The sequence below is a fragment of the Trifolium pratense genome, linkage group LG7 (assembly GCF_020283565.1).
Source record: "Trifolium pratense cultivar HEN17-A07 linkage group LG7, ARS_RC_1.1, whole genome shotgun sequence".
Lineage (NCBI taxonomy): Eukaryota > Viridiplantae > Streptophyta > Magnoliopsida > Fabales > Fabaceae > Trifolium > Trifolium pratense.
In genome coordinates this window covers 57,517,807-57,650,223 of record NC_060065.1, presented here as the reverse complement: position 1 = coordinate 57,650,223, position 132,417 = coordinate 57,517,807, and the positions used below count along the sequence as shown (strand labels likewise).

Genomic DNA, 132,417 nt, shown 5'->3' with positions numbered 1-132,417 from the left:
ATGCTTGTTTCATATAGGCCTATAGTATGAATTAGGGTCGTAGACTTTACTTGTATGTTTTTATCTTTATTTATTTTGTATTTTACTTATTAAATAATTGATGAATTATACTCCCTCCATCCCGTAATATAAGGAAAAATGGGTCAATTAAAGTTGATGTATTTAGTTAAAAATTTGGACTAAATACATCAATTTTTGTTAACCCATTTTTCCTTATATTTCGGGACAAAGAGAGTACTAAACTACATTCATGCAAAAGTGCAAAATAAGAGGCGGACACATGAGCAGGGTCATGCGTTGAGTTGAGGGTATATAGCCACTCGAAGTAGCCACTAATATATTTGGAGATGTGTGTAGAACTCTTAGGCTCTGTTTGACAAAAATAGCTTTTGGCTGAGAAGCTACTGGCTTCTGGCTTCTGATTTCTGGCTCAGAAGCTACTTGAAATAACTTCTGAAAAAGAAGCTAAAAGTCAGTAAAAGAAGCTAAAAGCTCTTTCTGAAAAGACTGTTACCAAACAGGTCTTTTAGCTTATAAGACAAAAGCTAGAAGCTAAAAGCTAGCTTCTTTGCCTTGCCAAACAGACCCTTAATTATATAGTCTTAATTATAATTAAATATTTATTTTTAGATTTGTTAAATAACTAATGTATATGATCTATGAATATATGCTTATAATTAAGTTTGGAAGGAGCAAGTGTTTTTATTTATGCGTTAACTATTATGTTTTTAAGAGAAATTTTTTATAATTCGAAATTCGACTCAGATGTAAATAAAATTCGATAAATAATTGTCCTTTTTTGGAATCAAACTTTACTTCTCCAAATAATCTTTTTCGAATATCCTCTACGCACAATTGCAGAGACTAATCTATCGAGTCTTGTGAGACACAAATGAATGTTAAACTCTCCCTAAGAGATTTAACAATGTAGCATGCCCAAGTCAGGGATCGAATGCAGAACTTTGGTTAAGCTCGATCATTTGATAATTCATAAATTTTATTAATATATAATAATTATTAATTAATAATTGTAGTTGAAAATTTTTGCACCCCTAACCCAGGATCCTGGATCCGCCACTGAACGTACGTCACAATAGTACTAATCTATCTACGGTTCTCATCTTATAAAAATGAAACAATATACATATTCTCATGAATCACGATGGATTTGAGCTGTATTTGCGTGCTCTTTCTACCATATCTTAAATTAATGTGTATATACACATATACACACACTCAAATACTCACACATAGAAAAGTTAAGGTGGTGATTTTGGCATTACTCATTTGTAGCACACTGTTTTATATTAAGCACACCAAATTTGATGGATAAGACAAAACAAGGTCGATTCCTTCCCTCAAAATATATGTTATATTAGCATTAATTAAATCACGATAGGGTTGTCGTTTTTTTTTTTACCACTAAACCAATTTTTTTAATTTTTTTATCATCATATTGAAATTTCTACATTATTTAACGGTGACTAATATCCGCCATTTTTTAGAAAACACGTAAGATGTGTTCTTCTCTTTTAACTAAATTTTCTTCGTATGCAAAAATATGGGTTCAAATTTCTTAAGAGTGTGTTTGGATGGGAGATTCTAGAAATTCAAGGGATTTTAAATACTAGGCAATTCAATTGATTCAATTGAATTCCCTTGATTTTCAAATTCCAGTGTTTGGATAAAGTGTTGAAATTCCATCAATTGTAAAATTCTTTGTTTGGGTAATGTAATTGAATTTCCTTCATTTAATTTTATTTATTTTAATAAAATCGACCCTAAACCCAAAAATTGGCAAAAAAACAAAAAATCGACTATCAACCATTAAATCGGTCAAAAAACCGAAAATCGGCCAAAAACCATAAAATCAGCCGAAAAACCGAAACAATCGGCCGAAAAACCGAAAATCGGCCAAAAACCATAAAATCGGCCAAAACCCGAAAATCGGCCAAAAATCCATCAATCGACTATAAACCCTAAAATTGACCGAAAAACGAAAAATCGACTATAAACCCTAATATCGGTCGAAAATGGATTTATCGTCGATTTTTGGATTTTCGGTCAATTTTTTGTTTTTCGGCCGATTTTAGGGTTTATAGTCGATTTTTGGGTTTTTTGCCGATTTTAGGTTTTTCGGCCGAGTTTTTTGGGTTCAGGGACGATTTTAGATTTTTAGGCCGATTTTTTGGATGTTGGCCGATTTTAGGTTTTCGGCCAATTTTTTGGGTTTTCGATCGATTTTGGGTTTTTCGGCCGATTTTTTGGGTTTTCGGCCGATTTTAGGGTTTATAGTCGATTTTTGGAATTTTGACCGATTTTAGGTTTTTCTGCCGATTTTTTGGGTTTTCGTCCTATTTTAGGGTTTATAGTCGATTTTAGGTTTTTTCTGCCGATTTTTTGGATTTTCGGCCGATTTAGCGTTTATCGTCGATTTTAGGTTTTTCGGGTAATTTTCAAAAGTTTATAGAGAAGAAGGAATTTCAAATTCTTTGGTTTTAGGTGTCATTTTGAAATTCTCTAAATTTAACTTAAACAAAATACTTCATAAATTTCCATCATTTTGAAAATTCTTCAAATTTTCATCCAAACAATGGAATTTACCTCAAATCATTTGAATTCCCTCAAAATATTACTTTACCTCAAAAAATTTCCTCATCCAAACACACTCTAAGAGTTGAATATTTTTGGTTATTTTATTGTCATATTTTTTCTAGCTAAAGTAGTATTAATACAACTGCATCTATACCATCTTATCTTGAGGGTGATGGTGACAAATCTAAATTTATGTTGAGTGTGGTGATTTCTCAATCTAAAATAGCAAATATCTTAAGGATTAAAGAACACATGTAAAATAATTTATATCTATCTCCTCGAAAACATTTATATTGGAGCGCGAAATTGGAATCTCTTGGTAAATATTTGGTCATGTGTTTGTTGGGTCGATCACGAGAGGACAGTTAGGGGAATCATCCATATTAAGTTCAAAAACAATGATATAAGTAAGTTTGGCATCATACTTTCACTTAAAACATTAAGATACTGATAGGGTTTTGGTTATTTTAAATTTATAATGTCATTTTTTCTAGCTACTAGTAGTATTAATACAATTGCATGCATCTATACATACATTTTCAATTCCAAACATATCATAAGTCATAACCTAAATTCCATGAATCGGCCAATTGCATGCATCTTATGTTGTTTTCTACCACCGACAGTACTAGCTATATATCCGTCAATCATACTTCAAAATTTTCACAATGCATCCTTATTCCTTAAGCATTTTTTTTAATCATTAATAGACAATTCTAGATTTACTGATTATTTTGTTCCCAATTATAGTTTAGCCATTCCAGAAATGTAATTGATTGGTCTATTCTATGTCTTGATGGAATGGACTTCCTCATTTCCATTTTAATTTTAGATGATCATGACTATAAGACAAGTTATTACTACAAAACTTCATCCACGCTGTCAATGACAACAAGGAAAACAAATGGAGATAATTCTATTTGATAAAAAATAGTCGATAGTTTTTTTAAAATTTGGTATATCCAGTCTTAGGACCGACTAATGCAAGGGGACCAATTCCATCGTCAACTTGCGAGGGCCCATTTAAAGTCATAGTGTTTTGCTTTGTATGGACTTAGCCCACCGAAATTGACACCAGAGAGAATCAAACCCGAAAAATAGTTGATAGTTGATAAGTTAACTTATAACGAATAAATTTATACCAAATAATTTATAATCCAACTTCTAGTTTTTGCGAATAAGTTAACTAATTGAATTTATAGTATTTTGATAAATTAGCAGCTAGACTAACTTATAAGTATGAAATTACATAAAAATGATATATTTAATTAATATTTAATTTTTTTCAAGTAAGCTGATAGAAGTAAAATGAAAAAAAAGATAAGTTATAAGTTCATAATCAGTGGCGGATCCAGGACCCTGGGTTAGGGGGTGCAAAAATTTTCAACTACAATTATTAATTAATAATTATTATATATTAATAAAATTTATGAATTATCAAATGATCGAGCTTAACCAAAGTTCTGCATTCGATCCCTGACTTGGGCATGCTACATTGTTAAATCTCTTAGGGAGAGTTTAACATTCATTTGTGTCTCACAAGACTCGATAGATTAGTCTCTGCAATTGTGCGCAGAGGATATTCGAAAAAGATTATTTGGAGAAGTAAAGTTTGATTCCAAAAAAGGACAATTATTTATCGAATTTTATTTACATCTGAGTCGAATTTCGAATTATAAAAAATTTCTCTTAAAAACATAATAGTTAACGCATAAATAAAAACACTTGCTCCTTCCAAACTTAATTATAAGCATATATTCATAGATCATATACATTAGTTATTTAACAAATCTAAAAATAAATATTTAATTATAATTAAGACTATATAATTAAGGGTCTGTTTGGCAAGGCAAAGAAGCTAGCTTTTAGCTTCTAGCTTTTGTCTTATAAGCTAAAAGACCTGTTTGGTAACAGTCTTTTCAGAAAGAGCTTTTAGCTTCTTTTACTGACTTTTAGCTTCTTTTTCAGAAGTTATTTCAAGTAGCTTCTGAGCCAGAAATCAGAAGCCAGAAGCCAGTAGCTTCTCAGCCAAAAGCTATTTTTGTCAAACAGAGCCTAAGAGTTCTACACACATCTCCAAATATATTAGTGGCTACTTCGAGTGGCTATATACCCTCAACTCAACGCATGACCCTGCTCATGTGTCCGCCTCTTATTTTGCACTTTTGCATGAATGTAGTTTAGTACTCTCTTTGTCCCGAAATATAAGGAAAAATGGGTTAACAAAAATTGATGTATTTAGTCCAAATTTTTAACTAAATACATCAACTTTAATTGACCCATTTTTCCTTATATTACGGGATGGAGGGAGTATAATTCATCAATTATTTAATAAGTAAAATACAAAATAAATAAAGATAAAAACATACAAGTAAAGTCTACGACCCTAATTCATACTATAGGCCTATATGAAACAAGCATGTGTGCGGCTGTATACATTCAGTCGAAATGAAAAAGATAGCTAAGAAAATATGAAATGAGAGATTGGTGGTGCAAATTTAATATTTGAGGGTGTGCAAAATAGTCCAAAAAGCAGGATTTTAGGAGTAACCTATACAAATCCAGAGGGTGCAAGTGCACACCCTCATGTAGCTATAGATCCGCCCCTGTTCATAATCTACTTCTTTATCAAAAAAAAGTTCATAATCTACTTGAAATAACATTTGAAAAATAACTATAAACTTTTTGTTGAAAAATATTTACCAAACAAGTCTTTTTTTCAAAATAGGTTAAATAAACTCATTTTATTTTAGACTAATTTATTTTTGTTCTTCAAAATAGTTGGGCCCTATTATCATTATTATTGTTTTAGTATGCAAATAGAAGTTGGTATGATATGGTGGATGAGAAGGATTCGATCGATCCTATTCAGCATGTAGCACGTGTGAATGACGTGTAAGGGCAATCCATCTATTGCTTACTATGTATATTGACAAGTGGCATATATGTACATGTAATAATACATGATATTAATGTGTCACCACAACACCTTAAGTTAACAATAACATAAATAATTACTCCCTCCGTCCCAAAATATAAGGGAAAATTGGTCAACTAAAGTTGATGTATCTAGTCCAAATTTTTAACCAAATACATCAACTTTCTTTGACCAATTTTCCCTTATATTTTGGGACAGAGTAGTATGATTTTGTTTCATCTTTTAACATAAAAATAATAAATAAAATACTAATATGGGTCCTTATACATATGTTAAAAGAATTTAATAGAGAAATATTTATCTTTAAAGTTTGAAAAATATTTTTTAATATAAGTGTATATTTTAACCCACTTATGTTGGTGCATTGGTATTGGCTTGAGACCTGAGAGTGTGCTCCTCTTGAGGTTTGAGGTTTGATTCTCTCTAATACCAATTTGAATGGGCTAATTTAATTTCTTCGTTGCTAAAACTACTAAAAAATGGCTTGTAACGAAAAAAGACGCAGCTAAAAATCAAATTTCTTGTAGTGATTATTTAATATGCGTTAATAGGACACACCACACGTTAGCATAACCAATAAATAAATAAGTTGTTTTTAAATATATCAAAAAAATTCTTGTAAGATGAATAATTGAGAGTACTAGAGTTCGAATCTTGGTTCCTGCAATAACATGCAATGTTTCTGCCAACTGAACTATATTCATGGAGACCGGTGTTTGTGAGTTTATTCGTAGATTTATTATTTTTAATTTATATTCGTATATGATAGTATATTCAATTTGCATTTGAATGAACATTGTCATAGCTTCATAGGAAAAAAGAAATATATACGACACCTTCCTCTATATATAGATGATTGCACCTATTTCTCTCCTCATTATTCTTAACAAAATCTACACCTCAAATCTTTATTCTCTTTCTCTTCCTCTTCAATCTTTTTGTTGACTTAATTTTCAACTTTCTTGTTTTTGGTCTTAGGATATATATTATTCTATTAATTCTCCTAAGAATTAGAAAAAATGAAAGACATTGTAGGAAACCCTTTGCGCCTAAAATCAGTGAATCATATCTCTCTTATCTGCAAATCAGTAAATGAATCTGTTGACTTCTACCAAAATGTTCTTGGATTCATTCCAATTAGGAGGCCTGGATCATTTGATTTTGATGGCAAATGGTAATTAATCAATTAATTAATTAATGAAGCAACATGAAGCATGATGGAAACCATACAGCTATAGCGTCATTTAAATTATTATTTTTTCTTCATGTTGTAATTTTTTTTTATTAATTAATTTTTCTATGTGATTAATGTTGCAGGCTATTTGGCTATGGAATTGGAATTCACTTGCTACAAGCAGAGGACCCTGAAAACATTCCAAGGAAGAAGGAAATTAATCCAAAGGATAATCATATATCTTTCCAGGTAAGTTTAATTAATTGATTTTAATACAATTAATTACGATGTTTGTTCATTTCATTCAACTACATATGATTGATTTTGAAACATATGTGATTGAGTTCTGGTGCTTAAGTTTAACGATGAATAGTTTTAAAGAATTTGAGTTTGGTTCTTGTATAAAACAATATTCGGGAAAAATTTAGTACAATTCCTATTCGAAAAGATTTTTAACTAAATTTTACTTACTTCTTCGTTCTACAAAACACCGGAGGCTCCTTCCCCTAAGATTGGAGGATTAACGCAACAAAAAAATTTTCAAGGAAGAACCAAATTAAATAAGCAAATTCATGATCATTATTTTTAACCAAAACAAAACTAAAGGTTTAATGACACAACTTGTTGTTCGTCTACAATTCATTTATGTGTAATTATTTTTAATATATACGAAGGAAAGGTGGAAAAAAAATAGATTACTCAATAGTGTAGAAAATTTATTTTATGTCTTATTTCTATGGTTCCTAAATGAAAGAGCTTATGTGAAATTCATGATTAATCCACTAATATTTCAAATTTCAATTCTTCCAAATAATTTATCATCGAAGCTCAATCGATCGAGTCACACCATTTAATTATGCACATACATTATGTTGAATTATGGGGGAGTTTATAGATCATCATTTTGAGTCAAGAACAACCACACAAATGGAGGATTGAACATCGTATTTTAATCCAAAAGATGAAGTGTTGGAACTATAAATCGTATTAGTGTGCAAATTGAAAAAAAGAAGTTATTAGTCCCACATAGGAAAGAGTTTATACAATACCTTTTTTTAAGCGAGAATTAACACGATACTACTGTATATAAAATGGCGGTATGGTACATTGAGGTGTGCTCTAAGGAGTACCTAATTTTGTGAATGGGAGATGATGCACTCAACTTGATCACCACACATTTGCGCCTCCATCCGTCCAGTTGGGCTTGAACCTTGTGGTGTATTAATCTTTTAAGAGACGGTATGTAACCTAAAATTTTATTTTAATTTTTTTGAAAAAATTTCAGATTCAGTCCACGTCAGATCTTCACATGTTTTGCTTATGTCAACGTGCATTTGGCACACACTAACGTGCGCCCTCCACATTTCAGCATTTGCCCTTCTCAAGCTCGATAAGGCAATCCATTGTTTAAGTTTGTGCGATCTGAGCCATCCATTTTATGACTGTTACATTTCAAATCACTCCAAGCTTGACAATATTCCGAGCTTTCTCTTCTCCCTCTTCTATTCGGCATGTTTCCGAGTCACTTCTCTTCTTCCGGTGACATAAACTTTTCTAAATTAGCTAAACTCGAAAATAACATTTAGACATATCATCTCACTTATATATTGCTCATACTTAGCCAAAGCCTCTTTTAGCAACACAACAAGGAACTTTATAAAACCAACTACATGACACACATATAGATATAAAAACAACCACTTTAGCTTATAGTTCAAACTTCCTTGTCCTCTAATAAGGCCAAGTATATGTGCAAAAAATTCAAAAAGTAGACGAAACCATGCATGATGTCTTTTATTTTTTGATGCAATATTTATATTGTTTGTACATATTTTATTAAAAAAAGCTACACTATTTCTCTGTCCCTTTCCTAGCTATAGGGAAAGGACAAAAAAAAATCTCATAAAACAAACTTTTTCTATACTCTAACTTATATTATAAGTTTCTATTTTGATGATGACATGACAAAGTGGTTGAATATTCATGATATACATTAATTAAGAAGCTTATAGATGAAATAATTAATATAACACATGTTTTGTCCTTGTGAATGAATAGTGTGAGAGCATGGATGCAGTAGGGAAATATCTTGAAGACATGAAAATTGATTATGTACGTGCAATGGTGGAAGAAAATGGAGTTAAAGTTGATCAAATGTTTTTCCATGATCCAGATGGATTCATGATTGAGATATGCAATTGTGATAGTCTTCCAGTTATTCCATTAGCTGGTGAAATGGCTAGATCATGTTCAAGACTTAATCTTGAGATTATGCCTCAACAGATACACCAAGTTGTTAAGCAAATTTGATCATGAGGATTAGCTTTTTATTTTATCTTAATTTTGAATTATTGGGGAATAAGAAAGAGAAGTTAATTATTAAGTATCAATATTATGAGGAAACTCTTTCTTTTTTTAATTTATGTATATGTTTTGTACTTTGTCAATTTGTTTCTTCTATTATATTATGGATGTACTAGATTCACTACAAGAAAAAAGGTATTTTGCAGCGACATATGTCGTTGAGAAAAATACAAAGTTGTTGTAAAATGTGTTTTTCCCAGCGAAAATATTGTCGTTGCATGTCGTTGGTATAAGTGCTGTTGCAAAAAGTTTTGTAAGGACAATTAATGTCGCTACCATAACTAGTGTTTTTACAACAACAATGATTGTTGCCTTATATAACATAAATAATGACTATTGTCGCTACGAAAAGGTATTTTTGTCAACAACTAAAGTCGTTACAATAAATTATTTTTTGCCAACGAAATAAATCGTTGTTATATCTTTCATATCTCAACAACAAAAATAGTTGGAATAAATTTCCAACAATAAATGTCATTTAATATAACTGAAATTATATATTTTTGTTAATTATATAAAGTACTAGCATCAATCACATTTCTAATTTAAACCGTCTTAACTATACCAAAAAAAAAATATTACATTGTAATTTTTTCTAGCAAGAAACATAAACACAAATTAATATAATATTAAAATATAAAATATTGTAAATTATCCTTGTCTACATCAAAAATGAAAAAATATAAATTATCTTGTTCTAATGAAAAGAAAAACTGAAACTGAATAGCCAAACAAGCCACACGCAGGTAGCGAAACACAAATACCATTGCTGACGGACAAAACCAAAGGCCCCAAAAACTAAAGCCAATGGAACACTAGACAAAATCTAAAAACTGCTAGCAAAACCAAAAAACAAAACGCAGACACGAACAAGAAGCAAACAACACCACTACAAATAAGAATTCCATGTCTTCCTCAAAGAAAGCAAACCATTGTAAGGCTAAGGGAACTGAACAACACAAGGGCCACAATAGCAACAATCTCAATTCTTCTTTATATATTTGCTTCGAACTTTTCTTTGTGAAGTAGTTGAAACACCATTACTTGAACTGCAATTTCAACACAATCAAAAGTTATTAATTTAATATGTCATTTTCTACTTTTTTTTTTGCAAAGACAAAAAGGGCTAAAATATTAAAAACAAGAGAATGTCTAGTGAAATGTGATACATTCAGAAGCAATTCCAACTACAATCATTTTAGTACTAAATTTAGCTAAAATTATTCAATCCACCACACTCATTTCATATTAAAACAAGAAAATTTAACGTATATAATATGACAGTTTTAATAACATAAGCAAACATCTCCATTCCAAATAAAATATTAAGGACACAAATGTATGTCAAAAGTTAGGAAATTTTACTTACGGTTTGTCTGTAGTCATGTTATTAGCTCTGTGATTAGATTCAGACTCTATATTCAGTACACCGGAAGATTGTCCACCCTATATAAATATTCCAAATAGCACCCATAACATATTCAATATAATAAACTAATAGAATTCTATAATATGAACTACTAATTTATTATATTTTGTACCAAAAAGGACTATTTTTATACTTACTTGAAAATTCAGCATTTGGCGAAACATATTAGCCATTTTTGCTTCAACTTGTTTCTCCATTTCTTCTCCGATTTGTCTTTGACTCTCTTCAAACTTGGCTGTCATTTCTTCCCTCATTTTTCGTTCTTCTTGGAGTTGAGTCTCTACATCTTTTAGTTTCATTTCCATATCATGCCTCTTTTCACACTCCTTTTTCAATTCTTCATGTAAACCTGTAACAGCTTTTCCCTTTTGTGGTTTAATTCCAGCTCCTAACCCACGACTATAACCCGATCTCTCTCCTACAACTGATTTAAAAGCAATATTTGCAAGCATGTCTTTATCACCGTCAACATGTTCGGCTGTTGCAAGTTCTGAACAAGCTTCTTCAACCTTTGTCTATTAAAAATATTAATTATAATTAGAAATAACAAATTAATCACAATTATATATGTTCTACAAATCACTTAGCACTTAAACATGACATACATGAATTTCCTTAGAAGCATCATCTTTCCATTCTCCATTGCTATTTGTGTGAGTCATTCGCCACAAGTCTTGAAAGTTGGGCTCTTTTTGAGTTTCAGGATCTCTCTATAAACAAATTTACATTATCACCCATTATAATTATCTATTAGTCGGCAATTCGGTGAACAATATACACACACAAAAAAAAAGTTCATAACTTTATAGATTACCGCATCATAGCTCACAGCTTGAAATGACTTCCTTCCACATCTATGTTTAATAACTTGTTTTGCTTTATTTACTTTGTTCCTTTCACTGATTGCCTAAAAATAATACATAGAGAAATATAGTAATTGTTTACATTTAAAAGTAAATTGTCTAAATTTATAGTAGATTTAGTACAAACATACCTTATAGTCAGGACTTGAGAAATAATCTACCAAGAACTTCCAATCTTCTTCACTTATATCTTCTGGTTTGTGTTTCAAAGCTATCTCATTTGTGTTATATTGGCTAAAATGTTGATGAAATCTACATCTATGATTACGATAGAATCTTTTAGCGGTCTCAAGAATAACATCATTATTATGTGTTGTATTATCAATGTCAAAAGTATCCTGCACTCAACAAATTAAAATAACACTATTGTAAGTTCTCCAAAGAAGAAATCAAATAAAATAAAAATGTACAAGATTATAATTTACCAAAACTTTTGAAACTATCTTGTCAAGTTTAGCTTGTGGTATTTTTCCCCACTTTTTGACATTAAAAGGAGCATTCTTTAGGACAACGATTGAGACCTCAGTCACAAAATTTGCAGCTCCTGTCCAACAGCTACCATTTTATCTGCTGGAATATCAACATGCAATTTTCCAGTAGCACTCTTCTTTTTCTTTTTTGAGACACCTAAGCCAATGGTTCTTCCTCTTCCATTTTTTCTTGTATTTGTACAATCTATTGCATTTTTACCCAAAAGAGAAATTTATGAGAAGTATAATGTGATATTTTAAGATACTAAAATATAAGAACAAATAGTATATGAATAAGAAAAATTAAAGTTAAGCAAATTAAATAAGTAAGTACCTTGTTGACTTATAATAGCATTTGAAGAATTTGGAAGCTGATAATCTGGATCATGATTTGAGGGTGCCATAACTAAATAAAGTAAATGACAAAACATATCAAAAATCTTTTAGAAAAAAGAAACCCATAAAATATATGGCTGTGATGCAGAGAAAAGAAATAAGAAAAAAATAATAATAAACACGCAGAAAAAAAAAGGACACAAGAAAACTGCACAGACATAATGAAATCCAAACTCAACTAGCCAATTCTTACTTAAACCCTTTCTTCAACCCTAGATTCGTTACTTAAATACCCAATTCTTCAACCCCTTTTATTGACAATCAAACAAAAAGAAACCCTATATTTTGATAGAGAGAAATCCAGCAGAAAAATTCCTAACAAACCCTATAAAGAAAATATGCATTCAATCAAACATTTTACCAAGATTGATCAAGAGAAAAACGCAGCAAATCAAAGCTTGTACCTGTCGAAGAACAAAATAATTTCTATTTCCACTGATTTAGAAAGAAATTGAAAGGGGTTAATGATCTGATTATGAAAGAAGAGGGCTTTGTTAAGTTTTTGATTTACATAGATACTACTGGAGCTAGGAGTTCCCATTATGAAGATAATGGAACAGTTATTGCAGAGAAACTGCCCACAAAAATATTTCAGCGCTAAGAAATACCGCCAATGTTTTGGTCTAATTTTTCAATGCCGCCATCTATTTAGTTTTTGGATTTTTATCTATGATTTTTTTTTGTGGTGTTACCTAATTTTTTATTTTTTTTTTGTGTTTTGACTTTTAACTATAATGTAGATATTTTTGGGCATATGTTTCAAATTTATTTAATTTATTTCTTTTAGAATGATTTTTTTTTAGAGATAATCTACTACTAATATATTAAAATTAATTTAATGTACTAGTAAAAAGATGATATGCTTCAAAATAGGAATAAAACAACAAAATAGAACAATATATATGCATAAAAATAGCAACAAAAGAGTTGATTATGATCAACTCAACAATCACACTAGCTTGTTCAAAAAAAAAACTCAACAATCACACTAAAAAAAAGATAAATACAATAAAAAAATTATATATATTTTTTAAGAGAAAAGAATTATTATATGCTTAATATATATATATATATATATATAAAGAAAGAATATAAGATAAAAAAGAATATAAGATAAAAAAAAAGATGATATGTTTTAAAATAGGAATAAAACAACAAAATAGAACAATATATATGCATAAAAATAGCAACAAAAGAGTTGATTATGATCAACTCAACAATCACACTAAAAAAAAAAAGAAGATAAATACAATAAAAAAAAAAATTTTTTTTTAAGAGAAAAGAATTATTATATGCTTAAAATATATATATATATATGTATAGAACAATATATATGCATAAAAATAGCAACAAAAGAGTTGATTATGATCAACTCAACAATCACATTAAAAAAAAAAAAAGAACATAAATACAATAAAAAATTATATTTTTTTTAAGAGAAAAGAATTATTATATGCTTAAAAATAAGAATAAAATACGTCATAGGTAGGAATATAGAAATGAGAATAAAATAGTCAATTCTATCCCAAAAAAAAAGAACAAAATAGTCAATAAAAAATGATAGAAAAAATAAGACGAATATATCTAATAAAAGTCAATGACCCGTGCGAATGCACGAGGGTTTAAACAAATTATATATGAATCTATTCTCATATTTGAAGAGAATTTTGTTCTTAGACTCTTTTCTGTGGATAGATTGTAATAGTAGTCACATCAGAAATCTAGTTTTGATGAAAATGTCGTGAAGTTTGAATAAAACTATCGATTTTGACTGAAAATTTTGAATTTAATCAATCTGACCGTTCAATATCATATAAATGATGTGAAAAATGAATGAGGAAAAATAATTTTGATGATCGGACTCCGAATGGATAGACAAATTATAGCAGTCTCATCGAAAACCTAGTTTTAATGAAAGGAGCTGGATGAAGTTTACCTAAAACTATCGATTTTGAGTGGAGATTTTGAATTTAATCAATCTGACCGTTCAATATCACCTAATTGGAAAGACAAACGAATGATAAAAAGAATTTTGATGATCGGACTCTGAATGGATACACAGATTGTTATATCAGTCTCATCGAAAACCTAGTTTTAATGAAGGTTCATGAAGTTTACCTAAAACTATCGATTTTTATTGGAGATTTTGAATTTAATCAATCCGACCGTTCAATATCACATAAATGGTGTGAAAAATGAACTAGAAAAGGAATTTGATGATCGGACTCTGAATGGATAGACAAATTGTTATAGCAGTCTCATCGAAAACCTAGTTTTAATGAAGGTTCATGAAGTTTACCTAAAACTATCGATTTTGAGTAGAGATTTTGAATTTAATCAATCCGACCATTCAATATCACATAATTGGTGTGAAAAATGAACGAGAAAAAGAATTTTGATGATCGTACTTCGAATGGATAGACAGATTGTTATAACAGTCTTATCGGAAACCTAGTTTTAATGAAATGGTCATGAAGTTTACCTAAAACTATCGATTTTGAATGGAGATTTTGAATTTAATCAATCCGACCGTTCAATATCACCTAATTGGAAAGACAAAGGAACAAGAAAAAGAATTTTGATGATCGGACTCTGAATGGATAGACAGATTATTTGAAATCTCATCGAAAACCTAGTTTTAAACTTTTAATGAAAGGGTCATCAACTTTACCTAAAACTACCGATTTTAATTTGAGATTTTGAATTTTATTAACCAGTTTTAACCATTTGATCTTTTTGTCTTAATGTAATTAATTACCACCAATGTCACTAACATAAATTTAAACTCTCAATATATAATTTTACTTTTGTCAAAAATAAATAAATAATAATTTTACTTAATTAAAGATAGGGTGCAGCTACTCTCTAATCAAATAAAATTTAATTAAGAATATTCAATTGCATAAACTAAACAATTACCAATTAATTTTAATGCACATAATTAAATGATTAAAAATTTAAATATAATGCATTAGTTGGTTACAGAAATTTACCATATAATAATAGTAATTAAATGCAGGAAACGAAATGAATAAGTTCATAGTCCAGTGGTTTGTGTTCATTTATGTTTGATGATGCTTGATAGAGGTCCCCAATTCGAACCTTTCCTTTGCCAAACTCTATTTTTTTTCAAATATCTTATTTTTAGTCAATTTTCTTCTATAAAATTAAGTTACGTATTAATTGTAGAACTTATTTAAAAGAGTGTTTAACTCTACTTCCTTTTAAGTGATGAGAAGTTTTAAGAAACTCAAGCCAAACAATAATAGCGGCAACAATGATAGTTGTTACAATAAGTAACTTTTTTCAGCGATGAGATTGTTGAAAAATAATAAAATTATTATAACAACTTAAATTAGTCACAACTTAAATTAGTCATTTACATATGTATATCAAAAAGTTGTATTATTTTTAGCAACAATAGTTATTGTTGGGATAAGTGATTTTTAACAACGATAATGAGATTGTTGAGAAAAAACAACTTATTACAAGGACTTAAATTAATTGTTGCTATATGCACACTTAAAAATTACATTATTTCCAACAACAATAATTGTTATTGGGATAAGTCACTTTTCTCAACAATAATGAAATTGTTGAGAAAAAAAAAAACTTATTACAACAACTTAAATTAGTTGCTGCTATATGCATGTTTTTCTCAACAATTTAATTATCGCTGCAAAAAAGTCGCTGCTAAATATCTTATTTCTAGTAGTGATTCCTTTGCAAAAGTAATGGATTATATATAGCAAATTAAGTTGTTCTTTTTTCTTTCTTTTTTTGTACATAAATTAAGTTGTTCTTCTAATCTAAAGAAATGTGTATATATTATTTCTACATTTTTTTGTGTTCAAAATGAAATTAACGTGTACAAATATATGGTGTCAAAATAAAATAACGCGTGCGCCCATACACACATATATGAGTGTAAAATCGTTGATTTTAAGAGTAACTCTTGAGATGAATTATTATGTTTCATAGCTCATTATAATCAATTAATTCTATTAATAACTATTTGATAAGAACTTGTGGGCGTTGCATTATATATGCAGTGGATCGGGGTTCGAATCCCGATCATTCCATATATCACTTTAATGGTGAAATTTCTACCACTGGACTATTTGTAAAAAAAAAAAAGAAATGTCTATGATGAATTATGATCATGTAAGAATAATTTTATGAAAATATATAGCTGCTAAGAAATAAAAGTTAATTTGTTACATTTTAGATTAAGCAACCGTTAGAATTGAAGAATGATTAGGGGATGATCATATCAATATCAATCAGTGTATATAACTAGAGAAGCTACCTAGTACGTACAAACAAGTCATAACAAATAACAACTTGACTGAATTTTGACACTAAGCAAGCTCCTTTGTCTGAAGTTATATTAATCCCACTATGTATAGTATGTAATCTAATCTATAGTTGGTGTAGTCCGTACTGTTTAGTAGCAATATTCTTTTTCCTTTTGGAAATATAGTTTTTTTTTTTATAGAAATTTTGGAAATATAGTTGTTGTTAGTCATAATCATAGTGAAAGCGAGGCTAGTTCTATTGTGTAAAAATAAAATAAATCTTGCATTATACAATTTTTTTAAGTTAATATGATATTTGTATTAAATTTCTGTTGATCCGACTCCTTATATCGAAAGTCTTTTTGATAAGGTGTTTGGGCGACATGTCCCATTGAGTGATACAACGGCGATGCAAGTGGATGAAATAACTTCGTTTGAGGGGGAGTATACCCATAAAGAATGGATGAAGTCACACTTAAGGAAAAAATTATGATGACAAATGTTATGTGAACTAAGTCTCACATTGCTTAACAAAATGAAAATTTAGGACTTTACATGTGAAATATTTATAAACCTAATACCTTAAAATTTTGGGTAAAATTGTGATGTTTAACTCACCTGTACGTGTATTATCAATCTTAAATATGAAAGTTCACTAAGGTGTGACTAGAATGACAAATTGACAACTCAGAATAAATAATAGAGATATGCTGACTCATTGTAGCAAACAAACAGAAAAGCTGATCAGATATATATGGAAAATTTGTCCTAAATTATTTATTGCAAAAATTATGGAAAGATCTTTCGATCAATTTACATTATGAATGATTTACTTACTCTATCTAGGGAAGGTGATGAATTATACATTGAAATTAGCTGGTCCAGCTCATAAAAAGGCTTTAGCCAAAAATGCATAAAAAATAGCCAAAATGCATGAAATATGTTGGTTTTGACGTTAAATTTAGTAGGAAAAATAATGGTTTAATTCCCGCAACTGTGATCGGAGGAGACTGGAACCACTTGATGCTAAAACTGACTCCTGAATCAGATTAAATTAATGGTGAAAGCAACAACAACAAAAAAAGAAATCATAAAAAATAGTCAATCATTAGTTGGTTCAATAGTGAATGACACTAAACTTGGTAGTGAAGACCACAGTTCGATCATCGCAACTGCAATCAGGAAAGAGCCGGAATCACTTAATGTCAAAACTGGAAGAAAAAAAAAAAAGCATAAATATAACACACGTACGGTTGTCGTTTGATCACAAGTCACAATCTAAATTAACAAATTTCTGCACATTTATTTGCTTCTTAAAAGTAATGTCAAATTTTTACTTTGACAAAATCACCCAACAATCTTGTAATACACATAATCAATCGTTAGCCACTAACACAATATCTTGATATATATATTTTTTTAATGGCACAATGTCTTGATATTATTATGGAAAAAATAATCAATTTGAATAAAAGGAAAAGAACGTGTTCCAAAAACACCATGTCCACATTCCCCTTGAAAAAGAGAAAACGACACTGGCTAAGCCAAATTAATTTCCAGTTTATAGCTAATTTTCACCAATTTAAAATTGATTCAAATTCCCACATTTTTTTTTTGTTACACACACTTATTATTCTGCTAAAATAATGACTGTATCTATATATATTAAAAAGAGAAAATAAATAAATTTGATTAACATACGTCCACATGATTATGGTGATAAAGAGACTAATGATGTCCTTATTACTTTCCAATCATCTTAGCTTAGAGGTTTTTTTATCACCCTATCTATTTTTTTTCGCATCGTAAGAGTTTATTAAAATACCTCAATCAGCTATTTAGATAGCAGACCTAGCCAAAAAATATGCTAACTTTATAATGTCTGATACTTAACTGGCGGACGATGTTTACAAAAATTTCTCATTTTTATAATGTAGGATGACAAAAAAAAATCTTATTATTTTACGGATATGTCTGGGATACGGGCTCATAAGGCACAATCCAATTAAGTGACAAAAACGGGCCTTCAACAGTGCTGGACATGCCCAAAATGCTACCACAATACTAAACCGTTAGATTTTGTTGTTGTATTAGCAATTTTCTCAACGTTGAATTACATTTTTCTTAGAGAAACTTGAATATTATACTCATAATACCTCTCTTTTTTTTCCCTCGAGCTAAGTAGGTAGCGAGAGCTATCGCAGAAGGTAAAGTGAACAGTGATTGAATTTTATACCTTGGTGCAAAAACTTGTCTTTATATAAGAAGATACAATTATAATCGTATGTGTCAGCTGGCAACAACTGTCATTAGAGGCGATAATGGCCGTAGACGTTGAGGTGCGTGTTCGCTGCATAAAGTGTACAATTGTTATCATATGTGTTACCATAAGCTTGCATGAGAAGCCTCCATGATTACAACTCAAATATAATTAGATACATATTACATCTATTTCATAATTACAACTCAAATGTTAAAAAGATTATATGAACATTTATATGTTAAGTCAAACATTCAAACCTGCAATTTTCCACTTCTTTGCACTTAGTGTGTTTTGCCGATGGGTTGTATATTTTACTATACAAGGGGAAATGGTTACAAGTTATTATAAGAACAGGATCTGGAGGGAAGCAATGCTAAATTGAAGCCTTGGATGAACAACATATTTATCCTTTAACAAAAATATATATTTCATATGACAAATTAAACACAAAAAACATGGTAGTATATACTAATATACACGATAAATAGTTGAGAAATGTTATTTCAACACAATATTCTAACAAAAATACAACAAAGTTTCACTTTATGTTTTTTTTAATATTTTTTGTATATCTCGATAATTGTGATGTGAGTGGATAGAGGTTGATGTCGTATTTTTGTCCGATCTTTTTGTGTTCATATAACAGCTCTCTAAATAGTTTTCATTAATTAATTAGTTACATCAATCACTGTAATTAACAAGCCAGATGAAGAATGCTTATGCATGTGATCCAATTACTCTTTTGGACACCATTTTGATGCACCATAGGGACTGTATGTATAAATGATATTGTGCACCTTATTTCTCTTATACATCTAATCTAAACCATATAATATATGCTTTGCTTTCTACACTGATTTATCTAAATAGAGGAGAAGTTGAGAAACAACAAATCAAGCTATAGAATTAATGCACACACCAAATTTAATTATTAATTATATAGGAAGTTATACTTATATATGATAATCTCATCATAATTGATTATAAAGATGTGAATTCTTCGGTACATACCTTATTTGAATATGTACCGGTATATCTGATGAGGTAGATAATTCTAATAGGTTCGTGAATAGTGTTTATTAACTTTTCTATATTAAACAACTTATTATAATTATCCACCTCAGCAGTGTACTAGTACATATCCAAATAAGACGTGTACCGGAGTGTATAGTGTTTGCTTGCTAGAGGCCCCTTGCAAGCATTTTCTCATAATTCTCAATGGATTGAAGCCTTTGAATCATCAACTGCTGCCTGAAATTCTTGATGAAGGCATCAGCACTTGCGTTGATGTCTTCTGTAGTCTTCCTTTCTAGCTTCTTATTATTTGTTTCAACAGAGTTCTCTGCTTTCTTTGCCTCATTATGATGATCATATGGTGATGATGAAGTTGAGGGGTTACTCATCTTTTCCTTCATGTTGGTGGTGCTTTTTTCTTCTCTTTGCTTGAGATCTGATGATGGTTGAACTGGGATATAGCTCCTTCTCATTTTTGTTATGTACTCAAAGCCTAGCTATAGAAGATGGATGCTTCATGGATAGGCTCATGTGCTTCCTTATATATATAATAGAGATTGGGATAAAGATTAATTAATTCCTTAAAGCAAGGGTATAATGTTTATATGGTTTCTAAATATATAAGAAAAAGTTAGGTCAACATAAGTTAATTTATCGGAAACAAAAATTAAACTAAATAAATCAACTAAAAGTGAGTAGAGAGAGCAATTTTTTCTTTTTTTTTTTTTTTGGTACATAGACGAAATGGCAAAGCCATTGGAAACTCACACACACAAAGTGGAGGGACCGGGGTTCGAACCCCGATCATGGCGTCCGACCTAGCAATTTCGACATTTCTGCCAATTGAGCTAGGATTTGTGGACAGAGAGCAATTTTTTCTTATATTTAGTACTAGAGAGAGATATTTTAAAAGATAAATTTCACTAAAAGTAGTCAACCAAATTGTTCACTAGCGCATTAGTCATCGCCAAAGTCGATGATAGATATTTCGATCAATAACATGATTAAAAAAATAATAATAATTTAGATATAGACTTTTTGTATAAGTTTCTTTTTAGTTTCTCATGAATCTTGGTGATGACTTTTCACCTTGTCCCAATCTATGGTAACTAACACCTTGAAACCAAAGTTAAAAGATGGTGGCAAGCAAAAAGGTGCGTGCGGAGAATATCTAGTGGATTGATAATTGATATGCTTAGCGTAAAAAATGCGTATGGTGTCAATCCCATAGGAAAATATTTACACTAAGATCAATTTGTCTATTTGTTGAAGAAAACTTAATGGCTTAATCATTCGGTAAGTGTGATCAAAATGGTGAATATTTTATTTCGCAGACGAATTTTAAATTATCGGGCTCTCTATTAATAGAAAATTTTGAATATCTTACCTCTTCAACTATAGGGTACATGTGTCAAATTTAAAATAATTGAGTTATTTTATTTGTGATACATTTCATAAGAAACTCTTTTTTTCATTCACGTAGAGAAAATTTTAATGTTGTAATAAAATTGCATATTTTTGTATAGTTCAATTAGTATGAATATTGCATTTTATATGTAGGTTTGAAGTTCGAATTCCGAATCTCATACTTCACTTTAAGAGATGAATTTTTAGTCATTAAATTACTTTAAAAAAAATTAAATTTCCTTTTCTGAAGTTTTAAGTTTGACTATTGGATGGATTTGTGAAAAATAAAATAAAAAGAAGTTTGACTTATGGAATGCTTCAATAGTCAAATAGATCTTAATTAGAAATCATTGAGTCGATCAAAGAAAACAAATGTGCCATGTGAAGCATACTAGTAATTCAATTTAATCTTGCGGCTTAAGCTACGGTCATGTGGATTAATGCCTCTGGTTAGCAATGCTAGTAACACCTATGCTAATTTAATTGAATTCTTAAAACTAATGGGGAACATTAAGTAATCTCATTAAGCATCTATATATATATATATATATATATATATATATATATATATATATATATATATATATATATATATATATATATGAACCTTCATAAACCATAAAGAAATGTATAAATTATATTGGTACATTGCATGCACTAAGGTTCTTCAATGCAATGACAATAAAATAATGAAGATAAGCATGTGATGCCCGTTTGTGCCTTTGATTGAGAGACATGGGAAGCTGCCGTCCCACATTGGGTTCTTAATTATGTTCACATCTCTGCCATTTATTTTATACATATCTTAGAAATGCCAAAAAGGTATGTAGGGAGAGTTGTCTCCCTTACTTATATGTAACTTTCGTCCTAAAATATAAGTTTTTTTTTTTTTATCATGTTATACAAATTAAAAAATATTATTTCGAATAGTATTCGAAATTGGGGAATGACTCACAGTGATAGTGGATCGGTGGAAGAAATACTCTATAAATAGAGGTAGAGGCTAAAATATAAGGTGGAGACGACGGAGATGGAGGAAAGTATACCTACAAAAATACTTTGAGTCAAAGTCAATATAAGTTTGAAGTGGAGGTTAGATTAAATTGAGGTGCACATTTTAAAGGACTGTTTATATTTCATTAATGTATGAGAAAAATTTAGTCAAAAAAATTGTATGAGAAAAATAAATTTAAAAAGAGTAACGCGATAAATAATTAAAAGTGTAATAGAAAAAATAACATTTAATATTCTAGTATAAAGTGGTTTATAATTTAGGACGAAGAGAGTAATATTTTCAAAAGTGCAACTATTTTTTTTTTTGTTTAAAGCAACCAATATTAATAATTAGTATTATTAATTTTGCTGTAGATGAAAATCAAACATCTAATCTTCTTATTTCACTCGTAGCGACTAAATCATCCTTATATACTCTCTTGATGTAGCCATTATAATTAGGTTAAGTGCTAGCTACATTATAATATCATTTTGAAACTACTCATTTATTTTTTACTCTATAGAAACATGATGGGTTTTCTCCGATGGTAAGATTTGTTAAGGCCACTTTTTCAACTTAGGATTCCCTAAGGACTTGATATTGTGGTGGTAATTAATTGATTAGCTTTATATTAGATTTGATTTGAAAAGCACTAAAGTAGAATTAGTTAATGTTATTATAGTCTTATAAACATATATATAAAATATGTGATGAATGTGATTCATAATACAAATGCTTGTATAAAAAAGATTTTAGAATCTACGATATACTTTATTTTATATATTATTTTCTCATATCTTGATCAATTGTTACTTTGTTCACCTAATTTTACAAAAAAGAAATTGGTACCTTGATAGTGACTTGGATTGTATCAGTGCAAGAGATATCATATTGGCAAGGAGCCAAGGACAAAACTACCTTGATAGTACGGTGTATAATATAAATATGTGTGATTAAAATAACAATCAACAAGTTTGCCTCAATGCATGAGATTAAAAATGTGGGTGGTAATAGAAAATAAAGGGTTGGGATAAGGGTACTTGACCCAACCAAAAGGCTAAGGATAATCTAACTTTAAACTCCAAAAAAAATAATGAAAAACTACTAAGTATACAACTCATAGGATAAGTAGTCCATTCATAATAACTACTGGATCCTCCCTTTCTTATTCCGACTAGCCACTTCCAAGAAATCATTTGAATTCCTTCAAATATCTCATCAATGACCGACACTTTGGAGGAAAAACATATTCATTTCTAGCCTTCAATATTAGCTACATTGCCGCTAGTCGTGTGACCTTTCTCCCTATCCGTCGAAAAACAAAGTATACCCATCACCTCAAGGGGGTCGATGGAGCTACCGAAGCCATATCAAACAAGTGAAACATTTTCTTCCACATCGCTGCCAAGCAAGAACTAAATAAATGACTAGCTGACTTTAACACTAATGGACACCACAAACAATTTCAGAGTTAAATGGCATAAAAAAATGCATATCTCGTTTTTCAGAGTTGAATACTATCAAAGACTATTGATCTCGAATTATTATTGACCTTTTGTCATCTATCAAAGGATTTAGTCGACATATTAAGATATAAATTTTGATTTGTTAAAATTTTATAGGTATCTTATTGAATATTTAACTATCTTCATCTATTTATTGTTGTTAATTTAACATATAAGCAAATTAAGTTTATTTGATTGTAAAAAATAAAAATAAAAAGACTAAATTAATAATTTAGGGAGTATTTAATATTAATAAAATTCTAACTATCATATTTAAAGAGCATCTTATTTAAAATACATTTGAAAAAGTTAGTGTAGTAATTTAACGAAAACAAAAACACAATAAACAAACATGGCAGCGGCGCGGCGGCTGCTATCACGTATGCGTGTGATTCCGTTACCGGCGGCGGTTGGCGCGGCGGATAGTGTCACGTTGGCCGGTGGCGCATATGCGTGTAATTGTAGGTGTAACAGCAAAATTCCAGCTTTGAATACAAAATATTCGAGGTTGAGTTCTTCGTCTATATCATCATCACTATGGCGGAGGAACAAAATAGATCAGAAATTGCCCTTGATTGTAAAAGCTGGAGACCCAGTTCTTCATGAACCTGCACTTGACATTGATCCAAATGAGATTAAATCAGAGAAGATTCAGAAGATAATCGATGAAATGATTCTTGTTATGAGAAAATCCCCTGGAGTTGGTCTTGCTGCTCCACAAATTGGAATCCCCTTAAGGGTATGAAATATCAATGAATGTACCTTTTAAAAATGTGTTTTTTATCATTTATTGTTGTTGTAAATGAAGCACAGACACAAACACATTTCAAATGCGACACACCTTTTATGTGAAGTGTCAGTGCTACATAGATTGTTGTTGTTGATTGGACTAAAAATATGTTTTTCCTTGTGATTTTTGTTAAGAGTCCACATCGGTTGAGAGATGACCTGACTAAGTGTTTATATACTAGAGGCAATCATCACCTTACAAGCCGGTTTTGTAAGGTCGAGTTAGGCCCAATACTCCATCTAAGAATTTTTTATGTATGCAGATAATTGTTTTGGAGGATAAAGAAGAATATATTAGTTACAACACAGAGGAGGAGACCAAAGCACAAGACAGAAGACCTTTTGATCTTTTGGTATGTAAATGTAATGTATTGCTCATATGATCTTTTGGTATGTAAATGTAACATATGTATCTGTGGTATACCGGCTGAAAGAAGAAGCTTTCCACAGCTTGCAGTCATTTGGAAGATATAAGAATTAATAAACCAACAAGCAGTACCATAAGTTAATAATAACCCGTGTATCCGAAAAAAGCTATTGTTCCTTCATTTATTTAAATGAAATTCATAGTTTTGTTTTGTACATGAGATATGTTACTTGAGCTATACGCCTATACACATTCATTCAGTAGTTCTCTTGACTGAGGCAGGTGATTCTGAACCCCAAGCTAAAGAACAAGAGCAACAGGACTGCCTTCTTTTTTGAAGGGTGCTTGAGGTGTGGCAATAATTTACTAGCAACCTTTTTCATTTTCTGTTGCCATACTTGCAATTCCAAAACTGATATACCATTTGTTAATCCTCATATTTAGGGATTGTGCATATATTAGTTTAATATTTAAAATCATCTGCAATAACATTTTGCAGCGTTGATCGATTTCAAGCTGTGGTAGAGCGGTACCTTGATGTCGAGGTGTCAGGTTTTGATCGATATGGTGAGCCAATCAAAATAAATGCTTCTGGTTGGCAGGCTCGGATTTTACAGCATGAGTGTGATCACCTAGATGGAACACTATTTGTTGATAAGATGGTACCTAAAACTTTCAGATATTGGAGAAACATGGATCTGCCACTTGCTCATGGTTGCCCCAAACTTGGCCCCCGAGCTTAAAACTGGAGCTGCCTCTGATTCAAAACAAGTTTCATATGCAAAACATTAGTGAAAAGTTGACTTTTGAAGACCTTATAATGTAGTCCAGTGTCTGGTCCTTTAAGTTAGAAATATTGAATCAGTTTGTGAATTAGTAATTTTCCTCAAAAATTTTGTACTATCCTATTGCAATCTGTTATTACTGTTTCTGATCAATTCATTAAACATAAGTTTCAATAACAAGGATATTGATTTTGCTTTTCTTTTCTCAAATTGCTTAGCTTTTCTTATTAAGCTATTCAGGTGGCTGTTTATACCTCTTTTGCGCATCTCCTGACTTAGTGATTTTATGAACACGCAGGAGAACTTGCACTTACAATGCAAAAATTTGGTAGAAAAGTTCATTAAAAGTTTAAACCATTCAGACATGTTTTTTTAGTTATTACTCCTATGCTTTTGCCTTATGATTGAGACTAGTTTCAAATTTTTCAAAGGAGGTATTCATTCAATCATGATGTACAGAAGACCACACTAGACACATGACAAATAATTGAAATTTCAACAAAAAATAATGCAGTATCAGAAAAACAATTCAAATTCATTGAATCAAGTGCATTCATTCACATGGGTTATGGATGCATTTACCAATCTTTTTTAGGTATTGATGAAGAAATTCAAGAATGATTATTGTGTGTTGTGATGCATGATGAATTGTAGAAATGAAAGGGGTTTTAAAAAAAACTATGCTCTGTAATAATAATTTTGTCGTTGTACTTTTAAGGTTTTTGTTTTTTTTTTTTAACCAAATTTGTAGTGGTAAATGCGGAGGTTGATTTTTCTGTCAATTTTGATTTGGCCTTACGATTTAGCATACTTTTTTGAGGCATTCATTCGATCACGACGTTCAGAGATTACGCGAAATTACACTACCAGGAAAACAAATCAAATTCAATGAGGCAAGTGCATGCATTCATATGGATTTATGGATACATTCATTAATCACCTTAGAAGATTTTATACCTTGCAGAACTGATATGAAGGGTTCATCTACTCGTTTTATTATGTACAAAATACCTTCTGTTCAGACAGAGTTGATAGCAGGATTTGACTCTAACAAGACATTCTGTCTAATAAAATCGCTACTGTTTGAAAAACAGGCAGGAGGATACACATAACCTTTAGCAGAACCATGAGCTTGCCAGCAGTAAGATCTTGTATCTCCTCCAAAGTATGATGGAAGAAAAATGTTTTCTAGATATAGTCCTTCACATGGAGAGGTATCACTGCAAGCAAATTTAATTGTTTCTTCGGTGGCTGAAGTTCCTTCAATATTAATAAAGGATATGTTCCCCACTTGAACAGCCAAAGTCTGCATCACAATGCAGAACATTAATTGTGCATCACTCCATACACATGAAGATTTACATGATAACCTTGCAAAAATGTCTAAAGATTTCCTACCTGATTCTTGCATGGATCTCGTGAGTCACAGTAGTATTGATCAATGATTATTGGATTGGACACATTTTCCATCAAGATATTCTTGAATGTGATATTGGAGGCAAAACCACTCCCACCCTAAAGAAAATTTGACTCAACTTAGTCAACTTGAACATCACTAGGTGATATATAATGAGATTACAGTAATCAAGAAACTTACCTGCCATGTTTTGATTCTCACCCCATTATCAGTGTTGTAAAGATAAGCTCCATCAACTTTTACATTGTGAATCTTCTCCCATGCATTTGATTTCCCCAAGCTACCAATGCTGAAAAATAGGTTACGGTATCGATTAAGAATTATACTACTTGGGCTCCTAATGACCTATAAGTGAATATTACTTTCACCTTATGCCATGGCCTGGACCACAGGAAATATTTCTGATCCAGATCCGTGAAGAATTTCTTACTATGGAGATGCAGTCATCACCTGAAATGGGACATAAAGTTTGTTTTGGAACTTCTAAAGTGCATAAGATGTTAAACTTTCACCGAGACCATTATATTATATCTTTCAAGATGAGTGAAGCTAATATTGCATTGGATTGAGGTTAACACACCTGTTCTAATTACACTACGACTAATCACGACACCTGTTGTTGCACTAATGTGGATTCCATCAGTATTAGGGCTGGAGGCAGGTGCTAATACTCTGAGATGGGATGCAACAACTCGCCTACAGCTAGTGAATGCCATGTGCATTTTTTGGCTATTTATCAGCATAAGGTTTCTGACTTTCAGATTCTTGCATCTATGAAAAGTCACGGCCTGCAGTGTAAATGTAGTTTCATATTTCAGCTAATACATCCATAACTAGTGTATCGTCAGATCAGAGAAATGAACTGTTTTGCTCCATATTTTGAAGCGTCACTAACCGTTGGAGCAGGCTTACATGGCTGCAAAAGAAGATTTTTGAAGTCATCATGACTAAGTTAAACTGATGAATAAACTTTAAATACTACATATGAAATTAGGCTTGTCAGATAGCTATACATTTGTGTAGTTATGCTTGCAAGATCTGGACCACCAATCTTGTCCCATTCCATCTATTTTCCCTCCACCGTCTACAGAAAGGTGATTCACCCCGTGGAAGTAAAGCCATTTGCGCTTATTTAAGTCATGCCATACCTCAGGATCTCGCGGTGCAACAATTGTTCCGGAGATCTATAATAATAAATTAAAAATAGTAAAAACATAAATAAGTGTTTTCTATAAGACAATTCATTCAGGAATTAAAAGATGCATGACAGAATCTTGGCGCTTACCCTCAAAGTGACCTTGGATCGACACGGTCCAGCAATGTCAATTGGATGGACAAGAAAAGTTTTCCCATATGGAAAAATAACTTTTGTAAATCCTGAGAAAGAACACGCGACTTTCCAAGCCTCCAAGAAGGCCTGAAAAAATGAATTAAAGCCGTTATTACTTCAAAAGGACTATTGCATTTCACTTTCAATCAAATGAACGATAGAATCAGGCATGGAAGTAAAAAACTGAGCACAAGCTTGATTAGAAGCCAGCCTAGCAAGAGTATGAGCTACACTGTTTGTTTGTCTCTTTACAAAACAAACATTAAGATTCTGAAAAATGAGACGTAATGTAATGCCTACAATGAGAAATAATAGCTCCCGTTCAGATTCATCAACTTGTGAAGAATCAAAATTATCCACTACAGCTTTTGAATCCAACACAAAGACATTTTTATCCCGAAGTCGCTCATGAGCCACCCCTTCAAGTTTTAGCCAACAGGAAAGCACCATTGTCATCTCATGCTACTATACCAATACCATGCTTTCACAGTTCAAGTTTAAACCTGCATCAACATTCAATTTTATCATTCCTGAAGGGGGTTAATCCATGCTGCATGGCTGTCATGGTAACCACGCCTTGCTGCGCCAGAGACATCTTGATCTTGCATTTGGTTCCAAGAGAACCAGTCCAACCATGCCCGCTTTCCAATCTGCTTCAGCTCCTCTACAATAGCTTGCCACATTAGTAATTTGATGAGTATTCAGCTCTTCCCCCAAGCCAAAAAAAACAGTTTTTAAAACTTTCATGGTACATGATATGCTTCTCCACAATGTGACACAACATACACTCCTGCCAGCATTCAACGCTACAGCTACATGTGAGGGAAAGGTGCCAAGGATTGTCAATATTTGTTCCACTGCGAGCACAGGTGAAAGGACATATAACACCTTTGGTACTTAATCTGTCTCTCGTGAGATCGAGAAGACTCCACCATTTCTCAACCAAAGTTCCATCCAAAGAGGGATTTTGAGATCCATCTTCAATTAAGTATTGTGCTACTGCTAGGATCCTTTCTTTGAACAAGGAAAAAATTCCTACAATAGTGGTGTAAAAATAGATTCAAAGGAATAAAGATTGCAACAAATGAAAGATTTCTTATTGGTGTAGAGAGATTGAAAGAGAAGATACATAAGGTTTATGGTGAAGATGATAACCTTGCACTCAAGGCGACCCCCAAAGGAGCACTTTCCTATGACACTAGAATTCTCTAGTCACAAAATTTAATTATTCAAAGATATACTTTCTTCTACCAATTGAGGACAATTTGAAGAGTTTCTAAGAATTAACAACTTATAAAAACCACAGAACAAACTTATCAACTTACTATTAACTTCTACTAACTCTCATTACTTAACTACTCTAATTAACCTATATTCTATATCCTAACATATTTGCTTGTTCTAAGAGACAAACTATCAAACATTAGGTGGCTATCCCTAAGGGTAACAAAGTTATCAAATGATCACTTGCCCTAAACATTCCATAAACTATGAATCTCAATACAAATGCTGAAATTTTAAAAAGAAGCACCACACATGTTCATTTTTTTGTGTTAACCCTCCGGTCCAATTCCCAGAGGAATGGGGACCCTGATAATCTGGAGTTCGGCTGAGAGGTAAGTAAAGTTCAGCCAAACATTGTTCCACCCAGGAATCAAATTCGGATTGTCCCAAATAATTTGTTCTTTGGTGGAGCTCATTAACCACTTGAGCTCAAACACTTGGTTCATGATCATTGACATTATACAGCACTATGATGCATTTGTCACTAAACAACAACAGTTACATTTTGCATATCATTTTATAAAAAAAACCACAAAAGTTGAAGCCTAAAAATTTAAACAACAAACAAAAAAACAAGGAAATAACCTGTGTGTCATTATGGAAACCATCACCCTTAGCACCAAAATCAGTAATGGAAAGAACCTGCTTGGTTTTGGGTCTGGTTCGGGTCGACCCAGAATATGGGAGTCTGATAATAGAATCAAACCCTTGTACATGGTAAGTGAGAAAAGGAGTAATAAGTATATTTACATGAATGAAGATAATTATAATGACATTTATAGAAATATAAGATCTCATTCTTATCCTAGGCTGATTCTTCAATAACCCATTGTTCTTGTTCTTGTTTTTTTCTGCTGGTTTTGAATGATACAATACAAGAACAAACAGAACCTGCTGAGCTGAGTTGTGTTGTGTTGTGTTATGTCAGAATCTTACAAGAGTTTGTTTAAGCTGATTTTTTTTTCCTATTTGTTAGGAACTAGGATAGGAACAATTCGTTACATTATTACATGTACTATAAAATTAACTAACCACCATATGAGGCCAAGAAAACACCACCACATAGTAGAGTTGTCTTAACTAAATTTTGTTGGTTATCTTGTCTTTGTAAGATTGTAGTAACATTCTAATATATTTAGAATTTAGAAGACAACAATTTATATGTTATTATTTGTTGGTTGCCATTTTAAGGTAACATAACACCTTTACATTACCCATGTTATTTTTTTATAATCTTACATGTGTAATAATCATATGTTTCACGGGTAAAATAGTGTTGCATTTTTTTTAAAGGAAAATTGTGTTGTATTAACCACAATTATTTTTAATCATCGAATTTATAATTCACATCATATTATTTTTTTTATTTTTTATTTTTGATATTTTCACATCATATTTCAATTGTGAAAACAAATGAGTGAATAGTACTACCCTTATTTTATAAAACTATTCTTTCTTTCTTTTTTTTGTCGGGCATCATAAAACTATTCTAAAATGTGATTATGTTACAAAAGTATAACATTTCATGGAAGAATTTGCTTTGAGTTGTGTAAGAAACAAAGTTTCTTTAAATAGATTCTCTGTCGTAATCGTGTTTCATCATTTAGATTGGATTATTAGATACAAACTACAAAATTAATACTCTAGTCTTTCTTGTCAACGTGTCAGTTCTATTTTTTTAGCATGCGTTTGGTTTAGCGTTTGAAGCTCCAAACGTATAATCAAATTTGTTTATGATGTAGTTTTAGAGAAGCTACTAAATTTTTATGTAAACGTACTATTTCAACACCATTTTGAAAGAATCTAGCGCATATTTAAATTTTAGCACTTCCAGAATGGTATCTCATTTGATGACTCGAGGCCCGGAAGGAAACCTTCTTTGCCTTCCACTTAAGCTGTGATGTATATACTAATTCTTTTCTTTCCTTTTGTCTAGTTGGTAGGGCAAAGACGGTTGAAATGTGGATATTATTGTGTTGTAAGTGTTGATATCAAATAAAGAAGATAAAAAGGTATTTAAGTTTGGTATTTTGTACAAAATATATCCAATGGAAAAATTATTTTTGACTATATAATGTGTATTTTCATCTCGTATTTTGAATTTTTGATGATGTGACAAATACAGTGTTTATCTCTTGTGGTCGCTGCTTGTATACATTGATTTCAAACCAAAGTGAGGTCCATATGTAAATTTTAGACCAACAAATCATCCGTGAACCGACGATAAATGTGTATATGTGAGTTTATCACAGTAGCTTGGTAAATGAAGATCAACTAAATCTTATCTTATTAAACTAACTTGTAAGATGATAATTATTTTCACTTATAAAATTTTGTCGAATAATATCACATTGAATTAAGACTTTTTAACAACTCATTCATGGCCAAAATTGGACATATGGAGTGTGTGACCCGAGTGATCAACCTAGTAGCATGAGGTTTAATCGAATCTTGAATATAATTTGATATCCATATTTAAATTTAGGCTTAATTAGTCTATTGGTCCCTTATAGACATTTTAGATTTCACAATGGTCCTTTAAAAAAAAAAGGTTCGGATTGGTCTCTTAAAGAAAAAAAGACCCGGATTGGTTCCTTAAAGATCATATATATTTGTCATATTGGTCATTTCAGTTAAATTTTAACTCCAAATATAACAAAAAATTCCAATGGTTAAAATTTTAAAAATGAATAAGGTTTTTTGTGGACCACTTACACTTCCACAATTCAGTCAACTAAAATTAACGTTTTTTTTGGAAAAAATTGACGGAAATGACCGATTGAGAAACGAATGTGTCTTTAATGGACCAATCTGAACATTTTTTTTCTTTAAAGAACCATTGTAAAACCTAAAATGTCTTTAAGAAATCAATAGACTAATTAAGTCTAAAATTTAAGATGTGTAACTTGTAAAGTAAAAATTAAAGTAAACATCTCAATTGAATTGTTACATAAAAATTACATCTTTTTGTCACGTCAAAAAATTCAATCTCAACTCATCAAAATTCAATCCTCTATTCATCCGCAGGAAAAATCATATATACCAAAATTGTTGACTTACAAATGTGAGGACCATGAAAATATTATATTTAAGCATAAAGTCAAATTTGTCATGAAAATGCATCAAATCAAATAAAGTTATGGACCAAAATCGTAAATGTGTAAAAATTGGAGAGCTAGAAGAAGATAACAATGGCTACTACCGCTAAATTTATTAACCCAACCAAAATAAAATGCATCTTTATCTCCATCTAAGACAAATATAAATTTTTAATTGTAGAACTAGAAAGTGTAAACAAAGCCACTTGAATATTGAATACTATAATGATAACAAAGCAAAAGGAAAAAAAATAAAAAAAACACATATTCATCATCATTATGTTCTTAATAATACTAATAATAATTCATGATGAACTCAACAACTAATTACTACCCCACAAACCTAAAGTAATTAATACTACTAGTATTACATAAAGGCAAATGTTATCATGTGCACCTAAGGCACATGTTAAAAATACAAATATAGAAATATTTTCTCGAAACATGTGTATTATATCTTTTAAGCATTAAATTCGTTTATAATATTAAATGCAAATTTCTAATGATAGAAACCTTAACATGTGCCCTATATGCACATGTTAACAGCACCCTTACATAAAACACCATAACCTTTCACCCTCGCCGGAATATTCCATCTCCGGCAACTAAAACAACCGCTTCAAACCACCGACAAAGACACAAAAAAAAAACAAACACTACCTGGATCGATGCTTAGGAGGTGGTTTTCTCTTTTCCCCTACTTTCCCAAAAGCACCACAAAATCCACAAGCCGATATCCTCGGCGACGGCGGCTCGATCGCCGGAGAAACTTTTCCAGTACGGTAACCACGTCCTCCACCATTAGAACGACTCCTCTGAATAGTATTGATTGATCCAAGCTGTGGTGGTTCATCACGATTCATTTCTTTGATTTCATCTTTGTCTTGTTCTTGATTGTTGTTCTGATTCTGATTCATTTTGTTTATTTCTTCTTGTAAGAACTTATCATCCCAAACAAATCCTGATGAACCTTGTCTTCTGAAAGATACTGCAGATCTTTGTAAACCTTCCATGGTTTCTTCTTCTTTTTCTTCTTCTTCACTCTTTCTGGATCTTTCTTTGGAAATTCTTTGATGCAATATATAATAGTATATGAATATGTATGGCTATATATGAGTTTCACTTTTAGTATTAATAATGATGTTTTTTCTGTGCGTTGATTTTCTTCATCATTAAAAATTCACACACATAAAGTGGAGTGATCGAGGTTCGAACTTCGATCCTAACTTTTGACACTCACAATTATGACATTTTTTTTGTTGATAGACGAAATGAAGACCATTAAAAATCCATACACATAAAGTGGAGTGACCAGAGTTCGAACTTCGATCATAATGTCTGACACTAATAATTTTAACATTTCTACCGATTGAGCTAGGATTTATGGACTATAAGTCAATTTTTTCTCCTAAGTCATAAATAAAAAAGATGGGGTAGGACAGTTGGTGAAGAAATTAGTGACCAAGTGGTTAATTATGATTATAATAGAATTATAGAAAAGGTCATCATCATGATGATGATGATAATAACAGGACAAACTAAGTCCATATCTCTTTGATTTCAGATTTTATAAGTGTTTTTCTAATTGGTTGCTACAGTTACTAAGTCTATCTTATTCTCAAGTGTCATGCCATAGTAGTATTTTGCCTAAAAAAAAAATGCCATAGTAGTATTATTAAATTTTTCGCATAAATTATTAATGAAAATATGTGTTGGTATAATGTGAAGTGTGAGGAGAGTCTCACGTCCTGTCTCACGTAGATCCAAAAGTAATGTTGAACCAATATAAATGAGAGATGATTTATGTCATCAAATTTAGTAAAAAAAAAATATCGTCATCAATTGATTGTTTAAAGTGTAGTGTAATAACTCACCAAAAAAAATAAAAAATAAAGTGTAGTGTAATAAGGAAGACATTTGATGAAGACACTACACTTTTTATTTGATGGATGGTTAATAAAAAGTGTAATTTTTTATCAAATTTTACTTACTTTGCAGTTAAATTTTAAATTATCAGAGTCTTTTCCCTAAAAAACTAAATGATTAATAAAAAAAAATGTAATGCAATAGTTATCGTCATATTGTTGATAATCATCATATTATATCTTACATCTGTCTTCAATTTTGTTAAGAAATAAAGTATAATGAATTTGTCTTAAAATTTATAGAAATAAGAAATGAATTTTACATGCTTATATATGGGACACAATTATTTTATTTTTTGGCCAAGTAGCTAATAGATATAAGGATAACTTCTAAATAATATATAGGTGTATGAGTTCGATTTTTTGGCCAATGTAGTGTGCTATCTCAAGGTCTTAAGTTCGATTTCCTCTGATGTCAATTTCGGTGGCCTATTCCATACATAGTAAAAAATACGCGGGCTTTAAACGGAGCCCCCACAAGTGGAAATGAGATTGGGCCCCTCAAATTAGTCGTCCTTGGACGGGATACCGAGTTTTTCAAAACAAAAAAAAACCAATCAAGGCCTTAGACCGTCTTTTTGCCATTTGAACCGGGTCGAGACAAACCGTAAATATAGAAAACCGGTTCATCCCCATCCTCCTCCGGAAACTCTCGCTTTTCAAATTTTAGGGCTTAAGAAAGAAAACAGAAGAACTTCCAAAACCCTTCTTCTTCTCATTACGTCGTTGAGCTCGCTCGTTCGCTGAAGATTCATGGCGAACGAAGATTTGGCCAGTTGGACCGATCTACTACACTCTTCCTCCAAGCTTCTCGAACAAGCTGCTCCTTCTGCTCAGTTTCCTCCTCTTCAGGTTCTCTCAATCGCACTTCACTCTTCTCTTTTCATCCAAATCATTACGATTCAATCCATTTATAGGTTAAGAAGTATAAATGTATTTTGATTTTGATTTTAAATTTGACCTATGCGTAACTTCAATTTGAGTTAAATAATTGAATAAGCACTACTTCGTGTTGGCTAGGATTGTTACTGATTGAGAAAATTGAAATAATTGTTGATTTACTATGATTTTGAGATCTGTGATTTTGAATTCATTTTTGTACATTGTTTAGAGGAACTTGGATCAACTCGAAGCACTATCGAAGAAGCTTAAATCGAAGACTGTAAGAGCCGAGGCGCCTTCACAATCCATTGCTGCAACTAGGTACTTTTTCGGTTGTTGATAATACGAAATTCCTATTTATATTTTTCCTAAATTGTTCAATCATTTTAGAATTCAGAAATTGAGAAAAATCTTACTAAATTATGTTTTGGTGGTTCCTAGTTGGATTGCTTTGAGCGGTTTGAGAGTTTATTTTCTTTGATAATGATATCTAGTTGCTCCTTCAAATCCTTTTGCTTATCTTAATAGTGGTATTGCTTATGTTGAGATCACCGTCTTACATGCCTCAAGTGGATTGCGTTCCATCGTTTTCTTAGAGTAGAAGATGCTTGAATACCTGATAGCATATAGGCAATTAGTGTGATGATTTCTTTGTTATTTCTTTTGGATGTACATGTCCAGGCTTCTTGCTCGCGAGGGTATAAATGCAGAGCAGCTTGCGAGGGATCTGAAGTCATTTGAGTTGAAGGTACCACTTAAGTTGCATAGACTTCCCTGTTTTCCTAATATACCTATTTGGAAGCAAAGTAATTTGGTCGGAAGTTCATGCCAGATTACTTTCTCAGTTGCTTTTCCTGTGCTTGTTTAATTTCTCAACTCATATATTTTGCTAATGTTGTGCCCTTCATCTGTTTTTGTTGTATAAAGACAACTTTTGAGGATGTTTTTCCTGTTGAGGCAACAAGCGTCGAGGAGTATCTGCAGCAGGTAATTTCCACTTTCAGTTTGCTTGTTATCCATCTTGGACTTACTATCACTTTTAAATAATTATTTGAACTTAAATTGATTTAATTTGGATAGTTTTTATCAGTGTTAGACATCATACACTCTAATCTAAGTCTACCTTTTTGAGTTTGCTTGCATTTTTTTTTACACAAAAGTGTTCACAAAAATCAACTAGAAATATTTGTATCTTTGGATTCAAATATAACGTTGGAATTCTGAATCTGATGTAGTGTTATCATAGCAGATGGGGACCATGGCGGAAAGCCAAAAATCCTCCATGGCACCGCCATCCTTCACATATTGGCCATGGCGTTTGTCAAATAATACGCCACCGCAATCCACCATGGCCGATATTTGACAACACTGATATTTGATTTTTCACTTGTCAAAGTTAAAGAGCTGTCCTTCCTTTATTGATGACGATTATTGTTGGTTTTCATATTTTTTTTTTACTTTACATTAGAATTGTGACAATATCGAGTACTCTTTTTCGTTCTCAGGTTCATGAAATGGCAATGGTCTCTGCTGTCCAGGAAGCTCAGAAGGATAATCTCAGGAGTTTCAATGATTATATGATGAAAGTTTTGGAGGTTAGTGTAATCTTGCCTTTCATTTCACGGCACACCCAAGACTATTCTTTGCGTAATTAAGGGTTATCACTGGAGACATCTTTTGTAATTTGTTTTGCTAAGGTATATTCATAAAACTATTTCGGAGTAAGTTTTGGTAAACCATTTTTTTGCACACTCAATGTGTTCTATCTTTTTCTTGCATTGCTGAAAATAAGAAATCTTTATGGCTGTGCCTTTTATGTAGTTATATTTTCTTTTCTTTATTTATTTGACTGTAGTCAAATGCCTTAAATTTTCAAAAGGAAATACCAATCCTTATATTTTTTGTGGATTTTGGAACAAGATTATGACAATGGAAATGGATTGAAGGGATTTAAATTTTAAAATAGGTTTATTTGTACTTGATATTATGGGGTTCAACCTTCTTACTGCTCAATAGCATTTAATGTTTGACAGGAGGATTGGCAAAAAGAAAAGCGTGATTTCCTTCAGAGTTTGAGCCGGATTTCTACATTACCAAGGACAAACATGATTGCTAACAGCAATGTGGGTACCCATTCTGGTCAGATTGTATCTATTTCTTCTAGTCCACAAGGCTCTTCTGGTATCATGGAGATTGTTCCCATGAATAGTAGACCCACCATGGAGAAAAAGGCATCTGTCTATGCTGAAGTAGTGAAAAATCTGAATAGAGCAAGGCAATCTGGGTTGCCATTTAAAGTATGTCTCCTACTTTCCCAATGTCTTAAATTTAAAATTAGAGTTATATATTAGATTAAAAACCTAGTAAATGGTGTAGCCTGTTCATGACTTCAGCGATCAACATAGTGCTTAGCATGAAATGAATGTATATCTTTTGCTGTCTTATTTTCCCAAAAGCTCTTACTAGTATTCACCTTATGTATTTATATGGTTGTTAGCTTGCCACAGCTTTCAAGGGTGCATATGAAAATTTGGGCATTGATGCTAGTGGCGGAAAATCAGTAACGATGCGAAAGATATGGCACCTTGTTCAGGTTGTAATTATTGTTGTATTCTGTTAACAGACAAAACAGAAAAAGAAGCTTTGTCTTGCAACTTATTTGTTCTACTTGTGATGAAATAAACTTTTCTAAACTTTGCTAATTGAAACAGATGCTGATGGATGAGGACTCAAACTTGCGACATGTTTCAAAAAAGATGTCATTGATTATTGGGGCAAGGCGCCACCTTGAGTGGGGACATGAGAAATACATCATGGACACTATACAAAATCATCCTGCACAAGTAATCTGTTATTTGGGATTTCAAGTGCTTTATTAATAAATGATAGGGAGCATGCATTGATTTTTATTTGTTATATCAAGTATCAACACTTAATTTTTGATTGCTTTTTGATCTAATGGTAGGCTTCTCTTGGTGGTGGTGTCGGAAATTTGCAAAGAATCCGCGCCTTCCTTCGGGTTCGTCTCAACTTAAAGAATATGCATCTTGTAAACATCTTACCACATATTTAATTATTTTTTTAAAAAAGCCCTGATTTTAGTTATTGCTGTGCAGATTCGGTTGAGGGATTATGGGGTACTTGATTTTGATGCCGGTGATGCTCGGCGTCAGCCTCCTGTTGATACCACATGGCAGCAGGTTTTGAAACTTTATCTTACTATAAAATTATTAGGGATGAGACTTGGATTTAGATCCATTAGAGATGCCTACAAATTACTCGCACTGAGTACGATTTTTAGTCATCAAATGGGTAAAAATTGTGGGCATGTGTACCATATATGCTTATTATATTTTATCCAACCTTCCTCCTACCTGTACAATATGCTATCGCTTCTTATATTTTATAAGTAGAGGTAATTGTGATAGCCCCATAGAACTGGTATCTATTTAGAGATATAATTACTGAATAAGATTGGTTAATTGCTGAAAATTCCCTGATAGATTATGATTTATACAAAAATTCTACACTTTGTGTTTTGATCACGAGTATTATTTTTTGTAAATTGTGATCTTTATAATTATATATTATTGAATGTATAATTCTTTCAAGTATTTTACATGCAAATAATAATTTTTTTTATTAACTTATCCATATCGTGTCCTGAATTTAAAAAATCCCGTGTATCCGCATATTCGTATCGCACCCGTATTAAGTATGAATGACATAAAACTCCGTTTAATTCTCTTAATTATACTAATTTATCTTATAGAAGAAATCAGACTAAAATAATTGTGACATCTCCATGAAAATATGCTTGTGAAAGAAGTTTTTTTTTGGGTATTCAATTGTGAAAGAAGCTTAAATGCAATATTTTTAACAAATGAATTTGCCCTTATCTAACTAATAAATTTCTATTGTCACAAAAGTTTGTAATTGTAATATAAAGGATACTTGAAGTTGTTGTGGTAAGTTGAAAGTGTAATATGGGATCCATTTAGGCGGGAAGCCATGGTACCGTTGGGTTCATATCTGAGTATACATGTATCTATTAGGTGCGGTTATGGCATTAAAGTTGCTACCAACACGTGGTTGGGTTTGTGGCATTTTCTTAAATGTGGATGTGTGTGGATATTCTAGTATTCTACATAGACTCCACTCCTAGCAATCTCTAAAATTTGGTTACACTTCATTGTTTCTCATCTTTCATGTTTTTTCTATGGTTTAACAGAGTCCAGTCCTATATCTAATTTCTTTGTTTCTTAAAATCAATATTAACGATGAGCTAAGCTTGCGCTTTTTCTGTGACAGATATATTTTTGTCTGAGGTCTGGTTATTATGATGAAGCAAGAAATGTTGCTCTATCTTCGCGTGCTTCACATCAATTTGCTCCTTTGGTAAATAGCTTGGCCACTTCTTGTTTTCTATTAAATTATAGTATATTTTAAATAATTTACTGTTTCTGACAGCTTACAGAGTGGATTAATACTGGAGGAATGGTGCCAGAAGAGGTTGCAACAGCTGCATCAGAAGAATGTGAAAGAATGTTGAGAACTGGTGATCGAGTAGGTCGAACTGCATATGACAAGAAAAAATTGCTGCTGTATGCCATCATATCAGGTTCTCGAAGGCATATTGATCGCCTGCTTCGAGATCAACCAACTCTTTTTAGTACGATAGAGGACTTCTTGTGGTTCAAATTGTCAGCTGTGCGGGACTGCCCCAGCGGATCTTCTTCCATTGTTCTAAGTGATGGTCTGATTCCGTACAGTTTGGATGATTTACAAAGTTACCTGAATAAATTTGAACCATCATACTATACAAAAAATGGAAAAGATCCTCTGGTATATCCCTATATCTTGCTTTTAAGCATTCAATTGCTTCCAGCTGTATTATACTTGTCTAAGGAAACAGGAGATGAAGGATATAACATTGATGCTGCCCACCTATCAATTGTGCTAGCTGATCATGGCGTCCTATCTGAAGGTGCTGGTACTGGGCAAAAGTTGGGAGTGATGGATGCTTATGCAGAAGTGTCCACCATTATCAGGCAATATGGATCTATGTATTTGCGTCTTGGTGATCTCCAGATGGCACTAGAATATTATGCACAAGCTGCTGCTGCAGTCGGCGGTGGGCAGTTGTCGTGGACTGGTAGAGGTAATGTTGATCAGCAAAGGCAGAGAAACTTGATGCTGAAGCAGCTTCTAACTGAATTGTTGTTAAGGGATGGAGGCATATATCTTTTACTTGGTGCAAGAGGTGCTGGAGAAGAAGGAGAATTGGGACGTTTTGTGGCGGATCCAAATGCAAGGCAACAATTTTTGATTGAAGCAGCATGCCAGTGTCAGGAGGCTGGGATGTATGACAAAGTAATTTCTTTCTTATGCCACTCTTTAATTTTAGATGAACAGTAGGGAAAGAAAAAAAAAACCTTCAACTGCTTTTACCGAATTACAACATTACCTGGCTCACAAACATTGTCCTTCGTTTATTAAAAAAAAGAAGTACTGTCCTTCATACCCTTCTTTTGGCATTTAAATATGAGAATTACTTCACTCATTTTTTAGACCTTTGTTTTGGCCTCTTAGACATCCTTTTCTCGTGAAGCTAAATATTTTTTTAACACCATCAAGGAGTTTTGTTAACACTTGCTTATTTTCAGCTTCTAATATACCTTTTTATTTTGATTATATTTCATTATTTCTCACATTTGTGTTTCTCATATTGTGTCTATCTCTAGATTTTTCCTACGTATAAAGTTATTTAAACTAATTTTATCCTATTTTTTGATACCCCCCTGTTTCCCCCTTATCATCTGTCACTATTTGTGAGGTGAATCACAGTTTTTTCATCCAACCTTAATGTTGCTTTTCTGATGTGGAATTTTTTGGTTCAGTCTATAGAAATTCAGAAGAGAGTGGGTTCCTTCTCAATGGCGCTGGATACCATCAATAAGTGCCTCTCTGAAGCTATTTGTTCTCTTTTCCGTGGAAGGTTAGACGGGGAGAGCCGAACTGCTGGCCTCATCCATTCTGGCAATGAGATTTTGGAGACATATACTTACTCCCCAGATGTCAGGTGAAAATATTACATTTTATTTCCTTGCTCGTACATTTCTATGCTTGGACTTTGCCTTCGGGATAGTGATATTCTTCAACTTTGCTTAATATTTCATAAATGACCCTTTTTGCTAGTTTAGAACTTATTCTGTGGTGATTTGACCCAGAATATGCTTTGATTCTTATTTTCATCTTTCCCTTATCTTTTTTAATGGAATGATCTTGGAGATCAAACCCTGCTTGTGTGTAACTTTGAAGTCCATTTTCGCCATATTCTCTCTTCATAGGTGTTTGGTTTTGTTTTGTTTTGCTGCTATACCAAAAAAAGATAACATCCTAATCAATTTGTAACTGTTTATAAAATTTGTCTGTTTTAGCTCTTCGAACTAAATAGTTATGAAAGTTGCTTTCAAGTTTTAACTGTAAAAACTTGTTTATCAATCTACTAATCATAATCCCTAAGGAAAAAAAATTGACCAATTGAATTCTTTTTGCAGTCTTCAAGAGAGAGAGCATGTTTTTGAGCAGCAAACCGTATTAAGGCAACTAGAGTCGATATTATCAATTCACAAATTGTCAAGACTGGGGAATCATGTGGATGCGTTGAGGGAGGTTGCTAAACTTCCATTTCTACCTCTGGATCCCCGAGGACCTGATAGTGCTGTTGATGTGTTTGAAAATTTATCTCCTCATGTCCAAGCCTGTATACCAGACCTCTTGAAGGTTGCTCTGACTTGTCTGGACAATGTGACAGACTCTGATGGATCACTTCGTGCCTTGAGGGCTAAGGTAATATATCCTGCGGATCCCATTGTTTGGTTGGCTTTATATTCATGCTTTAGTTGCTTTTGTTGAAGTGCGATAATTTACATAATTGCTCTGAACAAGTGTTTGGAGCACTCCCAAAAGTAATAAGCTTATTATGTCTATTTGTTACAAAAAGCTTTTTGGTCATTCTGAGAATATAACCTCTATCTTGAAGATGTCCTAGGAGTTTGTCATACAATACATTGTTCATTATTTTATGGGATAACTACATTTAATACCCACCTTATGTCCTAAATCCAATATATTGTAGTTAACAGCCAATTTTTTTGTTCATTTTTTGCATGCCTTAAATCCACCATAAATATTAAATCAAATCTATACTAGTACAAGTGAGTAAGACAGAAAAAAATTGGTTGATTTTTTATATAAGTTATTGCCTTTTCTTGGATAAAGATAGATAGTAAAATGTCCTAAACAACAATGCTCTCAGATGATATATCAGCAGGTAATGAACTGCAATCAAGCCACCAGTGGGTAAATTTTGATTTGCTTTACTATCAAACTATTCATTTATCCATGGCTAAATTTGTCTCTTATTTTGTTGTTGCAGATTTCCAATTTTATTGCAAATAATGTAAAGAGGAATTGGCCTCATGATCTGTATGAAAGAGTTGCACAAAGGTTGTGAAAGTAAATGTATGACGAGAATAGTTTGTTGCCTTCAAATTCTTCAAGGTAACAGATGAACATCATTTGTTTGAATGAAGTGGTTCCAGTAGTGTAAAACTTGTAAAGCAGTGTCAATGTCAATGTCAATGATATCTGTGCTGGACCTATGCCCTGGAAATGTAATCGGAGGAACTAGAAATATGAACTAAAACTGGTTATGAATTTTCTCCGTCCTTTCATCCGATTTAGTTAAATGGTAATATGGTGTTCACAGGATTGGTTAACAAGAACATAACTTTTTTTTTTGCTCAGAAACAAGAACATAACTTTAAACCGCCCTTCCATTTAATACGTACTGGAAGATATGAAAAATTATACGCAAATAGCACACTATTCTTTTTCACTTTTGCCCATTATTTTAGTTGGAAGTAACATTTTTCCATGTCTTTAGCCTCCAGATATACTAGTTAATACTTTTGGTCATTGTTATTTTGTTTTAGTTCCTTAAATGTTCTCATATTGACGATTTTGTTTTGGGTGAAATGCTTCTTGATGATTTAATCTTTGGCAAAATGCAATAAGTATACTTTTTTGTTGAAGAAAACAAAACACCTTATAACAATAAAGGTATTTAAGGAATGCAACACTAATTTTTATCATCGCAATAGTTGAAGCCAGAGCTAACACCCTGAGGAATGAAAATGTTGTAATTGAATGTTACAGGAGGGTAGTCATTGTACAAAGCTGTTACAGTCTCTGGCATCCAACCATCTGTTCCATTCCTAAATAGGTACAGTTGACATATTTTGCCAACACAAGGTCCTAGTATCTCAAATGAAATTGTGCTGCATTGCTTGAACGTCTCAGAATCATCAGGACCATCCAGTCTTTGAACATAAAGCTGCAATTATATATGCATAGATATCAAACGAATACATTTCATAATTCCATTCAAAGAAAAAATAAAACTACATACGCCATTTGTTTCATATTCAAGTTCAGTTTGGATAATCACACTTATATTAAGACATGTTTTCCTATTAGCTACAAGCTGTTTTCATAAAATGATACTTTTCTAGATAAAAGTGAAATACACAGTTTATTTCTTAACAAAACAAGTGCCCAGGAGCATTGTTTAGCATAACCCTATATTTTTTTTTTGGTGCAATATGACCCTATAAATTATATTTCATGAAAATAAAAACAACAGTTAATATGACTTTTATTAGAAAAATTTCTCTAAGGCAACAGTTAATCACAAATTTTAAAATAGAGCTAATATTATTTGTGCAACAAAATTTAAGAGAAAAAGAAACATATATATAGTTATATGATATATGGTAAATATTTGGAAGTAGCTTATATGATGTATAGTACAAAAAAGAACCTCAGAGCCATTAGCATCTCCAAATAAAAGACTGATTTGATCTGTTGTATGTGGTGGAGAACTGCAACTTGTCTTTATAGTGATCAGGTAATTGCAATTACTGATCAGTCTAGTTTCATCAATCTAAAACATATAACCTTTTATTTAATATACAATAAAACATGAAATTATTTAAGATACATATTCATTCATATGGCTAAATCTTGGGGGCACTAATGAAAAGCTTTTTTTGTTAAAAAATAAATTAAAATCTGCGGAATAATTTTGAATTGAAGGGGTATTCCCTTATTTGATTTAATATTTCAAAATAAAAAGAGGGAATAAAAAAATTTTACTTGTTGTTGGGTATGGTTTACCATGGAAGATAGATTCATTTGAGGTTGAGGGTAAGTGATCAATGTTGGTGTTGCATGTGAGACGGCAACAGTGATGGAGAATGTGAGGAGGATTAATGTAAGAGCTTTCATAGCTTAGTTGGATATTAATTACTTGTAACTCTATTTGTACTTCAAAAGAAGAAAATAGAAGTAATGGAGAAACACTTAATTGGTGTTGGATATTGTTTGGTTCTATTATAGCATTGGAAAGGCCAAGTGAAATATTTAAATACACCATGAAATGCTAACATTGAACTATAATTTTTTATTAATATTTTATTATAATATAGTATTGTTTGTTTTTGCAACAATATATCATTTGATGTTGTCTATTTCCTTGTATCCAATGTGATTGGCTTGTATATTGATCAAATTTGAATTTAAATTAAATATATTTATAATGGCTTTATAAACCACCCACTCGGTATATATAAAAATAGAATATATGTTCCTGTCAAAAAAAAAAAAAAAGAAGAAAGAATATACGTAATGAATTTTTAAAACAATACGATATGATATATGTAATTTATAGATCGAAAATTTACCATTTTATTGATTTTCTACAAGAGACTCGTCAATATATAGTTTTAATCATAACTACTTTTAAAATAACACAATGATTTTACTCTATTGGCAACTTTAAATCGTCAATATGATTTTAATTCGTCATCAACATGCAAATCTCAAAAAGATAAATAATACACTAAAATTATAACTTGATAATTCATCTTTGTATAAAGACATATATTTATTACTTAATTACATATCAAAAGAGTTATTAGCTAGTAAAGAAAAATACTTATTAGTAGCAATCAATTGAGCCTACTTAGCACATATACGTACTACGCTAGCTGCTTCTATATGCTTTATTGACGATTTGGTCTTTGAGAAAATGCAATAAGCATATTGTTATTCAAGAAAAGAAAAACACCTAATAATAATAATAATATTTTTTTTACTAAATAATAATAGTATTAATTTAAGGAACATAACACTAAGCATTATTATGGCAATAGTCGACGCCAGAGCGATGATCATTAGGAATGAAATAGTTGAAGTTGAATGTGATTGGTGGATAGTCACTATGCGATGCAATGATAGTCTCTGGCATCCAACCATCTGATCCAACCCTAGTTAAGTATATTTTGCAGATTTTGCCTATACAATGTCCCAATACATTATTTGTAATTTCCATGCACGAGTCCAACAGCCCAAAACCTTCCAATTGTGTAACAATCTACAATTATATATCAAACCAATATGTTTCATAACTCCATTCAAATAAAAAAGATTCCTCAATTTACATGTTTGTGTACTCCCTCCCAAAATATAGTGTAAACAACAATTACATTTAAATCCAATCATATCTCATTAAATAGATAATTGTGTACATAAAATGCATATGCGATATATTAAAGCCATAAAATGTGACCATCTAAATATTTCTAATTCTGGGAGGTAGTATAGAAACAAACCTCATTGCCATTAGCATCTCCAATCAAAATACTGATTACATCCGTTGTATATGTTAGAGAATTGCAACTTGTTTTTACGCTGATCTCGTAAGTGCAGCTACTACTGATCAATCTAGTCTCATTAATCTGAAACATATATAGCTTTTTATTTAAGTTACAATAAAATATGACATTATATAAAATACACATTCATTCACGTGTAAACTAGTGACTAAACTAATGAATTTTTTTTTTTGGTTAAAAAAATGAAAAGCTACGGAATTTGTTATTCTAAATGATATTCAATATCTTGAATTAAAGGGTAATCCCTGTTTGGATTAATATTCAAATTAAAAATGAGAATAAAAAATTATTTACATGTTGTTGGGTATGGTTAAGCATGGAAGATAGATTCATTTGAGGTTGAGGGCTAGCAACCAATGTTGGTGTTGCATGTGATGAGAAGACAACAATGATGGAGAATGTGAGGATTAAGGTAAGAAGAGCTTCCATGGTTTAGTAGAATATTAATTACTTGTAACCCCTTTTTTGTGCTTCAAGAGAAGAGAGAAACGCCTAATTGGTGTTAGATATTGTTTTGTTCTATTATAACAATAGATTAGATTAGATAACCCAAGGAGAATATTTAAGTAAACCATGAAATGTTAACAAATATTAATAGTTAGTAGAGTATTGTTAGTTTTTATTTTAACAACAATATATTATTTGATGTTGCCTATTTTCTTGTATCTAATGTCATTGTTTCATATTTTGTAAAAAAATAAAATGTCACTGTTTCATATATTGATGAAATTTGAATTTGATGAAATTTGAATTTGATGAAAAGACAAATATTTGCGATCAAAATGTTTGTTTTAGTTGTTGTTTGATTTTTTTTTTCCTTCTTCTTTTAGAAAACATTATCATAATAAAATTAATTTAAAAAGATAATAGCGTATAACTTTCAATATTGTCAATCAATCACAAATCAACATATTTTTTTTGTGTAAACCGGGCATCCTCTGCGCACAATTGCAGAGACTAATCCCTCGAACCTTGTGGAACACAAATGGGTATCAAACTCTCTCTAAAAGTTTCAACATTGCTGCATGCTCAGGGTGACAAACTCTTCCTAAAAGTTTTAACACCGCTGCATGTCCAAGTCAAGAATCGAACCCGGACCTTGGTTAAACTAGAAGAAACCCGACAAATCAACATATTTTATTAACTGAAAGTGTAAAAAATACTTACGCTAACTGTGCATATGAATTAAATCTATTTATAGTAGCTTCTAAAATCGGCTTTAATGGCTTGTTCCTATAAAATTAAAAATACCTTATTGGCTTCATGAAAGAACTGTAATTCATTAATTCTGTTGCTTTACCGAAAGATCATAAATTATTTTTAGACACAAAACACACCTGAGATCTATTATTATTTTTTTTGTCAAGGATTTTCTTTTGAGATTCTACGAGATTCTCGCATATCTTATGTCTTATTTTTACTCATTCATTACTTAAGTAACAAATGAGTAAAAATGAGAAATTTAATTTTAGGAAAAAATGCTAAGTAGCGAATGATGCTTGAGAAAATGGTAGAGCGGCAAAAAAAGGTCCCAACACACTTTACCTTATAGGCCCAAACTGAATAAACTAAAAAATGTATTTTTTCTTTTCTTCTTTTGATAGAAAATTAGAGCATGTATTCGTGCAATGGTTGATTGATTTTTTTTTTTTTTATTTTTTTTTTTTATTTTTTTTACAATTAGTTGATTGAATTTTGTTGAGGGTCAATTGAAATATAAAATAATTTTCTCAGTTAAAAATATATAAAATAATAATAAACAAAAAATATTGACATTTCAATATATTTTTCAAAAAATAATTGGGAAAGATTATGCCAGAAGCATATTATTATTATTCAAGAAAATAAAGACACCTAATAATAATAAATAATAAAAAGTGGTGCAACACAAGGATTTTTCATGAGATCACCCATCCTAGTACTACTCTTGTTTAAGCATGCATAACTGCGGAGTTCTGATGAGATCTGATGCATTAGTGTTGGTATGATCGCACCTGATAATAATAATTTTTGACAAAAAAAAAAAAAAAATAATATAATGAATGTAACATTAATTAATTATGACTTTGTAATGCAATGGTCGAAGCCAGAGCGACGACCCTCAGGAATGAAATAGTTGAAGTTGAATGTGGCAGGTGGATAGGCATTGTGGTATGCAATGATAGACTTTGGCTTCCAACCATCTGATCCAATCCTAGCTAAGTATGCTTTGCATATTTTGCCTAAACAACTTCCCAATACAGTAAATCGAGAAATCATGCATCGATCAAACTCCAAGTTCCCTGCTACCAATTCTGCAAGAACCTACAAGTCATGAATTTTATAATAAAAAAAATGAGAACAAAATTTATTAGTTTTAAGCTCTTTTTATAAGTTAACTTATGCAAATTATGCAAATAAGTTGAAAATATTATAAGATGTTCCTGTAACTCTGACAAATATTTACATAGGCAAATAATCTCAAATAAGTAGTAATTCCGAGTAAACCCTTACTGATTCTCTTACATAAATTTAGAAGATATTATCTTATATATCATCTTACAAAACTTATATCGGCAAATAATCTAAAAAATTCAAAATAGTTATTGCCCTTGTTAATAATCTTTTGTCTAATCTTTGTGCATTGAGGTGTTGGTTGATTTCTGGAGCTATTTAATTTAATGATAATTTTGGTACACAAATTAAAGTGTTTCCACTAATTTGTTTCTTTTAATATATATGCTATTTTTATTTTTTATTTTTCAAGTAGTTCAAAGTTGTGAGAATGTCTGGTCAATAAATATGCTGAGCTAGGATTTAGTATAGTGTGAATGTAGAACGTAACGTCTGAGGGTTGTTGGCCTATCTATATATAGGCGCCCCTTCCCTGATGTGGTGGCGGTCGTGCCTCCTTATAATAGGGGGAAGTTGAGCTAGCCTCCCGAACATTTAGCCCATGTGACCCAATACTTTGAGATTGTGGGTAGCTAAGATATAGTCCGTTACTTAAGTACAAAAAATATGATATATACTTTTTTAGATAAAATTGAAAAAGAGAGTGTAACCATCTAAGTATTTGTAATTATCGAAGTTGGTAGAGAAAAGAACCTCATTGCCATTAGCGTCTCCAATTAAAATACCGATTGCATCAGTTGTATGTTTTCGAGAACTACAACTTGTCTTTATGCTGATCTCGTAAGTGCAACTACCGATAATCGTAGTATCATTAATCTGAAACATATAACATTTTATTTAAGATACAATAAATTATAAAATTATTTAAGATACACATCCATTCACGTGTAAACTTGTGATTAAACGATTTGGGTGGAATGATTTTATTTTTTTTCGGTTAAAATAAAAGAGAAGAAAAACTATTTCAAAGGAACTCCCCTGTATGGATTAATATTTCAAAATAAAAATTAAATGAGAATATACATGTACAATTTATTTACATGTTGTTGGGTATAGTTAAGCATGGTAGATAAATCCATTTGAGGTTGAGGGTGAGTGACCAATGATAGTGTTGCTTGTGAGAATGCAGCGATGCTGGCAAATGTGAGGATTAAGGTAAGAGATTTCATGGTTTAATCAATTATTAATTACTTCTAACCCTTTTTTGTGCTTCAATACAAGAGAAGGATAAACACATAAATTGATGTTAGATATTGCTAGGTTATAATTTAGTATTAGAAAGGTCAAGGGGAATATATATAGAGTATAAAAATAAAAAACATCTTATCTTAATGGCTTCACGGAAGAACAAGGGTTGCATACCGATCTAATTAACCAATTTCTTTGTTTAAATGGAAGATCATCAACGACTAATTGATGATTGGATCTATTCATTTTATATTACTTTTCTTTATAAAAATTTTCCACTAAAAATAACCTTATTTGATATGTATTGAAAATCTCTTATATTATAAGCATGTATAAACAACTCAAAAATCCCTTATTTGCGGCATTATATTGTTTTTCTTTTCTTTTCCTATGTCGGTATGTATAATCAACTCAAAAATATGGCTTTCACTAGTCATAATTTCATTGAAGGGCTTGTTTGAATTGCCTTATTTGACTTATCCACTCACATAAGTTAATACTTGTGAGATTGTTTGAGAGAGCTTATAGAAATAAGTTATGACACGTTCGCAAGCTGTTTTCAACTTATTTCCATAATTAAGTTTGTAATTGTGAGATTGTTTGGGAGAGGTTACGGAAACAACTTATGACATGCTCATAAGTTATTTTTCAACGTATTTCCATAAGTTCTCCAGATAGCTTATGACATGCTCATAAGTTATTTTCAGCTTATTTCATAAGCTCACAATGATAACATACGAAAGCAACTTATAGCTAATATGAAACCAATTTGACTTTATTTTATTTTTTGTTATAGAAACAACTTATCCATAAGCACTTAATTAAGCTGTTTCTCCAAATATAGCTTTAAGTTTGATTTGTTCACCCTTAACACAGGTTCAGCAGGCCTCAGTTTGCTTGAGTTTTGCAATTTGAACAGCTTTAGAACCAAATTCATCATAGGATTCTCCATTGTCATGGGATTCTCTATACCGCAATACTTCAAGGAGTACACAACAATGTTGGAGGTCTAGGAAAAATAATAAAAATGAACCCCTAATAAAAAAGACAATTCTTTTAAAAGAACATCATTTATTTAAATTGTAAATAATGTTAACAACATCAAAAATAGTTATTTATTTGTGTAACTAACATAAAAAATGTCATATTTCGCAACATTGAAATTAAAAAGATAAATAAAAAATCAAAAGATAACTAATAAATAAAATGAACCTTTACGCAACAAATAAAATAAATAACAAAATAGAAAAAACTTGGGTCCATTTTTTTAGATCCTTTTCTTATGGTTCTTAACATAAAATTCACTTTTTTGTGTGGATATAACAAACTTTCAGAAAATCATAGTTTGTTACTCAAGGTAAACTCTTAGTCCAGCATCTTTTATTGGTGTCAGAGTGCATCATTAGTTTGCTAATGTGATTCATAGTTTGGAATTGATTTTCTTGCTGAACTTTTAGCTTTTGTTTGGAATTCAAATGAATATATTTTGCTTCTGAATTGGAATTGAACTTTTAGCAATCTTAATATATTTGATTTTATGAACATTTAATTATATTTTAATAAATTAATTAAAGTGAATCCACAATATTCAACACACAATACTTGATCTTTATGCTTCTTGACGATTTTAACAAAATGTAATAACCATATATTTTTTTGTTCAAGAAAAAAAGACACAATAATAATAATAATAAGTAGTATTTGAGGAATTTATGTAACATTAATTTACAACTTTCTTATGGCAATAGTCATAACCAGAGTTATAAAATGTTTAAGTTGTGTTCATAAATTATCGTAGAGAATATTAATCGAAAGTATAGCTTGTTAACGTGTTATAAAATGTTTTTGTAATTCACACAAATATGTAATACATTCGAATCCAACCATATCTCATCAAATAGAGAATTGTGACGATATATTATATAAAAGTGACATAAAAACTAATGAGAGAATAAAAAAGAACCTCATTGCCTTCGGCGTCTCCAATTGAAATTCCAATTGCATCTGTTGTTAGTGGTGGAGAATGGCAGCTTGTCTTTACATTGATTTGATAAACGCAGCTAATTGTCTCATTAATCTGAAACAAATAGCCTTTTATTTAAGATATATACAATAAAATATGAAATTATTTAAGATACACATTCTTTCATGTTTAAATTTTTGATGAAGAAGAAAAACTATTGAATATGTTATTCTGAATGATTTTTAACATTTTGAAATAAAGGGTATTCCCCTATATTTGGACTAATATTTAAAAATAAAAATGAGAATATACAATTTATTTACATGTTGTTGGGTATGGTTAAGCATGGAATATAGATTCCTTTGAAGATAAGAGTGAGTGACCAATGTTTGTGAGAATGCAACGATGATGGCAAATGTGAGGATTAAGGTAAGAGCTTTCATGGTTTAGTCAGTTTACTTCTAAAACTCTTTTTTGTGCTTCAAAAAAAGAAAAGAGAAGAGAAGTAGAAATACACAACTAGTGTTAGATATTGCTAGGTTTCTATTTTAGCATTAGAGACAAAATGAGAAAAAACTATTTTTGGTACAAGACACCAATTGAGTAATTATTTTTTTTTTAAAAAAAGATTGTATGTCTTTTGAAACCTTAATGATTTCATATTGGTATACAAAATATAAAAATGATTTCATATATTCCTATAAAAAGAAAAATGCCTTATTGGCTTCATGGAAGAACCGAGGGTTGTGTGAGGAATATATATGTAATTCACTAATTTCTTTGATTTACTGAAAGATCACTGACTAATTGATGATTTGGTCCATTTATTTTTTGTTTACCCCTTTAACTTAAGTAGTATTTCCAATTTACTCTGTCTCTAAAAAAATCGTAACACAGTCTAGGATAAGTGTGACTGGGTATATATACTATATAGAAATCCAGCCCCACACCCGTGGGTACGTAATTTTTTTATTTATAATTTTTTTTACTAAAAGTATTTTATTCGAGGTGTGCTGGACATTAAATATAAATACCTCTTTTAATCGAGAGATTCCAAAACTTAATTTTTATCTTGTGGGAGTCTCTCCGATCCACTTATGCAAAATTTAACCTCGTTTGTTTCGATCTATTTATTAAATTTGTATATATATATATATATATATATATATATATATATTGAAATTCCGGCACTCAGTGAACACAATGCTACACAAGATGCTATAGCACTCGTTGCAGCAAGACAGTCGCAGAACACAGTAAATAAATAAATAAATTGCAGAACAATAAATAAGACAGGAAATTGTTAACCCAGTTCAGTGCAACGTCACCTACTCTGGGGGATACCAATCCAGGAATGAATCCACTATAATAGCTCTAGTTCAAAGCCCTCGACCAACACCCGGTACTTGACTTATCGCCTAGACACTACCCGTGCAATCCTATCTAAGAACCTCTTAGATAATGAGACCCCGTCCCAAATTCCCTCTAACAACACGTACCATGTTGCTGTCAATAATAACGATCAAGATGGAGACACTCTCCTAGAAACTAGACCACACTCTTGCTTAAAAGCTCTTGAGTGAATCACACACACTAACTCCGTGCTTCAAAGCTTAGGAGCAGCTTACAATAAACAACACAAACACAGTCCTAAACTTGCATCAGATTGACACAAGAAAGGCTGACAAAAGACACAAACTCTAAACCCTAAAAACTCACACTTTGTAAAGAACACGGTTTAGAATACATAAAAATAATAGCTTGAGGCTTCACATATTTATAGTCTTCAATGTCTTGATGGGCAAGCTAGGGTTGCAGACAAAAACCCTTGCAACAGCTGCGGCCAAACCTAGATTAAAATTGAAAATATGTTTTGTGTTGTACCAAACAAAAAAAAGCGAACAAAAATATAATATAATTATATTTTTGTTTTTAATAACTTTCCTTAGGCCGACTTGGACAATTCTTGTGCAGTAAGTCTCGTCTTGCATATACACACGTGCTGGAATTAATATTTGAAGCAAATCTTGAACGAGATTGACAGAAAAAATTCTGCACTTAAAACAGAGCATCAGGATGCTGTACGAGGATGCTGCAGCATCTTTGTCCAGCATCTGGCAAAGTTGGCTTTTACAAAATGTAGCCAAACACAAAACCCAACAATCTCCCCCTTTGGCAAATTTTGGCTAAAACAACTTTGGCCCAGTGCATGGAGAGATACTGTCTAGACTTTCCTTCGAGTCAACATAAACACACAACTAGGAAAGAAAGTAGAACAATGCTAGGCTATTTAAACTTTCCTTCAAGTCAACATGAGCACACAACTAGGAAAGAAAGTAAAATTTCATCAGATGAAAAGATAGCTAGCACGTAAGCATCAGAGGCATGCAACAGCGGAATATAACACATCTAGCCTCAAAGTACAGATAGAGAGAAATAAACTCTCACATAGTGGATTCAAGATCGGAGAAATAAACTCCTTAAAATTTAAGCAACGCCACAGAGAATAGGAAAAATAAATTCCTATATAAGCATGCATATTAAAAGTAGTAGAAAAATAAATTCTACCTACTCCCCCTCAATATATGCATAAACTTCACTCCCCCTCAAAACTTGCATATCACATAGAACAGACATGCTATACTAGATGCTATAGCATTTTTCATCACATCATGCACATAAACACTTTTACTCCCCCTTTTTAGCCATAAATTCTGACAAATAAAGTCAATACCATAGAATAGGAGCATAATACATATTTCCACAGAGTTATCAGATCATAGAGAACATAGAGTGCAGAGAGAATCAGAGCATAGGAACTCATAAAGTGCATATACAAACCATCAGGGCATAGATAACCTGGAGTATCGGACCCAAAGACATGGATTATGCATGTTACAATCCAGAGAGCATCAGGGCGTAGCCCAACAAATTAAAATCCAAAAGGACATGCAAATAAAGCATAAGCAGGTCACATAGAAGGACTTGCGTCAGAGTCCTCCTCCTCTACCTCAGTATCACCACCTGCATTATCATCAAGAACACCAGGATTGACATTGGAAAACACCTTGAGGTCAACAATCATTTGCTTCCTAGGCAAAACATCAGATGACTGATTGACAGATGATGCAGCACAGTCTGCAGCATGTGTACCCTCAAACAGTCTAAAATCAAAAGACAAATCACAACTTCTCTTACTAGGAACACCAGCCTTAGTACAAATGTCAGGATGTTGATCCAGAATAATGTCACACATCAGTGTAGGAAAGACTATAGGCATCTTCACAATACATGACTTACCATGCAAAACAGTTTCATCAAGAATTTAAGAACCAAAGGCAAAAGGTGATCTGGTCCCTACAACATATATAAACCTAGCCAAACCTGTAGCCACAGTATTGGAATGAGTAGTTGGAGCCCAGTTGCAGTTTTCATCAATCCAGCTGCATTAATCAAATCAACAAGCTTTTGGCATTGTAAAAAAAACTTCATTTAAATTCCTTTCCACATCAAGCCTTCTTTTTATCACAAATTTCCACCTGTCAACATTTTCAAAACGATGAAAGGAAATGTTGTCAATGGGTACAGGGGATACATCTTGAGGGATCCTCTTTTTCTTCACAGACTTCTTTGAGGATGCTGCAGGCGATGCAGTAGCATGTTGGTCTTCCTCAAACTCTGAATCACTAGAGGAAATAGTCTTCCTCCTCAAAAGCTTCTTCTTTGGCTCAGAGGGCCTAGTAATCTTACTCCACTGTTTTTTTTAAGACCATAGATTTTCTTTTCCTTGGCAGTCTTGACAGGAACATTAGAAACAGCTACACCTTTACCAGCATTGCTCCTTAACCTCCTAGTACTAGAAGCAGGAGTCCTCTCTGTAAGGTTGAGATTGTCCACATAAATAACATTTGAATCTTTCTCAGCAGATTCATCAACATTCAAAGGAACAGACATAGTTTTACCACTATCATCAACATAAGGGATCACATAGATATCATGAACAAAAACATTATCAGTAGTAGTATCTTCAGAACCCTTTTCTTTGTCAGGAACAATAACATCATCTGGAAACTCGGGTATCACGATGTTATCCAAAATTTCCCGTGCTGCAGATGTTGTAGCATCATGTGCAGCATCTTTCTCAGGAACACTCTTCTTGACATGTTCCAACACAGAGTCATCTTTGACCTCAGTTGGAGCGCTAATATCATTACCAATAAATGTTAAACACAGCAGGGGAGAACACCACATCACTTTCTCTGACAAATACTTTTTCACCACAAGAAACATCCTTATCATCAACAAACACACAATTCTTACCAAATCTTCAGATGTTTCAACATTACCCATAACAGCGTGCATTACTAAATAAATTGAAGAGAAAACTGCATGCCACCCTTGCAATAATTGCTATAACTCTTCAGATAGGCAAACACCAAGTTTGCCTCGTAATTTTTCAAATTGAACTGCATATAGAGCCTTAGTAAAATTATCAGCAAATTTTTCTTTAGTAGCAATATTCTCAAGAGTCACAATGCCTTCTTCAACTATCTCAGGAGCATCATCATGTGGGAGAGATGTTGTAGCAGCATCTGCAGCATCTAGCACAATTCCTTCTAGTGTATCATTTATTACCACATTTATTGATTTCATCATAGATTTGGTTATCAAGCAGGTTGACACATTAGCTTCTTCTTGAGGAACCCACAAATAACAATTGTCCTTTGATCTAACACCTTTCATTAACAAGTCACCCTTGTCATTTGTAACTAAACATTCAAACTTAGTGAATTTTACCTTCATGCCTTGATCACATAATTGACTGATGCTGATCAGATTAGCAGTCAATCCTTTTACTAATAAAACATTATCAAGTTTAGGCAAGCTATTGTTGCTTAGCTTTCCTATACCCACAATCTCTCCTTTTGCTCCATCACCAAAGGTTGCAAAGGTAGTCGGGTAGGATTTCAAGTCAACTAGAAATTTGCTAATGCCAGTCATATGTCTAGAACAACCACTATCAAAATACCAGTTTTCTCTTGATGATGCTCTAAATGATGTGTGAGCAATTAAGCTAGCTACCTTATTCTCGGGTAGAATTACATCACTAGTCTTCATATCCATACTTTTAGGTTTCCATTCTTTTCGAGTTGGAATAGTCATAGGAGGTGGTTTAGGTTGAGAGTTTATGTCAGGATACCCATATAGTTTGTAACAGAAAGGTCTTATGTGCCCTTTTCTTCCACAGTGATGACATATCCAAGAGCGTCGTTTACCCTTATACCTGGTTCCATGATGCTGCTTAGGATGCTGCAGCGTCTTTCTAAGCATCCTTGTACTTTGTGTTTCTTTTGGATGTGTATACATGAGATCGGGATTATAGCCTCTGTGCTTGTTGACATTTTCATAGCTAAGCCCAATATGTTTAGGCTTTCGAACATTTTTCTCTAAAATTTCTTCTAGTTGACCATCAGCTTTATGAAGTTTATCAAGGTGATCATCATCTTTATACAACATATCAGAGAATTTTCTTAAACGCCAAATGTCAGCATTTAATTTTTCTATGACTTCCTTAGCTTCATCAAGATCAGAGGTTAAATAATTTACCTTCTTCTGGAGTTCATCCATCTTTGACATATTTTCAATTTTCTCTGCCTTCATTTGATTGATGGTTACCTTTTGTTTCTCGATAACTCTGCATATTTCTTCACTCTTGAAATAGAGTTCTCTGTAGGAATCAGCAAGTTCTTCGTAGGTTACCTCTCCATCACAAGAATCATTATCACAGTCATACTTTCCTGTAAAGGCCATCACCCGTTTTGCTGTATCGTCATCGCATTCTCTTTCAGAATTTTTATCAGAATAAGTGGGTGACATTCCCTCTTTTTTAATTTTTAAAAACGTAGGACACTCATCTTTGACATGACCATAACCCTCACAATCATGACATTGAACTCCTTTGCCTTTGTTTGGTCTTGAATTTCTGTCCATCATCTTCAAGACTTTGTTGAATTCCCTACCAAGACGCACAATTGCATCTAAAATACTTTCAACAGTCTCCATGTCACTCTGCAATTCTTTATCATCAGCATTGGAGACAAAAGCAATGTTCTTGTTCTTCTTTTTAGTTCTTTCATTTGTAGCCACTTCGTATGTTTGCAATGATCCAACCAGCTCATCCAACTTCATCTCAGAGATATCTTTGGCTTCTTCTATTGCAGTAACTTTGATATCAAATTTCTTAGGAAGAGACCTAAGCATTTTTCTTACTAATTTCTCTTCAGATATCTTTTCTCCCAAGGCATCAAATTTGTTGGATATTTGTGTGTTGGCCTCATTTTGCTAAAACAAATATACAAGCAAGATGTTGGACCAAATGTTTCAACATGTTGGGTACAAAAGATGTTGGACCAAATGTTGTAACATGTTTGGGTACGACAGTCAGATTGCCCAAATCTCGCGCATTTATTACACGTATCTGCTATATATGGAAATCCACTCTACAAACGTGTATATCAAGATTTGATCTGATCAAGACGTTATCAGTGAAGATATGTTCTTATCAAGACTTAATGGAATGATTCAACACATTGTTTATTTCCTAAAGAGGATCAACTATTTTAGGAAAGTTTTTATTAAGGTCTGATTTGCTTAGCTGGACGTGACTCAAAGACCAGCTGTGTTCTGAAGCTTATCTTGGAAGATCAGGAGCGTGCTAGCTCTGTCTATATAAAGAAGACTCAAGACCAAGATTTTATTGAACCGAAACCACTGTTCATCAAAGATGTAGTCTTTAGGGTTTCGTGTCTTTAAGCCACTCTCTAGGAGAGTTGGTGTAAGTGAACCACTCGGGTTGTGAGATGGTCACTATGTCCTCACTCAGAAACCTTTAGGTAATGAGTTGAGTATTGTAATATCTCTGAAGCTTTTAAGCAAGGAGATAATGTTTGTATTTTTAATTGTGATTCTTACTTGTGGATTCTATAACACGAGTTAAGAACTGAGTTTGTTATTGTAAGGTTACTCCTAAGCTTTGAAGTACGGAGTTAACTATGTGTGATTTACTCCAAGCTTTTAAGCAAGAGTAAAATATGTCACGGTGATTGTCGCCACATTTTATTCAACATTATATGAACAACACAGGTTGTGTTGGCTGTGTGGAAGTGAGATGGGATCTCATGTCTAGGAGTTCCTAGGCAGAAGTTGCATGAGTAGTGTCGAGGTCATAAGGCGTAAACCTAGGATTTGCTGGAGGTCTTAGTGTAAGACGTAAACCGAGGGTTTGCTGGAGGTCTTAGTGTAAGACGTAAATTCAAAGGGTTTGCTGGAGGTCTTAGTGACTAGATCTATTAGTGGATTTCCTTCCTGGATTGGTATCCCCCAGAGTAGGCAGGTTGGCTGAACTGGGTTAACAATTTCTTGTGCAGTTTATTTACTTGTTGATTTTATTATGTTTCGTAAGATGTTCCAACATTAAGTATGACATTCTCTTTAAATTGAATGTTGGAACATCTGATAAAACATTATTTCTCAGTATCCGTTTTAATGTTATATGCCTTGCCGTGTTATTCATGTCAGACCAGATGTCTCGACATTCTATACAACATCTGGTTCTGCTATACCAGAATTTCAATTGGTATCAGAGCAGGCATCCTGTTCTGTTTTCTGGATGAGATCTTAGGGAAGATACTTTCTGGTTATGGGCAAGTAAGGAATACTGAAAATTTGTTTGAACTTGGAGAAGTTCACATTGATTGAATGGTCCCTAGAAGTGGAGGATGGACTATTCATGATAGGGTGTGTATTAGACCTATCTTTTGTTGTTCAGGCGTGTAGATCTTGTGATGAGTTGCTGTATGGTTTGATTTATTTTCAAACGTGTGTTATTGTAGTGTGCCTGAAGTTTGTTGAGGAGTTTTGTGGTTTGAATTCCGCTGCATATATATCTGATGGAAAACTCCTGGTGGTTTTGTTTGTTGAGGATGCACCACTCTGTTCTATGATGTAAGCCCTGGTGTGGTGATGCTCGAGGAGAGTTTTTTTTTAATTAACTTGTTAGAGATGCCAAAGATACTTGGGGGTGATCTTAAGTCCACTCATAAAGGCACTCATGTATGAGTTTGTTGAAAAGGGATCTGAAGGAAGTTATGAGCAATTTATTTTTGCTTCCAAAAGCTAACCTCCATTGGCTTTGATAAAGGATTTCTTGGTGTGTTTCGTTAGAAGGGAACTGATGTCTTACTAGATGTTGGAACATCTGACGGAACATCTGACGAGCAGATTCTGCAGAATTTTGTTGGATGACAGTAGGGCATGACAGATGCTTGGGTGCTAAACAAGTGTGTGTTGGTTACATATGTTTGGAACCTTCTCCTGACCTGGAAGAGGAGGCATCTGTGTCTGAGATGGTTTCTACACTAGAAACATGTCTTAGATAAGTTTGTTGGGACACGATCAACATATGGTTGACCTCTTGGGTTAGTTCATGTCTGATCCAAGTAAGTGGTAGTTAAAGTTGTGTGCAGTGTTGATGTGTTATCTGATGTTTTAACCATGCATGTTATATTCGTGTGATAATATCTAGTTGTATGAATGCATGATTAAGTAAGGAGGATTTATTATTGTTGGGACCAAAGGATTATGGTTCTCTGGTATTTTTGGTGAAGTTAATTCTTTACCTTGTGCATTAAAGATATCTCTTGAATTAAGATTAACGAAGTTTCTACTTCCCTTCAAGATGAGTGTTTGTGTTGAAGTGAAATGAAGTATATGTTGCATCCCTCTCTTCATTGTCTGGTGCACACTAATCAAGGGAAATCCATCTGACGTATTTAATGCTTCCACTAAGGTCACAAGTGAGTTTGTTGATGAGTCTCTCAAAGGATCTGTCTCTGAAAATGATGTTGCGTCGAATGTTGGTACATCTTTGGCACCTAAGACTGATGTTGTGCTAAGTACTGTCACATCTGTAGTACCTGATATTATGTTGGATCAAAGTGTTCCAGATACCTGTTAGAGGGAATCTCCTCTATAGGTTCAGAAGAATGCCATCAAACATCTCAAAGTAAGACAAGGGGTTGGAACATTAGAAGAATTTTTTGAGATGTAAAATATGCACGTCCCTGCATGTGTGGATGATTTGATATTGAAGGTTGATCAACTACTGATGGTTGATTTTCCTGTGTCCCCTTGCAAGAGTTATGGACTACTATGGTATCTTCAAACCATAGTTCAAGATGAAACCGATGGGATTAAGATTGATGTCAGAATTAATATTGAAACATCTTCTCCAACATCTGCTCCTTCATCCAAGGAAGCTGGTTCTACTCAGGGTGGAGTACAAGGTCAAGCAACTGACCTAATATGGAATGACTTTTTTGTAAGAATAATTGTCATGAGTGGATGTTATCTGTTGGTGCCATATATGTGCAGAAGAATGATGTCAGATCTAATGTCCTACCTTGTGTGAGAAGGTGTTTTGAAAAACCTGGATGATCTGCATTGATGGTACTCTATTGGGAGCTTCTTGAAGGATGTCTATGCACAATGAGTCCTTTTGAATGGTGATTTATGAATCAATGTAATTGGGTTCCAAAATCAGAAGCTGGTGTCCCAAATGATGTTGTAACATCATATTTATTGATGGCTGTTCTGTGGAAGGTGCTTGAGACTTTGCATGGGAGTGCTCAAGCTGTGTGGTCAGAAGACGTGTTTCTGACTATGTGAATCAGAATGTAGAGGTTCTGATCTTGTTTTAATAGTATGCTCTAGCAATGCGTGACTATTTATTCCACTAGTATCAACAACTACTAGTGAATGTAAGGGCAGAAGAATATTGTCAAATACTGAGGTTTGATAATTGTCTTTGGTTTTCTTCTGTTGCAAGTCACTCTAGAAAAGGGTTGGTAATCAGGATCTTAGTCAAGCTTTTAAGCAAACTAAGATGTTTTGGACTTGTGAGTGACTTTACACCTTGTATGCATGACATCCTGCCTATTCAAAAGGTCATGATACATAGTGTGGTTCTGCTAGGACATTGATCAGATGTGTCCTTGTTAACTGAAGAGGTCAGAATGCTTGAATCTATTCTCAAGAAGTGAGAATATCTACTCAGAATCGACTCTACTGAAGGAGTTGGTGTTGCCCTTCAACATGAAAGCATGAAGTCTTTCACATGTTTTCATTTAGTGCTCGAGTTTTCATCTTCAGCTGGAGCCCTGATTATCTATGACAGGTAGAGTCATGTGTTTTTCTGTGGATTGCATTGGTACATATATATTGTCTAGAGTGTTGTACAAGCTTCTGGAGATCTTTGCCTCATATGAGAATATGATGTCAGACAACATGTTGTGACATTATGAAATTATTAACAAGGCATGATTGATTCTAGTCATGTAAAGCTGAATAATTATATCAGTTATTCACATATCTCTCGAGTCGTTAAATGGTTGAGTCTGGGAGAATTTATTTTTCTCTACAGTTTTTTTTTGGAAGGACTTTCCAGGAGTCTTCATTATTGAGAGATGTCACAAATGTGATATTCAGATGTCTTGGTATGTGTCACTAAGTCTAAGTGAAAGAAGAACACTTAGAATCAAGTGGAAGACAGTATGTTTGAAGATGTGTTGATCAATGCAAGTAAAAGAAGACAATGTCTGACTGAATGTTAGAACATTATTCGAGACATGTTTCCTGTAAGATCAACAAGGAAGTGAAATGGACAGTGTGATCAACCACGTGTCAAAAGGGAATGCATAAAAGGTCTGTGAATACTTTGAATCCATCTGAAACTACTTCTATATTGCTTGGTGAACAAAATGTGCATCATCTAGGAAACCTATTTCTAAATCCATTATTCAGGTTAATCTTATCTCTCAAAAGGTCCTAAAAAAGTCTATCTATGTTTGTTGATGATGTTAATAAACCTACCAAACTCGTTTTGATAACCTCATTGATTCAGTTGTTACCCCTAATGTTGAATCAAATGTTGTTACATCTGTTAAAGGTTTTTGTCAGTTCAAATGTTGTGAGTAGTGTTGAAAAATCTGTGAGATCTGCCTTTGAAATTGGAATTCTAGATAAACCAAGATCTCTTAAAACCATAGGTCAGTCTAGTATGAATGTTGTGGTTGTTGATGACATTTTTTTTAATTCTTTCATGTGTCATCTTTCAAAGTTGTTGATTCTGTCACTTTGTTATCCCCCACTAAAATTGTGGTTGTGTCCCTCAAAGAAATCTCACCTGAGTCTGATGTCACATTAGATGTTGAAACATCTTGGACCAACCTGTTAGTGTTGTTGAAACCTGTTCTACAAATCCCCAAACTGATGCTAATATGGCTCTAAGAGTCTTAAACCTGATGGTGGTTTGGAGTATTGAAGTTTAGACTGTGGTGGAAGAAACTGATCTTGATGATCTTCCATGTGACCAAGCTATTGCTCAAAGTACTACTAAAAGAGAACTGGTCATGCTATGACTGTTTGTGTGGATGTGCATTCTGCTGAGAAGTACTATATTTGTTCAGATGTGTTGTGATCAGATGTGATAATGGTCAGAAATGTGATTACTACTACTATATTTGACAGTTTCAGATCTTCTTTTGAAACCTCTAGCTTTATGTTCTCATAAAATATGCTATGCTATGATGTCACCCATGAAGTCTACACATCCTGATCTGATTTTTGAGAATTGATTTTTCTCTGATGTATGTTAATGTTCTTGCTGCTGCATCTCAAACAAAAGATGTTATTGGTTATATTGTTGATAAACCAAAAACAAACTGTTCCTGAAAAGGATGTTGTGTCAGACGTTGACACATCTGTGAACCAACCTAAGGCTGATGTTACAAGTGTCCAGAAACCTGTTCAAGAAACTGATGTGGTGAAAGATGTTGGGACATCTGGTGACCCATCTAACTCATCTGATGAAGAAACAGGGTCAGATGAAGAGAATTCTCTGAGGTTGAAGAAGGATCTCTCTGTCTAAAGCAAGTCATCAAACTGTGCCACTTAATGAAGAAGTGGTTGATTATGAAAAGAGTATGAATGAGGTTAATGTGCCTTCTAGTAAGAAGAAACAGAGTCTAAAAAGAAATGAAGCATCTTCAAGTGACTCTAAGTATGATGTTGAGGAGGATGTGCCAGACATCACACCCTTTGCCTCAAAGAAAAAGACTGGTTGGAAAAAGATCCCTCAGAATGTGCTTGTTGCTCTCTGTGGCAATGTTTCCTTTCATCGTGCTTCCTTTGCACAAAGATGGGATCATGTGTACAAGGGGAGTTTCTGTTAGATGGATGCTCCATGCCCTGATTAGAAGATCACGTGCTTTGATACCATGCTGGAAGAACCTGTGCTAGAAGCTGTGCTAGAAGCTGTGCTACCATATGTTGCAACATCTTTGCTAACATGTGACGTATTTTGTGATTGCTCCTATTCGCTCTGATACCACGCTAGATAAACATGTTGAAACATCTTTGCTAACATGTGCTATGTGTTGTGCTATCATGTGTTGAAACATCTTTGTTGTCAATGCTCTAATACCATACCGGAGGAACCTGTGCTATCTGATGTGCCACTAGATGGTGAAAGATCTTGGTCACCACGTTGAAAATTCTGTGCTGATGAAGTGTGATCTGTTTTAGGCTATTTAATGATGACTCCACTGCTGATTTATATATGATGAGGTATGTATCCCATGGTGTTGTCTTCGTTTGTAGTAGCTCTGTGCACTATGTTCCTGGATATCTATACTATTGTACTCTTTGATTAATGCATGAAGACCCTATTTTGTCTAAACTTCTGACTAAAAAGGGAAGTAGTTTAGTAATTGGTAGGCATGATATGTTTTGCTGCTAATGTCTGTTGTGCTACCTGATGTTGAAACATATGCATGCTCTTTTAGTGGTTGGATGTGTTCTACTATATGATGTGGTTTCTGATGCTTAGACATCTGCTAACCTGAGTGGTGTAGTATTGAATCTGTGCTGCTGTATGCTTATGTGCTGATATGGATGATAAAATTGAGGGGAGTAAGAAATGTTTTCTGATGATCATTCTGATAAGCATGTGTCAATGTATTTGGAGGGAGTAAAATTAATTTTTGCTCTGATTCTGATTTTAAGGGGAAGTAGCATAATGCAGTAAGTGGTTACTATTCTGTTGTGCAAAGCTCTATTTGTTTGCTCTGGATGATGTCCTGCCATATGTTGGAACATCCTGGATGCATGAGAACTTATTTTTCTCAGCTATGTGAGAATTTACTCTTCCCAACTGCTACTTTGTGGTTTGCTTAAGGAGTTGTGATCTGTGATGTGTTTTGTGTGCGGTAGCAGTATGTGATGTATGGTATCTGATGATTATATGATGTGGAGCATAATGTTGAGGACATTTGCCTTTTTGTTGGTACGTGATGTAATGCTTCTGCTATTTCAAGACTATGGATTGCTAGATACTAATATATGGATCTGTTATGCTCTGATATTCTGCACTATGGATTTATGTGATGTTCATTACTATTGCTCTTAATGCACGAAGTTTTTGTTTGGCATATTTTGTGGCTAAAAAGGGGGGGTAGTATGTTTGTTTGTGTTTTTCTGCTACTTTACAATGTTGTATCTGATGTTGTGACAAGCTAGTCTAGCCTGTCTATGAAAGAAGTAGTAGTGTGTGTTGTGACATGCATGAATTCAGGGGGAGTAAGAACCATTTTTTTCTGATGGCCTGATGAGATGCATGAGCTGATCTATTCAGGGGGAGCAAAAGTATTTTTTTTCTGATCTGATATTAAGGGAGAGTAATGCAATATCAAGTTCTCTACCTATGTGTGCTTAATGTATGGACGTTATGATGCGCTACAAAATGTTGAAACATCTTGATGCTGATGTGGGAATTTATTTTTCCCAAGTGTGCTTGTGAGAGTTTATTTCTCTCTACTGAAGGATGAAGCTAAGTTGGTTATGATTCTGCTGCTGTGTATGCCTCTGATGATTTATGGTAAAGTTTATTTCTTTACCCTGTGCGTTATTTTTATTTGAGGAATTATTTTAGAAGTAACATAGAAGATGTTCTACCTTCCTTCATATTTGTGTGCTCACGTTGACTTGAAGGATTGTATGGTTTTTAAATCTCTCTATGCTAATTAATGGGCTGAAGTTGTTTTAGCCAAAAATTGCCAAAGGGGGAGATTGTTGGATATTTGTGTGTTGGCCTCATTTTGCTAAAACAAATATACAAGCAAGATGTTGGACCAAATGTTTCAACATGTTGGGTACAAAAGATGTTGGACCAAATGTTGTAACATGTTTGGGTACGACAGTCAGATTGCCCAAATCTCGCGCATTTATTACACGTATCTGCTATATATGGAAATCCACTCTACAAACGTGTATATCAAGATTTGATCTGATCAAGACGTTATCAGTGAAGATATGTTCTTATCAAGACTTAATGGAATGATTCAACACATTGTTTATTTCCTAAAGAGGATCAACTATTTTAGGAAAGTTTTTATTAAGGTCTGATTTGCTTAGCTGGACGTGACTCAAAGACCAGCTGTGTTCTGAAGCTTATCTTGGAAGATCAGGAGCGTGCTAGCTCTGTCTATATAAAGAAGACTCAAGACCAAGATTTTATTGAACCGAAACCACTGTTCATCAAAGATGTAGTCTTTAGGGTTTCGTGTCTTTAAGCCACTCTCTAGGAGAGTTGGTGTAAGTGAACCACTCGGGTTGTGAGATGGTCACTATGTCCTCACTCAGAAACCTTTAGGTAATGAGTTGAGTATTGTAATATCTCTGAAGCTTTTAAGCAAGGAGATAATGTTTGTATTTTTAATTGTGATTCTTACTTGTGGATTCTATAACACGAGTTAAGAACTGAGTTTGTTATTGTAAGGTTACTCCTAAGCTTTGAAGTACGGAGTTAACTATGTGTGATTTACTCCAAGCTTTTAAGCAAGAGTAAAATATGTCACGGTGATTGTCGCCACATTTTATTCAACATTATATGAACAACACAGGTTGTGTTGGCTGTGTGGAAGTGAGATGGGATCTCATGTCTAGGAGTTCCTAGGCAGAAGTTGCATGAGTAGTGTCGAGGTCATAAGGCGTAAACCTAGGATTTGCTGGAGGTCTTAGTGTAAGACGTAAACCGAGGGTTTGCTGGAGGTCTTAGTGTAAGACGTAAATTCAAAGGGTTTGCTGGAGGTCTTAGTGACTAGATCTATTAGTGGATTTCCTTCCTGGATTGGTATCCCCCAGAGTAGGCAGGTTGGCTGAACTGGGTTAACAATTTCTTGTGCAGTTTATTTACTTGTTGATTTTATTATGTTTCGTAAGATGTTCCAACATTAAGTATGACATTCTCTTTAAATTGAATGTTGGAACATCTGATAAAACATTATTTCTCAGTATCCGTTTTAATGTTATATGCCTTGCCGTGTTATTCATGTCAGACCAGATGTCTCGACATTCTATACAACATCTGGTTCTGCTATACCAGAATTTCAAAATTGATTATCATAGTCAAGTATAGTCATGTGAAACTCCTGAATGGTTTCATAATCCCTCATTCTAAGATTTTCAAACTGAGTAGTGAGAATTTGTAATCTAGACATTTTTACCTTAGAGGTACCTTCATGAACAGTTTCGAGAATCTTCCAAGCTTCTTTTGCAGAGACACATTTTTTTATGAGTCTAAAGATGTGTTTGTCCACCCCATTGTATAATGCATACAATGCTCTTGAGTTTGCTAGAGCAAGCGCATCTTCTTCTTTAGACCATTCCTCCACAGGTTTCAATTCAAGTGTTGACTTTCCTTCTTTGTCTACAATCACAGGGGGGTCCCATCCTTTCAGAACAGCTTTCCAAGTTTTGCTATCCATGGATTTCAAGAAAGCCATCATTCGTGATTTCCAATAATCATAATTGGAACCATCTAGAAGAGGTGGTCTGGTGACAAATCCTCCTTCCTTGTCCATATTGCCAGAAAGTATCTTCCCTGGAGCTCACCCAAAATAGAGCAGGGTGCCTGCTCTGATGCCAATTGAAATTCCGGCACTCAGTGAACACAATGCTGCACAAGATGCTATAGCACTCGTTGCAGCAAGACAGTCGTAGAACACAGTAAATAAATAAATAAATTGCAGAACAATAAATAAGACAGGAAATTGTTAACCCAGTTCAGTGCAACGTCACCTACTCTGGGGGATACCAATCCAGGAATGAATCCACTATAATAGCTCTAGTTCAAAGCCCTCGACCAACACCCGGTACTTGACTTATCGCCTAGACACTACCCGTGCAATCCTATCTAAGAACCTCTTAGATAATGAGACCCCGTCCCAAATTCCCTCTAACAACACGTACCATGTTGCTGTCAATAATAACGATCAAGATGGAGACACTCTCCTAGAAACTAGACCACACTCTTGCTTAAAAGCTCTTGAGTGAATCACACACACTAACTCCGTGCTTCAAAGCTTAGGAGCAGCTTACAATAAACAACACAAACACAGTCCTAAACTTGCATCAGATTGACACAAGAAAGGCTGACAAAAGACACAAACTCTAAACCCTAAAAACTCACACTTTGTAAAGAACACGGTTTAGAATACATAAAAATAATAGCTTGAGGCTTCACATATTTATAGTCTTCAATGTCTTGATGGGCAAGCTAGGGTTGCAGACAAAAACCCTTGCAACAGCTGCGGCCAAACCTAGATTAAAATTGAAAATATGTTTTGTGTTGTACCAAACAAAAAAAAGCGAACAAAAATATAATATAATTATATTTTTGTTTTTAATAACTTTCCTTAGGCCGACTTGGACAATTCTTGTGCAGTAAGTCTCGTCTTGCATATACACACGTGCTGGAATTAATATTTGAAGCAAATCTTGAACGAGATTGACAGAAAAAATTCTGCACTTAAAACAGAGCATCAGGATGCTGTACGAGGATGCTGCAGCATCTTTGTCCAGCATCTGGCAAAGTTGGCTTTTACAAAATGTAGCCAAACACAAAACCCAACATATATATATATATATATACACACACACACACACACATGCTATATCTCACCCATTCATGCTAAAGACAGCTTGTATTTTCGTCTGGTCCAATAGATGTAAGTGTAACTAGCACCTTTCAGGTCGAGTCTGAAACCATCTCTAATGTCGAACGCTTCCTCTTTTTTTTGTGCTATTCCTCAACTACGGTGTGTATCCGTGCAATGCTATATTGAGAACTATAATTGAAATATAAAATGATTTTTTTAGGTAAAAATATACTCTATAAGTAATGAAAAAAAAAAAGATGTTCTAATGATTTTTTACCCATGTAGGGGTTTGATCAACTATAATAGGAACTATACCTTGTTCCAAAGATGTTCTACCAATAAGAAAATTGGGATGATATATGAACTTTTTGACATTAACTCTATATTATACTTTCTTTCTTTCTTCTTTTCGATATAAATCCATATTTGAAACTCTTATTCAACATTATAATGAATTTGTCAATCAAAGTTTGTTAAGTTGGTAAAGAATGGATCCATAGCACCTAAGAGCGTGGGTCCATTCTCACCGTTAGCACGATTATTTCTTTGATAAGTGGTATGTAAGTACTTATGCAAGAGCTCTTTGACACGGCTTTTTTTTTTTCCCCTCACAAATAGGTTTTATATAAATTTCTATATTATTTTATCTCTCTGTATGTAAGTGAGTGTACAAACTTTTTAACGTCAACTCTATTATAATCTATTATAACAAATGTGCCAACGAATTGATCCATACTCTACGACAAGTAATTTGAAATAATTTTTTTTCTTCTTAAAACGACAAGTAATTAGAAGCAATCTTATTAATTTGAATACATTTAGCCCATATATGTATAAATAACACTGCTTGACGATATATAAGATCTTTGACAAAATGCAATAACCACATATTTTGGGTGTATTTTAGAGCCTAAGATCAATATTGGGTTATATTTGTTTTTAGGGGTCCAGTACTACTTTTACTCATTCTCTCTATGAGCATTACATATGAATATATATATATATATATATATATATATATATATATATATATATATATATATATATATATATATATATTAGTTTGTAGTTCAAAAAAAAAAAACCACATATTTTGTAACATTAATTTATAACTTATATATTATGGCAATAGTCGAAGCCAGAGTTTTGAGCCTGGGGAATGAAATAGTTGAAGTTGAATGTGACAGGAGAGTTGTCGTCAGTGTTGTATGCGGTGACAGTCTCCGGCATCCAACCATCTGATCCAACCCTAGCTAGATACATTTTGCAGATTTTTCCTATACACGGTCCCAATAGAGTAAACGGAGTCATCGTGCATCGCTTGAACATCCCAGAATAAGGACCATCCAGTTTTGCATGAATCTACAATAAAGATATTATATATGTGTTTTCATACTTGACCAAAAAAAAATTAAATTAAAAAATGTGTTTTCATTAGCTATATCATGGAGAGATTATACCGATAAGCTAAAAATTCAACTCATATGTTATAAGATGTTTTTGTAACTCTCACAAATGCATATTTTGGTTAGTAGATAAATTCAAATAAATAAATCCGAACAAATTCTTACTTTGAGGGACAGAGGCATCCCTTTCAAGTAAGGGAGGGTACATGTAATAATCAATTAGCACCAATGTCGTAAGTTTTAAAAGTGAGAGATAATATTATTTGTAAAAAAAACCAAAGTAAGAACTAAGTAATTAAATTTAAGGCTTAATGAGCTCAATTTTAAGTTAGATATTTTTACGTATCTTTTGGTCAAATTTAACCAGAGACAGAGTTAACAAAAACAAAAAGCTTAAAGAGCGAGAGAATGTGACCATCCAAATATTAATCTTATGATTAATTCTTGGAGGTAGTACTACTGAAACGAACCTCATCGCCATCGGCGTCTCCAACTGAAATACCAATTCCATCTGTCGTATGTGCTGGAGAACTGCAACTTGTCTTTACATCAATGTTGTAAAAGCAATTATTGCCGCTCAGTGTAGTCTCATTAATCTGAAACATACATATACACACAAAATAAATAGTGTTTTTATTTAAGATACAATATATAAAATTAAAATAAAGATGAATATATAAAATTTATTTACTTGTTGGGTATGGTTAAGCGTGGAAGATAAATTCATTTGAAGTTGAGGACGAGTGACTAATATTGGTGTTGCATGTGAGAAGACACCAATAGAGAATGTAAGGATTATTAAGGTAAGAGCTTTCATCATTTAATCAGTTATAATTAATTACTTGTAACCCTTTTTTATTCTTCACAAGAGAAGAAGACAAATGAGGAACACCTAAATTGTTTGGATATTTTAAGTTTCTATTACTTATAGCATTATAAAGGCCATGGGAAATATTTAATTAATTAATTTATATTAATTTATTACATATTGGTTGATCTGACGGTGAAGACTTGAGATGCAAGTTAACTAGAGATTTTGCTATCCCGACTAGTTCAACTGCCACCGTGAGTATGATTTAAAATATTAACTTTAATATGTCCTAGCTAAAAAAGTCATGAAAATAATATATTTCTTTTGAAAGGAAAATAAAGGCATGAAAATAATTAATTTAAGAAAATACAGATTGTATATATGTCTTATGAAACCTTCTTCATGGCTTCACTCCTAAAAAAATTACCTTATTGGCTTCATGGAAGAACCAAAGGTTGGATTAGGAATGTAATTCTTTTGCTTTATCGAAAGATCACATATTAATTGTTGATTCGATCCATTTATTATAACCTGCTTATATTAAAAAAAATTAATTTTATACTCACTCCAAAGGCTCAGATTGAGTATTTACTCCTCCCTGCCACCCAAATGTGTTCAAGTGTTTCCCCCCTCTCTACAAATTGAATGGTTAATTTCAATGTCAAAACTTTCTAGAAGATTCTCTATAAATTTTAAATTTATATTAAGAGAAATAGTTGTAACAATAAATTTAAGTTTATAAGTTGCTTCATATTTTTATATAATCATCAGAATCGTTTCAAACAATTTAAAAGACATTCTAAATTCTAATATTAAGAATTAGGCCTACAAGAGTTCCTTAAGACGTATAATTCAAAAATTGGACCCTATAGAGTTCAAATGTCATCTTGTTTATTTAAGAAAAAATTGGACCCTATTGTTACCAAATTGCCTTATTAACTTGCTTAAGTATTTTCCCCTCGATTATAATTTATTATGAGGTAAATCTCAAAATAAATATGATTTTAACTCATATTTTTTTGGTCTAAATTTTTTTTTTGCCATAATCAACTGCATCATGTAAACCAAGGATTACACCCATGCAACGGACTAGTGTGAAATTTTTGTTGTTTAATTTTTATTTTTTAATAGCAAATATATTATATACGATCCGTACTATATATAATATAAAAATGAAAAAGGTACAAAAAAAAGTTCAAAAAAATAAAGAGCATCAAAAGTACACCCACCATATATATAATATTTTAGTTGCTCACACTTCTTTAAGAATGAACCCTTTTTTTATTAGAGGATTATGCCGAAAAAGGTATTATGTTTCTCATTTGTTGGTTTCTATACTTCTATAAAACATTTCTAGTGGAGAAGGTTGAATTACCATCTTGGATTTGTCGAATATAAGTCTATAAACATTCATCTCATAAAATTCATCTCGCAAGATTATAATTTTTTTGAGATGAATGTTTATAAACTTGTAGACTAACCAATATATGTGGGTGATTAAAATCAGCGTGAAACTGTGTCTATCTTGAGCAACAACATATCCAGGTCCCTAAAAAATGCCCATTTCTTGAGTGGTTTATTGGTAAGATGCATGCATCATCTTAACCCTAGCATCTTGAAGGAATAGAGAGACTAACTAAAAAACTTATACTATTATAACCTTGTTTGCCATATCCTTGACCCCACTAATTGATCTATTGGCTGAGTTACAAGATCCTTAAAATTATTCTTCCTATAAGAACATCTATTAAGGTGTCTTATTGAGTTTCATAGAAGGATAATCCGTTTCTTATCATAAAATTTGCAAAAATACCTTAAATAAAATACAATATCATCATTAATGTTTAGTTGTTATAATGTATTATATTATTATTTTCATTATTATACGATACGACACCTTTTACTTATTTCTTTTTATCATTGAAACAAAATGGATATGAGTTGCAGAAATGTGAGATAGCATTGAATAAATTACTTATTAATTAGTTTATATGAAACTTAAAATAATAAACTCATGAGAAAAATCATTAGAGAATATGCTCTAAGTTATTTACTTTCATATAATCCAACCACAGCCTCCATAGCCTTAATTTTAAGGGAATTGAGCTTTATCTTTGCCTATAGTCAGCTAACAAGTCTTAGTTAACCATTTTCTCTAAATCCACATTTTTAAGAAATCAATATTTATCCAAATTTTTGTCTCACAAATTGACCTTTTTATTTTCTTATTTCTTCATCTACTATATATATATATTTTGTCAACTTGTCAAAAAAAAAAAAAAAAACTTTTGAACTTTTCTTTCTTTCTTCTTGTTCTAAAAAACAACTTTTGAACTTCAACGAAACACATATTATGACAAACATCAACTTTGCATCATATCGCTCCAAAGGTTGTTCTTCTCTCTATCATCAGTCTTTACTTATTTTGGATTATGTCATTTTGATTAACTTGATAAATCTTAATTTTGTCTCAAAACCAGTCTAATAATTTCATACAAAATTTCATACTCTAAAAAATAGACCATAATTTCATACCCAATATACCATATATAATGTCATTCTCGTACACAATTGAAATTTCATACACAATCATTTAATAACTAAAATCTGACCATAATGTCAAATAATATTTGTAACAATTTTCAATAAAAAAAAATAGCAACAAAAAAATATAACAACATATATCTAGTATAGACCCAATTTCAACCTCCAAACCCATCTAGACTTTACATATACTATTTCAGCCGTGACCGATGTGACATTAGCTATTCAACTTAATTGTTAAAAAATAAAAATAAGATACTAATGTAGCCATCTTTTTAACGAAGAGATATTTTTTTTAAGAAACCAAAATGAATTATATTAAAACCAAAACAAAGAGATAGTAGTTTCTAATGTAACTTGATCATTTATCTTTTACAAAGAAATATATTTATTATTTCTTATTTTCTCACATAATAAAGAAACATTTATTAGTTGGCAAAGAAAAAACACTTATTAGAAGCAAACCTTATTAATTTGAGTATATTTAGCCAACATATGTATATATATAGTACCGCTTCTTGACGATTTGATCTTTGACAAAATGCAATAACCTTAAATTTATAACTTATAACTTATTATTATGGCAATAGTCGAAGCCAGATTTTTTATTCTCGAGAATGAAATAGTTGAAGTTGAATGTTAACACAGATGCTAACGCATCTGACACAACATAATAGGTTTGACAATTACACAACAACAAATCTTTGACAAAATGCAATAACCTTAAATTTATAACTTATAGCTTAGTACTATGGCAATAGTCGAAGCCAGATTTATGATCCTCGGGAATGAAATAGTTGAACTTGAATGTGGTGATAGTCTATGGCATCCAACCAACTGATCCAAGCCTATCAAGATTGATTTGCAGATTTGTCCATTACATGGTAACAATCGAGCATATGGAATCTTCGTGCACCGCTTGAGCATCCCAGCAAAAGGACCATCCGGTATTGTAATCTACAATAAAGATATTATGTGTTTTCATACTTAACAAAAAAAAAAAAATTAAAAATATGTGTTTTCCTTAGCTATATATATATATATATATATATATATATATATATATATATATATATATCATGGAGAGATTATACTGATAGGCTGAAAATTTAAGAACTAAGAGTAAGAACTAAATAATTAAATTTAAGTGGTTAATGAGTTTAATTTTTAGTCAAATTTTATATATTTTTCGGCCAAAGTAGAGTTAACGAAAACAAAAAAGCTTAAAGAGTGAGAGAATTAATGTGACTATCAAAATATTGATCTTATGACTTAATTCATGGAGGTAGTACAGAAAAAAAAACCTCATAATTGCTGCCATCTTCTCCAACTAAAATATCAATTACAGCTGTCGTATTAATATGCTGGAGAACTGCAAATTGTCTTTATGTCAATGTTGGAAAAGCACTTCTCAGTAATCTGAAACATTCATGAGTACTTATGAAAATGTTATTCTGAATGATTTTAAACTAAAGGGTAATCCCCTATTTGGATCAATATTTCATAATTAAAATAAAGATGAATATATAAAATTTATTTACTTGTTGCAGGGCATGGTTAAGCGTGGAAGGTAAATTCATTTGAAGTTGAGGGTGAGTGACTAATATTGGTGTTGCATGTGAGAAGACACCAATGGAGAATGTGAGGATTATTAAGGTAAGAGCTTTCATCATTTAATTACTTGTAAGTTGTAACCCTTTTTTATTCTTCACAAGAGGAGAAGACAAATGAGAAACACCTAAATTGTTTGGATATTTTAAGATTCTATTATTTATAGTATTATAAAGGCCATGGGAAATATTTAATTACCCCATGCATGAATTTCTAACTAAATTAATTAATTAATTGGGAAAAAAACTAAATTAATTAAGAGTTTAATTAAAGATGGTAAGCAGTCAGTGTAATGAAAGTTTACACAGACATCCAATGAGAAACTACCACTCTTCCATGTTATATAAGTAGTTTCAAAAGAACCATACATGATTGGGGTGATGTGACCGAAAAATGAAACATTATTGATTGTTTGTGTAATATTATTTTACTCTGTCTGTTTATATCATTTAATCTCATTAAGAGTATATATCCTTTAATCTCATTAATTAATTTAATACATATGAATTGATCTGATGGTCAAAACTTGAGATGCAAGTTAACGTGAGGTTTTGCCACCCCGACTAATTCAATTCCCTTATATTTTTGGTACAAGTTTTACTGCCTCCGTGGGTATGATTTTAAAATATTAACTTTAATATATCCTAACAAAGGCATGAATTTTTTATTTTTTTTGAAAGGCAATATAAAGGCATGAAAATAATTAATTTAAGAAAATACAGATTGTATGTCTTATGAAACCGTCATGAAAATAATTATTTAGGAAAAATGATCTTATTGGCTTCATGGAAGAACCAAAGGTTGAGAAAGTCCAAATTCAATTAAGGTTAAAGACAAAACTTACATGCATTTTCATACATGCATTTCTTACTTTTTCACTCACAAAGAGGTGGTTATTTGTGTTTTTTCATTTTGAAAAAAAAAAAAAAATTAATAAAAAAAACTACCTCTTTGTGAGAGGAAAAGTAAGAAATGCATGTATGGAAATACATGTAAGTTTTGTCCTTAAGTTAATTCTGATTGTTTGCTATAAGTGAAAGATTATTTTCTTGTTATATGAAGATTGTGAAAAATAGGTTGAGAAATAAGATAGAAAATGAATTTAAAACTAATTAATACGGTTCAGTTGTTGATGAATTTTATGATATAAAGCAATGTCGTGTACAATTTAATTAGATAAACAATGTAATGCATTTTTTATTTTTTATTAAGCATATTTCAGTACTATTATGATTTATTTAATTTTTATTATTTAATTATTCCGGCCCCCCGTTTTATAGATTCCTGGATTCGTCCCTGGCCGGGGTAATATTTAACTATAACATGAAATTGGTAGTTGGTGTGAATCTATATTTACATTGCTTCTAGCATTTTATTTTTATAAAAAATTCATGATGATTGTTGGTATTATTATTTTTATAAGATGTGAATAAAAAAATATATAACTTTTTTAATGGGTTAATCTAACAGAGGTCATGATCAAGAAATTAATTTAAAAAATATAAGATTATACGTTTTCTAAATAAATAAATCAAAACAGTATAGTGGCTTCATTTTAGAACCAAAGGATTTATGAGCAAATGTAATTCACTAATTCAATTCATTTGCTTTATAAAAATATCACTGAATAATTGTTGATAATTCGGTCCATTCATAATAATTTGTTTATATTAACTTTTTTTCCTTGCAATGATATGTTTATCAACTCAAAATTCATCTACCACTTTACATATATTAAAAAATATATAACTTAAATAGAGAATAATATTCTTACTAAATTAAGTTTATCAATTAGTAGATATAAAGTAGAAAATGTCAACTTATGATACAATTGAAAGAAAAAAGCAATTAATATTACATTGCAAATTAAAAATAATTTAATTTATATGCACTGCCAGTCTAAAGTCATTTTGCACATGCGTCCAATAATATACCGACACATCATGTATGATAATTAAAAACACATGATGTGTCACATTCATTAAATGATGTAGCAACGCGTCATTGGATGTATGTGTAAAATAAAATTACATAAACGGTACACAACAATTAAATTCTATTATTAAAGGAATGTAACACTAAAGTTGATAAAAAAAACAAAAAAAAAAACTACTAAACTTAACCACAAAAGTTGTAGCCAATGGCAGAACCCTGAGAAAGAAGAAAGTTGTAGTTAAATATAACAGGTGGGTAACTATAGTCATATGCAGTGACAGACTCTGGAATCCAACCATCTATTCCATTCCTATATAGATACAATTTGCAAATTTTTCCTATACAAGCTGCTTGTGCCACAAATGTCATTGTGTTACACTTCCTGAAAGCCCCAGCTTTAGGATTATCCAGTCTCCCGAAAGAAAGCTGCAAATCAAATCAATTAGCACTAATTAATGTCACAAATTTTAAATTGAGTACTTAAAATTATTTGTGCAACAAAAATTATATAAATAGTTATGGCTAGTTCTTGGAAGTGTAGTAAATAACCTCATTGCCATCACCGTCTCCTAATAAAAGACTGATTTCATCTTTTGTATATGTTGGAGAATCGCAGCTTGTTTTTATGGTGATTAGATAATCGCATCTACCACTGAATCCATTCTTACCATCGATCAATCTAGTCTCATTAATCTGAAACATTCATATAGTTTTGTATTTTAAGATACAAATAAAATATAAAATATGAAATTATATATTATACGTACACATTCAATGTGTGTACACTAGTGAGAGTTTTTTTGAGGAGAAGGAACACTAATAAAAAGCAATACTGAGTGCATGTTTTAAATTTACGATGAGATTGATAGAATTATGGGAATCATCGTAATTTTGTTAAATTCATCACCAATTCAAATACGATCTTATAATGATGTTTAAAATATTTTTGAATTAAAGGGTAATCTCCTATATATTTGGATTAATATTTCAAAACAAAAATAAAGATGAACGTATAAAATATATTTACTTGTTGTTGGGTATGGTTAAGCATGGAAGAAAGATTGATTTGAGGTTGAGGGCGAGTGGCCAATGTTGATATTGCATGTGAGAAGGCAGTGATGATGGAAAATGTGAGCATTATTAAGGCTAGGGCTTTCATGATAAGAATACAAGAGAAGGAGGAACACCTAAAGTTGTAACAACAAATTTAAATTTATAAATAAATTGTGTGTTATTTTTATATAATTATCGGAACTGTTTCAAACAATTTAAAAGACGTGTTCTAATATTAAAAAGTAGGCCCTATATAAGAGTTCCTAAAGACATATAATTTGAAAATTGGACCTTTTTTTTATAAAAAAATTAACGGCAGATATATTATTATTAATAACTGGTTTCTACACGAGACAAACAGAGGTCGGAAAAAGCAGAACTACAAAACAAAAGCGTCGTATATAAGCGGAAGACTAATGAAAAAAACCAAAACACAGACACCACCTAATAAAAGCCTACTTCTAATTCCTTTCTTAAAAGGACACTCCTCAGCCTACAGACCACCAAAGAAGACATCAATTCGACCCAGATGCCACTAGACTCTAACTCCCGATCTCGAATCAAAAGTGATCGACCTACCATAATCAAAAAAGCAACTCCGCAAGCCAAAAATTGACGGGAATCAACATCGACACGGAAGAGATCAATCAGATACAAAGAAATCTGCAAATTTCAATGCGAGAAAATAAACCTTGTTTTTTAGCAAATCTTTTATCTTTTTGGAAGAGTAATGTCTACTCCGAAGAAAATAAAAGCTTTTTTGTTTTTGTTTGGTCCTTCATGTCTAGATACATATAAGAAAAATAAGGTATATCAACATGCGGAATGGTAAAGTAAAAATTCACATGAAGATTAAGGACGTGCACTCATATCTGTTTGCAATTTTGATCGAAAATTGTTTTCCTCTTGACAAAAACATTCGACATTAGCTTATTATTCAACATAATTGTTAAAAAATAAAAATAAGATACTAATGTAGCCATTTTATTTAACGTAGAGATACTAGCTTCTAATATGTAACTTTGATAATTTATCTTTTACAAAGAAATATGTTTATTATTTCTTATTTTCTCACATAATAATGAAACATTTCTTTTTTGTTTACAATGAGTTGAGAATCGAACCCAGAACCTATAATATACTACCCAAATCCCTCATCACTAGATCAAACCTAATGATTTAATAATGAAACATTTATTAGTTGGCAATGAAAAACACTTATTAGAGGAAACCTTATTAATGTAACAAAAAAAAAAAAAAAAAGAGGAAACCTTATTAATTTGAGTATATTAAGCCCCACATATGTATATATAATACTGCTTCTATATGCTTATTGACGATTCGATCTTTGACAAAATGCAATAACCTTAAATTTATACTTCCTCCATCCTTAATTACAAGCAAAAGTTATTTTTTAAATTCATTGAATAATTGATAAATCTAAACTATATTATAGTTCAGGTTCATCAATTTTTCAATGAATATAAAAAGTAATTTTTGCTTAGGATGAATGACAATAGTCGAAGCCAGAGTATTGATTCTCGTGAATGAAATAGTTGAACGTGAATGTGATAGGAGAGTTGTCGTCAATGTTGTATGCGGTGACGGTCTCTGGCATCCAACCATCTAATCCAATCCTATGGAAATACAGTTTGCAGATTTTTCCTATACATGGTCCCAATAGATTAAATCGAATCGTCATGCACGGCTTTAACATCCCAATATAAGGACCATCCAGTGTTGCAACAACCTACAACAAAGATGATTAAGTAACTCCGACAAATATTAATCTTATGACTTAATTCTTCGAGTTCGAGGTACTACAGAAAACAACCTCATTCCCTTCGGCGTCTCCAACTAAAATACCAATTAAATCCGTCGTATTTTCTGGAGAACTGCAACTTGTCTTTATGTCAATGGTGTAAAAGCAATTACTACCACTTAGTCTAGTCTCATTAATCTGAAACATGCATATATACACAAAACAAATAATCTTTATTTAAGATACAATAAAAATATGAAATTATTTATGATAGCAATTCATGATTACTTATAAAAACTTTTTGGTTGTTGAAAACAAATAGGAAAATAAAGATGAGTATATATAAAATAATATATGTTATTCTCAATGATTTTTAATAATTTTGAACTAAAGGGCAGTCCCCTATTCGGATCAATATTTCAAAATTAAAATAAAGATGAGTATATAAAATTTATTTACTTGTTGTTCGGTATGGTTAAGAGTGACCAATATTGGTGTTGCATGTGAGAAGACACCAATGGAGAATGTGAGGATTATTAAGGTAAGAGCTTTCATGGGCCTTTTTTATTCTTCACAAGAGGAGAAAACAAATGAGAAATATTTTATTAAGTTAGGATATTTTAAGTTTCTATTATTTATAGCATTATAAAGGCCATGGGAAATATTTAATTATCCCATGCATGAATTGCTAACTAAATTAATTAATTAATTTATATCACATGGTTTGGCTTTATGATGAAGACTTGAGATTTTAAAGTGTATTTCTCTAAAAGTTTCAGGTTCGAATACAATTGGCTATTTTTTTTAGTTTATTTTGTTGGTGGATTTGTTTTGATTGTTGGGGAAACAAAAAATATTTTGAGAATAATTAATTTAAGAAAATATGGATTGTATGTCTTATGAAACCTTCTTTGGTTTTATTCCTAATTTTTTTACCTTATTGGCTTCATGGAATAACCAAAGGTTGGATTAGGAATGTAATTCCTTTGCTTTACTGAAAGATCACCGATTAATTGTTTATTCAATCCATTTATTATTATAACAGGCTTATATTAAAAAAAATTAATTTTATACTCACTCCAAAGGCTCAGATTGAGTATCTACAAATTGAATGGTTTAATTTCAATGTGAAAACTTTCAAGAAGATTCTCTACAAATTTTATTAGTAATAAGAGAAATAGTTGTAACAATAAATTTAAATTTATAAATTGTACTCCCTCCGTCCCAAATTATAAGGGAAAATTGGTCAAAGAAAGTTGATGTATTTGGTTAAGAATTTGGACTAAATACATCAATTTTGGTTGACCAATTTTCCTTTATATTTTGGGACGGAGGGAGTATGTTATTTTTATATAATAATTATCGGAACTACTATTTCCATTTCCACATTAAATTGAACCAAATTAGTAACTCTTTGTTCAAACTTTTAACTAATTGTTTTAAATAATCAAAGCTTTATTTATACATGATAAAAAGTTTATTACAATTACTCAAAAAGTAAAATTAATTCAAAATTTAAATTATATAAAAAAGTAACGAGACTCCTATGTGATATAATATTAATAATTAAAAATTATAGGTATATATATGTTCTCTTTAATTAACTAATAATCGATCTCCTACCCAATCTTATATTGATTAACTCTGTCGAGTCATTAATTTCTTGTATAATCATATTCGGTAAATTTGAAGATGGAGCAATCAAAATTTAAACTTTTGTTTTCAAGTGTAAGTAGTTCGTTCTTTGTAAAAATATTCATAATTAAATAAATAAACTTTTGTTTTATTTTCATAAAGATATATTTTGAAGAACTTGCAAAATTGTCGATGAACATATAGATTCTTCGATTTTCTCTTTGATTTCTTGTATTATAATTTATGAAGTACTAGAAACTCATCGATGAATAATAATTCAACACACTAATAAAAAAACAATGAAAACATATATAAAATATACCCCTTTATTTCATTTCATTATATATAATCATACATTTATATAATATTATTTTTTTCATAATATTATTTTTTTTTCCATAATTTCTTGTGTTGTGAGTTGTGTAGTTGTGAGCAACCAGTATTTAAATCCAGCCACATACCATTGTTTTTTTTTTTTGATAAGCCAACCACATACCATTTTAGTCTATTACTTAGCGTGAGTGATAACTTAGTTTTTTACGTTTTTACGTATTATAAGATAAGCTTTTTACGTTTTAAAATCATTTTGCCATTTAACTCCAATTAATCAAATTGCATCATTATATGATGCAAAAAATAGTTTCCATATTTTGATCTAGAATTTGCTCGTTGAATTGTTCTTTTTAACTCTATGATTTTGTGCGTGTATGTATGCATGCATGCATGCACTCACATGTATATATATATATAAATAAATACGTGCATGCGTGCACTCATACTCGCATGTAAAATAAATAAATAAAAGAATTATTATAACTAAACTTTAATAATTGTTTTTTTTTTTTTTTTGAAAACTTGGTATCTGGCCTTAGGACCGACTAATTCAAGGGGACCAATCCCACCGCCCATTTGCGGGGGCCCCATTTAAAGCCAGAATTTTGTTTGCTCTGTATGGACTTAACCCACCGAAATTGGCACCGGTGGGAATCGAACCTGAGACCTTGAGAGGAGCATACTCCAAGGGTCTAAGCCAACACCACTCGACCAACCCCAAGTGGATTAACTTTAATAATTGTTATAAATAAATACGTGTGTGATTTGATCCTCTCATCTCTCACAATAAGATGTTCTCTCACTTAAAAGTTCCCCTATATATATAGACTCTTATGATTTTTTTTTTTTTGAATGGAAATTATATTGAAATATTAATCAGGAATTACAGAACCTTTATCTTTTTGGATAAAAAGCTAAATGCATGTGGGTACACAATTGCTCCACTCACTATTGGGCTCATGTTCGGCCCATTTAGCCATCTTATGGGCAGCCCTATTAGCACCTCTAGGAACCCATCTAACGTCGCCATTAGGGTTGATCTTTGAAAACAATGCAATAAGCATATTTTTTGTGACATTAATTAAGGTTGACCACAATGATTGTAGCCAGTGCCAGGACCATCTGAAAGGAAAAAGTTGTAATTGAATATGACAGGAGGGTAATTATAGTCATATGCTACAACGGTTTCTGGTACCCAACCATCTGTTCCATTCCTATATAAGTACAGTTTGCATATTTTGTCAATACATTGTCCTGGTACATCAAATGACATTGTGCTGCACTTTTTAAATGGCCCAGAATCAGGACCATCTAGTCTTGGAACAAATAGCTGCAATTTTGTGTATCAATCAATCAATATACATTACATTAGTCAATTGAAAGAAAAAAAATAATACATTACTCCATTGGTTAGTATAGATTATAGAAAAAAAAAAAAAAACCTCAATGCTTTCAAAAAATAAAAATAGAGAGAGAAAATAAAAAACCTCAGTGCCATGAGCGTCTCCGAATAAAAGACTAATATGATCTTTCGTATACGTTGGAGAGTCGCAACTTGTCTTTATGGTGATCAGGTAATCGCATCTACCAATGGAATCACCTCTACCACCGATCAATCTAGTCTCATTTATCTGAAACATTTATAGCTTTTCAATTTAATAAGATACAATAATGTTTATACAATATGAAATTATTTAAGATATACATTCATGTGTGTATATTAGTGACTAAAGTTTTTTGAGAAAAAAAGGACACTATTAATGAAAAACTAACAAGTAGTGTATGTTTATTAACCATGATATTGATAGAATCACGATGAATCATCGTGATTTTGCTAAATTTGCGCTCAACCAAGACGTATATACACTTCGAATTATTTTTAATATTTTTGAATTAAAGGGTAGTATTATTCCCCTGTGTGGATTAATATTTCAAAATAAAAACAAAGATGAGAGGATATAAAATAAATTTACTTGTTGTTGGGTTTGGTTAAGCATGGAAGATAGATTCATTTGAAGTTGAGTGCGAGTGACCAATGTTGGTGTTGCATGTGAGAAGACAACGATGATGGAAAATGTGATGATTAAGGAAAGATTTTTCATGGTTTAAGCAGTTATTAATTACTTGTAATATTTTTTTGTGCTTCAATAGAAGAGAAATTAGGAGTACTTAAATTGTTACGATATTTATAGGCTTATAGTATCATTAAAAAGGCCAGGGGTAATATTTAACTATACCATGAAATTGGTAGTTGGTGTGAATGTATGTTTATATTGTTTCTAGCATTTATTTAAAATTCATGATGATGATTTGTTGGTGTTATATATTATTTTTATGAGACGTGAATAAAAAAATGTATAAGTTTTCTATTGGTTAATTTGCCAACTCGTAAAAAGGAGGAGCGAAGAGGGCCGAAAATTTCAACTCGACCACTTAAATTGGTTTGGCTTACTCCGTCTAATTTTTTACGGAGTAATTGTGGGATGAACTTATCTGTTTCGTCAACCCCTTCAGTTCAAGTGTCCGCTCATTTTTTAAGTACATGTTCGATTGTTTATTTGAGTTTGATTTTAAAATATTATCTTAACGGATGCTATGAAAAGCAATAAATTTAAAAAATATAAGATTATATGTTTGCTAAAACCTTAAATTTTCATTCCATTCCTAAATAAACAAATAAAAAAACAGTAAAGTCATTAAGTTGTCTAGTGGTGAAAAATTTGGGTAGTATACTAGATATTTTGTGTTCGATTTTCGGCTTCATTATAAAAATAAAAATAAAAAAGTAGTGTGGCTCCTTTTAAGAACCAAAGGATTTGTGAGCAGATGTAATTCACTAATTCATTTGCCTTATAAAAATATCACTTAATAATTGTTGATTCGGTCCATTCGTAATAATTTGTTTATATTAACTTTTTATTATTATTAGTCCTCTAGTTCTTAGTAAAAGGAAGTTTGGTAGTTTAGAATTTGACCGCGAGATTAGAAAAATCTTTCCAAGAATTATTTATTGTTGCAATGAACAAATTTAATGGTGTTGAGTTGAGAGTTGTCGTATTTTCATTTTTATAATAGGTAAATGATAATTGCAATATGAAAATGGTTTTTTTGGCAATAATATATAAAATAAAGACAAAGTAAAAATATTAACACTAATATTTTCTTTGTTATTGCAGCAAAAAATATGAAAGGACATATACCTAACTAAGGAAAAAATAGAAGAGAAAAAAAGAAAGAACAAAAGGCAAAAACTCATTAAAAAGGTTATGTAACATGCATGTATTATAACAATTTCAATGAAACACATCAACTTTGCATCATCATCGCTCCAAAGATTCTCCAAGATTCACGTATCATGAGCAACATTAGAGGGAGGAAACACAACTGATGACGGATCGTCATACTCTTTAATCCATGCCTATTTGAGCAACATTAGATGTATTTTAGTAGGTTTTAAGCAATAAATTCAAGAGAAATCTATTCAAAAGCAGGATTACTTGTTCTCTAAGAAAGCAGGAAAATACAGAGTTACACTACGCTGGGGGCGTGGGACCTGACCACGCGCGGCGTAATTCACTGACCAGAGAGGGGTTTTTCACAAGTTTAACTATGCCCGGCGTGAAGGATGATCACGCGCGGCGTGATGAAGAATTTGAACTACGCTAGGGGCGTGGGGATCATCACGCGCGGCGCAATAGAGCCAAAGTTGAAGACCAGAGCCTTCAGATCTCATCACGCGCGGCGTGGGGCAGTTAGGCGCGCGACGTAGGCAGGAATATTGCAACCACACGCGGCGTGGTAGATCTGGCGCACGGCGTGGTTGTATTTACTATATATTGAAATCTCATTTTCTGGTTCAGGGTTGGAAATTCTGCTACTGTTCATCTACAATCTGATTTTTGAAGCATTCACAGTTGGATCCTGAATTTCATAGGATAGCTTCAAGCACCTCAGCAGCATGGATTCTCAAGCCATGAAGTTGAAGCTAGGAGGCGAACGAAGCAACATGAGGAGCTAGACTTCTTGTGAAGGTAGGATCTAAGATAGCTTAGGATGTAGAATGATCTGATGTAATCTGCTATATTGTATGAATTTACTCTTGTATAGTGTTTACTTAATGCAAATCTGTACTTAATGCCTTATAATCCTTCATTAGTGTTATAATGGATTTAGATTTGAGTCACGTATGAGAATATTGATTTAATTTCTGAACTGAATTGCATTAAGCACTCGAGTGTTTCCGGTCGAGAGATTGAAGCATAGAGTGTAGCGAACGATCAACGCGCTTTCAAATCATTCGTTGTAGGTAGCTTACATCCGAGAGATCGGAGGAGTATCGACAACGAATAGAGTGGATTTTGACAAGAGATTGCGATTCACTAATTTGTTGATCCAGTTGTGAACACTTGAGTAATTTCGTATGATATGGTAGATTGCATGTGATTAAGATATAGACTAAGTGATTCCGATGGTTCTACCTCGCTTTTCCACTTATTGCATAGCACGTTTTTCTTACCATCAATTACTCAAACAAACCCCCAATTTATGTTTTCTTATTGCATGATGTTTATAGACATTATTATACTTGTTTAGTCGCGCAATCTCTGTGGATCGACAACTCATTTTTATTACTACGTGGCAATTCGTACACTTGCGAATAAGTAATCAACAACAATTACCGATGAAAATGAGTCGAGTTAAATTAAATTTGGTTCAACATAGTTTGACTCGATAAAAATTGGATCTGCTTGAAATTCAACTCGAGTGCATTATGATATGTTTATCAACTCGAATTTTGTGCGATTAAAGATACAAAAAAATCCAGTTAAGCTCAATAGGTCAAACCAAATCCATCTTTATAGCTTGAATCAAATGGACCAAACGAATTTTAAAAAAAGACCACATGTTTTCTTTCAACTTTATACTGATCAAATATCAATCAAAGAAAAAATTTAACTAAGGGCATATAATTTACATAAGGTCCAATGACCAATTTTCTTAGAAAAGAGAAATTTTCTCATAACTCTTGGGCATCTCTTATTTATAGTTGTTAGACATCTCTTGTAGTGCTTAGGTGATAATTACTCATTATTCTCCGAAACCATACACCTACCTTAGAGATGAATGACAAATATTTTACATTCAAAATCACTTCAAACTTGCGATAGCACGAGACTTTTACTGATAAATTAAATAAAGAGAATAATATATTCTTATTAAATTATTTTTATCAATTATTAATGTATTCATCGTTGCCCTATATATAAAGTAGAAAATGTCAACTTATATGATACAATTGAAAGAAAAAAAAAATATCATTTAAAGGAATGTAACACTAAACTTGATTAGAAAAAAAAACTACGTACTAAACTTAACCACAAAAATTGTAGCCATTGTTGTAGTTAAATATAACAGATGGATAACTATAGTCATATATAGCGACAGACTCTGGAATCCAACCATCTGTTCCATTCCTATATAGATCCAATCTGCATATTTTTCCTATACAAGTTGCTTGTGCTGCAAATGACATTGTGTCACACTTATTGAACGTCCCAATTTTTGGATTATTTAGTCTTGGGAAAAATAGCTGCAAATCAAATCAATTAGCACCATTAATGTCAATGTCACAAATTTTAAAATTATCTGTGCAACAAAAATTATATATTTATGGCTAATTCTTGGAATTATAGTAAAGTGTGTACCTCAGCGCCATGAACGTCTCCAAATAAAAGACTGATTTCATCTTTTGTATATGTTGGAGAATCACAACTTGTTTTTATGGTGATTAGGTAATCACATCTACCACTGTATCCATCCTTACCACCGATCAATCTAGTCTCATTAATCTGAAACATTCATATAGCTTTTTATTTTAAGATACAAATAAAATATGAATTTATCTATTATACGTGCACATTCAATGTGTGTACACTAGTGAGAAATGTTTTGAGGAAAAGGAACATCAGTAAAAATAAAAAGCTATTTTGAGTGCATGTTTAAATTTACGGTGAAATTGATAGAATTATGGCGAGACAATTTTGTTAAACTCGTCATCACCAATTCAAATACGATCTTAATAATGTTTATTATTTTTGAATTAAAGGGTAATCCCGTATTTGGATTAATATTTCAAAATAAAGATGAACGTATAAATTAAAATTTTTAAGTAAAAAAAATGAACGTATAAAATTTATTTACTTGTTGCTGGGTATGATTAAGCATGGAAGAAAGATTGATTTGAGGTTGAGGGCGAGTGACCAATGTTGATATAGCGGTGATGGAAAATATGAGGATTATTAAGGCAAAGGCTTTCATGATAAGAATACAAGAGAAGGAGGAACACCTAATTTACTAGTTTAGATATTGAAATTTTCTACTAATTGTAGCATTATAAAGGCCGTGGGCAAAATTTTTTTGGGTCCAGTAATCTAGTCACACACTAGTATAAAGTGTGGAGAAATCTATAATCTCAAATTTGAATATCAGTGTCTTCAATAATATCCTTAATAATGGAGAAACATTTGTCAGGAGAAGTCGACCCCTTAAATGGATCTCAGTTATTTTGAAGGGATTAGTCTCTGCAGTTGCGCGCGGAGGATACCTTTGATTTACCAAAAAAATAATATTCTTAATAATTATCATCTGAGCAATATAATGTTTTTAATCGACCTCTCAAGTTGGCCTATTCCGCCGAGTTTTAGACGGGTTAATTAATTAAAGAAAGGTTGTCCAATTTATTATCTCTAATTCAATGGCCTTCTCTTTTTTAGGTATAAGTTCATTTGCCTCACTTTGGTTTGATTTTAAAATATATTAGCTTAAATATATCTTAACACAGACCATAAAAGGTAATTAATTCAAAAAAAGATATAGATGTATGTCTTCTGAAACTTTAATGGCTTAATGGAAGAAGCAAAGGTTGTGGGAGGAATATAATTCACTAATTCATTTGCTTTACTAAAAGATCACTGATTAATTATTGATAAGGTCCATTCATCGTAACTCTTAGTTGCATACTCACTCTAAAGGCCGAAACTAAATAAACTAGACTGTTTGCCCCAAAAATAAATAAATAAACTAGCGCGGACTCGTGCAATGCAGGATCTATTGTGTTGATTTGAGAGTTTTTTTCTTATTAAATAGTTTAGTCGTTAGAATTTCAACTTTTTTTAAGATGAATAAGTGGGAGTACCAGGATTCAAACTCCCGATCCCTACAGTAATTTGCAATATCTCTGTCAATTAAGCTATGCTCACGGGAACATTGGAAATGATAATTGAAATATGAAAATAGGGCAAGGTCCTTTTATCCTTGTATTCTTCAATTATTACTCAACTATCTAAAATTAAAAGAAGAAAAAAAGAAAAAAAAAAAAAAAAGAGAATTCTTTGATTTGTAAGGTTGCATTTGTGATCAAAATCAATTAATTAAATACAAATAAAGATTATGTGTACATACATGAATCTAGTTTAATGGCTAAAAAATTTATCTTAAAAATGAATAAGTAGAGTGTCCGAGATTCAAACTCTGGCTCCTGCACATAAAATGTGATGTCTCTACTAACAGAGTTATATTCGCGGGGACTAGAGTTATGCCAATTAATTGTTATATGTGTTGATCTTAATTGATAAATTGATTTTTCTTAATGACTAAAATGTTTTATTGTGAATATGTCATGGTATCATTGATATATCATATATATACCCCCGTTCATGGTCATTTTGTGTTTATGAAATACTAGCAAGATAAATTGTTACACCTCCAATGGTGTAGTACTTATTAGGTACTCATGGTACTTATTAAGTACTATCATTGGAACAATACTCATTTAAGTACCTAATAGGTACTAGTTCTACAATAAGCATTAGTACCTATTTTGTTTTCGTGTGTCCCGTTTATAATGATGTATAGTTATTGGTGAGATGTGTCATTGGTAGGACCTATTTATAACTTTTTAAAAGATGTTAGGTGGAGGGATTGAGTACTTATTAATTACTATTATTAAAAAAATATAGGCTAAATTGCAGTTTTGGCCCCCCACGTTTCATAATTGTGCGATTTTGGCCCCCCACGTTTCAAATGAGCGATTTTGGCCCCCCACGTTTCATAATTGTGCGATTTTGGCCCCCCACGTTTCATAATTGTGCGATTTTGGCCCCCCACGTTGACTATTTTGACCAAAAAATTGATGACATGAAATATTTTTTACACGTGTCTTAATTGTATTGGCCAACCAAAATTTATTATTTATTTTTTTAAAAAAAAAAAGATAGGTTTCAAGAATTGATTATGCTATATTGGTTTCACGTGACCTATCCTTTTTTTTAAAAAAAAATAATAATAAATTTTGGTTGGCCAATACAATTAAGACACGTGTAATAAATATTCCATGTCATCAATTTTTTTGTCAAAATGGTCAACGGGGACCAAGAAATGCAAAATGGGCCAAACGTGGGGGACCAAAATCGCACATTTGAAACGTGGGGGGCCAAAATCGCACAATTATGAAATGTGGGGGGCCAAAATCGCACATTTGAAACGTGGGGGGCCAAAATCGCACAATTATGAAACGTGGGAGGCCAAAACTGCAATTTAGCCAAAAATATAAATGAGTGATGTGTAGACGTGAAGCGCAGTTAAATACTAAAAATGAGTATTTCCATTGTGGATGCTCTTAATGTCTTATGTTCAAATTGGTAAAAACGTTTAAGTTAGTTGATTAATAATAATAGATTAATTAACATTAACGTGAACCCAAAAATATCGAAATTCAATCTCCAAATCCATCTAGACTTGGTAACCAACACTTAGCAATAAGTTGATCCTTTATCAATCTTTAGTTGATTCTACATTATTGATTTTGCATCGGTTGATTATGGTTCGATTAATGGAAAAGTAATTTCACTTCAACAGAGTGACCAATGTACATGATTTGATCACTAATTAATTTTTTGGTTAACCAGGTATAATTAACTTCATTTTACTAGCCAATTAAAAATTGTGTCCATTAGTAGTCTAAGAGACTAATGTAAATCTCATTAAAAAAGGGAGTAATGTAACTTAATCATTCATCTTCACTAAATAAATATGTTTATTTCTTAGTTTCTTACAAATATTATTCTTTCTTTCTTTTTTTTTGACAAAACTTACATATATTATTTTTTTTTTGACAAACTTACATATATTATTATTATTATTTTGATAAAACTTACATATATTATTTAAACACTTATCAGTGGGTAAAAAATTTACACTTATACTATGTTTAGAAGGAGCTCTATTCGCTCGTCTACATGAAGCTACAAATTTTGGTTTACATACAGACATGATTTTATGATCGACTTGGTTTTGAAACGCAGAACCAAACACTCACTTATTCGGAGCAGCCTTATTTGAGGCTACCCAAGCCACATTAAGGTTTAGGGCAATAGTTGTAACCAGTGCCAGGACCATCGGAAAGATAATAATTGTAATTAAATATGACAGGAGGGTAATTATAGTCATATACTACCACAGTCTCTGGTACCCAACCATTTGTTCCTTTCCTATATAGGTACAGTTGGCAAATGTTGCTAATGCATTGTCCCATTACCTCAAATGAAAAAGTGCTGCACTTCTTAAAGGGCTCACAACCATAAGGACCAACCAGTTTTGGTACATAAACCTGCAAGTATATATATCAAACCAAATTAAGAAAAGTAATAGATGATTTAAGAAAACCTTTTTACTAAATTATTCATGTAGTTCAAAATTGTGAATAAAAACAAAAACTGATGCTTTTCTAGATAAAATTGGGGAAAAAACTATATATCTTGAAAATAATTTGTACCAAAAAAAAAAAAAATTCTAAAATTAGTATATAAAGAGTACGCATCATCTTACAACCATTTTATAAGAATGAGTTAAAAACTTAATTTTCTTATAGTTATTTCTCTAGGGCAACGATCAATTAGAAATGAAGAGTATAAGAGAAAAGCTCGGTTGGAGTGACTGAACAAAGTCAGAAATTAATCCAAAAAAAATTGAATTTGAGAAAAAAAAATAGCATACTCTGAAGTTTCAAGCCTTCACCGCTAAGTCAACCCCTGAAGGGTTAACATGCATGTAATTTAGTCATGGTTAATTAATGGAAGTGTAGAAAAGAACCTCAATGCATTATAAAAAAAATTTAAAAAAAAAAAAAAAAAAAAAAAACCTCAGCTCCATAAGCATCTCCAAATAAAACACTGATTTCATCTTTTGTATTTGTTGGAGAATCGCAACTTGTCTTTATGGTGATCAGGTAGTCACATCTATTGGTGAACCTACCCCTATCATGATGGAATCCACCTCTACCATCGATCAATTTGGTCTCATTAATCTGAAACATGCATACATACAACACATATAACTTTGTCATTTAAGATACAATAAAATGTTAAATAGTTTAAGATACACATTCATGTGTACATGCACTTGTGACTATAATATAAAAACAAAGATGAGAATATAATATAAAATAAAATTTATTTACATGTTGTTGGGTATGGTTAAGCATGGAAGATAGATTCATTTGAGGTTGAGGATGAGTGACTAATGTTGGTGTTGCTTGTGAGAAGGCAGTGATGATAGAAAATGTGAGGGTTAAGGTAAGAGCTTCCATAATTTAGTACTATGTGATTACTTTGTAAGCCTTTTTTGTTCTTCAAAAGAAGAAATGGATGAACACCTAACTGGTTTAGATATTCCAACTTCTATTATTATAGCTTTATTGCTTTATAAAGGAAAGGAGAAATATTAAACTACGTACACCATGAGGTTTAGTGGTCGGAGAGGTCGTTACTTTTTTTGTCTTTTTTCAATTGGTGTATTGATCATCTTGTTTTGTATTGTAAGAGTCCTTTTGTACTTCCTTATAATATTATTTTGCTTATAAAAAAAACTACATCATGAGATTAGTATTTTGGACTAACCACCATGAAATTATGTTAACGATACACTATACTATTTTTAATATTATATTGATAGTGTGTGAAAATTAAATTCAATAAGATAGATTAAAGATTTAATTGCATTTTTTGTCTTTTAAATTTTGCAATTGTGCAATTTTAGCCCCGCTTTGTATTGAGCAATTTTGATCTAATATTTAAATGTAAAAGTATCATCAATTATTGATTGACACATGTACAATTGTATTACTAAAAAAATATTATGGTCCTGTTTACAATAGTGCTAGTAAGGGATTTGAGTAACATGCTTTAGATTTGATTTTTACTAGCCCATTGAATAAGTGGCAATATTATTAAGACATTTATTTTTAGAAATGCGACAATTATTAAGAGAAAAAAAAATATTAGTTTAAATGTTAGTAATGAAAATATTAGCTTAAATATGCCACGAAAAGTAATTAAATTAAAAAAGACGCAGATTCTATGTCTTTTGAAACCTTATTAGCTTCATTCCAATAAATAAATAAATAAGAAATTTTATGGCTTCATGGAAGAACCAAAGGGTTGTGTGAGGAATCTTTTTTTTTTATTGAAAGACTAACGGTTGATTCCATGAATCTATTTTTTCTTTTTGTCTTACTAATTAGTACTTTTGAAATGTTTTTTAGACTTCTTTTATGTGAGCATTGCCTATTATCTAACATCTAACATAATGAACAACCAATTAACCATGAAAATTTGAACCTGCAAATTGAACTTGCAAACTACCTAATATAATTGAACCTGCAAATTACCTAAGAAAAATGCAAATTGAACCTACAAACTACCTAATATAATTAAAGGAATGGCATATAAATAATAGATAATAAAACATCAACAAAGGGTTGAATAACCAACAAAGTCCTATAAATTAAAGCCATTACTAACATAACTTAGAGTAACAAGTTTTTATTCAAATCTCTAGCAACAATGTCACATTTTTCATTTTTAACCCTTATTATTTTATTCTGCCCTTTTTGCTTAATAGCTCTTTCTCATGCTTTAAACAATGGTTTTAGTGTTGAACTCATCCACCGTGATTCTTTTAAATCACCACTCTACAACCCCACAGAAACTAAATTCCAAAGAATTTTCAATACTATGCGTCGTTCTATCAATCGTGACATTCATTTCAATAAAAAAAATTCTTCTACTAAAAATTATGTATCAACTTTGGCTTCCGATGACGATATGTATCTGATGAGTTATTCAATTGGTACCCTACCATTTAAGGTCTATAGGGTCTATAGTTTCATAGATACAGGGAGTGACTTGGTTTGGCTTCAATGCAAGCCTTGTAATATATGTTACAACCAAACCTCTCCTATATTTAATCCTTCAAAATCTTCCAGTTATAAAAAGATTTCATGTGTTCTTCTAAAACATGTAAATCTATGGGAAATATCTCTTGTACTCATGATGATGATGCTTGTGAATATACAAGTAGATATGGTGATGGATCAAACTCACATGGAGATCTCAGTATGGAGACTCTTACATTGAATTTCACCTTCGGCTCTAGTGTATCATTTCCTAACATTCTAATAGGATGTGGACACACCAATAATATGTCCTACAACAGCGGTCATAGTTCTGGTATAATTGGATTTGGACCTGGACCTATGTCACTTATAAACCAATTAGGCTCTTCAATTGGTGGGAAATTCTCCTATTGTTTAAATGGTGTGCTTGATTATTAGTCGAACTTATCAACCAAACTCAATTTTGGAGATGCTGCTATTGTATCTGGTGACAACGTTGTTTCAACTCCTATAGTCAGACCTACAAGTGGCATATTGGACTACTACCTAACTTTGGAAGCATTTAGCGTGGGAAACAAAAGAATAAAATTTAAAGGGTTCAAACGAGAAGGAACAAATATTTCTACTCGAATAATCGTAATTGACTCTGGTACAACCGTGACTTTTTTGCCACATCAATTTTACACTAAATTGGAATCGGTGGTTACAAATGCGGTTAAACTAAAGCGGGTTCAAGATCACACCGGTTCATTTAACCTTTGCTACAATACCACATCTAAACAATCAAATTTTCCTGTAATTATTGCACATTTTAGTGGTACAGATGTTAAGTTAGATACAAAGGCACCTTTCTTGCAATATTGAAGGTGTTAATTAGTGTCATATCTGCAAGGTGTCTAAATGTTAATTAAACACCAATTGCACAAAATCTTATCTATATTCTCTATCATATCACCATAAAACATTATTAACATGGTAGAATTATGATGTCTTTTCAGGTGTGAGTTGAGTTTCACATTTAGAACATCAAAATATCACCTAATTAATTAACTTGAATTGGTCTATAATTGAACGAGGAGTCATCATTAATATTTTCAAACCCAAAAATAAAAATTCACTCCACATATATCACGACCACCCCAAATAAGTCTTAATTTTATTTATCGAAGTCGGGTTTGTCTCAAAATTTGCCATCGGGTGAAATTTATCCGATTATCCAAAACATAGAATAATTTTTACTACCACTTTTTTTTTTTAAGAATAATTTTTTTCTTATATTTATATTTTGACTGAATACAAAAGTGACAAATACTAATTGTATTTATATAGTTATAGTTATTAATGCAAAAATGCATTCATTTTCTTAGGTTCTTACTTATATACACTTATTAGAAGCACCCTTATTTGATATACATAATATATTGCTTCTATATTTCTTGATCATTTGATCTTAAAGAAATACAATAACCTTAATATATAATATATTTAAGGAAAATTAAACAACACTAATTAAGCTTTATCACAATAGTTGTAGCCATAGCCAGCATCCTGAGGAATACCAATGTTGTAGTAAAATTTGATTGGTGGATTGTCATAGTCATATGCTGTAACAGTCTCTGGAATCCAACCATCTGTTCCATTCCTAAATAAGTATAGTTTGCATATTTTTTTAATACATGGTGCTAATATTTCCAATTCATTTGTTGTACACTGCTCGAATGTCCCTGAATCTGGATCGTCCAATCTTGGAACATAAACCTACAATTATACATATATATCATTTTAATTTGGAAAATGCTAGACAAATAAAAAAGATTACATAATTTCTCCTGTTTCTAAAATTGCGAACACTTTAGAAACGAAGAGTATATGTAATCAAGTAGCTAGCGAAAAAGTCACAAATTTTGAAATTGAGTTAATTTTATTTGGGCAACAAATATTTAAAACGGGAGAAATTAACATGTATAGATATAGTAATTAATTCTTCATATTAGAGAAAGAAATTACCTGAGAGTCATGAGCATCTCCAAATAAAAGACTGATTTCATCTTTTGTATATGATGGAGAGTGACAACTTGTCTTTATGTTCACCATGTAATTGCAGCTTCCACTCAGTTTAGTCTCATTCTAAGCATGGAGAATTTTGGTATGTAAAACAAAATCAACACTAATTATTATGAAAAGTTAAGTACTATATATCTTATTATCATGATTATGATTTGAATTAAAAGGGTAGTATTTCTCTATTATATATAAAAAATTATATATATTAGTATTTCTATACATCGATTAATAACGATTTTAAATAAAAGTTTTTGACTGCAATTTTGAACCACGACATAATTTGTTTTTATGTTGCCGAAATTGCAGTACGACGTGCATTAGCACACTTAACTTCAAATTTTTGCAAAATTGAAGATCGCGATGCAACCACAATTTAAAATGTACAATTATAGAATTACTAATTTTGGAAAAGAAATATAAAAGAGTGTGTGTAAAGTTATTTACTTGTTGTAGGTTGGAAGCTGATTGGTTCAATTGAGGTTGAGGCTCGGTGACTAATGTTGTTGGTGTTGCATGTGAGAAGAAAACAATGATGGAGAATGTGAAGATTAAGGCAAGAGTTTTCATGGTTTAGTATCTACTTGTGACCTTTTTTTGTGCTTCACAAGAGAAGAATGCTTCTATCATAGCATTAGAAAGGCCAGGGGCAATATTTAAGAACATCATCATAATGCTAACAATATGCTATTAAACACGTTAGTTGATCCTAGTGGTGATTGACGCTGAATTTAGTAGGGATGACCACAGTTCGATTTCCGTAAGTATAATTAGGGGAGACTGAAACCACTTGATGATAAAACTATTCTATGAGCTAAATTAGACAGTCCAGTAGACTGGATGCTAGATTTGAAAATTTACGTGAGTTTAATTTCTTAGTAATTAATTAAGGGTAAGATTATTAAAATTCTTATTGTAGGTCCACCATCAATAAGAAAACTTATTTTATAAATATTATGACTAAATTATGTCATTTTTAACCGTTCAATTTGTTTTAGTTTGATTTTAAAATATTAGCTTAAATATGTCTTTACACATGCCATAAAAATTAATTAATTAAAAAATAATATAAATTGTTTGTCTTGTAATATCTTAATGACTTCAAGGAAGAACCAAAGGTGCGAGGAATGTAATTCACCAATTCCTTGCTTCAGTGAAAGATCACATTAATATTGTTAAGAATCATTTAGGAATAACCGTCAAGGGCTTAAAAACGAATTGTTTGTAAGAATTTTAGATTAATTTTTTATGAGACCTAATTTATTTTACGGTCGAACTGTGGATTATCAGACTCCTTCTCTTGAAAATTATAGGATGAAAAAAATAAATTTTTTTCAATTTCGCTTACTCAGATACACCGAGAAAGGGTGTAAAAGTCCAAAAAGAAAAATCGAGAAAGGGTGTGTTTTTTTTTATTGAAAAAATAGTGTGTTACAATAGCTAATAAAAAACTTGGCCGTTTGTTACGGATTAAAAAAATAGTGATTTTGATGTAAAATAATTTAGAGATTAGTTTTTAGAGATTTTTAGAAAAGTTGAATTTTACTTTGTGTTTGTTTATTATAATAAGGAGAATGTTAACTTGTGCCCTTAAGGCACATGTTAAGAAAGCAAAAATAGAAATTATTAAATGCTAATTTGTGCATTTTGACTTTTGAAGCATTAAATTTCTTATATCATTAAATGTTGAATTTCTATTTTGGTATATCTTAACATGTGCCTTAAGGGCACATGTTAACAAGACCCTTATAATAAAAATCACTTTTTTAAATAAAATAATCTTTAGTTTGTTTGGATAGAACTTATAAAAATGATTTTTTTTAATCATAAATAACTTTCTTCTTTTAACATTTCTTTTCTCTCTCCTCTAAAAAAATCTATTATTTTATAAGCTACTTTTAGTTGTTTCTCATTTTTAGCTGTTTTCTGATTATTTTTAGCTTCTGATTATTTTAAAAATCTGTAACAAACAGATGCAAAATAATTAAAAGTGATTATTTTTATTAAAAAAGTGATTTTTTTCTTCTAAAATAAGCTAATAATTAAAAGTGATTACTCTTAAGCATGCGGTTGTAACTATTAATAAATGATCACGCAATTCAATTAAGGATTCAAGTATGTGAATCTAACCACTAAAATTGACACACAAAGAAATATCATATTTGTTTCTTAATAATAAACAACACCATGTACTTACAATTCCTAACCACTAGTTTAATTCAACCATATTGGGTGCCCCATACTTTCAACGTCATCATAACACCACATTTCAACAGCAATTTTGTTCAAACATTGTAATGTGCATGATTAATTATGAAAGTTGTTTTGTGATGACAAGAATGGATTGGTGTCTTGTGAATCTACAAGTAAGGGAGTGTGAAACTTGTGAATCTACATATATTTTCTAGTTACTTACCAATTTCAATGATTTATCTTTGTTCTTCATGCTTGTTATAGTTTAGCAAATTGTAACTTGATTTTTATATTTGAAGTTTGAAAAATACTCTTTGAATATAGGTCATCTAAGATAAATCATCTATTTTGTGTTTTTTTTTTTAAACCAATCATCTATTCAAATCCACCCAATCCAACCCAAAAAAGTGGATTGGGTCGGGCAAGTGGGTGGGTATGGATTTCAAAAATGAAAAACCCATAAAAAAAATTGGATTGCGGGTAAAACCGGACCCAACCCAAAAAACCCACTTACCCACTAGTGCTATGTTTTTTGAAATATTTTTTATGAAAATATTAAAGATTTTTCCATTTGATCATTAAATATTTTTTATATTGAAAATAAGTTATACTATTTTTTAAGAAAATAGAAAGATTGAATAATTTTTATAAACAAATATGATAATTTATCGCACTATTTAAAAAATAAAAAGAAAAACTTGAATAATTTTCATGAACATATATTATAATTCATCATTTAGTCATTTGATATTAAAAAAAGCAAAAAAAATTATTTGGGTAGCAAACTATCTAACCCGTAAATTAGTGGGTTTACACGAAAAATATGTGATTATTTTTTATAGTGAAAAAAGTTACACTATTTTTTAAGAAAATAATATGGTTCAGTTATTTTTATGAAAAAATATGATGATTCGACATTTAAATATTTAATATAAAAAAATAGAAAAATAATTTGGGTAACCCACTACCCAACTCAATCCAACCCGAAAATTAGTGGATTTACCCAACCCGGCCCAATGTTATAACGGGTGGTTATTTTCCTCGACCCAATCCGGAGTATCCTATGTGGTTCGGGTTTTGGTTTTGGTCAAACCCAACCCAATCCGGCCCACGTAAACACAATAGATTCTATTGTGTTTAATCATTAGGAATACGTTTAAATTTAAAAGTCATAAAATAGTGTTAGGTGTGTAATGTGGAAGATGCAGGTTTAATCATTAGAATATTTGATTGATGAAATTTAATCCCAACATATATCTATCTCCCTATTATTTCAAATTAATTTTGTCTACCGTTTGTATTTGTACTTTGGATTTATGAAACAAACCACACAACCCTTAACTTAAAAATGAAATTTTTGTTGAACAATATCAATAAATATCACATAAGTCTACTCTCAAATGTTTACTTGATTTATACAACTTTTAAGTTAATTTACATTTACATTGACATTGCATATCTTTTAAACTCCTGGCTATGCTCCTAAGCAAATGAAACATATAATATCCAAGGAGAGGTCTTTTGCACCCCTAACACCGGCTTGGATGTATGCATGCAGAAAAACCACCAAATTTGAATCGTCTAAATGTGTGTTTTCGAACAATTTATGTGGTTCTAATATTATTTTCTACAAACATGAAAATGAGAGTTACTTTTGTCGTCTTACTGGTTATTCGAACACTGTCCGCAACTTAAGTAGCGGGTTTTTTTTTCCCAAAACGCCCTATTTTTAGACATCCGCTATTTAAGTTGCCGATATGTAAAAATAAGGCGCGCAAGTAACCGGTTGGGTGGCAAAAGTAGCCCTCCATAAAAAATTTCATGAATATTGATGTAATTTCAAGTCATTACCCAAAACACTTAATGGGCCTTGGCCCAAATATGTGACACAACCATGTTTTGAGGACTATTATTTCTTGAGAGTTTTTTTTTTTCTACGAGTTTTTCGTGCGTCTTATTTTTACTCATCTGAGAAATTTGAGAAAAAAATGTGTTTGTTACTTAAATAGCGAATGATGTTTGCGAAAAATGTGTTTTCATCCCCCAATACTCTTTTATCCCTTTTGAATTTACACTTTTATTCTTGCAAATAAAGTTCGGAATATATTTTTTAAAAAAAAAAAAATTGACATTAAAAATGATATTTAAACTAGAAAAATCAAAATACATTCATACAAAGAAAATGTTATCAAAAATTGACAAAGAAACTTTGATTCAATTGGTTGATGATTTCACATGTGGTGGAGCCTAGTTGAAAATGACACAACCCATATTATCATATAAAATGAAAATGACACGACCAATATGAAACGTGACATTAACGATGCACATGGCAAGAACATTCTTCAATGCTTACCACTTGCTATAATACCCATTTCTGAATAATTTGTACTTTGATGAAATTGCAGAAAAAAAAATGATTTTTTGGTATTTGATGAAATCTTGTCTGTTTGTTAAGGATTAGAAATTAGAATATTATCATATGTACTTTTTACTTCCTTAAAACTTTTTCACCCTTATTAACCATGTTAGAAGATTCTACACTTTTCTATATTCAAAATTTTATATATTTAAATGATTACACTAATATACTTGACACAAACTCTTAAAGAAATTAATTTTTTTGTGTAAAAAAAATAAAATCTGACTAAATTATTGCCATGAGGAATAAAACTCGAACGATTCGTTCTAAGGAAAGCTCACTTGAGCCGAAAGAAAATAATATTTAATTAACCTTCAAATGATCCAAATAATAATAGTTTTGGACTCCTTAAGCTAGAAGTTCGATTTCTGACTTCTACATATGAAAAAAGTTTGATTGAAAGAGTGTGTTTTCCCCTATAAAGATTAGTCATATTGCTAACCGCAGTGAAAAGTTTGTAATCATGGTAACCAAAAAAAATAGTATTTTTATTTATTATTATTATTGATTATTGATGTTGATTATTACTAAAATTATTTATTTATAAATATGGTTATTAATTAATTTATCATATGGTGACACTGGCTTATTTGAGGAAAAGAACCATGTTGATTCTGGCTTTTCACATGTCTGCAGCAGAAAGGGTTTTCTAAAGATTGGTTCTTTTTCATTGAATCTCTTACTTTGGAACACTCAATTCAAATGGGGTTGTAAAGTTCATAGACAAGAAAAGGATTAAGAATCATTAGCCATTTGAAGTGTTTGATTTGATGTGATGTTGTCAATGTCTTTGTGTTACCAATCTCAAACATTATTGGGTTGTGTAAGTATTCTTAATCCAAACAACCTTAATCCTAGGTACTACTTGTGTAAGTCAAGATCATTGAAAGTTCTATCTACACCCCCATCTTCAGTTCTATTGAATGCAGATGAAAGTGGTAAATTTTCAAACAAGTTTGATTCCTCAAAAAACCATGTTGATTCTGGAAAGAATGATTCTTTTTCTGTTTCTGTTACTCCTTTTGGTTATCAAGGAACAACTGTTGGAATAATTGGAGGCATGTCTGTTGACGCAACTCTCAATTTTCTAAGAAAACTTGTTGAGTTGAGTTCACAAGATGAACAAAAACCAATTCCATTTTTGCTTTGTTCTGATCCAATTTTGAATAAGGAGCTTCTTTCCTATGAAAGAAGTTTAGAAAGTTTTAAACTTGATTCTACTCAGATTGTGGAGAGTCTTAGAAATAAGAGGGTTTTTCTCGAGAATTCGGGTGCTCGTTGTATAGTTATGCCTTGTAATGTTTCACATTCTTGGTATGAACAAGTATCCAAAGGTTGTTCTGTCCCTTTTCTTCATATGGCTGATTGTGTTGCTAAGGAGCTTAAAGAAGCTAAGTTAAAGCCACTTGAAGCTGGTAGTCCTTTGAGGATTGGTGTGCTTGCAACAAATGCAACTTTAGCAGCTGGTTTTTATAAGGAGAAGCTTCAGAATGAAGTAATTTCCTTAATCTCTTTTATATACTACAACTTGCTAGAGTTGCTTTATAAACTATATTTGGTTTTTTCCACATTAGTTGCTATTTTCTTGGTTCCTTATGACTATCAGAATTGAATAATATCTGCAACATGCTAGAGTTTCAACAGATTTGCATATAATTTTTCTGTTACAAATGACAATAGTATAGTAGGAATTCATTTTTATTTACATGGATCGTTGGAACCTACCATTTATAATGGAAGTGATTATTATAGCTGAGACTTTGCGTAAAAGGGAACTTCAAAGTTTATCTGTTTAGTAAAAGTGATTGTCTAGGACTGTACTTTGTTGCGGTATTGTCAATGACGGATAGCAGAAAATAGTGGTTTGTTCAAATTTCACTATACTACAGTGCTATAGCGCCACAATAACCACTATTTGACAACACTTTATACTGAATAGCGTATCACAGAACAATATCATTTTGTTCGAATTCCGCTACATTATAGCGTTATAGTGCCACTATAGTCGTTACTGGACAACAATGCTTTATTGGGAACTTGGTTTCTGTCTAATAGCTCTACTACATCGGCGGACTGTAATGAGTTACCGCTGGTGCTGAAAATGACTAGTTTTTTTACCTTCCTAATTCCTATATGTTCTTCATATGTACTAGTTGTTTTCTACTTTGTCTGCAAACATTGCAATGCTTATAAAAGTAAGATCATGTTGAATTGTGTTGACAAGCAATGGAGATGTAAATGTGTTGATCTTATTTACTTAACATATATTCAGGGTTTTGAGGTTATCCTGCCTGATAGAGCAACTATGGAGCATACAGTGATACCTGCGATTGAAGCTTTGAGCCGAAAGGACATGGAAGGGGCATGCAATCTATTGAGAATTTCGCTTCAAGTTCTTTTGGTGAGGGCAGTTAATTTTGTTATCCTTGCTTCTGATGAAATGCGGGACGTCTTGCCTCATGACGATCCTCTTCTCAAGAAATGCATCGACCCAATGGATGCCTTAGCGCGATCAACTATCAAATGGGTAAGATCTTCTGGTGATAATACATGAAAAACAATAGAAAACAACGGTTGTATTTCGTTACGTATCAATCAATATTCTTCTGATTTCATTGATATTCTGCATTTTGAACTCATCGATACTGTAACAAGCCAAATATGCATGTTCAAATCAAATTTTTTAGCTTAAAGAATTTTCCATCTTATCTATTCAAATTTCATAAAGGGAGTCCTGGAATCAGCGAACTCATTTTATGATTGTCAAACTAAGTCTAGAAACATTTATTTTAATTCGATAACCTGAAATGACTCATCCACATCACTAGACTACAAAACAGGTTTATCGTGTTCAGGTGAGTCATAGGTTGCCGTTAGTTCTTTTGAACACTCATACTGGAAATTAAATCAAATCAAATTTATTCCATATGATGCACATAGTGCCAAAACATTTCAGAGTAACAGGTATACAAGTCTGTGTACATATATCTGCAAAAAAATAAACTGTAGCATATACCTTACTAAAAAGAAAATACGGAAAACTAAAACGGTAGCATATTCCTCAAAACAAACTATGTCATAATTCTAGTAAAGTAAAACTCCTGAATCTTTCCCCTCATTCCCCTAAAAAAATAACAAAAGTGTCCGCTTGTTCAGTTTGCTGATCGCTATGCTGCAGCGATCCATCTTCTTAAATCCAATCAGCATATTTACCAATGACCTTTTGCATGACCGTTTTGTCGAACTTGGATATACCAGCATAGGGTCCATTCTTATGCAACTTGGTTGTGGGCACGGTGCTACTGCTAGCTGGATCATTTGTAGCAGGAACAGTAGAAGTTTGCACCATCTTGTTTTGTGCAGAAGACGAACCAAAGTTAATTGCAGCAGGAGGACCAGCAGTTTGCATGGTCCTGCATCCTGCATTCTGCACTGTCCCTTGTTCTGCATTCACAAAGTCTGAAGTCAATATTTATTTACATAAACACAGCTCTATATTCTATTGAATCACAAAAACTTTCACTGAAATCATATTGGACCTGAACTAAACTCTTGTTTGGATAAACAACTTAATTAAGTGATTATAGTATAAACACTTATCAAATAAGTCATTGTTAAATAGCAGCTATAGTAGCGCTATACAGCTATAGTGTAGCAGAATTTGGATAAACCGCTATTTAGTACAAAATTTGTCAAATAGCGGCGCAATAGCACTATTGCATAGCATAATATTAACAATCCGCTATTTTATGCTATCTAAATTTGACAACATTGATATAAGTGTTTATATATAAGCTATTTTCGTAGGAAAACATAAAATAAAATCAAAACTATTTTCACATAAGTTATAATCTGTTTTCATAAGCTATCACGGAGACCTTAAAGAAATAAGTGGAAAACAATTTATGAGAACGTCATAAATTGTTTTCATAGACTCTTCCAAACAGTCTCACAAGTACTTATACTAGTGCATAAACTCAAATAAGTCGATTCAAACCGACTCTAATTCATACAGGGGTAAAACTTTCACGATGTATATTATTTTTCCACTTATAAGACTCAAATCTGAGATCATACTTAACAACTAAGCAACCTCCTCTAGACTAGAACCAACTTCATGTGTTTGTCATTTTGAAATATTTTAACAGCATTGCATCCTAGCTAAATTCATTCACATCCCATAACTGATTAAGGAAATTGAAGGATTGGGGTTGTGTGCTGTCAGGAAATAGTGTCTACAGTGTTGTCGGCCCAATAGTGACCGTCAGATTAAGATCGGATGGTCCAAAATTTAATCTCGAATTATCTATTTATATACAAATCAAATCCAACTATAAAATCTGAACCGTCTGATCTTGACCAGACGGTCCAAATGCACTGACTACTTTCAGTCAAACTGCATTGAATCCAAATCCGAAATGGAATCCTCTGCGGTCAATTGCTTCACGCATTCACGACACCGGTGATCGTCCGATCTTAATCAAACGGTTCAAGTATAAACAAAATTTTCTTTTATTTTATAATTTAAAATATAGAGCTTGAATTTAAATCGCCCCATCTTAATCAAACGATCACCGATGTACCAAATGCATGAAGTCGTGAACACTGAACACTTCAATGCTTGACTGCATGGAACCTTGATCCTTGATTAAACTTGTTACATAACTAGATAACATAATAACACAATTACAGAGTCCAAGTAATAATGATAAAAAAAATAAAATAAAAAATCAACAAAAAAAAAAAAAAAAACCATTATTAAACAAGCACAAAATTCATTCACTCAATCAAGCACTGACACAGACACGAACACTGACACGTCAACACATATAATAATTTGAGGAAAATGACATAATTCAGCGTAATCATATGTCAGTGTCGAGACACGCATAATCCAAAAAGAGTGTCTGTGCTTCATAGTTCACGAGATTATGGAAAACCCTTTTCATTCTATTATGAATAAATGAACAAACAACATCAATTAGTGGTGTCAATGCAGTAAAAATCAAGTCTTGATGTAGGATAAACAACTTACGTTGTTGTGGAGTGATGTTGATGATAGCAGAATCATGATGATGAGGAGTTGAATGGATGAAACGACAGTTGTTTCCAAAGTTGCAATGTCTGTTGCTTGAGAACATTCTGCAGAGTCTTGGTGTTTCTCTGATTTCAGAGTAGCCATGTGCATAGTTGCAATTTGCTCCATGAGCACAAGTTCCTTGCATGAATTTTATGCATAGCTGGGTTTTGAACTTTGCAGAGTACCTTTCAGCTTCCATCTTCAATGATTGTTCAGATTCTAACACTGAAATCACTGAATGAATGAAAATCAAAGCAATGCAACAATGGAATTTTGAAGTTGCAGAGACACAGTACAAGGTGGTGAGTGGAGAATGTCTTATATAATGGGCTTTGGGATTTTATTTTAAGGCCCATTTACTACCTTTGACTAAAAAATAATTGACCGGAATAGTTTCGACAAAAAATAAAATTTGACTGAAAAAGTTTGGTCAAAAAAATAAAATTGACTGAATAAAATATATCGTTTTTCCAAATTATACTTTGCGCGTGTTTGGTATTACGGTATGTTGGAGAAAATCGCGTTGGTACCGCGATTTTGTTGAAATTATGAAGTGTAGTTTTTGAAGAATTATGATCACTTGCTATTTTTTTGCCAAATTGATTGTATACCAAACAAGCACTTATGTTAATTAATGTTATTTTCATTAAAAAAGATTAATTAAAGTTTATCCGGAAGGTTAAATGTTTTTGGTCTAAATTATAGACTAAATACATTTGAATTTTTTAATTATTTTGTTTATATTATTTAAGGAAATTATTTTTTAAAAATTATGGTTTACTTTATGAAATTATCTTTTACTAAAAATATGATTAAAAATTGATAAATAAAATAGAGAATCATAATATTAATACTTTTTGACCAAAATAAATAAATTTAATACTTTATTAATATTATTAATTGACATAAAACAAGAGAATTTTTTTGGCTAAAATAACTTATATTGTAGGACGAAGAGAGTAACTTAAAAAAAATAAAAAATCTTTACATGTTTTTACATAGAAAAATGAATATGGCATAGAGATTTGTGTTTTTTACTCAATTTGATTTTTACACTCGTATCCAACCAAATTACACCATAATGTTATTTTTATAAGTTGGTTTCTAAAATGTCTTTAAAAGTTTTACACTATTGTTGTGTAAAAATTAAATCATTTGATTTAAATTAAATTTAAACTAAATGCATTTAATTTTTTATTTATTTATGAGTCTGGAAGGAATTTCTATTCTTCTAATTTATTGGATTGAGATCTCACAATCATATTCTATTATCATATTCTCAAACTAGATGTCATAAATTTGGGGTGAGTTTGATTTTTTGTAAAATAAGAGGCTGAACAAAACATTAGTTATACTGGTTTGATTTTAAAACTAATTTTGAAGCCGAGGGGTAAGAGATTGAACAATTAATATTTTTGTTACTCACTAAACTATGGGACTACATTTTGTCAAATATACAAATTGTTTAAAATACCAAAATAATTTATTATACATCAAACATCGTACAATACAAAAAGTTGTTCAATACCTTAAAATTTGGTCATTCGTTATGTTGTCTTGTGTTGTCTGTATTTATCTTTTACAAATCAAACGGATTACACACATTATCTTATTTTGAGCTAAAAATCGAGACGTCTTGTTTTCAAATTATAGGAGTTCTAACAAACACCAAGCCTAACCCCAGATCTGCAAAGGCCATGATTATTGCTAGCACTGCTATATCAAGAAATGCTACAAGACTCACTACAACTTCCTATATGCCTGAATTTACCATTCTTAAGGCCTTTAATGTTCTTAATCATCCTCCTAAAGCTCCTTTAATTAGAGAGGTGATCTAGGTGCCTGCTATCTTTCTCTTGGACAAAGTGTACACTGATGGAGCTGCACTTGGCTGCCCTGGCCAAACTTTATGTGCTGGTGTGTTTAGAGACTATAATGTTCAATTTCTTGATGGCTTCACTATAAAGTTAGGCATAACTCATGACAAAGGTTAGGTTTAATCAAAGGTTTTAAATTGCGGTCCGCATCCGCAATTGGGGCCGCAGTATTGCTGATGCGGTAGCCTCCGCAACCACACCGCAATTGTGGTGTGATCTTAATTCATGCGTACGACCACATCATAACCGCATCACAACCACATCAGACGTTTTCGACGATGTTCGTTCAAATTTTCTCACAAAAAAATAAAATTTATGAACTTCAAATCCTAATTTGTGTCGGATCTAATGAAAAATCTTACTTTTAATGATCTCTCAACTGCGTATTTTAAGAACATTAGTTTTTATGGAATAAACTAAGACTATGCAATGGTGGATAAATAGTGTAGTTACATAGTAGTATCATTATATATAGTTTGTGAAATTTCAAAATGATTTCACGCCGCATTGCGCGCTGCAGCATCCGCAATGAACGCATTCGCAACAACCACAACCGTTACCGCATCCGCGACCGCAATTTAAAACCTTGGTTTAATCTATGGATTGAAACAGATTCTATGATGGTTATCTTGGCCTACAAATCTCCTTTCATTGTTCCTTAGCACTTAAGAAACAATGGATCAACTGCTTACACCTTTTAATAAACATGAACTTCATCCTCTCATATATTTATTGAAGGCAATTGCTTAGCTGACAATTTAGTTGTGTAGCTTAGTGCCCAAAAATATCATTATAAAAATATCACTAAAATATCATTATAAAAATATCACTGTTCAAATGACTAATCTCTGTTAAAAAAATCTAGTCATCATATAAAATGAATCTTCCGCTTTCGACCATAGTACAAAATTCGATTAAGTTCTTACCAATAGGACCAACAACATATCGGTAGATTACACGGTTATCATCTAAGAGACAAATGCAAAAGTGGAGCCGAAAGATAGTCCTTTGGGCTTTGCGCAAGTGCTTCTCATGTGCACCACTATAACCATTCTGCTCTCGGAAACGTAAGCACAATTTTCCGAAGTAGCTTATATAGTCATGATTCAATTAAGGTCCACTGACTTTTGATTGATTTCTCTTCGGATCTGATTGGAACATTTGAGAAGTAAGAAGACTTTGGCGGGCGATTCATAATTGGTCTTTGCGATGTTTGGATTCCGATTGCAAGTTACAGCAACTTTTAAATAAATCAATTTAAATTTGTCTTGACTAAGAGGGCTAGTTTCAAACGAAAATGCAAAGAATGAAGATAACATTAGAAAATAGCAAATCAGAGAGAAAGAATGAGAAAACAAGGTTGGTATTTTATCCTTTTCTTTTGAAAAAAGAAAAGCCTCAATTTATGAGCGAGATACTGCAGGAGATATAATCTATTGGACTACCATATAACTGGTTCTCAAAGTATCAGATAATCTATTGAAGCTTCTTTATTCCGGGAAATGAAGGCAATACTGCTATAAGTGCGTCACCATAACCAACAGGATCTGTCAAGACGACACAAACACACACAGAAAGTGATGAACATATTCAACACAAGACTCTCCATCAGGTTTAAACGATGAACGGGAAAAAAAATATTGAGGTAACTAACTAACCGCCATCCTCTCTTAGAATCTTGATGACCTCCCCGGACACGTCAGACTGGAAAAAAATTTGAAGGAAAAAGAAAACTACGATTAGCATTGTAATAGTAACTATAGTAAATGGTGTATGTATGATGATGGAAATTTGGAATATCTGGGGGACATTTTTAATACACAAACCTCAATTGGCAGCTGCCCACCAAGCTGTTCAATGTAACAAACCACTTGCCCCTCCTTAACTATTTGCATCTGTCAAAAAATTGATACTATCAAAAACTATTTTTGGAAATTGTAGATTTCTCCACATTCATAAGGGGTGAATGTGTAAGGTACTAAGATAACAAGATTTCAGTTTTCTGTCTGAAAAAGAAAAATGCGAACGAAAGGCCTTGAAGTGTACCTCTTGACATGAAGGACGACCACGTTTTCCCTTTATCGTTCGAGATCTTCTGAAGAAACCCACCTGCTCTACGGTTTTAGAGTACATTATTGAAAGGAATGTAAAATACTATTTGTTTTAGATTCTTACCCTTGGAGATTGAATTATCACCAACCCTTCATCAGCAGCTTTGTCCAGGAATGCCTGGATAGACACTGAAAAAGGTTCTGGCTTCGAGAAGGCCAATGATGTCGGTATAGAAACTGATCCATTTAGTTTAGGTGCTTCTGCAGTTGCATTTGTACTTATAGGAGCAAGAGTTGGAGGAGGAGGAAGGGTTTTAGTTTTTTCAGTCAAATCCCTCACTACACGCAGGTGAAAACCATCGAGCTGGTATCATTTGTAGGTTGGGCAGATGGCAATGAAGAAGAAACAACAAAAAGAAGCAAGGATTAAAAGAGTAGCTAATTAATGGCCTTATGAGAGAGAATGTAAAAAATATTGTGCTTATGAAGAAAATAAAATTAATAGGTCAGCATGATAGCTTACTTTTAATTCTAGCTCTGCAATTGAATCTGTGTCACATAAGTTAGTGAGCAAGAATTCCACCTGCAAAGAGATTGAAGTAATATATGTTTTAAAATTTCAGAACAAGAATCACCGATCTGGTTCAATAGAAATCAGGCCAAACCAACAAGTTAATAGATGAAGACTGTATAATAATGCCATCGTCAATTAGGATTTTTGTTTTTTTATATCCTGAATTGATGATTGCTGGTGACAACTGAGAAAAGAATATATGATGACATTTCCTATGCACGAACCTCTTTAAAATTGGGTTGGCTTGTCAAGCTGGAAGATTTAATCTCTTCAGAAGCATCTTCTGACCTTGAAAAAGCTGTTATATCATCAGAAGAGGTATGTCATTAGAAGCTAGACGAACGGATACACACACATACACTATCATGCACACATAGTATCACATCAACGTAGTTGTTAAAACTCATCAGATCATTTCAGCAATCCTAAATAGGTCATAAATAATGCACTAGAAATCGTGGATGGTAGGAACTTTTCAATAGGCTTAAAGAAATTGAGTAACAAAGCAATGAAATTTCTATAGTTTATACAATAAAATGATTTGTGAATATCAAAGTATACAGAACTTACATAGGATCTCTGACGATTGGCCATCGGACAAGTTTAAAGGTCTAACCGTCTGCTGTGACGTAACCAAACTAGTGTACTTCTGTGACTTCCTACTGGTCCAACTTCTAGTACCAAACTTTTCTGAAAGCCAAACTCTTTTTTGACCAAAGTGCAAGTTCAATACTTTAACATGTTGTGTCCCTAAGCTACCTGTGATACAATTAATGACACAAATAACCATTCAAAGGTCTAAGAACAAACTTCATACTTTAACCATTTGCATAGACAATACCAATTTTAAGACAACATAATGACTCTCAAAGGTAGAAAAAAGGAAATTAAAGAGTTGCTTTTAAATGTTACCAAGGTTGAAACTCATTATGCTGCTGAACCTAATATGTAATGAAATAAACACTTGCGTAAGCGCTTCGAATAGCCTATGATATATTCGTAAGGTTGTTTTCAGTTTATTTTCAAATAAGCTCCCAAACTTATATATATATAGCTTAAAGTGCTTATCCGATGTTTCCCCTCATTTTCTTCAATCGTAAAACAACTTATACATAAGCATTTATATGATAAACCATTAATTAACCAGGTTCTGAAACACCTCCATAAATGTCCCTAGGGTTTAGGTTGGAGATTACTATGTGCTTGACCAATCATGTGAATTTTTTGAGTTTAATGAACATGCACCGACAGTCCGATACAGTGTAAAATTTACACTGTCATCCAATAAGAAACCATCAATCTGTCATGCCATACAATTAATCTTAAAATACTTTTGTGATCTGGCAAAATACAAGATACTCATTGGATGTCGGTGTAAAATTATACTACACTCGGGGCATCTTCTATTTTCTCTTGAATTTTTGTCACCGGTTTTAGTGAAAATCTAGTTAATTTATAATCAATTTGCACTCATCCAATAATCCAAATTTAATATAACACAAATATAACATGATTAAACCAACAAACCAATACATGCATCCAAATATAACATTAATCCATCTTAACAACAATTAAGTATACGGTTACAAATGCATGCAGAACATACAATTCAAATAAAATAAAATAAAAAAATAATCATTCTTATTGTTTTCAAATTATAATAAAATAGAAATTGCACTAATAATCATAATCGGAAAATAAAGAAGAAGAAGGAATTAGACAAACATGAAGCCATCGGAAGAGTAAAGAGGAATTGCTAAATATGACGTAAGTCTCTGATATTACTGAACAACTCTCTGTTTGTTTTGTTTGTTTCAGAGAGAAAGAGTGTGTGCTGTTGACAGTTACAAGTTATGGGCTTTTTCGACTTTTCCTTGTTCTACTTTTAGATTTTTATTCAATACTAGATGGTTATACATTTTTTTTTTTTTTATAAAGATGATTATAAATTTTTGGTTGGATACTTTTTATATAAATATATCTTATTTTCCTATTTATTTCAACAACTTCATCTATTTTTTAGATAATTTGTTGCGAATAACTTGATCCAATTTTAACTATATATACAGAGTATAGTAACAACATATATCTTTTTGTAAATGCAGAGAAATTTGAAGATAGCTAGAGAATTAATTATGGATCAATTTTCGTGCAGACAACGTATCAATGAAAACACAAATAACAATGGTCAATTAAAAGGGTGGACATGGGATGAAGATAAAGGATTTGAGGAGAACTTATTAGAATATTTAGACAAGATGATACTCGAGGGCCAATTGGACGAACCCGTTGCTCTTGTTCCGGAACGAACAACGGTCGAAGTTAAAGAGCATAATCAGATGATGATTGAGGAAGGTTATTTCGAGGTGCCAACATACTTAGATGATTGTGTTTCAAAAGACAATGCTTCAATGGATGAAAACAAAGTTCTTTCTCTCAAGAATAATACCAACAAAGTGATTTGAATTTTTTTTTCCTTCATGTGTGTGTGTGTGTCTGTGATGAGAATTATATTTTCTAAAAAGAGGGATCAATAAATATTTTATATGAACGACATTAACTATTTTTTTGAAAGGGACATCATATTTATTTTCTCAATCTTTTCTTTCTGATTTGATTAAATAATTATCATTTTGATGATTTGCTAGATTTATAATTATCAGTTTTTAATTGTTTAAACTGTGCAATGTAATTTGATGGTGTTTAATTGTTGTATGAAATCTTTCATATTAAAATCGATGGTGCCTATCAATTATTGCACATAATTTTAATCACAATTGATATACTTGCCATAGTGGTTGAAAATTTTGCCTTGCACTGAAGGGTCCCGGGTTCGAATTCTAGTCAAGACAAAATTGTATTATTTTTAAATAAAAATTGCAAGATAAAAGTGGAGGGAAAACAAATTAGGTTTAGGGTTTGCTTGTGTATACAAGCTTATATTATAAGAGATATTATGGTATAAAAAAAAGTTTAATTGATATGCATCGACGGTGTAAAATAGTTTTGCACAATCGTCCAATAAACAAACATTATTTTGCCATGTCATGTCAAGAAAGTGGGGCGGAGTGGGGTGATGTGACGGAAAACATGATTGATATTGATTGACAGTGTAAAATTATTTTACATCGTCGGTGTATATCAATTAAATCCGAAAAAAAAACTTCATTAGATGGTTTTTCTTTTAGATTTAAATATATATTTTTTGTTACATGAAGAAGACGAATATTAAAAGATGAATATTTAAATAATAAAGAAAAAAATTATTTGTGTTAAAAATAAGGGAAGAAATAAGGTAACTAAGGTTCACTGGGTGCATTTTTTATTAAAGTCATTAATCACCATCTCAGTATCTCACGGTTAATATTAATTATTCTCATTTCTTATATTAATAAAGTGGAATTTACCAAAAAATAAGTGTTCTCACCAGACCTCCTATCTCTATAAATAACTGCATAATAAAATTGTGATTGAAGACATGTATAAAAATGTGTTTAACGTGTTGTACCAAAAAAAAAAGTGTTTAACGTGTATTTTTTAAATATCTATAAGGTACAAAAGATTAAAAAAAAAAAAATGTGAGAGATAGAGATAAATATATATTACACAGTGTCAATATTTTAATGTTCAAACAATAAATACTCGTTGCCAAAAAAAAAAAGCAAAAAAATTATCTATAAGTAAGTTTGTTTCTCGGACCAGACACATGAGGTGGGATAACCACCCCTCCAACTTAAATTTTTCATAAGCAAGAGTGTCACTTCAACATCTAACTACTTACTTAAATGATTCAAATCCCTTAACATTTGAACCGATGAATTAGCAGAGATTAATCAATCCTACATGGCAATGAAAACTTTGTATTTATAAATTACAACATGATGATAACCCAAAAAGTGGTTATTTTCTCTTATCTTTAATCCTAAAGGAGTGTTCATGGATTGATTTATTTGACATAAGATAAAATTCAAATGAACATTGTAATATGCATAAGTCAAAATTCAAATTCAGAATTTCTCACATATTGGTGAAATTCTAGTCACGGAATTACTTGAGAAAAAAATTCAAAACAAAATTTATTGAATTGTTTTAGTTTTAAAAAATATTAAGCAAATCCAAAGAAGCAATTCTTTGATCAGATTAGTTTGTTTGAAATCCTTTATTAATTTTTTAAAAAAATATTATCCTTGTTCATGATCATTTAGTACAGATTTTATGACTACAAGTTGAAAAGATTATTTATTCAACTAAATAAAATAAAAATAGGGAAATAAATCAAACTTAAATATTAATATTATTCTTATTTAATATTTAGCTACTACTATTGTTAAAAAAGTGAAATTCAAATTGCTTCGATCGATAAAATTTCCTTAACTCCGGCCTTGTAGTACCTCACTATCCTCTGTTGGTATATTGAAAAAATATGATGCAATCAAAGAAAACATTGATAATCAATTTAATTCAAAAGTTTAAAGTGAAGCAAACTACTAGTGGTGAGGGCCGAGAGGTTTGGATAATATTTTAGAGGTCCTGAGTTCGATAAAAAAAAAAAGTGAAGCAAACTCATTTATCATGTCAATTTGATTTGATAAACTCCCACATAATCCAGCTTTAAATTTGACATATCTCTAAACCAACAATGAATGTCATTGATAACTTCAATTTGTTCTTCCAAGAATAAAATGACCAAGTAAACATTCACCATTGTACACAAAATCGACTCCAACTAGCAAAACATTTCATTAGCATCATCATCTTCAAACTAGCAAACTTTGCGGAGGCTAATACCATAATCATGTACATTCTATGTATAGTTCTAGAAAAATAATCCCTAATCCTCATTGCCATGTTGCTTGAAGCACTACATCCAAAGAGAATTCAATGTTGCTATCCTCTTCTGCTCCGGCTACCAGGACTAGCTACACGCTTCGAACCAAGAGATTCACTTGAACCCTGCGAGTTTCTCTGACCAGGAGAGGAACTTCCTCGATGCATAGGAGATGCAACTTGACGAGGAGATGCAGCTTGACGGGGAGATCCTAAACTTGCTTCACTCCCTCTAGACGTAGACGCCTCCACCTGCAGACTCTTGGCTTCTTCATTCAGAACTGCTAACTGTAAGTCAAAAATATAAGTGCAACAATTAGTGAAGATGATTGAACGAATGTTGAATAGCATTGGTAGACAAAGAAATCTCAAAATTGCTGGGTCATCAAATAACTTGTGAGCACGCTTAGGAAGCAATTACATCTAAAGTTACATACAACATGATAGAAGAGGGTAGCAAAGTTTGTTCTGAGTCTAAATTAGGGATTTTTGTTAAAAAGAAATATTAATCAGACCTCCTTTAAGAAACTGACAATATGGTCAAGGAAAATCAATTATGATGCAACTTAAAAAAGTGGATATATACCCGAATTTCATTCTCTCTCAGTCGATCTTGAAGTGCGTTTATTGCAGGACTTAAACTGTGTCAAAAAGTAGTAATTCTTTAATGAACAAGAACAAACAAAGAAAAGGAGAAGGGATAAAACAAATGGGCATCTTGCTCTGACCAATATTCAATCAACTTGCACAAGGAAGCCTGATAAGTTGAAGTGTGGTGTATGAAAGCGAGTGGATGCGCTTTCCCATCCCTACAAATTACAAACAAATGACATAGGAAATTAGAAACGCTTCAATAAGGATGATATCAAACTCAATAAATTCAATGCTTCAATCGTACGCAGAGTGTTTCAATAAAATTTCATATATGTACCAAGAATAAGTGTATATAGTTTATGAAATATCACCTTGTATTTTGTAAGATGGCTTGATTATATGCAGTCCGCTCCTCTTCAAATAGTACATGTTGCAGATCCGTGTATGATGATAGTGGTGTATCAAGGTTGATAAGAGACATGGATGGCGTCACATAAAGGGGAATTTCTTTTCTTACATACTCTGCACCACTGCCACCAAATATGTCATTTATTAAAACCCAAAATTGAGAAACTATCTTGTCAGCCACAAAAAAGATTAGACATGGTATACCTGTGAACAATCATTAAAAAATGAAGACAGAAAAATGCAATTCTTATTTTTATATTAACAGGTTTTTTCTATAGTAATAACTTCCATTTATCATTCAAAATTTAACTAACAAATATGTTGAGAAGCATCCACAGAATACCTGTCTCCCAGCACAATTATATTTCTTAATGGAAAATTTATATTATATCTTGTAATTATAGGCATGTCATAAATACTTGGTGGAACAATGGAACTGTGCTAAGGGAAGCTTCATAAGCAAAGGCAGCAGAATCATAATGAGGAGCATTCAAGGGAAGCTTTTTTAAGACACATTAAAGATTATGTGCATACACATATGACAATTATTGTTTACAATAAAAATGGATATCAGGGCCCTCCCGTTACTCTTCCTAATTTGTCTCCAATAGCAAATACATTGCAGCTATTGAGACCTGTATCACCTAGTCACCTGGGTTGAGATTTAGATACGAAACAACAGCCACTATGCTCCCTTATGTGCAAGGGGACAAGATGAATCCAAATCCAAAAAACAGGCCTAAATTGTCGGTTGATAAGCAACAAAGTGTTCAAGTACATATCTATATTCTATACCTCATGTCCAAATTTGAACGGTGCATAGCTTCCTGCATACTTTCTGACATATCCATGGGATCATCAACTATGGTGGTGTCTGAATTGTTGAGATTATAGTTTTCTCCATCTTTTACACCCCCTAGATAGCTTGCATCGGCATTAGCAAAGAAATTCCCCAATTCTGAAGATCTTCCACCAACCTAGAAAAACTTATAATTTTAATTACATAATTTAAAATATAAAAAATAAAAAACGCACACACGCACAAAACAAATTATCTTTATCCTGGACAGAAACAACCAATTACAATTATACTGGTGGGACAGCCTTAAGGGACTGAACTCATTTCCACAAGATCAACCTCACCGTATCAACAAAAAGAAGCATACAAAAGCCAGTATAATAAGAAAGAATTACACTAAACTTTAAGAACTTTCACTCAGAATATTTAGATTGAAAATAAACATTCAGGTCTTACAGCATCTATAAGCTACATCATGTTCAGTAATTCTGCGCTGGACTGTAATCTACATTTTTAAACTGTTGACTATTCTTCAACCACAAAATGCAACACAGTGGGTGTTAAATCTATTTCATATAAAGATAAGTATACCTTACTAGCACCGGTACTTCTCGAATCGCCTGTGTCCTTCTCTGGGCTATCTTCCTTGAAGTAACCATATCTTGTTGATACATTCTCTGAGGAACTTGGTGATGCATCTATATGAATAATGGAGCTTTTATTTACAGGAGACAGAGGTATGGGTCTTGACATGTTATTCTGCTTCCCATCAGATGACTGGAAAGCAATTACTTGAATTCTTCCTACCTGAATACAGTTCAAAGCTATTTGTTGTTAAACTTGATGAGAATATAAAATACAAGACGTCTCACAATGATCATGTGTTCAAGACCAACCTTGTTGGCATCTTCGTTGTAACAAGAAAAAATCAACCCAATAAACCCAGAATCAAGAAGTTGATACATTGCCTGAGTCCGCACATCTACAAAGTAGTGAAGATGTTAATTATATACTGTTGTTTTGAATTTTTTTTTAAAAAAATGAAGGAAGAAAAAATCTTTGCTATACTCTTCCTACTCCAACTCTATAACAAGCATAATGTCAGAAGCTATTACAGTGTTACATGTATGCAGACAGATCCAAAACTTTTGAGGGATAGGAGGTGCCACTAAAATTTTAGAGGACATGCATCCATATGAATAGCGAGAAGATACTTGCAAAATTAAACTTGAAGTCTGATAAAAAGCCTTTCAGATCTAATTCATGGAGGCCTCTGAGTAATTTACTATTCACATATGATCAGAACTCCAAAACTATGTCACAAAAACCTCATACATTTTCTATGTCTAACATCAGTAAATGTTATATCCTACCTTAGATACAGAAGTGAAGTATAAATAGCAGATATAGGAAAATGATAGTTGCTCATGCTGTGTGAGGTATGTGCTCAAGTTGAGCCATTCAGAGAAGTTACAGAAGAACCCAGAGTATTCTTCTGTGGTTTGTGGAGAGGTATCTGAGGTGCATGTGAATAAGTAGCCACATGTAACACGATTAAGCACCATACTTACTATCAGTCACAGACATAAATACTTTGTTTCAATGAAATAACACTTACTTCCTCCGTCCCAAATTATAAGAGAAAAAAGCTCATTTTTTTTGTCACAAATTATAAGGGAGAAAGTCATTTTCAAGAATGTTTTTCCCTTATTCTCATAAAATTAAATGCAAATTGCATTTAATTTTCTTTCTCTACCCTTTTCTCAATAAACAACAACCAATAAAAATTGTTTTTACATCTTCCTATGCAACTTATTCCAAGGAAAACCCACAAAAACATATTTCAAATTCTCATATTTTACTTTTTCTTAATAAGTGTGATTTTTTTATTTTCTCTTATAATTCGGGACGGAGGGAGTATAATAGATAGATAATAGAAAATGTGCAGTCTTCATATAATTTCTGTTAGAATTAAGTAAATCCATAGATATTTTCCTAGACTTTACAAGTTCCTGGACTGATTGTTAATATTCCTAGAGTTTACAACTTCCTAGGATTGGTGCTTATTCATTATACATTCAATGCATTTATTGTAACACCATTATAAATACAAGTTGTGTGATCTAAGCATAGACACACAGAATTACATAAAATTATATGGTATCAGTAGTGGTTAATCCTAGGACTGCTCTACATTTTTTTTCTTTTCCTTCTTGAGTGTGTTACATTTGCTTTGTGCGTGTTTTAAACACTTTCCGGCTGTGCCATAACCAGCTGCTGCTTTTCCGGTGCGACCCTTATGGAAAATAACATGTGCATCAGCCACACATGACAGGTAGCCATCTTTGTTAGTAAGTAAGTTCAATGTGTATAGTGGCTATTGCAGCTCTATAGCCCTGTGGTCCGTGATTCACAACATTGAGTAACTTAGCTAGAGAGGGTGAGATAATAGAATTTAAATAATAGCTAGGAAAGGTTAGACAGATTTGCATTGGTTTTGGATACAAATTTAGAGTGGGAGAAATCCGGTCTCGCAAGTACTTTGGATGTAATAAAGTTTGCTATCAATAAACACCATTTTCTTCTATATTTTGATCTAACGCCTATCACCAATCCTCACCATTCTCAAGTCCATGCTAACAATATCCTCTATCAGAGATAAGAAAAAATACCACATAACATCATCCATTTCACAAATGCCAACACGTTATAACCCAATTCCCCACTCGAAGCACTAACAAATTAAACAATAAAACATTCAAATGATAAGCAAAAGACAAGATCAAAACAACAAAAAATGGTTCACCCAAAAGTACTTACCAACATGCGAAGGCAGAACAGTAATATGAGGATGTGAATGGTACCAACCAATCACCCTTGTTGTTCTTCCAGTTGCAACAGTCATTCTGTGCTATGTAGTTAAAGACACAAACAAAACAACTATTGCAATCTTTATATCACTAACAAATACACCAAAACAAATAAAAGATATCACCAAGAACAACATATAATCAAAAGTGCAAAGGGTTGCCAAGTTAAACCAATGCATTAAACACATAGATAAGAATAACATGACATGCCCTGATGTTCATAAGTTGTTTTCAGCTTAATTTTATAGGGTCTCCAAGATAGCTTATGAAAACTAGCTTATACAAAGAAGAAAAAAAACTTCATTTCATCTTTTGTTATATAAATAGCTTATACATAAGCACTTATGCTAATAAGCTGGAAATTAAGCAGATTATACAAACAAGTCCGATGCAAAAATTGAATTAAAAATGAAATTTAGATCTATCTGATATGCAATAACACAATTAACAAGAAAAAAAGGATATATCAGCAAGAGCTGAAGCAGCAGCTAACTGTTCAGGGTTAGTTTCAACACGATCTTTTCTACGATCAGACCTTGTTTGAGGAGAAGCACCCCATATCAATGCAGTCACACTCCCATTTTTCGAATGCTAAATCAAAAATTCAATTTTTCAACATTGTGAAACAAATTGGGGAAAAAATGAAATCAAGAAATCAAGAAATTGAGATTATACCTGTATATCGCCAAGAAGAAGACCCATAATTTCTTCGGTTTCGGTAGAAAATGCATGAGTTGCGCATGTTAACCAAACTTCTTCAGAAATTTTCACGCTCGTTAGAGACATTTTCGCTCTGAAATTTGAAAAACCCTAAAAACCCTTTTTTTATTTATAATTTCATTCAATTCGATTTGTTTCGTTGTTTTTGATGTTTGTTTGTTTCTCTTTCGCTTCGTTCCTCAACCTCAACTGTCAAATAAATCCAACAACCCCAATTAGTAGTATTTACTATTGTTCTATCTACTTAATTAATTATTAATCCTTACCCTAATTACCTTCATTAGTCCGTAGAACACACTATATTTTAGATTTGAATTTGGGACTTTGCAATTTTGTTTGTGAATTTTGTGTGATAATTAAAAAAAAAAATTAAGCATTTCGAACAATAATATATCGTACCGACCAATCGTTAATTGATTTAGTGGTTTTAAAACCACTTGATACCATATTTGAATGATTATGAGTTTGATGAAATTATGGTCTGTGACTACAATTTTGACGAAAAGAATTCAACGCATTAAGGTTGCACATTAAATTCTTGCAATTATAGTTTCTCTCATTTAATATGTGTTCTTATGACACGCGAAAATTAGATTTTTACCTTTAAGATTCAACATAGACTTTGCAATGAGTGTTCTTGTGACACAAGAAAATCATGGTGTCACTATTTTAAACTAATTGTTACTTGAAATATTAAGTACACATTTGCTTACTTTACTCATTTCAATGAATTATCACATGAAGCTAAATATTTAACCACCATAAATGTTTGGTGGACAACCTATACATCTCCCATAGAGATAGATATAAAAAGAATGGTGTGATGGATGTAATAGGTTGGTAATGTGATAGAATGAGAGTGAAGGATAACATAAGGTGTTAAATGAGGGATTCAAATTATGTGAAGTCAACACCGATGATTGCACTCAGTCATCAAGTGATCGAGATCGTTGGATTAATCTTAGATGATTTATATTTCAAGGTTAGAAATTTTTATATTTTAAAAAATCAAAACTACATTAAAACCTGATTGCATGAAAGTCGAGAAGTAGAGGAAGAGAGAAAGGACAACAAACACAAAGGCATAGAAAAAGATGATGTAAAATCGTAAAACAAATATAAAAATTTGAAAAAAAATTCCAAAATCACTTAAAAAATTAGGAGGTCAAAATCGCACAATCACATTAATAGGGAGGTCTAAAGCATAATTAAGCAAAAATATACTATATACCAAACACCGATTAGTTGGAAGTTGTAAGTTATGAAGCACGGACACCGGACACGACACGGACACTGACACGTCGACACCGATAAAAATTTGGAAATGTGACATAATTTAGTGTAATCATAAGTTGAGGAGGACATGACACGGATACTGACACGTTGATACCGATAAAAATTTGAAAAATATGTTCTTGATGTACTGGACCGACATATGTCTGACACGGACATATATTGCCTAATCTGAGAAGTGTCGGTGCTTCATAGATTGTAATCATTTAGAGAACGTATTCATCGCATCACAACACAACACAACTCGCTCTGTCTACTTGGTTGATCGCCGAAACACAGAATTGACACAGAACCGCCATGGCCACCATTCTATTCAAGGGAATCGCAGCTCGCTCTCTCACCGCACGTGTAAGCAAGCTTTCTAACCCCCCCAATATCAAACCCTAATCTTCGCCGCTTTTTTTGTTTTTTTTCCCGCAGCAAATTTTCAAATCATGAAATCGTGGAAGTTATTTTTCCTTCATTACTATTACTATGCTGTTAAAAAACAATGTGAATTGCGTTTCTCATATTCTACTAAGATTGATTTTGGATTTTTGCATTGATTTTCTCTATGAATTTTAGTGTTATAGTAATTCAAAGAAATATAATTTATTTGTTCTTTAAGGCTTGTTTGGATAAACAACTTATTTTGCAGCTTATTATAAGCACTTATGTATAAGCTATTCTATAACAAAAGATAAAAATAGAGAGCTTAAGGACCAGTTTGAATTGACTTATTTTTGAGTTTGTGCAAAACATCTTATGCAAATAAATAAGCTTTTATGTATCATTTGTAAGCTTGTCAAGGTAGTTTATGAAAAGAAAAAAAAAAACTTATGAAGATACAATTTTTGCTAGTGAGAACTTATGAGTTAACATAAAAGCTTATTTATTTGCATAAGTTATTTTTCATAAGCTCAAAAATAAGCTAATCCAAACGGGCCCTAAATTGTTTTTGTATAAGCCATAAGCTGTTTTAATAAGCTATCTTAGAGAGCTTATGAAAATAAGTCACAAGCTGTTTTAATAAGCTGTTTTCACCGGTTCTTCCGAATAGTCTCACAAGTGCTTATGGCAATAGATAAACTCAAATAAGTCAATTCACACAGTCTGTAAATTCTGAATTGCATTTTCTTTTTGTAATGATATTGTTTTTCCTATAACGTGTTTGCAGCTAACTAGCTCCTGTTATTATGGAATGAGATACTCAACTAAGGTGTCTAATGATCCCGATACACATGATGACTTCAAACCAGCTAGCAAACTTGAGAATTCTGGCACTTCTTTGTCAGATATTGTTGAGCAGGTGAATTTCATATCAATTGAATCTCTATATGAAAAATCTATGAAGGGTTTATTGTTTTGATGACATAAGTAATTTGTTAATTGACAATGATGTACAGGATGTCAAGGACAATCCTGTTATGCTTTACATGAAAGGTGTACCTGATTTTCCACAGTGTGGATTTAGTTCCCTTGCAGTTAAAGTTTTAAAACAATATGGTAAGTGATATTTTTCACGTGTCAACCTTGCTACCCGAAAAATTATATCTTTTGAACTTGTTTTTCATGGTAGAATTGTTACTTTCCCCTGTATTCCGAAAATTGTGCATGACTTGAAATGGATATAGTGTTACATAACTTGCATTTCTATCAAACGTTATGGGGATTAATCAATTTGTTGAAGGGGGCTGATGTCAATGTAGCTACTGTTTTTCTGTCATATCATGTTTCGGTCTAATTATATTGAATGGAATCATTGAAAAGGAAAGTAGGAAACTAACATAATTTTAAATCATAGTACTATTAAAACAAGAAGAAAGGGTGATTCATAGGTGCTGGCCTCAAATTTATTCATAATGACCTATATTATAACCTTCGTGAGATTATATAGCATGCCTTTAAGTTTCAAATGAGATTTTCCCTTTGATGACTTTTTCTTGCTCTTTCAATTTACCTACAGAAATTCTTGTAAATAACTGAATATGACATAGCTGTACTGGATGACAAACTGAGAATTTTATACGTTGCAATTATTGTTATTTGTTGCTTTTGCAGATGTTCCTTTAAGCGCTAGAAACATTTTGGAGGATCCTGAACTGAAAAATGCTGTTAAAGCTTTCAGGTAAGTTCCTTCTTGCTGGTTATATTACTCTATCTTCTTCAGAGTAATGTTCTTCCCGTGTGTGTTTGTTTACTTGTTACAGTTGATTTCAATATATCTAGTGAACTTTTGCTGGTTCTTAATTTGTCATTTATTCACTTGTATGTTTGGGAACTTGGTTTTGGAGGGTTATTAATTTGAGGTTTTTAAAAAATTGAAGAAATGACGCGATAGATGATCATATAATATATCAATCACCCTTACAATCAATTTTAGAAAATTTTATTTCTTTAATTTAAAAATGAAAAATAAGTCTTCCCCTCCACTTCCCTCCAAAAATGAACTCCCAAACCCAAACATGGCCTAAGGATCTGAACTGCTATCATGTTAAATCTGCAGAGCAAAAATATGTCCTTGTATGTTGTGGATATATGTGCATGCATTTGGAAACTTTGTTAAATGAGTTCCTACATTTTTTCGTTGCATTTCAAATGCTATGACTTTGCGTCTTATTATTTGGTTTTCAAACATGGTACCAGAAGTGCAGGACCTGCCAACTAAAATTACTGTTCCCTTTTAATAGCTTAATAATTTTTTTGAAATGAACAGCTTAATAATTTACAGATGAGGCCCACATACATTTCTTATATTTCTCCCATGTTCTTTTTCTGCAGTCACTGGCCAACATTTCCACAAGTTTTCATTAAGGGAGAGTTTATTGGTGGATCAGATATTGTTCTTAATATGCACCAGGTTAATTCCCATTGCAAGAGTTGATCAATTTTTACAATATTTTTGTGTTCTCCTGTTTAACTATATTTCACATCCTTGTAGACTGGTGAGTTGAAGGAAAAGCTTAAAGATATTGTGCCAAAGCAGTAAAAGCACAACTAAGCTGATGGGATTTAAAAAGAGAGAGGTAGTTTAGACCGACTTGTTCGATGCAATTTGTTTCTTTTGATGAAAAGATGACATTATGTGATGTCTTTGTATCAGATTTTATGGATAGTTATAAGTTATTTGACGAATAAAAAATTGTTAAGGTATAAAAATTCCTTGTGCGTGCATACGTTGCTTTATTGTTTATTTGTTGTACACAGTATAATATTAAGAGTTTAAGACTGAACTTTTATTCATCCTGAGTTAGAATAATGTGATAATAAGAACAATAAGAACATAGGTATTATATTGCAGAAAGTATACCGTTCAGTATCCTCCCCAATCTCCTCTTGCTTAGAGTACATATTATTTTCATTATTAAACTCTAATGTCAAAACACAAGTTCATGAATGAATGACATTTTTAAGCTCCTATCCCAAGGACAAAGACATTGTAATCTCACCTTCAGTTTAGAATAGTTGGTAGCTTGGTAGCTCCTTTGTATGCTATGGTTAATAAATAACCTAATTTTTCTCTCTTAAAAACAAAAGCATAATCTTAGCTACATAAAGTTTTAAATTATAGTTCACCCAAAAAAGAAAAAAGTTTATCCAAATTGAAAAACAAGGACTCCAAGTTCCCTGTTTTGTTACAATAATAATAAAAATAACTAAAAATCTCTCCAATAGTACAACTGACTCAATACCTAGATTCTACAATAATAATGAGAGAAATACTTAATAAAAACACATTCATATATCTTTATTGCTCACCAACACAACAAAAAGAAACCCAGAAAATGAATCCTCCTATTGATATATACCCCATTAACCACTCCACCATCTAGCTAGTTCATTGTTTTGCTTGTTCATTTGCATCTTCCCTCCCCCCACTGTTATTATTCTACAAGCATGCTCTGATTCATATTTTCATACCAACAATGGTTTTGTCATTTACGACGAAAATCCTTCAAGCCCCAACCTTGAACTAAGCCAGGTGGAAACTTCACCCATCTCTCTTGGAACTGTGTAATGACCAATCCTGCATGCATAAAAAACCAACAAACTCAGACAAACTGTAATAATAACTCACATGTTTCATTAGTGTGATGATTGATATCATCTTACCCTTCATAGGATTTGAATGCAACATATCGAAATCCTGCTGAGCTTAAGGATTGTGCAGATTTCTCTCCATACTTGCAGTGTACTACATCATCACCTGCAAAATGGATACTTTTATATTATGCTTAATCTTTTATACAAACATTCTAGTAATAGTAGCAAAGGGGATCATTATAGCTGCATATTTCTTATCTGCTGCAAATGTCTTTAGTTACTAGGATCTTATGCAGTAAAAAGATAGTATTGCATTCGTGAACAAAATTGGATCCTCTACAGTGGTAAAAGAAGTACATGTATTCATGCAGTAAACGTACTCAACCGTTAATATGAGATCGTACAGTTTAGATTACACAATAACAAAATCAATTTTAAGCAATCTTGACTGTTAATTTGTGATTAGACGGTTGAGATCGAAATCTGTATGAAATAGTTACATCAGTATATACGTACTGATTCCATGACACTGTAAAATCGGTAACGAAGCAGCTCGCCTTCGTGCTTCATGCGAGACTTCTATCTTGTTTCCTAAGCTCCTACAAAATAGCAGGTTCCAACACAGTGGACAAATGATTATGGTGAAACTGATAAGAAGATAACATATTATGTTTTCACAATATATATTTCATTAAAATGACTAAAGTTCTTATCAAAATTATAGAGCAAATAATAATGTTATAATATAGGATACCTTGATCCTGGAAGCCAACCACTGAGTCCAACAACTGCTCTTAAACTGACAGGGTATGGGATACCATTACTATACCTTCCCATGGCATAACATGTTGCAGAGTATAAAGCTATTGCTGCACCCATGCTAAACCCTCCAATACCAACTTTCACTGTCACATAGGAATCAAATCAAATAGTATTAATTCAACATACCAACTTTAAGGTAAAATCAAAATTTGCATTATTAATTAAATTAAAGCATTGAAAGTACCAACCATCAGCTGGCTCTGTTGACAACAAGTTAGCAATATGTGATGCTGATGCATCTAAACCCTCCCAATCATCTGGACCATCTTCTGAAAGTTCTCCCACATCAAACCCTGCAGATTATAATATGCAATCACAAAGTTAATTAGACTTACTTGGTACTCTAATTCAATTAACAAAGAATAGGAAGAAAGAAGGATTGTTTATATTACATGCAGTGCAAGGAAAACCACCAAGTATCGCTACGGGACGGGTAGGAGCAGTAGGACAAATCCATTTTATCTGTAACATATCATAAGAAAATCATATTATAGAACTCAGGAGTTATCAAAATATTATAGTTATGGAATGATAATATTAGCCTAGTGAAGTATTTAAGACATATTCAAACTGATTGAAGATATAAATAAAGATTCTCACATTTGGAAGTGGAAGTGATTCCAGCAACTGAGATGAGCTGCAGAGAACCAAAAACACAAAATCAGATAAGCATATGTAAATCTTACATTAATTAAGTTTCTCATTTCCAAGATAAATTTGTCTAACATAAAAGTACTAAACCATACATTGAAATGCTCAAACTCAATATGTGTCCACACTAAACACAATAAAGAATATTTCTAAAACATGACAGCTTCTATTCATATAGTAATATATTCTTCTGTCAATAGTCTATAAGTAGAGAATTTAGTATATACTCTTCCTAACCAAGCTTCCAACAATTATAATCACAACTTTCTTCAGCAGAATATATTCCATGTAGAATCTAACCAGAAAGAACTTCAATAACTTTCATATACGGATTGTGTACTTGAACAAAAGAATGAAGCAAAACACAAAAAAAAAAAAAAAAAAAAAACAGAACTATTGGAAAGAGCAGAGTAAAAGAGAAAAGAAAAAAGAGAGGTTTGTTGTATTTTTTTTGTATCTTTTTACTTTTGAACCGGGTTGCTGTTCTAAAAGAAATGACAAGAACCACAAAGGAAAAGTACAATACAAAACAAACTATAGTAGGAGAAGGAATAACTAATGGTTATGATGCTGTTTGCATGGCATATAACAGTGATAACATCCATACCTCAAACCATTATCACCAAGTCCATGTAGCCAAACTATAGTAGCTTGGTGTTTTCCTTTAGGCCTCACTACATGTGTCTTTCCAAACTCGAAAGCTCGCCGATTAGTTCTACTACCTGAAATTGTAAAAAGAAGAAAAAAAAGCCATAACTCAATAACATACTAAGTTTGAAGATAAAAGATAGGAGTAATATATAAAGTCGAGGAAAAAGAACAAACCAGAACCGGTATGAGAATGTGTATGACTCATTTTTCTGCTTGAAAGAAAGAACTGATGAAAACAGCTTCAGCTACTACTAGAATTGTAATGACTATGAAGTGGTTTCTGCAATGAAGTAAAATGTAGAATGGTGATGACCCTTTTATACCCTAAAGGGTATGGTGGAGTTGGAATAAAACGTGTGAATATGCATTGCCATGTAATGTAAATATAGTGAGTGCACCGTTTATAGAGTGCAGCTGCAATAGCCTAGAATGGTATCAATGAAAAGGAGAGAGAGAGGTAAAGACAAAGAAAAAAGCAAGAAACCTTTATGAGAAGAGAGAATCAAAGCAGAGAAGACAGAGCACAATCATCCATTCTTAAGCTGCACAGCTAGGAGAGAGAGCTCAAAGAGAGAATCTATGCTTGTTTGTGGACAGTGGCCATAAAATAAAGCAAACCACAACAACAACCACTGAAGAATATTTACTGAAAATGTGAATGAAAAGAATAACCTTAGTTTGTAAAAAAGAAAAATATCTTTTCACAATCATTTGTTTATGAATTTCTGCATGATTGATGGATACCCATTAACCTCAAAATTAAACTTTTTTCAGGTTTTGTACACTTAGAGGCACTTAAGAATAGTAATAAGTAAGCTCAGTAACCTAGAGATTCAGCCCTTGTCGATTCAATTCGTATAAAAAGAAGCTCGGTAGTCTAGAGATTCAGCCTCTGTCGCTTCGATTCGTATATAAAAAAACCTTAGTAACCTGGTTTTCAAATTATTAGGAATTGACAAGAAAAAAGTATGTGAGCTTTTCAGTCTAACTTTCCTCTATTATGGTTTCTTAGTTGCCATTAAACTTTGCAGCTCAACCCCACTTGAAGAAAAGTTTTGTTTGTTTATACATGTGAGGAAACAACATAAGTCCAAAGGCTAGACTTTATCTTAAGCATAATGACAAAATAATAGTAATGATGATATTGGTAATAATATCATATCTTCTTTGTAACACATTTAGGTGAAAAATAAAGCCTTAAAAAATTTTCATGTATTAGCAGATTTTTTTTTCTTTTCTTTCAAATTTTAGGCCATGATAATTGATATCTTAACAAAAAAGGAATCATAGGAAACATAACAAATGCTGGCCTATAGTTTATTAAATCATCATCACAATGAAATTATTAATATAATTCTGCATATCTTTTGTTTTGTCAGTTAGATAGGGCTTTAGTGGACTCCAACATGAATATATCCCACTCTCCAACTTCTTTTCTTTGTTTTATAATTATATTATATATATTGCATTCCTGTTTTTATGTCTCCAAGTTGTGCAGAGATATTTGCAGCTTTGATTCTCACAGTAGAGTAATATCAAATATGTAATTTATTGCAAAGTGAAAAAAAGTGGACCTGGCATATATACCAGGCTCACCAAGATAAAAATTGAGGTACAACACTGAGAGGCACTATGTAATGTATTGTATAAGGTCAATGAGTACATAATTCATTGTGCACCACTATGTCTGCTCTCCTATAAAATTCAGCTTTCATGCTTATTTCTTACATGGAAATCTTAAAATGCTATCTTTTATCCACTAACTTGTTTATATAATTTTGCACCTTTCTTTCTCAAGTTCTATGGTTGCATTGATGGAGATTCTGTACAACTTTGAACAATTTAAATTGTATATAGACATTGGAATGTAATCAAGCTTTAGAAAAACTCATGAACTTTTGCTAATGTCAAACTCACATGATCTATCAAGTTCTGACACAGACATGACACTACCTATATGACAGACCTGGATTCCATACAGTCATATTTTCTGTGCAGTCATGCAGTCGGGCCATTTATAGTTGTCCGATCATGATCGGACGATTTACACAAATACTGTCAATAAATACAGTTTTTAAATCCCGACTGCATCTAATCCAATTCCCTATATGACGACACTAATAATCAATTTATAAAATGAAAGTAATTGAATGTAATTATATGTATCAGTGACTCAAAACTATGTCAGTGTTTGATATAGATATGTATCGGACAATAAACACACCTTTAATCTAAAGTGTCGGTATTACATAACTGATGATGATGTGTGACTCCTACTTCATTTTGTTGATTTACCAAACCTTCCACTTTTAATGAATTTTTTCCTATGTTAGAATTATTATTGGGTGAATTATCCTCTGTAACATGGGCAAGTCCCCACTTGGAAAAAGGTGAATGCCTATAATTCCCACTAAGACTTTCTCTCCCATGACAGAATGAATGACAGTGTTGTTAGATAATAAAATAATAGTTTATGTTATTGGGCCTGTTAGTTTGGAGTCCATTAGGTTTTATTATATATTCTCTAGTAACCTTTTTGTAATGTCAAGCAATGCAATAATATTCTATTGAAACCCTAGCCGTCTCTTTCTCTTTTCCTATTTGTGTATCTCTGATTCTAACATGGCATCAAGAGCATGGTTCGATCCTCCTTGAATTGTTTGTTGCTTCCGCTGCCGAGTTCCCTATAATTTGGGAATATGTTGCTTTGTCTTTTTTGTTTGAACACAAGATTAGTTTTGGTTGTTCAGTTGATTTATTGAAAGAAGGAAATTAATTGAAAAGCAAGTTTGCTCTATTTGTGCTTCGGTTGTTCGGTCTGGTTGTTCTTATAATTTGCTAGTATATGTTTGTTTCTTTAAAGTGCAAGTTTGAATTCCTCCACCGAGATTGGAATTTGTTGCATTTGAGATTGGTGCAATTGGAATTGGGAACCTGCTATATGGTTGCTTTGGAGTCTATTAAGTGTGTAATTTGTTCATGTTCGTGCATCTGTTTAGGAAGTAATTTGGTATTGGGTATTCTCTTGGCACTTATGGTCTCTTTCTATTGATAGTTGGTCTTGTTTGATTTTGTTTGGTTTCTGTCTAGGCTCATTTGATTGATTGAATTTCCCTTTGTTGCACTTCTCTTCTGATTGCATTGCACTTCTCCCTATTGCACTTCTGATTGTATTGCACTTCTCCCCCTATTGCATTTCTGATTGCATTGCACTTCTCCCTATTGCACTTCTCCCCCTATTGCACTTCTTTTCTAATTGTAATGCACTTCTCCCCCTATTGCACTTCTTCTGATTGCATTGCACTTCTCCCTATTGCACTTCTTCTGATTGTATTGCACTTCTCCCCCTATTGCACCTCTTCTGATTGCATTGCACTTCTCCCCCTATTGCACTTCTCTTCTGATTGCATTGCACTTCTTTTCTGATTGTATTGCACTTCTCCCCCTATTGCACTTCTCTTCTGATTGCATTGCACTTCTCCCTATTGCACTTCTTCTGATTGATTGCACTTCTCCCTATTGATTCTTATGATTGGTTTAGTTTGAATTTGTTCGATTGATTTGGTTTTTGGTTATCTTGGACTGCATTGGATTGGATGTTGGATTAATTTGATTTGGTTCTCCCCTCCTTGATGGTAAATGGCTGCTCTTTGTTGATCGTGATCTTAATTGGGTTGATTTGTTGTCAGGGCTAATTTGTAACAAGCTTAAAGCTTAGTAAGCTTTAGCTTGAGGGGTGATGTTAGAAGTTTATTTTATTTGGTAGTTTATTTTATTTTCGTATTTTGTTTGACAAACTCATAATGCTTCTTGTTGATGCATCATGAGTTTGAGAGTAGGTGTTAGATAATAAAATAATAGTTTATGTTATTGGGCCTGTTAGTTTGGAGTCCATTAGGTTTTATTATATATTCTCTAGTAACCTTTTTGTAATGTCAAGCAATGCAATAATATTCTATTGAAACCCTAGCCGTCTCTTTCTCTTTTCCTATTTGTGTATCTCTGATTCTAACAAGTGTTACTGAATGCTAACAAATTTATATTTTTTTTCTTTCTCTTTTTTAATTGCCATGCATTAAAAATTGTCTATTTAAAACAAGTTAAGCCTTTGTAATTCATCTCAAAATATTTTGCTTTTGAAACTCTTGGTAAACTTTTAAAACTTTCGAATAATTTGTCTCTGAAGTTCAC

At 32.0% G+C, this 132,417-nt stretch overlaps 21 protein-coding genes, 1 long non-coding RNA gene and 2 pseudogenes across 28 annotated transcripts; 6 read left to right on the top strand and 18 right to left on the bottom strand.

The window, feature by feature from the left end:
* The first annotated feature begins 6,314 nt into the window (after positions 1-6,314).
* Positions 6,315-9,191, top strand: LOC123899446 (glyoxylase I 4-like). The gene is made up of 3 exons (XM_045950574.1): positions 6,315-6,707; positions 6,851-6,956; positions 8,766-9,191. Exons 1-3 carry the CDS (start codon positions 6,553-6,555, stop codon positions 9,015-9,017), a joined length of 513 nt encoding a protein of 170 aa, XP_045806530.1. The 5' UTR covers positions 6,315-6,552; the 3' UTR covers positions 9,018-9,191.
* Positions 9,192-10,035: 844 nt separating this feature from the next.
* LOC123899445 lies at positions 10,036-11,630 on the bottom strand. Its single transcript, XM_045950573.1, has 6 exons — positions 11,495-11,630; positions 11,315-11,407; positions 11,106-11,210; positions 10,638-11,015; positions 10,441-10,517; positions 10,036-10,120 (listed from the first exon to the last, which is right to left on the bottom strand). Exons 3-6 carry the CDS (start codon positions 11,160-11,162, stop codon positions 10,054-10,056), a joined length of 579 nt encoding a protein of 192 aa, XP_045806529.1. The 5' UTR covers positions 11,163-11,210; positions 11,315-11,407; positions 11,495-11,630; the 3' UTR covers positions 10,036-10,053.
* A 291-nt stretch (positions 11,631-11,921) lies between these two features.
* On the bottom strand, positions 11,922-12,778 carry LOC123899448. The gene is made up of 3 exons (XR_006805602.1): positions 12,634-12,778; positions 12,168-12,239; positions 11,922-12,038 (listed from the first exon to the last, which is right to left on the bottom strand). It is a non-coding gene; the product is annotated as an uncharacterized LOC123899448 (long non-coding RNA).
* Positions 12,779-24,012: 11,234 nt separating this feature from the next.
* On the top strand, positions 24,013-25,853 carry LOC123898948 (peptide deformylase 1A, chloroplastic-like). The gene is made up of 4 exons (XM_045949992.1): positions 24,013-24,449; positions 24,763-24,852; positions 25,149-25,216; positions 25,366-25,853. Exons 1-4 carry the CDS (start codon positions 24,063-24,065, stop codon positions 25,607-25,609), a joined length of 789 nt encoding a protein of 262 aa, XP_045805948.1. The 5' UTR covers positions 24,013-24,062; the 3' UTR covers positions 25,610-25,853.
* A 756-nt stretch (positions 25,854-26,609) lies between these two features.
* LOC123898946 (probable polygalacturonase At1g80170) lies at positions 26,610-30,766 on the bottom strand. 2 transcript variants are annotated; one of them, XM_045949990.1, is made up of 9 exons: positions 30,268-30,766; positions 28,354-28,485; positions 28,082-28,252; positions 27,964-27,984; positions 27,649-27,856; positions 27,437-27,518; positions 27,249-27,357; positions 27,050-27,166; positions 26,610-26,957 (listed from the first exon to the last, which is right to left on the bottom strand). In XM_045949990.1, exons 1-9 carry the CDS (start codon positions 30,478-30,480, stop codon positions 26,670-26,672), a joined length of 1,341 nt encoding a protein of 446 aa, XP_045805946.1. In that variant the 5' UTR covers positions 30,481-30,766; the 3' UTR covers positions 26,610-26,669. The 2 variants fall into 2 exon arrangements, with proteins under 2 accessions (XP_045805946.1, XP_045805947.1); XM_045949991.1 differs by having other exon boundaries at positions 28,699-30,359.
* A 2,205-nt stretch (positions 30,767-32,971) lies between these two features.
* On the bottom strand, positions 32,972-33,908 carry LOC123897548 (uncharacterized protein At1g15400). Its single transcript, XM_045948234.1, has 2 exons — positions 33,336-33,908; positions 32,972-33,151 (listed from the first exon to the last, which is right to left on the bottom strand). The coding sequence occupies exon 1, from the start codon at positions 33,791-33,793 to the stop codon at positions 33,437-33,439; it is 357 nt and encodes a 118-aa protein (XP_045804190.1). The 5' UTR covers positions 33,794-33,908; the 3' UTR covers positions 32,972-33,151; positions 33,336-33,436.
* A 1,367-nt stretch (positions 33,909-35,275) lies between these two features.
* On the top strand, positions 35,276-43,470 carry LOC123895394 (nuclear pore complex protein NUP93A-like). The gene is made up of 15 exons (XM_045945673.1): positions 35,276-35,557; positions 35,817-35,908; positions 36,269-36,335; positions 36,515-36,574; positions 37,093-37,182; positions 37,621-37,884; positions 38,085-38,180; positions 38,299-38,430; positions 38,553-38,606; positions 38,704-38,787; positions 39,899-39,985; positions 40,058-40,960; positions 41,488-41,669; positions 42,148-42,439; positions 43,029-43,470. The coding sequence occupies exons 1-15, from the start codon at positions 35,459-35,461 to the stop codon at positions 43,104-43,106; spliced, it is 2,580 nt and encodes an 859-aa protein (XP_045801629.1). The 5' UTR covers positions 35,276-35,458; the 3' UTR covers positions 43,107-43,470.
* A 190-nt stretch (positions 43,471-43,660) lies between these two features.
* On the bottom strand, positions 43,661-52,586 carry LOC123895395 (embryo-specific protein ATS3A-like). Of its 3 annotated transcripts, XM_045945676.1 has the most exons (4): positions 52,258-52,586; positions 51,930-52,048; positions 47,563-47,568; positions 43,661-43,974 (listed from the first exon to the last, which is right to left on the bottom strand). In XM_045945676.1, the coding sequence occupies exons 1-4, from the start codon at positions 52,375-52,377 to the stop codon at positions 43,734-43,736; spliced, it is 486 nt and encodes a 161-aa protein (XP_045801632.1). In that variant the 5' UTR covers positions 52,378-52,586; the 3' UTR covers positions 43,661-43,733. The 3 variants fall into 3 exon arrangements, with proteins under 3 accessions (XP_045801632.1, XP_045801630.1, XP_045801631.1); XM_045945674.1 differs by lacking the exons at positions 47,563-47,568; positions 51,930-52,048; positions 52,258-52,586 and adding exons at positions 44,475-44,597; positions 44,810-45,057 and having other exon boundaries at positions 43,661-43,988; XM_045945675.1 differs by lacking the exons at positions 47,563-47,568; positions 51,930-52,048; positions 52,258-52,586 and adding exons at positions 44,475-44,597; positions 44,831-45,056 and having other exon boundaries at positions 43,661-43,988.
* Positions 45,548-46,939, bottom strand: LOC123895396 (embryo-specific protein ATS3A-like). Its single transcript, XM_045945677.1, has 3 exons — positions 46,684-46,939; positions 46,327-46,452; positions 45,548-46,088 (listed from the first exon to the last, which is right to left on the bottom strand). Exons 1-3 carry the CDS (start codon positions 46,816-46,818, stop codon positions 45,846-45,848), a joined length of 504 nt encoding a protein of 167 aa, XP_045801633.1. The 5' UTR covers positions 46,819-46,939; the 3' UTR covers positions 45,548-45,845.
* Positions 48,267-48,385, bottom strand: LOC123900258 (annotated as a pseudogene).
* A 17,249-nt stretch (positions 52,587-69,835) lies between the features above and the next one.
* LOC123899072 (embryo-specific protein ATS3A-like) lies at positions 69,836-71,309 on the bottom strand. The gene is made up of 4 exons (XM_045950128.1): positions 71,086-71,309; positions 70,865-70,990; positions 70,026-70,350; positions 69,836-69,979 (listed from the first exon to the last, which is right to left on the bottom strand). The coding sequence occupies exons 1-3, from the start codon at positions 71,212-71,214 to the stop codon at positions 70,102-70,104; spliced, it is 504 nt and encodes a 167-aa protein (XP_045806084.1). The 5' UTR covers positions 71,215-71,309; the 3' UTR covers positions 69,836-69,979; positions 70,026-70,101.
* A 6,037-nt stretch (positions 71,310-77,346) lies between these two features.
* LOC123899071 (embryo-specific protein ATS3A-like) lies at positions 77,347-78,500 on the bottom strand. Its single transcript, XM_045950127.1, has 3 exons — positions 78,323-78,500; positions 77,845-77,988; positions 77,347-77,721 (listed from the first exon to the last, which is right to left on the bottom strand). Exons 1-3 carry the CDS (start codon positions 78,452-78,454, stop codon positions 77,479-77,481), a joined length of 519 nt encoding a protein of 172 aa, XP_045806083.1. The 5' UTR covers positions 78,455-78,500; the 3' UTR covers positions 77,347-77,478.
* Positions 78,501-79,601: 1,101 nt separating this feature from the next.
* LOC123899073 (embryo-specific protein ATS3B-like) lies at positions 79,602-80,748 on the bottom strand. Its single transcript, XM_045950129.1, has 3 exons — positions 80,570-80,748; positions 80,183-80,308; positions 79,602-80,098 (listed from the first exon to the last, which is right to left on the bottom strand). The coding sequence occupies exons 1-3, from the start codon at positions 80,663-80,665 to the stop codon at positions 79,850-79,852; spliced, it is 471 nt and encodes a 156-aa protein (XP_045806085.1). The 5' UTR covers positions 80,666-80,748; the 3' UTR covers positions 79,602-79,849.
* Positions 80,749-82,914: 2,166 nt separating this feature from the next.
* Positions 82,915-84,291, bottom strand: LOC123899070 (embryo-specific protein ATS3B-like). Its single transcript, XM_045950126.1, has 3 exons — positions 84,052-84,291; positions 83,566-83,709; positions 82,915-83,408 (listed from the first exon to the last, which is right to left on the bottom strand). Exons 1-3 carry the CDS (start codon positions 84,178-84,180, stop codon positions 83,160-83,162), a joined length of 522 nt encoding a protein of 173 aa, XP_045806082.1. The 5' UTR covers positions 84,181-84,291; the 3' UTR covers positions 82,915-83,159.
* Positions 84,292-87,329: 3,038 nt separating this feature from the next.
* On the bottom strand, positions 87,330-88,599 carry LOC123898788 (embryo-specific protein ATS3B-like). The gene is made up of 3 exons (XM_045949800.1): positions 88,280-88,599; positions 87,784-87,927; positions 87,330-87,668 (listed from the first exon to the last, which is right to left on the bottom strand). The coding sequence occupies exons 1-3, from the start codon at positions 88,394-88,396 to the stop codon at positions 87,450-87,452; spliced, it is 480 nt and encodes a 159-aa protein (XP_045805756.1). The 5' UTR covers positions 88,397-88,599; the 3' UTR covers positions 87,330-87,449.
* Positions 88,600-91,277: 2,678 nt separating this feature from the next.
* Positions 91,278-92,941, bottom strand: LOC123898306 (embryo-specific protein ATS3B-like). The gene is made up of 3 exons (XM_045949229.1): positions 92,595-92,941; positions 92,277-92,441; positions 91,278-91,745 (listed from the first exon to the last, which is right to left on the bottom strand). Exons 1-3 carry the CDS (start codon positions 92,721-92,723, stop codon positions 91,494-91,496), a joined length of 546 nt encoding a protein of 181 aa, XP_045805185.1. The 5' UTR covers positions 92,724-92,941; the 3' UTR covers positions 91,278-91,493.
* Positions 92,942-93,760: 819 nt separating this feature from the next.
* On the top strand, positions 93,761-95,245 carry LOC123893991 (annotated as a pseudogene).
* Positions 95,246-95,612: 367 nt separating this feature from the next.
* LOC123893992 (embryo-specific protein ATS3B-like) lies at positions 95,613-97,020 on the bottom strand. The gene is made up of 3 exons (XM_045943847.1): positions 96,819-97,020; positions 96,318-96,437; positions 95,613-96,068 (listed from the first exon to the last, which is right to left on the bottom strand). Exons 1-3 carry the CDS (start codon positions 96,939-96,941, stop codon positions 95,820-95,822), a joined length of 492 nt encoding a protein of 163 aa, XP_045799803.1. The 5' UTR covers positions 96,942-97,020; the 3' UTR covers positions 95,613-95,819.
* A 4,529-nt stretch (positions 97,021-101,549) lies between these two features.
* Positions 101,550-103,682, top strand: LOC123897752 (broad specificity amino-acid racemase RacX-like). The gene is made up of 2 exons (XM_045948501.1): positions 101,550-102,481; positions 103,259-103,682. Exons 1-2 carry the CDS (start codon positions 101,762-101,764, stop codon positions 103,538-103,540), a joined length of 1,002 nt encoding a protein of 333 aa, XP_045804457.1. The 5' UTR covers positions 101,550-101,761; the 3' UTR covers positions 103,541-103,682.
* A 494-nt stretch (positions 103,683-104,176) lies between these two features.
* Positions 104,177-106,265, bottom strand: LOC123896696 (mRNA decay activator protein ZFP36-like). Its single transcript, XM_045947054.1, has 2 exons — positions 106,022-106,265; positions 104,177-104,430 (listed from the first exon to the last, which is right to left on the bottom strand). Exons 1-2 carry the CDS (start codon positions 106,263-106,265, stop codon positions 104,177-104,179), a joined length of 498 nt encoding a protein of 165 aa, XP_045803010.1.
* A 2,985-nt stretch (positions 106,266-109,250) lies between these two features.
* On the bottom strand, positions 109,251-112,470 carry LOC123897751 (biotin carboxyl carrier protein of acetyl-CoA carboxylase). 2 transcript variants are annotated; one of them, XM_045948500.1, is made up of 9 exons: positions 112,294-112,470; positions 111,139-111,327; positions 110,793-110,866; positions 110,518-110,577; positions 110,119-110,358; positions 109,990-110,052; positions 109,770-109,838; positions 109,602-109,647; positions 109,251-109,490 (listed from the first exon to the last, which is right to left on the bottom strand). In XM_045948500.1, the coding sequence occupies exons 1-9, from the start codon at positions 112,301-112,303 to the stop codon at positions 109,420-109,422; spliced, it is 822 nt and encodes a 273-aa protein (XP_045804456.1). In that variant the 5' UTR covers positions 112,304-112,470; the 3' UTR covers positions 109,251-109,419. The 2 variants fall into 2 exon arrangements, with proteins under 2 accessions (XP_045804456.1, XP_045804455.1); XM_045948499.1 differs by lacking the exon at positions 112,294-112,470 and having other exon boundaries at positions 111,139-111,373.
* A 2,702-nt stretch (positions 112,471-115,172) lies between these two features.
* LOC123898870 lies at positions 115,173-120,996 on the bottom strand. Its single transcript, XM_045949892.1, has 10 exons — positions 120,742-120,996; positions 120,532-120,657; positions 120,017-120,104; positions 118,093-118,178; positions 117,788-118,003; positions 117,193-117,374; positions 116,361-116,519; positions 116,124-116,204; positions 115,982-116,036; positions 115,173-115,683 (listed from the first exon to the last, which is right to left on the bottom strand). The coding sequence occupies exons 1-10, from the start codon at positions 120,850-120,852 to the stop codon at positions 115,456-115,458; spliced, it is 1,332 nt and encodes a 443-aa protein (XP_045805848.1). The 5' UTR covers positions 120,853-120,996; the 3' UTR covers positions 115,173-115,455.
* A 1,278-nt stretch (positions 120,997-122,274) lies between these two features.
* LOC123897571 (monothiol glutaredoxin-S15, mitochondrial) lies at positions 122,275-125,301 on the top strand. Its single transcript, XM_045948268.1, has 6 exons — positions 122,275-122,427; positions 123,236-123,367; positions 123,465-123,564; positions 124,120-124,186; positions 124,840-124,918; positions 125,000-125,301. Exons 1-6 carry the CDS (start codon positions 122,377-122,379, stop codon positions 125,045-125,047), a joined length of 477 nt encoding a protein of 158 aa, XP_045804224.1. The 5' UTR covers positions 122,275-122,376; the 3' UTR covers positions 125,048-125,301.
* Positions 125,302-125,602: 301 nt separating this feature from the next.
* Positions 125,603-129,645, bottom strand: LOC123897570 (acyl-protein thioesterase 2-like). Of its 3 annotated transcripts, XM_045948266.1 has the most exons (11): positions 129,052-129,545; positions 128,711-128,872; positions 128,401-128,506; positions 128,183-128,297; positions 127,525-127,561; positions 127,317-127,386; positions 127,113-127,217; positions 126,857-127,007; positions 126,619-126,701; positions 126,172-126,265; positions 125,603-126,085 (listed from the first exon to the last, which is right to left on the bottom strand). In XM_045948266.1, the coding sequence occupies exons 3-11, from the start codon at positions 128,429-128,431 to the stop codon at positions 125,998-126,000; spliced, it is 774 nt and encodes a 257-aa protein (XP_045804222.1). In that variant the 5' UTR covers positions 128,432-128,506; positions 128,711-128,872; positions 129,052-129,545; the 3' UTR covers positions 125,603-125,997. The 3 variants fall into 3 exon arrangements, with proteins under 3 accessions (XP_045804222.1, XP_045804221.1, XP_045804223.1); XM_045948265.1 differs by having other exon boundaries at positions 128,711-129,645; XM_045948267.1 differs by lacking the exons at positions 128,711-128,872; positions 129,052-129,545 and having other exon boundaries at positions 128,401-128,684.
* Between the last annotated feature and the right edge of the window lie 2,772 nt (positions 129,646-132,417).

Coding starts and splice junctions, on each gene's coding strand:
- LOC123897751 (XM_045948499.1), bottom strand. CDS start 111,358: ATGGTTATTTGTGTCATTAATTGTATCACAGGTAGCTTAGGGACACAA. Junction 109,839..109,989: donor GTCGTCCTTCATGTCAAGAG/GTACACTTCAAG, acceptor ATTTTTTGACAG/ATGCAAATAGTTAAGGAGGG. Junction 109,648..109,769: donor GTGGGCAGCTGCCAATTGAG/GTTTGTGTATTA, acceptor ATTTTTTTCCAG/TCTGACGTGTCCGGGGAGGT.
- LOC123898788 (XM_045949800.1), bottom strand. CDS start 88,396: ATGAAAGCCTTTGCCTTAATAATCCTCATATTTTCCATCACCGCTATA. Junction 87,928..88,279: donor TTAATCATACCCAGCAACAA/GTAAATAAATTT, acceptor TGAATGTTTCAG/ATTAATGAGACTAGATTGAT. Junction 87,669..87,783: donor GAGACGTTCATGGCGCTGAG/GTACACACTTTA, acceptor TTTGATTTGCAG/CTATTTTTCCCAAGACTAAA.
- LOC123899070 (XM_045950126.1), bottom strand. CDS start 84,180: ATGAAAAATCTTTCCTTAATCATCACATTTTCCATCATCGTTGTCTTC. Junction 83,710..84,051: donor TTAACCAAACCCAACAACAA/GTAAATTTATTT, acceptor TAAATGTTTCAG/ATAAATGAGACTAGATTGAT. Junction 83,409..83,565: donor GAGACGCTCATGGCACTGAG/GTTTTTTATTTT, acceptor ACAAAATTGCAG/CTATTTGTTCCAAGACTAGA.
- LOC123899071 (XM_045950127.1), bottom strand. CDS start 78,454: ATGAAAGCCCTAGCCTTAATAATGCTCACATTTTCCATCATCACTGCC. Junction 77,989..78,322: donor TTAACCATACCCAACAACAA/GTAAATATATTT, acceptor TGAATGTTTCAG/ATTAATGAGACTAGATTGAT. Junction 77,722..77,844: donor GAGACGGTGATGGCAATGAG/GTTATTTACTAC, acceptor TTTGATTTGCAG/CTTTCTTTCGGGAGACTGGA.
- LOC123895395 (XM_045945674.1), bottom strand. CDS start 44,941: ATGAAAGCTCTTACATTAATCCTCCTCACATTCTCCATCACTGTTGCC. Junction 44,598..44,809: donor TAAACCATACCCAACAACAA/GTAAAATTTTTT, acceptor TATATGTTTTAG/ATTGATGAAACTAGACTGAT. Junction 43,989..44,474: donor GAGATGCTAATGGCTCTGAG/GTTCTTTTTTGT, acceptor ATATAATTGCAG/CTTTATGTTCAAAGACTGGA.
- LOC123897752 (XM_045948501.1), top strand. CDS start 101,762: ATGTTGTCAATGTCTTTGTGTTACCAATCTCAAACATTATTGGGTTGT. Junction 102,482..103,258: donor AGGAGAAGCTTCAGAATGAA/GTAATTTCCTTA, acceptor ACATATATTCAG/GGTTTTGAGGTTATCCTGCC.
- LOC123898870 (XM_045949892.1), bottom strand. CDS start 120,852: ATGTCTCTAACGAGCGTGAAAATTTCTGAAGAAGTTTGGTTAACATGC. Junction 116,205..116,360: donor GCCATCTTACAAAATACAAG/GTGATATTTCAT, acceptor TGTAATTTGTAG/GGATGGGAAAGCGCATCCAC. Junction 115,684..115,981: donor TGAGAGAGAATGAAATTCGG/GTATATATCCAC, acceptor TTTGACTTACAG/TTAGCAGTTCTGAATGAAGA.
- LOC123897548 (XM_045948234.1), bottom strand. CDS start 33,793: ATGGAAGGTTTACAAAGATCTGCAGTATCTTTCAGAAGACAAGGTTCA.
- LOC123899073 (XM_045950129.1), bottom strand. CDS start 80,665: ATGAAAGCTCTTACCTTAATAATCCTCACATTCTCCATTGGTGTCTTC. Junction 80,309..80,569: donor TTAACCATACCGAACAACAA/GTAAATAAATTT, acceptor TGCATGTTTCAG/ATTAATGAGACTAGACTAAG. Junction 80,099..80,182: donor GAGACGCCGAAGGGAATGAG/GTTGTTTTCTGT, acceptor TCTTTGTTGTAG/GTTGTTGCAACACTGGATGG.
- LOC123896696 (XM_045947054.1), bottom strand. CDS start 106,265: ATGGAAGCTGAAAGGTACTCTGCAAAGTTCAAAACCCAGCTATGCATA. Junction 104,431..106,021: donor CAACATCACTCCACAACAAC/GTAAGTTGTTTA, acceptor TTGTGAATGCAG/AACAAGGGACAGTGCAGAAT.
- LOC123895394 (XM_045945673.1), top strand. CDS start 35,459: ATGGCGAACGAAGATTTGGCCAGTTGGACCGATCTACTACACTCTTCC. Junction 37,183..37,620: donor ATATGATGAAAGTTTTGGAG/GTTAGTGTAATC, acceptor AATGTTTGACAG/GAGGATTGGCAAAAAGAAAA. Junction 37,885..38,084: donor AATCTGGGTTGCCATTTAAA/GTATGTCTCCTA, acceptor TATGGTTGTTAG/CTTGCCACAGCTTTCAAGGG.
- LOC123899445 (XM_045950573.1), bottom strand. CDS start 11,162: ATGACTCACACAAATAGCAATGGAGAATGGAAAGATGATGCTTCTAAG. Junction 11,016..11,105: donor ATGCTTCTAAGGAAATTCAT/GTATGTCATGTT, acceptor TATTTTTAATAG/ACAAAGGTTGAAGAAGCTTG. Junction 10,518..10,637: donor GCCAAATGCTGAATTTTCAA/GTAAGTATAAAA, acceptor ATATTTATATAG/GGTGGACAATCTTCCGGTGT.
- LOC123895396 (XM_045945677.1), bottom strand. CDS start 46,818: ATGGAAGCTCTTCTTACCTTAATCCTCACATTCTCCATCATTGTTGTC. Junction 46,453..46,683: donor TTAACCATACCCAACAACAT/GTAAATAATTTT, acceptor TATATGTTTCAG/ATTAATGAGACTAGATTGAT. Junction 46,089..46,326: donor GAGATGCTAATGGCAATGAG/GTTTGTTTCTAT, acceptor ATATAATTGTAG/ATTGTTACACAATTGGAAGG.
- LOC123898948 (XM_045949992.1), top strand. CDS start 24,063: ATGGCAGCGGCGCGGCGGCTGCTATCACGTATGCGTGTGATTCCGTTA. Junction 24,853..25,148: donor GAAGACCTTTTGATCTTTTG/GTATGTAAATGT, acceptor TGACTGAGGCAG/GTGATTCTGAACCCCAAGCT. Junction 25,217..25,365: donor TTTTTTGAAGGGTGCTTGAG/GTGTGGCAATAA, acceptor AACATTTTGCAG/CGTTGATCGATTTCAAGCTG.
- LOC123899446 (XM_045950574.1), top strand. CDS start 6,553: ATGAAAGACATTGTAGGAAACCCTTTGCGCCTAAAATCAGTGAATCAT. Junction 6,708..6,850: donor TTTGATTTTGATGGCAAATG/GTAATTAATCAA, acceptor TTAATGTTGCAG/GCTATTTGGCTATGGAATTG. Junction 6,957..8,765: donor ATAATCATATATCTTTCCAG/GTAAGTTTAATT, acceptor GTGAATGAATAG/TGTGAGAGCATGGATGCAGT.
- LOC123898306 (XM_045949229.1), bottom strand. CDS start 92,723: ATGGAAGCTCTTACCTTAACCCTCACATTTTCTATCATCACTGCCTTC. Junction 92,442..92,594: donor TTAACCATACCCAACAACAT/GTAAATAAATTT, acceptor TGCATGTTTCAG/ATTAATGAGACCAAATTGAT. Junction 91,746..92,276: donor GAGATGCTTATGGAGCTGAG/GTTTTTTTTTTT, acceptor ATATACTTGCAG/GTTTATGTACCAAAACTGGT.
- LOC123893992 (XM_045943847.1), bottom strand. CDS start 96,941: ATGAAAACTCTTGCCTTAATCTTCACATTCTCCATCATTGTTTTCTTC. Junction 96,438..96,818: donor CAGCTTCCAACCTACAACAA/GTAAATAACTTT, acceptor CTCCATGCTTAG/AATGAGACTAAACTGAGTGG. Junction 96,069..96,317: donor GAGATGCTCATGACTCTCAG/GTAATTTCTTTC, acceptor GTATAATTGTAG/GTTTATGTTCCAAGATTGGA.
- LOC123897571 (XM_045948268.1), top strand. CDS start 122,377: ATGGCCACCATTCTATTCAAGGGAATCGCAGCTCGCTCTCTCACCGCA. Junction 122,428..123,235: donor CTCGCTCTCTCACCGCACGT/GTAAGCAAGCTT, acceptor ACGTGTTTGCAG/CTAACTAGCTCCTGTTATTA. Junction 123,368..123,464: donor TGTCAGATATTGTTGAGCAG/GTGAATTTCATA, acceptor AATGATGTACAG/GATGTCAAGGACAATCCTGT.
- LOC123897570 (XM_045948265.1), bottom strand. CDS start 128,431: ATGAGTCATACACATTCTCATACCGGTTCTG. Junction 127,008..127,112: donor GTCAACAGAGCCAGCTGATG/GTTGGTACTTTC, acceptor CCTATGTGACAG/TGAAAGTTGGTATTGGAGGG. Junction 126,702..126,856: donor GGTTGGCTTCCAGGATCAAG/GTATCCTATATT, acceptor GCTATTTTGTAG/GAGCTTAGGAAACAAGATAG.
- LOC123899072 (XM_045950128.1), bottom strand. CDS start 71,214: ATGATGAAAGCTCTTACCTTAATAATCCTTACATTCTCTATTGGTGTC. Junction 70,991..71,085: donor CGCTTAACCATACCCAACAA/GTAAATAAATTT, acceptor TGTATGTTTCAG/ATTAATGAGACTACACTGAG. Junction 70,351..70,864: donor GAGACGCCGATGGCGATGAG/GTTCGTTTCAGT, acceptor TCTTTATTGTAG/ATTCATGCAAAACTGGATGG.
- LOC123898946 (XM_045949990.1), bottom strand. CDS start 30,480: ATGAGATCTTATATTTCTATAAATGTCATTATAATTATCTTCATTCAT. Junction 27,985..28,081: donor GCAAGCATAACTACACAAAT/GTATAGCTATCT, acceptor CTTCTTTTGCAG/CCATGTAAGCCTGCTCCAAC. Junction 27,857..27,963: donor CATGTAAGCCTGCTCCAACG/GTTAGTGACGCT, acceptor TTTACACTGCAG/GCCGTGACTTTTCATAGATG.